At 39.1% G+C, this 122,435-nt stretch overlaps 1 protein-coding gene across 2 annotated transcripts; it reads left to right on the forward strand.

Annotated features, from left to right (window-relative positions):
• Positions 1–34,591: 34,591 nt before the first annotated feature.
• On the forward strand, positions 34,592–121,059 carry FAM102B (family with sequence similarity 102 member B). Of its 2 annotated transcripts, none has more exons than XM_044002754.1 (11): positions 34,592–34,864; positions 71,672–71,792; positions 74,028–74,057; positions 76,908–77,024; positions 83,130–83,176; positions 100,417–100,520; positions 107,998–108,096; positions 108,219–108,414; positions 108,538–108,665; positions 109,527–109,596; positions 117,741–121,059. In XM_044002754.1, exons 1-11 carry the CDS (start codon positions 34,716–34,718, stop codon positions 117,781–117,783), a joined length of 1,104 nt encoding a protein of 367 aa, XP_043858689.1. In that variant the 5' UTR covers positions 34,592–34,715; the 3' UTR covers positions 117,784–121,059. The 2 variants fall into 2 exon arrangements, with proteins under 2 accessions (XP_043858689.1, XP_043858690.1); XM_044002755.1 differs by having other exon boundaries at positions 107,998–108,093.
• Positions 121,060–122,435: the final 1,376 nt, after the last annotated feature.

A 122,435-nucleotide genomic window follows, 5' to 3' on the forward strand; every position in this document is an offset into this window, starting at 1 on the left:
AAAAAGAAATAATGTGTATGACGAATACAGAGAAGCATGGAAAGATCTAAATGAACTGATGCAGCATGAAATAAGCAGAACCAAGAAAACAATATCACCAGTAAATACAACAATATAAACGGAAAGAACAACATGCAAAAAATTAGAAGTAAATGTAACAAAATTATAAAGATCAAAAAGGACTCAAATGAGGAGATATATGATACTCCTACCCCTTTGTTGATGTGTAAGTTTCATGGGAGTTACAAATTAAGTATTTTCCAAATTTTTCAATGTCACAATTTTTGAAAGCCCAAACATAGGATTTTTTATTTGATCCTAGAGATGATAGGGAGTCACTTGAGTTTATTGGGGGGGGGGGTAGTAACATAATTGGATCTGTACTTTAGGAAAATCACTTTGACAACCAAGTGGAGAAATACTTGAGGCAGATAGACCCACCAGCAGCTATTGCAATAATCCAGATGTGAGGTGATGAGGGCCTACCTTACAGTGGAGGCAGTGTCAGAGGAAAGCTGGCTACATATTGGAGAGATGTTACAAAGGTAAAATCAATAGGCCTTGGCAACAAATTGGATGGGGGGGAGGAGTGAGAGATAGTGAGGCATCAAGGTTCTGAGCTTGGGAGAGTTAGAGATAGTAATAGAAAAACTTAGAAGTCAAGAAGGCTTGGGAGGGGGGAATAATGAGTTCTGTTTGGGATGTGCTCAGTTTTAAGATGTCTGTTGTTGAGTCATTTTTCAGTCATGTCCAACTCTTCATGATCCTATTTGGGATTTTCTTAGCAAAGATCCTAAAGTGGTTTGCCGTTTCCTTCTCCAGCTCATTTTACAGATGAGGAAACTGAGGCAAATAGGGTTAATTGACTTGCCCAGGGTCACACAGTAAGTGTTTGAGGCCAAATTTGAACTCCAGGCCCAGCACTTTATCCACTGCGCCATTTTGCTGCCCTTTCAGATGTAGACATCCTATTCAAGCTGTCTGAAAAGCAATTGAAGATTTGAGACTCAGGAAGAAGAGTCTTCCTGACTCCAGGCCCAGCACTCTATCCACTACACCACCCAGCTGCCCATAATGTTATTTGATGCATCTAATTTCTGCTCCAGTTGAAATGCTCAGCTACCTTTTGCCAAAGAAAAATTGGAACTACCAATAGCCATGTAAAAACATGCTCCACATCACCAATAGTAGGATAAATTCAAATCAAATCAACCTAAAAGTTACATCTCTCACCATGCCAATTGGCAAAATGACAAAAGATTGGAACAGTCATTGCTGGAGAGGCTGTGGAAAAACAGGCACATGGATTCCCTATTGAGATTACCCAGATGTGATATGGAGGCCTGTTGCTGAACCTGGAGACTAATCCCAGCAATCTCATTAGTGAGTATGAGGCTTGAGGAATTCAAGGATAAAAACGAAATTCCAATATGTAATAAAGTATTCAAAGCAGCATTCTTTGTGGTAGTGAAGTGGGGGTGGGAGGGGCCAGGGAGAGTGGCTGTCTAACATTCGGGCAATTACTGGAAAATCCGGTGTATAAATGAAACAGACCATTATTGTGCAACAAGAAAAATGAGAAATTTAGAGAAACATGGGCGGAGATGGTATGAATTATCACCTAGTAAAATAAACAGAACCAAGGCAGCAATGTACACAATGACTACAATAATGTAAATTTTTAAAAGGTCACTAAAAGGAAGTTAAATTCTGAGTAACTAAAAAAATCACTGGGGGGACAAATAGTTCTCTCAGCTCGTGTTAGCGAATCCAAGGACTACAAGGGCAGAATATTGGGCACATTGTCCAAGTAGTCACTGTATAGGATGTTTTTGCTTAATTGTTTTTCTTTGTACAAAGTAACAACGCAGTGAGGAAAGGTACAGATTGAAAAGGCAAAAGGCATTAACAAAATTTACTTTAAAAAAAATAATAAAGCATTTATCATTAAGCACAGCTCCCAGACATGGTTTGACCAACCATAAGCAGGTCCCTGTGGTGTAGAGAGAAGAACACCGGATTTGGAATCAGAATGACCTGAGTTCAGTCCCTTATTTGATCACCTGTGCGACCTTAGACAAGTTGCAAAACCTCTCTAGGAATAAGTTTCCTCAGGTGTAAAAGGAGAGATAATCTCTAAGGTTCTTTCTAGCTTTAAATCTATGATTTTATGAATACTGTGGAATTATTACTTCCATGAACTAGATACCATACTTCATAGAATTTTAGAGCTGAAAGGAGATTTTTGGTCATTGAGTTCAACCCTTTCTTCAATAGAGGTAAAAAGATTTACTCAATGTCATGTACTTGGTTAATGTCAGAGTTGAAATTGGCACAAGGACCTTTGTAATAGCCAGTTGAATATGATTCTGATTCCTGCTCTATTAATGCAAAGATTACATTAGTTTTTGGCAGCTATAGCCCCACTGTTGGTTATTATAAAGCTTGTGGCCAATTAAGACCCACAGATAAATAATAAATAAGTATTTATTGAATTGCACTAATGCCTTTCATATGAACTGCTTCTCCTTAGACAGGTCACTCCAGCCCTGTGCAATTGATTTTGGAACCTAAATACAGAACTTTTTATTTGTCCCAATTAAATTTCATCTTAGTTTTGATCCAGTGTTTCAGCCTGTCAGAATTCCATTAAGACTTGATTCAAACATCAATTTGGTTCAATAAGCATTTATCACATGGCCATTACGTGCCTGGCAGGTACCAACTACTATCCTCAAATCTGATAAACACACTCTCCATTTTTCATCTGAACTATTGATTAAAATGTTGCCTGAGCCAAAAGCAGAACCTTGTGGCTCTGTCCTAGATACACCTATATTGTTGAATTGCTCAGGCACACACAGGAAATAAAAGCAAGAACAGAGAACACCATTTAAATAAAAAGCAAAAGCTTGAGTCTAATCTCAGCTATTATTAATTGGCTGCATCCCAGCATAGTAAGTCTAATAACAGCACCTAAGCCACAAATCCCAAATCAGACAAGCACCCATAAACACTCCTCTGCATATCATGATAAGGGGGAGACAAGGCAAAGACCCTAGCTAGGGCTACCATCAACCAACGTATGCCTCTCCTTCCCTTCACTCACTCAGACTTCTAATGTACAGTAATCCGTTTCCTCCATCTACCACACTTCCCCTGACTCACACTCAGCATTCTAGCAGCAGGGCTCCTTCCCCACCAGAGCTGACCTCCATTTCTACTGTCCTCTGTATAGTGAACTAACTAGCTCATAGCTTTTTAGGGGATGATAGAGTTAGGAGATACTGGACAGGTCCCATCCAGGGCCACCTAAAAACATCAGAGCTGTGATGTGGGAGTGGGTGGGGTTGGAAAAGAGATGGGCAACACAGGCCATGTCAGTGAAATGACTGAAACCTTAAAAATTCAAGTTGTCAGACAATTTCAACTTCAGCTCTGGTTCACCAGATAACTAGGGCTGGGTCACTGCAGTTTTGCCCCCCAGGAAACAACATCTGAAGGGGAAGATTTACCCCCCCATAAGGAGGATTCAGTTTCCCAATGTACCAATTCCAGGATAAAGAACAGGATAATTTTAATGCTGACCTCTCTTTGTTTCAGTTCAGTCTTAAATATGACTCAATTTATAAAAATGTGAGTTACACAATTTTTCAGGAACTAGAGCTCTCTTTCATAAACTGACTTGAGACTTCTGGGAAAATATTCAAACCTCCCAGTGAAAGTATGCTATGGTTCAAGTTAATAAATTAATGTAAAACCCTACTAATGAAAGTTTTTCAAAGCTTCAATTATTAGTTAATTAAAGAATCAATATTCTAGGACTTAGATTATATTATATTTCATCAATGATAAGAAACTGCATTTATTGAATGAAATAGGAGAAAAGCCAATGAAAAAAGCCTTAAATAAAAGACAATATAGGTTGTATGCTTTATTGCTATTCACCTAAAAATTAATTACCTAAAAGGAGGACTCAATAATTACTTTATCAGAAAATATATATATATAAAACCTATATCAGATTACCTGCTGTCTAGGGGAGGGGAGAGGGAAGGGAGGGAGGGAGAAAAATCTGAAATTGGAAAGCTTGTATAAACAAAAGTTGAGAACTATCTTTACGTGTAACAGGAAAAAAATAAAATACTTTATTTAAAAAAAAGAAAGAAAGTTAATATATTAACATAATCACTAAGTAAGGGACAGCTAGATGGCTCAGTGGATAGAGCACAGGCCCTGGATTCAGGAGGACCTGAGTTCAAATCCAGCCTCAGACACTAAACACTTACTAGCTGTGTAACCCTGGGCAAGTCACTTAACCCCAACTGCCTCACCAAAAAATTAATAATAATCACTAAGTAAATAAATAATCCTATCTATATGACCCCCTTGCATTACCTGTTCCTTTTTCATTACCTGTTCTCTACCTGTTCCTTATCATTTTACCACCCAATTCATCTGTTCCTGTTATCCCTCCCAACCCCATCTTCTAGCCTAATCTGATGCTATTGCCTCTCTGAAACAACCTCCCAAATTCAAAGAATTGCCTGTCTCTTTCCTTCAAAGCTCTTCTTAATTCTATCACTGGGTAGTGTGTAGACATTAATTCAAATAATCACTGTACAGAGTTCACAGCTCTTTGTGGGAGAGTGGAAAGAACCCTAGATTTAATCAGAGGACCCAGTTCAAACCTTAGCTGTACTACTTACTACCCAAGCTCTCTGGAGCTCAGTTTCCTCGACTAAATTGAAAAAATTCTATTAAATGACTCCCTTTCAGCTAAAAATCTGTTAACAGATAACTTCCTTTTGCTTTATAATCTAGTCAAATACTTTTTTTTTAATCTTGAAAATTTGTGGGGGGAAGCTACATGGCACAGTGGATAGAGCACCAGACCTGGATTCAGGAGGACCTGAGTTCAAATATGACCTCAGACACATGACACTTACTAGCTATGTGACCCTGGGCAAATCACTTAACCCTCATTGCCCTGCAAAAAGAAAAATAGAAAATTTTTGTGGTTATAGGGGAAAAATTAAAAACTCTTCAAACAGAAGAATTTTGTCCCATGGTCCAGCCATATCTTGAATATTTGAGTTCACAAAGGGGACCAGGTGGCATATTTGGATTATGCAATGTATATCTACCACTATTCCTAGATAAATAGCTAATGGTACATATCATGTTCCTAAATTATTTTTATTTCATTGGATACTTCCCAATTACATGTAAAAAATTTTTTCAACAATAATTTTTTAAAATTTGTGTTCCAAGTTCTCTCCCTCTCTCCCATCCATTCCCTCTACTTGAGAAGACAAGCAATTTTATATCAATTATACATGGGAAGTCATGCAAAAACATATTTCCATGTTAGCCACATTGCAAAAGAAAACACAAAGAAAATAAAACAATAAAAAATATTTTTTTAAAGTATGGTTCAATCTATGCTCAGAGTTCATCTCTCTTTGGAATAATTTTTCATCATGGGTCCTTTAGAATTATCTTGGATCACTATCTTTATCAGAGTAACTAAGCCTTTCACAGTTGATCATCTTTACAATATTACTGTTACTGTGTACAGTGTTCTGCTTGTTCTTTGTTCCTTGTTCTGCTCACCTCACTCTGCATGAGAGAATGGCTGAACAAGTTGTGGTATATGATTGTCATGGAATACTATTGTGCTATAGAAATGACAAACAGGATGCTTTCAGGAAAACCTGGGAAGACTTACATGAACTGATGCAAAGTGAAGTGAGCAGAATCAGGAGAACACTATACACCATAACAATAATATTGTACCATGATCGACTGTGAAAGATTTAGCTATTCTCAGCAATACAAAAATCCAAGATAATTTCAAAGGATTTATTAAGAAAATGCTATCCATTTCCAGAGAAAGAACTGATAGAGTCTGAATGAAGATCAAAGCATACAATTTTTATTTTATTTTTTGTGGTGTTTTTTGATCTGTGTTTTCTTTTACAACATAACTAATATGGAAATGTTTTCCAAAACTACATGTGTATAACAGACCAAATTGCTTGCCTCTCAGGGAAAGGGGAAAGGAAGAAGGAAGAGAATTTAGAACTCAAAAAAATTAAAACTGTTAAAAATTGTTTTTTCATGTAATTGAAAAAATAAAAGACAAAAAAAACCAAAAAAGCCCAAAATTTTAATGTATTATTACCCTGCTAAGACATAATAACTATAGAGTTCAAAGAAGAATGGGAAGACATATAAACTGATGCTTAAGAAAGCAAGCAGAACCAGGTAAACAATATGAACAATGGCTACAACAATGTAAATACAAAGAACAAAAAAATTAATAATAAACTGACCATACTTGATCCTGAAGAAGAGATGAAAAAATGGTATTCCCTCTCTTCTTTGAGGAGGTGGAATCCTATGAATGTTTAACAAAGTATATGCTACCAGACTCGGTTGATGTGTTAGTTTTGCTAAATTGCTTCCTCTCACCCTCCCCTTTCCTTTTTTTATTCTGTTACAAAGGATGGTTCACTGGGTGCAGGAGTAGGAAGGGATTCATTCTGAAATGAAGGTATAAGAACAAAAGACTTCAACAAAAAAAATAATGCATTTTTTTTTTGTGGGGCAATGAGGGTTAAGTGACTTGCCCAGGGTCACACAGCCAGTAAGTATCAAGTGTCTGAAGTCGGATTTGAACTCAGGTCCTCCTGAATCCAGGGCCAGTGCTTTATCCACTGTGCCACTTAGCTGCCCCTAAAATAATAAATTTTTAAAAGAAAAGCAATTCATTGTTCATTAGCTATATGGGGACAATAACAATAACTTGGATTTATATCGTGCTTTAATGTTTCATAGTAGAGGCTTCATAAATGCTTGCTGATTGACTGATCTCATTTGTCTTCATAACAACCCTGTAAGTGAAGTGCTATTATTATTCCCATTTTATAAATGAGGAAACTGAGGGTAGGAGAGGTCAGGTGACTTGCCCAGGGTCTCATCACTAAGTAAGAGCCAGAGGTGGAACTTGTACTCAGGTATGACAAAAAACACAAATTCAACCTTCAATTCATCAGTACTTGAAACTAAACTTTATTAAAATGGAGCATGCACTTCATCTATTCAACAACACAAACATGAACCCCTCTAGAAACAAATTGCCAAGCTGATTTCTGAAGGCCCTGGTGAGCACATAGGATATAGATGCTCACAACAAGGTTCCCTCTCTGCTTTGCCAGAGGTCATGTGTCAACTCTGTAAGCAGTATTGTGGCAAGTGTCCATCAATCAGCACCGCTCTTGACTAAACATATCCTATCATCCATTCCAAATGCAGGGAACAAAAGAGTTTGGCCTAGTAGCCATCCAGGAGCAGGCTGAGGGCTGGGGTCTCCAATGGGTTTTTCTGACTCTGGTTTAAGGGCATTTACAATTTACATCTAAGTTCTGATTATTGCTCTATTTCTGAAGCTCATGATGATAGGAAACAATCAATCAGAACTTTAGCATCCTAACATCATTAGCAAATATTTATCAGATGTGTACCAGATTTGGGACACATACACACCTTCCTGCCAAACCACATCACTCAAGTGCTTATCTTACTGCAGAAAAACAGCTTCCCTAACAACTAATTAGTCACAAAGGGCAGCTAGGTGGTGCAGTGTATGGAGAACTGGCCCTGAAGTCAGGAGATCTGAGTTCAAATCTCACCTGAGACATTTACGAGCTCTGTGACCTTGGACAAGTCATTTAACCCCAAATGCCTTAAACGCCGGGGTCCATCTCTAGTCATCCTGATATATATCTTGCCACTGGACCCAGATGGCTCTGGAGAAGAGAGTGAGGTTGGTGACTTTACACAGCCCTCCCTCACTTAAATCTAATTTGGTGGGGGCAGCTAAGTGGTTCAGTGGATAAAGCACCAGCCCTGGATTCAGGAGGACCTGAGTTCAAATCCAACATAAGACACTTGACACTTAATAGATGTGTGACCCTGGGCAAATCACTTAACCCTCATTGCCCTGCAAAAAACAAAAACAACTAATTTGGTGCAAGTCAGGACATCACTTCCTGTTGTCATGTTCCTCTTTGGGAACAAAGAATGAACAAGTTAGTCACAAAATTGAGGCATTGGTCATCCTAAATTATCGTACTTATTCCCACTATCTTACTAGTGGAAATACAAACCTAGCAGTCTAGGGACATCCCAGGTAAAGTAATAATCCAGTCAATAAACTAAAATAATATCAATTTGTAATGCCTGAATATTGCGTTAGGAGGGTTTTTTTTTTAATTTTGCTAGATTTTACATGTCTGTTCTCAAGATCTCAAGGGAACAAAGTCAGTCATAGGCAAAATGATGAAGGAGTCTGTTCTGTTTGGAAGGGCTCCCAACCTCATCCTTCTGTTCCCCTTGTCCTTTGCACACACCCAGACCCCTACGCAGTACTATCATTTGCTCTGTCAAGATGTTACAATAAGCTCACTTCATATATGTAGCTGTTAGTGGGTTTTTTGGGGGGGGTGGCAATGAGAGTTAAGCGACTTGCCCAGGGTCACACAGGTAGTAAGTGTCAAGTGTCTGAGGCTGGCTTTGAACTCTGGTCCTCCTAAATCCAGGGCCGGTGCTTTATCCACTGCGCCACCTAGCTGCCCCCAATAGCTGTTAGTATTAAAAGCTGTACTGGGGGCCAGCTAGGTGGTACAGTGGATAAAGCACCGGCCCTGGATTTAGGAGGACCAGAGTTCAAAGCCAGCCTCAGACACTTGACACTTACTACCTGTGTGACCCTGGGCAAGTCGCTTAACCCCCATTGCCCCACAAAACAAACAAACAAAAAAAAAGCTGTACTGGGTTAGTCCTAGTTCTATTCTAAAAAGAGCATCATGAGTCAAAGATTAGTTGCCCTGTTAATATAAACAAATAAATAACTAATGGTAAAATTTCAGGAATTAATGGAGATAACTTGGGACCAAGCCTCCTCCACATAAAGCCAGGATTGTCCCACCAAAGCTCCTCAAATGCACATAGCTCTTTGGATCCTAAATGCTTCATTCAGTTCCATTTTTCTGAGCGAAACAGATGGTTTTACTTTAAAAAGAACTATGCAACATCATCTGGGGCCTCCTTCTGGATAAGATCTTTAAAAGAGTTCGTTATGATAAAGCATTTTTTGAAAGTGAGCTGTACTCGGTCTGGCACATTCAAACAGTCAACCTCAAGTGAATTAAGTTAATTAACTCCATTATACTTAGTTTAAAAAGCTGTTTCCAGCTCTTTCTGAGATTTGAGAATAACTACAGGATGTGAAAGTTAAACTTTAATTTGATATGGGAAGAGATTTAGACTGGCTCCGAATGCAGATTCTTGATGAAAATTGAAAATATGACAACAGAATAAAGCATAAGCTTGAATTGTATCAACATTAAAAGGAACAAGGCCCCAAATTCAGAATCATCATGCCTCTAGGAAAAAAAAAATGCTCCTCACTGTCAGCTCGTGTATTTATCTCACCATTCCAAGCGGCTATGAATGTAGTCAGAATCTTTTATTTTTATGGAGTTAAAACCAATTTTAGAATTTTAAATAGTATTAGGAAAGAGTTCCTTCTGTTGTACCTGCTTCTGGTTCTGCTCATTTGATACCAATCTGTGACTTTACGAGGATTAAGTGATAAATTTACTGACATAAAAGATTTCAGATAATCATGACTTGAAGACGCGAGTAGTGGTAGTAATTTTATCCATACCATTTATGGATTCATTTCAACAGAACTATGCTACATTGACTTAGGAGTCAGCTAAGTGGCTCAGGGGATAGAACTCTGTGTTTGGAGTCAGGAAGACCTGAGTTCAAATCTGGTCTCAGATACTTACTAGCTGTGTGACCCTGGGCAAGTCACTCAACTTCTATTTACCTGAATCCACTAAAGAAGGAAATAGCAAACCACTCCAGTATCCTTGCCAAGAAAACCCAATGGACGTGTCTATGGGGTTGTGAAGAGTCAGACAACTAATCGACAACAATGTTGATTTCACTTATTTTATTATGCCAATTCAGGAGTATAGCAAAGGTGGCACTGGTGATGTTTGTCATGAGATGCTATCTTAGCACAGCATGATCAAAGTTACAGGAACAGGGGGAGAACTACTTTTCAGTGATGGCAGAAATTCAGGGCAAAAGCTTCCAGTTATATCTCTCCCCCTCCAATATTACTTAAAGGCCTCCTTTAGGCTTATTGAAGCTTCAAGACAATTTGCATGACCCAGGTCTGATGGGAAACGAAATTTACAGAGCAAACAAAAAGCACCTTGTATGTTTCTTCTCAGGCCCAGAAAGATTCATCAAAAGGGGAGAAGTATGTGATGGGTGTGACTAGACTACCACATATTAATAGTGATGGCTTTCACACAAGAAGTGGCAGAAGAAATATTTTCCAGGGACTTTTGGGAGCCAGTCACATAGTGAGAGTTAGAGACAACGCATGGACAAGTCTGAGTCCCTCACTGGTATCCACCACTCCCCTGCCAAATGTTAAAAGATCAGTTGGAAGGCCTCCAATGGATTGGGCACCGTCTCCCTGGAAGCATTGTGATCTGTACCAGGGGATGGGTCTGTTGATGAAAACATGGATCCCTTAACAAACTACCTTCGGGGGCAGCTAGGTGGTGCAGTGGATAAAACACTGGCCCTGGATTCAGGAGTACCTGAGTTCAAATACGTCCTCAGACACTTAACACTTACTAGCTGTGTGACCCTGGGCAAGTCACTTAACCCCCATTGCCCGCAAAAAAAAAAAAGAAAAGAAAAGAAAAAACTACCTTCCTCACAACTACCCCATGAATTCATCAGTCTAAGAATGACTACTTCCATTTTACAGGTGAGAAAACTGGGACTCCGAGAGGTAAAAATAATTTGTTGAAATGTGACATAGCCAGGAAATTTGCAAGCTAGGAAATTACTCCTGTCTCCAAATCCACTGCTGCCTCATACTAATATTCCATTACATAGTAACTACTTTGGCATTTATTTTAAAGGAGAAAAAAGGCATCAATGAATTTCAAATACATCTTTTTCATTTTGCAGGATATCATACCTAAGAGAGGCAACATGGCATAATGTCTAGAGAACCAGGCTTGGAGGGGTTGGGAATGGAAGGGGAAGGAAGACCTAGGTTCAAGGCCTTCCTTTGACATATACTGGCTATGTGACTCTGGAGGAGTCACTTAACCTCTCAATAACACTAAAAGTGGCAGAGCCTACCTTAGTAGAGGGCTTCCTTCTCACCTTAGGGTTCCTTTTATGTTGCTGTCAGTCTTTTCTGTTGTGTCCAATTCTTTGTAACAAAGATCCTGGCTGGAGTGGTTTTCCTTTTCCTTCCCCAGATAATCTGACAGGTGAGGAAACTGAGTCAAACAGGGTTGAGTGACTTGCCCAGGGTCACACAGCTATCTAGTAAGTGTCTGAGACTGGATTTAAAATTGGGTATTCCTGACTCTAGGCCCAGCACTCTATCCAATGTGCCACCTAGCTGCCCTTGGAGTTCCTTATACCAGTGAAATCATAGACCTGGTCCCTAACCTCTGAGAGTCACATTTTTGTGACACATCTTTCTGACAAGTACCTTCTTTCTCTAATGCCTTTTTGTTCTCCCAAATTACCTAATCTCAAAATATGGGTGAGTATTTCGTTCCACTCTAATTCATCTGCTAGCATATTCACAATGATTTCTTAAATTATATTGTCAGTTCCTTGAGGGGTGTCATTTTAGGCAGAATATTGAGGGCAGAATATTAGTTTTCATCATTCTATCCCCAGTGAATAGCACAGTGCCTTGAACACATTTGCTTAGTAAGTATTTGCTAAATGGAATTAAAATAAATGGAGAAGTGATCATTGGCAGAAGCAGAATTTATGCCTTTAGTAAACAAAGGGCCTATTTTTTCAGAAGACAAAGAAGCCAGTTTTTGAAAATGTGGCTGTAATGTAATATGTCTAACAGCTCAGTAGAGGGTGTTAGAACTTCAGGATGTTGGCCAAAGAATGCCCTTGGGACAAATAGTTGTGGCACTATTTCTTATATTTGAACATTTAAATGGATCTTTATTTCCACTGGCATCATTAAAGTATTTAGTTATGGATCTTTAAGGTATACCAAAGCATATTTTGAACAAAAAATATTCATAACTTAAAACCTGGGGGGAAAGATGATATAAAATTTACATTTACTAGGCATCATATTAGTATTTTTTCCCTTCTTGCCTCTCTTTTAGTCATCCTCTTCCATATTCTTTCAGTATTCATTATAATTATATTCCATTAATTGAAGAAAATATTTGTCAACTTCGTATCAACTGGGCCCCAGATACATTGGGGTGCAGACAAGGGAGTCGCTCATAAAATCTCTCTAGTTTATGACCCATCCAGGTAAATCCTGGGAACAGAATTTATTTGAGGGCTTTTTGCTCTCCTAAATAAGTCCTCAACTTCATGGAAAGTACTTGGGCTCCCACGGCATTTAAAATAGGACAGATTTTATTTGATCTGACAAAACACACAGAATAGGTTTGTACTTGAGTTCTCAACCATAAGGAAAATTCTCCTTCCTTTTCCAGAGAATGTCAAACAACCCTCCCTTCTGGCTGGTCCCAATTTCCCTCAGGATGAATGCAATCTGCAGGACTCCCCGTACTAGAAAACTGATAAGAGTAAATTGCTTTTAGTAAAATCAACTCTCTGCTATACTGATGACTCTAATACTATCAAGGGCAAAAGCCCCTAAGTGTTCTAGTATTAATATAATCATCACAGCAAATGGATAGGTCTGGGTCGATCTAATGCTGGGAACATCTAATTCCCTGCTGTCATGATCACTCTGCTAGAGCAAGGGCAAGCTCTGTAGGATTGTTTTGTTTCCAGGCCTGTCCAGAGTGAGTTCCTCAGAATATATAGCTCCTTGTAGGTTCTGAATAAATACACAAAAGAGGGTGGGAAAAGCACAGTAGATCAGTGAGTGACAGTTTGTCTCACATATTCTCTGCCAAAGGCAGCAGCCTTGTACTGCTGTCATATGCTAACTGCATCATTTTCCTCACTTGGTTACACCTAGTGTGGTTGGGGGGACTTGCGACCTGGATCAGGGACTAGCTCACCCAAAGAACTGGAGGCTCATCACAAATCTTGTAAAAAAGAGATTTATTAGGAGAGAAGAATATTTGGCCGGGGGAAACATCACTATGGTGACTGTCCCACTGGAGTAAGGGAAGACCTGGTCTTTTGTATGTTCACAAAACAAAGGGGAGGGAATCATCAGCACGATATGCAGCATCCATCCATATCCGGCATATCATCTTGCAGACCTTGATATTGCTTATCAGTGTACCAGGGTCATGCTTGGCCATATCTTATTCCTGAGGTGGGAGACTTTCCCTTGGGAAAGTTTTAAGGATTCCTTAGGGTTTGGGATCTTTAGGTTTCTTGGGGTCCCACTGCATTCCCATAACAGTATGACCCATGGCAAATCACTTAACCTCTGCCTGCCTTGCCTCTGTTTTGTCATATGTAAAATGGGGGAAATAATAGCACCTATTGATTGGGTTATCTTTTGTCTCAATTCTTACCTAGCCCTTAATCATTGAATGGGTGTGGCCTCAGACAAACTGAACCCTAGAAAAGACCTTTATTTAGAAAGGGCAAGGTCACCCACTACATCCTTGGCCATCACCAGTGGTCTTGACCTTTGTCTTGCCACTAGACTCCTTTGACTCTGGAGGAGAGAGTGAGGCTCACAGCCTTGTGAAGCTCTGCATCACTCAAATTCAATCCACATGCAAGTCATCACAAATGTGGCATCATTAGTCCTCTTCAAGAATGACGCAACAGGTATATGGATGTAATGGAATACTATTGTGCTGTAAGAAATGATGAGCAGGCAGATTTCAGAAGAACCTGGAAAGACTTAAGTGGACTGATGCTGAGTGAAGTGAGCAGAACCAGGAGAACATTGTACCCAGCAACAGCAACATTGTATGATGATCAACTGTGATAATCTTAGCTCTTCTCAGCAATACAATGATCCAAGACAATTCCAAAGGACTTATGATGGAAAATGTTCTCCACATTTAGAAAAAGGAACTGTGGAATCTGAATGCAGATTGAACCACACTTTTTCTACTTTTTTTTCCCTTTTCGAGGTTTTTCCCTTTTGTTATGATTCTTCTTCCACAACATGACTAATGCATAAATATGTTTAATGTGATTATACATATATAACCTATATCAAATTGTTTTCTGTCTTGGGAAGGGAGAAGGGAAGGAAGGGAGGAAGAAAAATCTGGAATTCAAAATCTTATCAAAACAAATGTTGAAAACTGTCTTTACATGTAACTGAAAAATAATAAATACATTTAAAATGTTTAAAAAGAGAATGATACAATATCTCCCAGGGTGGTTGTGAGGATCAAATGGAATGATATTTGTAAATAACTTTACAAACTATTTATTAAATAAACATCATCATTAATTTTACATGGATACCCAAATAGTAATAGTAGAGAGGATTTTAAACCAGGTCACACGGATGAGTAATCTCCTGTGGCAGAGGTAGAAGGGAAGATAACAAACATATGTGGAGATGTAGGAGCCTATCAGAGACTAACCATCCTCCATTTGTAAGAACTGTGCCAGCTTGAAATGTGGACAAATGGGCCTGGGTAAAAGCATCTTGTTCCTGCTGCCTGTCCCAGATGGTACATTGTAGTCTACAGAACCATAACTTCCCATTCTTCTTCTTGATAAATAGTGCCATTCACTAGCAGGAAGAGTAGAAAACTGGATGTTCTGTTGATTTCTTTTCAGAAACACATGCAGAGCCTGGGCCTAAGATTTGGTCAATGAGTAGACCTAGCTTGTTAAAATTGGTGCCCCTAGGAATAAGTAACTTGTACAATAGCATGATTAACATAATAGCTAATTTCTCCCACTCTTCTAGGCAGAGCCTGTCACTGTGCCTAGTATTCAAACAGGAGTGGTGTCTTGGAGTTCCAAGTTGGGGTTCAATAGCTGGACCCAGATATTTTTGCTCTTGACAATGTCTCCTGCATTATAAGGATAAGAAGGTAACTTTCCTGCATGCTCACACAATGGTTGTATTATGCAAAGCTTGTCATCAAATTTCAATAGCCATTGGACGAGCTAGTGATCTTCCGGATGCTCAATTCCTCTCCACTCAGACCTGTAGGGGCCTGGTCTCCTGCATCACAAATATGAGCCAAAGAAGGAAGTCATTCACCATTTCAGCTACTTTGGAGAAGGCCCAAGATTTCAAGGACATTTGCTCTCACTGAATACACCAAAACTGAAACCTCTAGCACTCAGGGGTTGGGGAAATTCTTTTTATTTTTTTTAAAGGTTGAAGGACAGGTGGATCATAGGAAGAACCATAGAAACTGGTTGACCTCAACAAGTGGGGACTCTATTGTGATCCCGTTTTCCATGCAATAAGAAGTCCATAGATGAAAACTGGAGTGTGCTAGAGCCAGCTCGAAAAGGCTTGCAAAATAGCTACAAATCAAGGCAAATTTTATTTTGTTGATTGTCTAGAGTTGAGAAAATGTTAATAAAGGAGATCAATCTTTAAAATATGTGTGTGTGTGCATACAGTTCCTTCCCTCTTCTCCTCAGTCTGGTCATTACTAGCTGTATAAAGAATTAACACTTGAGAGGGAAGCAGCTGGGGCAGTTAGGTGGCACAGTGGATAAAGCACTGGCCCTGGATTCAGGAGGACCTGAGTTCAAATTCGGCCTCAGACACTTGACACTTACCAGCTGTGTGACCCTGGGCAAGTCACTTAACCCTCATTGCCCTGAAAAAAAAAAAAGAAAAAGAGAGGGAAGCAGTTAGAGACACAATTTTCAGGTGTAGGCCTAACAGGAAACAGAAATAGGAACAGGAAGAACAGAGGAATGACATAACTAGATGACACCAATGATCCTAGAGAGTTGGAGGAGTGAGTTGTCCTGCCTTGAGTGTATTTTGATCATATATATTATCTCCATGTACATACCTTTATGGATGCCCTGGACACACATATTCCCTACATGAGTTGCCCTTCCATATATCATCATCTTCGTCGTCGTCACCATCATGTGCATTAAGGTTTGCAAGGGATTTTTACAAATGTAAGATCCTTGAGGGCAGAGACTGTCTTTTGCTTCCTTTTGTATCCCTTGTGTTTAGCACTGAGCCTGGCACAAAGTGGTCACTTAACAAATTTATTGATTGATCAATTTAATTTTATACTCACAATAATCCTGAGAAGTGCTGTTATTATCCCCATTTTATAGATGAAGAAGGTTGAGTCATTTGCCTCGTGTCACACCCAAGGCTGAATTTAAACTCAGGACTTCTTGATTTCAGGTCCAAAGCTCTATCCACTGCACTACCTAGCTGCCTCTTCTCCACCCTGGTATGGGCCTAGAAACAATAAAGAAAGGTCAGTGTGATGTGGCCTGAAAAAAAAAAAAGGTTCCATAGTTGAGGTACTTGCTATCAAGAAATTTATAATCCACGAAGTCAACTCTGTAAGCAAAACAAAGCAAAGGATTGAAGATAAAATCTGGAAAATTCAAGAAAAGAACTTGCTTTTAAACTAAATTGTTTGCTCATGACTTACTCTGTTTTCTTATCTCTGCCATTGTATGTATATGATCCAGATTTTTCCCTTAGCTCTTTACATTGCTTTGACTGTGGAAAAGCCCAGTGAGGGTGAAGCTAGGCAATGGTGCACCTGTTGTGGTTTCTTTTGGCCAAGTTGGCTTGCCAAGCATGCAGCACCCTTCCTGCTTCCTACGCAGCATCCTCCACTTCTTTCCTAACTAGTCTTTTGTGATCTGCCAGGGAGAGGAAAGAGCACTGGTAGTTACAACATTCCTTGAAACTTGCTTTTCCACCCCCTCAGACAGAGAAAAGAGTTTTTATTTACAAAGAGAGATGTTGAAACTGAAGGAAAAACTCAGGAAAGATAAAATTAAAAATTGAATTTTAAAAGCACCGGTCCTGGATTCAGGAGGACCTGAGTTCAAATCCGGCCTCAGACACTTGCTGGGCAAGTCACTTAACCCCCATTGCCCCGCAAATAAAACAAACAAAAATTGAATTTTAAGATTTTTTAAAAATACTAAAATGTGATCATTGTATTAATATAGTTTTATACTTTTTTTTTAATGAGGAAGAAAGGCGATAGTGACCCATTACTACAGATAAAGGCATTTGAAGGTATTTGATATTACAAATGTACTGAACTTTCATGATGGTGCTTCTGTATCTAGCTATTTCTGGAATGTGATAATAGAGCCCTTTTTTTTCCAATCACCCTATAACCTCCATTTTGATCAACTGTACCATAAACAAAAAATTACTTTTAAAAAACACGTTATAATATAACAATTAAGTGTGGGAATTGGAAAAGTAAACATTATTGTTTTATCTATGGAGATTATCAAATTTACCTGCACTATTTATTTTTTAAGTTACTAGCTATGTTTAATTTTAACCTTATAGAAATTATCTCAGTTTAGATTTTAATAGGACCCGAGAGTTGAAATCATAAAGCCAAGTCTAGTCACTCTGATGATGCTGTGTTTTGTTTAAAGATCTTCCAAGTTATTTTCAGAGTTTTCTCCTTGACAGTGCAAGCACTAAGAAATCTGTATCTCCAACACTCTTAGCCTAGAAGGTCATGTTAAGGTTACAAAAAACATTTTGCTAACATATTGATCCAAGAATATAAATATACCTCAGAAATAAAGGAAATGAGTCTAGGTATCCTGAATACTTAAGAGTGTTATACTGGAACAAATCCAAGTCTCTTGCTGCCTGGTAATTTATCATCACTGTCTCCTTCATCATCATCATTAATATCAATTAAATAAAATTCATTGAATACCCATCCATACAAAGCACTATTCAGAACAAAGAATGAATCTGGCTCTCACCAGCAAAGAACTGAAATATTATAAATCATTCACAACCAGCATATGTATATGTTCCAATGATAAGGAATGCCATTGAATCAGAAATGAACAAGAGAAGATATGATATAGTAAAAAGAAGAATATTAAGATAAGACTTTCAGGAACTTCTCCCTGATAAAGAATTTGGAATCCCAAGTCTTTTCATTCCCAGTTGGAACCAGGAAGACCTAGTTCTCTTCCCTAAAGCTCTTGATGGCTCTATCCTTCAGGGAGGCACAGGGCATTGAGTAATCATACTCCGCCAATGAGGAGAGTCTTATGCAAACGAGCTTTGAGCCCCAGTTTACATTTAATGTGTATGCATGTATGTATGTGTATATCACACACACACACACACACACACACACACACACACATATATGGTGTAGGGGACAGCATGCCCCCAAAGTGTTGCAGAGAAATGTTTTGTACTTCAGTGCTTGCTGTCACTCCTGGATTACAATGGTGGTAACAGACCTGGAATGGAGGCTTGAGCTGATAACATTTAAGAAAAGATACCCTAAATAACATGCACACTCAATTGGGTGGATAGATCTATCTAACACTGCGGGAGAGTGGGAGGGGAGGTGGATAGGGAGGGATGACGATGACGGGAGGCGGAGACTGGGGGAGGAGGCAGTCAGAAGCAAGTCCCTTTTGAGGAGGGATAGGGTGAAAGAGGGTGGAAAATAGAGTGATTATCATGGAGAAGGGAATAGGATGGAGGAAAACAGTGAACAATAGTAACTGGGAAAAAGAGAAAAGGGAAAAAAGAAAGAAAGAAAAGATACCCTAACCCTAATCCCTAAGGGGATGATTTAGCCAGCCTGGAGGTAGCTACTGGACACAGTAGATAGAATACTGGGCCTGGAATCAAGAAGATGAATTCAAATCCAGGCTCAGAAAACTACTAGCTATGTGACTCTGGCTAAGTCATTTAACTTTGGTCTTCCTCAGTTCCCTCAACTATAAATGGGGATCAAAATAGCACCTAACTCATAGGGTTGTTATGAGGATTGAGGTCTAACTACTATGTCTGGGAAATTTACTTTCTTCAATCCAGTGGAGCTTCCGTAGCAAATTCTCTTCAGTGTGACTTTCTTTTCAAACCCCACACATTCTGCATTCCAGAGGAAAGAATAACAGATATCACTTTAAAGCATTCGCTTCTAGGGATCTATTGGCTTGTGTTTTAACTAAGAGTATCTTGATCTCAGATTCTTTGCCAAGCATGCCAAGTCTACTATCCATCCTCCCATTTTGCCATAACATCTCAGCCCCAGCCAGTTTAATTCCAGCTAAAGAAATAGTCTCCTATTTCCATAGAGGGAAATGTACTTTTCTCCCTTTCATCTGGAGAATGAGGGGTGGCTGGCCTGGGCCCTTCCCCAAAATGGAGATTCCAGAAACAAGTTACCGTTGTGGGGCTGTGGGGACAGGGGCATGGTGGTGAAATCTGGCGAAATCAGCTGAATGAAGGGTGATTTTTTTTTTACACAGAATAGGCGACAGTGAAGATACATAACCAGTATCTTTAAAAAGTTAGGGAATCTGGGGCTGCTAGGTCGCACAGTGGGTAGAGCACCAGCCCTGGAGTCAGGGGGACCTGAGTTCAAATCCGGCCTCAGACACTTGATACTAGCTGTGTGACCCTGGGAAAGTTACCTAACCCCAATTGCCTCACCCCCCCCCCAAAAAAAGTTAAGGAATCATGACATGGAAGAAAGATTCGATGCATCAGAGGAAGAATGGAAAGAGACCTTTGAGATCACCTAGTCCAACCTCTTTGTTTTACAGAGATGGAACTGAGGTCTAAAGAGGAAAAGTCATTCTGCAAAATGAGGAGGTTGGACTGGGCAGGAAATAACAAAGCTGCAATTTCATCTCAGTTCTTCAGGTAGCAAATTTAAAAGCTTTTTTTGACGACACCACCTTTCCATGTGATTTTTTCTGATGGATCCAACATGGCATAGCTAGGACTGATGGGTGGAGAAAGTTACAGGAGGCAGATTTCAGCTTGATGTAAAAAGAAACCTCTGAATGAGTAGAGCTATCCAAAAGGGGAATGAACGTCTTCAAAAGGTGATGGGCTCCCCATCACCAGAGGTATTCAAGTGGAGGATGGATCACTCTCTGTTGGGAATGTCAGAGACAGTCAGGTGGCACAGTGGAGAGAGTGCCTGACTTGAAGTCAGTAAGACCTGAGGTAGGATCCAGCCTTGAACACTTACTATTTGTGTGATGGTATTGGGGCCATCTCCAGTCATTCTGATCTATGTCTTGCCACTGATCCCAGATGACTCTGGAGGAGAGAGTGAGGCTAATGACTTTTCAGAGCCCTGCCTCAATTAAATCCAATTCACTTTCGAGTCAAGACCTTGCCTTCCTGATGTCATTGGTCCTCTCAGAGAACAAAGGACAAATAACAATCTGTGACTGTAGGCAAGTGACTTAACCTCATTTGCCTCGGTTTCCTCATCTTTTAAATGGGGATAATATCTCCTAGTTTCTAGGATTATTGTGAGAATGAAATGAAATCTTATTTGTGTTTTCCCAAACCTTAAGGCATTATATATTTGCTGTTATGTTGCTATCGTTATAGAGGATACAGCCATTCAAGTATGGGTTCATTTAGATGATGCCTGAGATTCTTTCTAACTCTATATTTCTCTAATTCTGTAAATTGGCTATTTGTGAGTTTCCTTGATTCTTCTTCCTGCTTCGTTTATAATAGTAGATAATGTTGATTACAACACGCTCAGAAGGGTCCAACTGGTATCAGCTTTCTAGTATAGGAATCTTCACAAGATTCCAAACAGGGGTTCAGCCCAAAGATGCCATAGAGGGTCGCAACATGAAGGAATCGAAACCATCATGTTAAAATGGACTTTGGTGTTTGTAGTTTCATGTGTAATCCTCTTCTTCTGTTCCTTTTTTTAAAATTGGGAAATGCTCATTTTTGTTGGTATCTGTCGAGTTTATAATAACAAAAAAAAAATAAAAATTGTAAAAAAAAAAATGGATCCCAAGATTCTTTCTTCAAGGCCTTTCCCTTCCTTCAAAGCAAAATTATACTTAAGACAGTTGTCTGCCCTACTGTGATGTCAGACTTCAGTTACATTAGTGATGTCACTGTCTACCCATATAACAAAGAAGAAAGGTGTTTCTTTTACTACCATCATTTCTTTGAAGCGAAATTATAAAATTTTTATTAGGATGAGAGAATTCTTATTTAAACTCCTCTTGCAGTTCCCTAGTAATTATTTATTAGAGCTTAATTCGATGTGACAATTTGAGTTAATCATATATTACTTAATCTGTCTGGAAAATATGCAGGCTCTGCAGTTAAGATAAACTGAACAAAAGGTCACCAATTTTTAAGAGTTTCAAAACAGTGAAGTAGTTTTTTTTTTAAATACATTGCATTTTTTTCCTCAGGAAAACAAATATTGGGTAATTCCCTCCAATTTCATAAATGCCGTTCTCAGACTAATTTCCCTAACATAGTCTTTTTATTTTATTTTTATTTTTTAATTTATTTATTTTTTGTTTGTTTTTTGCAGGGCAATGAGGGTTAAGTGACTTGCCCAGGGTCACACAGCTAGTAAGTGTCAAGTGTCTGAGGCCGGATTTGAACTCAGGTACTCCTGAACCCAGGGCCAGTGCTTTACCACTGTGCTATCTAACTGCCCCATAACATGGTCTTCTGGCATTCTTCTGGCAGTGATGCAGTGGAGACAGCGCTGAGCCTGGAGTCAAGATCTAAGTTCAAAGCAGACCTCAGACATTTACTAGCTGCGTGACCCTGGGCAAGACTTAATTTAACCTCTGTTTGCTTCAGTTTCCTCATCTGTAAAATGGGAATAATAGCACCTAGTCCCCAGGTTTGTTGTGAGAATCAAATGCAATAATTATAAAGCACTCAGCACAGTGCCTGGAACACGCAGTAAGCGCTATGTTAATGTTAACTAGGAAGAAGCTAGGAAGAACTGGGTGAAAGGGCTGGGAAGAACTCAGACCGATAGTCAAGAGGACAAATATTCAAGATTGCTGAGACTTTATCCGGTCTGTTGGCAGGAATTTGGAGGCTTCTTTCTCAAACTATATTGGGGAAGAGAGGAGTAGGAGGTTACTCAAATGAGGAATGGGTGCTTGCAAGCACTCATTGTTTTCTATTTCCATAACATTCCATTTTACATTTATAAGTCTGTTGCAATTAAAACGTATTTTATTGATTTATTACTGCTATTTGTCTGGATTTCTGTTATCCTGATGCTGTTATCCAGCAAACCATATGTTGAGATCTGAATCAATGGGGTATGTTATTCCAGAAAATACTACCCCCAGTACAAATCCAAGTGCATGAGCGACTATCAATGGCTAGCAGACAGGCATCATTAGTCAGGTTTATCTTACCAATCTCTATCTAAAATGACAATTCATTCTTCTCTCCGTGTCTTTCTTTGTTCATACTGATTCTCACTACTCATACATCCTTCTTCCTCTTCTTACCTGTCTACATGAGAGATCAAGTCTCATCTCCTATGAAAAGCATTCCCCAACTGCTTTTATGAACACTCACCTTGGCCTTCTTCAGACTACTGCACTTACATTAAATATCACTAAGTTGAGATTGCAGGATTCATTTTTCTCCCTGGAATCTAAAAGCTGAGAGGAAGGAAGGAAAGGGACAAGGATTTAATGAGAACTTACTATGTGCCAGGTACTGTGCTAAGAAATTCTTCAATGTGCACCATATCCTTTTTTCCCTTTTTTTATGTGCCTTATTTTGACTCCCCTACTAGTCTGCAAAGTTTTATTAAAACATATTTTTATTTATTTCATTAAACATTTCCCAATTACATGTAAGAAATTTTAATGTTAATTTTTTAGAATTTTGAATTCCAAATTCTCTCCCTTCCTCCCCCCCACCCCCCATCCCTTAAGAAGGCAAATTGGTATCAATTATACAGGTAGTCATACAAAATATTTCCATATTAGTCTTGTTGGAAAAAAAACATACAAAAAACCCAAGAGAAATAAATAAGTTTTGAAAAAGTATGCTTCAATCTGCACTCAGAGTTCATCAGTTCTCTCTTTGGAGATGGATAACATTTTTTTCATGTGTGCTTTGGAATTAAACTGAGAACTTCCTAAGGGCAAAAAACAACACATACTTCTTTTATAAGTAATATTTACTTCTTTTGTCTTTGATACATATCATGTGACCTTAGGCAAGTCACTTGCCTGAGGTAACAGGTAGCTAGGTGGTACAGTGGTTAGAATGCTACCTGGAGTCGGCAAGACCTGAGTTCAAATCCAACCTTAGGCACTAGTTGTATGACCATGGACAAGGCACGTAACCTCTCTGCCTCAATTTCCTCAACTGTAAAATGGAAATAATAATAGCACCTTTCTCATAGGCCTGTTGTAAGGATCAAGTGAAATAATATTTGCCAAATGTCATAGTCACTATACATTTCTTTTCCTCCATTAAACTCCTTAGCAGTCTAGATAATTCTCTCCAAGATTATAAACTGTAGAAAAGGTGCTGGTTTGTCTCTTCATCCATGAGTTTTCTGTCCCAATAAAGGCATAGCTTCAGTCTCCTCTCTCTGTCTCTATTTACTTCTCATACTCCACAGTGATAAGTACATTCCTAGCATAGTACAGTGATAAGGCCATGGCAGAATTTAACTGGATATGGGACAAGGAGCTTGTGTATCTTGGGTGAGACTTGAGAATCTTACCCGTTGATTTTGAAAATTATACCTCTTGTGCACTCCTATCCACCAGAAGCTCTGAGCCTTCACTGTATTATTAATTTACTTTAAATTGTTCAAAGCACTTTCCTCACAACCCCAAAACATGAGTAGCGTATTAATATCCCCATTTTACGGTTGATGAAATAGTATCAGAGAGTTTAAGTGGGCTTAGCCACGTTCCCATTTCTAGTAAGAGGCAGAACTTAAACTCAGGTTTCCAAATCCAGTGCCAACATCCTTTTTTTTTTGGTATTTTATTTTTCCCTGATTACACATAAAAGTAATTTTAACATCTATTTTTAAAAACTTTGAGTTCCAAATTCTCTCCCTAGTATTCCTTACATTATACCACAGGAGATTTTGATTTATCACATGCTAGTGAAAAACAGGATTTTTTGGTATGTCATTAAAAATAACATATGCAGCATCTGGGGTACCCCACAACTCATTGGCTGGGTCCCCTGGGAATAGTCTATGGGGTTCACAAAACTATTGAATAGTCAGCTGGAAGACATCATTAATTAATTCAACAGCATAGTAAGACTAGAAAAACATTCTCCCCATCAGCATGGGATATACTCTCCCAAAAATACACACAGCATTAGTGGTATGAATGGACACACATAAGCAATATATAGTGAAAGGGACATGTAGAGGGAATATATGTGACTAGGGGAGCACATATAGCAAACAAAGGGGTCCAAAATGTGTCTGTGGAAGAACAACTCAGTCCTCTCACACCACGTGGTCACTAATGGTTTTTAGTGATATCATCATGCTATTCCCACCAGACCTGCTTCTTGATGGATATACTATGTTGGGCCTGCCCCTCCTTATCTCAGAGTTTGTCCACCAGACAGTGTCCCATGTAATGCTTAGTAATAACAAGAATTAGCATTTATATAACACTCTAAAGTTTGCAAAGTGTTTTACAAATATTATCTCACTTGATCCTCACAAAAGCCCTGGGCAGAGAGGTGCCATTATTAGGCCCATTTCATAGATGAGGAATCTGAGACAGAGTTTAAGTGACTGACCCAGGGTCACCTTGCCAGTGTTTGGAGATGAATTTGAACATACTATCCACTCTGTCACCAGAGGCAGCTGCCTCAGCCAGGATACTCTGTTAAATTATTTGCTTTCTCTAGCTTCTAAATCAGTTGAAATCCTTGACTTGAAATTCTTCCTTAAGGAAAAAACAAATTCTGCCCTGATTTCTTAGCTGAAAGTCTATACATAGGCTTATCCAGGGTCTTTAAAATTCCCACCTTAGGACCAGGAGAAAAGTCTTATCTCTCTAGCTAAAGATTATCAGTCCTGGGTTCCAAGACCTTGAAATCAAAGAACAGGGTTACTGACATGAGGCTTAGGATAAATCAAAAGAAGCTTCTCCTCCTATGAGAAGCAAAACCAAAGATGACCAGACATATTGAGGAATCAAGGGATTGTTAAAGTTTAGTTTGGCCAACTAGCTATAAGAACAGACATGCCTAAGAAGTAAGGGAAGATAAAATTCTATAGCAGGAAAGTCAATTAGATGAGGCTACTACCTGACCTGAGCTGGGAGACAGATAACCCAAAGGTCAGGGCCATCATTCCGAAAAAATTCCCTTCAATTCTCAGGAATAGGACAAGCATCCAAGATTTCCCCACCCCACCCCAAAAGTGAACTTTCCAGTTTTCAAGTGAACACCCCATCTATCCTCTATAAAGGCTTTTGCCTTCCCTCTGTTGGGTGAGGAGAATGTTTCTAAGTCTTTGACTTCCTACTCGGTCACTTTCTCTAGCAACAAAAAAAGAGGCCATTTTAATTCTAACTGAACTGTGTGTGAGAGTGTAATCCTTTACTGAGCAATACCTAAGGACCACCACATATTCCCCAGGACAGTTACCATCTAGACTCCCCACCCCCAGCACCCTTATACTTATTACTTACTTGGGATTCTTTTTCTGATTCAGTGCCTTGGGCCCCTCCCTAAGGAACTTCACCCTAGTTTATGGTGATTATTCCATAAACTGCCAACTTTTTATCTCTGAAAGCTAGGCTATAAAGAGGTAAAAGTTATTTACCAAATAATTACCAAGATAGCAATAAAGAGATAATGGGACTCATGTGTAATGAGTGTGAAAGAGAGGCAGAGAGGACTCTATCCTTGTTTGGCTCAAAGGGAGGCAGAATAGGCACTCTTCTCAAAAGGAGACATACAACCACCACCACCACCACCCCTTCTTAAAGGGAGACTTTCATTCCAGTCAGGAAGGAAAGCAAAAAGCAATCACTCTGGGTGTGTGTCAGGGGGAAGGGGGCCTACTAGACTAGAATTATATCTATCTGCTCCTTTAAATATTATTAGTCCAGGGAATATAATCATATTCCAGCTGAATTTTGATTGCTTTGTCATTTGGAGTGTAAGGGGACCCGGTGCTCTATGTCCAAAGCTTGGCCCCTTCCCCACCAAATACCTATTCCGAAATGAGCACCCATAGAGAACAGCAAAGATATCCATTTATCCAAATCATAACAAAACAAAAATCAGAGAAGATAGACAATGGAGTATATACCAGACGTAGGGTAAAGGAGCTCTCCCATTGGGATTGAGGAAATTCAGCTCAACCAAGACAGAGATCATTCTTGATGCCACCGGAGTGGATACTGTTCAAAGTCTCTAGAGCAGCAAGCTGGGGATAGAAACATGATGGAAACTGTCTGTCCCTATCATGTCTTCCCAGGCTTTTCCTTTAGCAACCTGAGGTGAGATTGTCCTCTTCTATCTTGTCTTTCAAAGGTAGAAAAACCCCTGCTTGAAAGGGTGTGGGACAAAGCCCTTCTCAGTTTTTAATTAGCCTCATCTGCATATGATGAGCCAAGGAAAGTTTCCGAGACTTTAGCAGAGATAGTGTCCTCTGTCTTAATACACTGAAGAAGGAAATGGCAAACTAGGCCAGTATCTTTGCCAAGAAAACCCCATGGACAGAATGGTCCATAGGATCATGAAGAGACGGATCTGACTCAACCACAACAAATGCTCCTGGCACTGGGAAATACAAAGAAAGACAAAATAAAGTCCCTGTCCACAATGAGCTCACAATCTAATGGAGGAGACAAGATGCAAAGAACTATGTACCAAATGATTTATATACAGGATAAATTGCAGATAATCTCAAAGGGAAGACACTATGATTAAGAGATATTGGGAAAGGCTTCCTCTTAAAGGTGGGATTTAAGTTGGATCTGGAAGGAAGTCAAGAAGTGGGGATGAGTAGGGGGAGCATTTCATGCATAAGATAACCAATGAAAATGAGCAGATTCAAGAAATGGAGTATCCTCAAAGCAATAGCAAAGAGACCAGAGCCACTGGATCAAAGATTATGTGGAAGGGCAGAGGATAGTAAGTTGTTAGAAAACTAGAAAGGTAGAAAGGGACTAGGTTATAAAGGGCTTTCAACACCAAATAGAGGATTCTCTATTTGATCCTAGAGGTGATAGGAAGCTGTTGGAATTTATGGATTAGGGAAATGGGTAGGGCGGGGTGGGGGAGACATGGTGCCCCCTGTACTTTAGAAAAAATTACTATGGTGGCTGAATGTAAAATAGACGAACTGTCAGATTGAATAGAATAAGGAATCCACATTTGTTGTAGTTAGCACTAGTGGCAAATTCCTGATTGTACAAACATCTCATTTACCAGGGAAAAAAACATGTCCATAAATCTTAACTGCACACCTAAAACTGTGACTCTGCTGTTTAAATATCCCCTTCCCTGACTTAATGAAGGGTTCTCTCTCAAGATTCCCCATGCATGCATGCCCATCTTGTTGAGCAGAAATAAAATGGGTGTTTAGATAACTGTGCTTCACTCTATTTCTGTTTTCTGTGAAGGATAGGTTTCTGTTTTTGATAAGACTATAGTGATGAGAAGCCTTTTAATTGATTTCTGAGCCTGAATTGAGTGTGCATATGAAAGCCTCCAACAGAGGAACTAGATCTCTCTGTCCCTGTCCTTGGGGGAAGAAATGCTGTAAGCACACCACACCCCCTACAACTTGGTCCCCATGTGACCTCAAAGATGTGGCACTTTCACTTCTTTGGTATCTGCTGTGTTCTTCCCTGATCCTAAGTGAACAAGTTTAAGAGAGGGAATTCCCAGGTAAGCTTTGAAAGGTTGGAAGAGCCATCAGTCCAGCAAAAGCAGTCCATAGCTGAGTTTGCCATAGCTACACAGCTAAGCCCAATGAGCCAGCACAGAACTTAGGAGCCACCTCCTTGATCCAGCCCATCCATGAATCAATATGGTAGCAGAGATACAGGGTTCTGCAAGTAAGGGAACAATTTATCCATCCTCATCCACACAGCATGTATGCAACATACAAGTGAATTAGGTAGAAGGAATGCTTTGTAGCTGCCATTTAAGTTTCATCCCACTCTCACTGGGGACCAAGGGAGCATTCCCCGAAATTGGGGGGGGGCGTCGGGAATTCCTATTTTAAAGCACTTTATTGCCTCTTGCCAGTTTCATTGGGGAGACTAGGTGGCAAAGTGAATGGCATACCAGACCTGGAGTTAGGAAGACCTAACTTGAATTCTAGCCTCAGACACTACTAGCTGTGTGATTTGGGGCAAGACACTTTTTCTAAAAATAGTATTTTATTTTATTTTATTATTTCCAATTACAGGTAAAGATATTTTTGTTATGGGCCCAGAGCACCCCAGAAGTTCTCTGGGGTACATCAAGGAACCTTCTTGAGAAGCTAAACCAAAGGACTGTGTCAAGATAATGGAATGTGGTAGATGAGGAGATTTAGCAGATAATCAGGGGCCCACCTGGAGATTGATTTAAACTGATTGAATTGGATAAGGTGACTGACTGCTGAGACTGACTACTGACTGGCTTACTCTTCCAGTTAACTAGATTGTAAGCACATCTGGCTGGTACTTAAGAGGGTACTTAAGAAGGTAATTGTTCTCAGAAGCTAAAAACTTTGAACTTTACATCCAGACCACCTTCGGGTCCAGTGAACCAATGAATCTGAATGACACTAGCCAATCATCTTGAAGAACCTCCCATTTCTGGGAGGGGAACATGAAGGAGGAAGCAGACACTGGTGAGAGAGTTCTTTCTCTTTTGGTGGGAGACATCAGCTTGGTGGCAGGGAACTTCAGAAGTGAGAGGTTTAGGAAGGTGAGGATTTCCAGGCTATAAGAAATCTGTTCTCAATTTTTCTCTTTCTTTTACTATCTTTCAATAAACCCTTAAAAAACGTAAACTCGTTTATCAGTGATTTTAGTTAGTTTCCCCCAAAAACTGGGAGGAGGGGGATGGGGAGGGGGGACAGATTAGAACCCACGTTTAGAATTTTAAATTACACAGGACAGACACACCTAAAGAAATAAGTGGAACCAGATCAGACTGAGCTAGCTTCGGGACCTCCGCCCTTCATTCTAGTCTCCCTCAACCCTGGGGAGATAAGATTAGGTGTGGCTGCTGCCTTTGTGTCCTGAGGAGATGGCTTGAGAGATCTGCAGCCACCCCTCACCCAACTCCTCCAGCCACCACCAGTGGGGGATGGTTCTCCCTCACTAAGGGAACTTTCCACAGTCAGATGATCACTCCCATCAGTCCTCTATAAAAGTATCTGCCTGTCTCCTGCTCAAGGAGATTGGCATCTCAGAGCCACATTCTGTGCCATGCCTTCCTCCCCATGAGAAGTCCAATGATTTCTTTCTTGGTTTCCCTTCCTCTAAATAAACTACCATCTTATTCTAATTGCTTTTGTGTGCAAGAGGGTGTAATTCTTTAAAGAGGAATTCCCAAGGACCCCAAACCCCTACCCCTATCCCAAACCCCCTACCCCATTTTCCCCCATGACAGTTTTCAACATTAATTTTTGTAAAATTTTGAGTTCCAAATTTTTCTTCTTCCCTCCCTACCCTCCCCCCTTCACAAGACAGCAAGCAATCTGATATAGATTATGCAGTACAATTATGTTGAACATATTTCCACATTAGTCATGTTGAGGGAAGAATCAGAACAAAAGGGGGAAACCATAAGAAAGAAGAAACACAACAAACAAAAAAGGTGAAAATAGTACGCTTTGATCTGCATTCAGAGTCCATAGTTCTTTTTCTGGATGTGGAAAACATTTTCCATCATGAGTCCTTTGGAATTGTCTTGGATCATTGTATTGCTGAGAAGAGCTAAGTCTATCACAGTTGATCATCACACAATGTTAATGTTACTATGTACAATGTTCTCCTGGTTTTGCTCAATTCACTCAACATCAATTCATGTAAGTCCAGGTTTTTCTGAAATCTGCCTGCTCATCATTTCTTACAGCACAATAATATTCCATTACATTCATATACCACAGCTCATTCAGCCATTCCCCAATTGATGGGCATCCCCTCAATTTCCAATTCTTTGCTACCACAAAAAGAGCAGCTATAAATATTTATGTACATGTGGGTCCTTTTCCCTTTTTTATGATCTCTTTGGGATGCAGACCTAGTATTATTCAAATTGCTAGATCAAAGGGTATGCACAGTTGTTTAGCCCTTCGGGCATAGTTCCAAAGTGCTCTCCTGAATGGTTGGATCAGTTCACAACTCCACTAACAATGCATTAGTGTTCCAAGTTTCCCACATCTTCTGCAACATTTACCATTTTCATTTTTTGTTGCATTAACCAATCTGATAGGTGTGAGATGGTACCTCAGAGTAGTTTTAATTTGCATTTCCCTAATCAATAGTGATTGAGAACATTTTTATATGATTATAGATAGCTTTAATTTCTTTATCTGAAAACTACCTATTCATATTCTTTGACCATTTCTTAATTAGGGAATGACTCGTATTCCTATAAATTTGATTCAGTTCTCTATGTATTTGAGAAATGAGGCCTTTATCAGAAATACTGGCTGTAAAAAATGTTTCCCAGCTTTCTGCCTTCCTTCTAACCTTGTTTGCATTGGTTTTATTTGTGCAAATACCTTTTAATTTAATGCAATCAAAATGATCCATATGGCATTTCATAATGTTCTCTATCTCATCTTTTGTCATAAATTCTTCCCCTCTCCATAGATCTGATAGGTAAACCTTTCCTTCCTCTTCTAATTTGCCTATGGTATCACCCTTTATGTCTAAATCAGATACCCATTTTGACTGTATTTTGGTATACGGTATAAGATGTTGGTCTACACCTAGTTTCTGCCATACTATTTTCCAGTTTTCCCAGAAGATGTTGTCAAATATCGAGTTCTTATCCCAGAACTTGTCCAGGGAGTGGGGCAGGTGATGTTTTATAACAACCATTTTAAGTTTGAGTCCACTTTCTCCAGGTACCAAGATGTAGAGGGGAAAGTGTGCCCTTTTGTAAAAGCTAATTGATGCTAACTGGTCAACAATGATATGGTGAAGGAATCAACTGACTCAAGTGATATTAGAATGATAATCACTGGTTCAATGATTAAAAAAAAATTGATCTTGGTAGGAAATATACTGATTGGGGATTTATGAGTTATAGCACTGGAAAAATCACACCCAAATCCTCTCCAGGAAGAGAGGAAGAGGTAGCCTAGCTTAAGACTCAACTTGCTTGTGCAAAATGGAAGGTGAGATAATGACCTCCAGAATGTATATAAAGCTACACATGTATATATTTAAGAAATATTAAAAAGTGCCTGTCATAGGCTCGGTGACGTAACCCTTTGTAGCTGCTTAGTTCTTAGTTCTAGCTCTACGACTCATTAACTGATCCCAGCCCTTCTCCAAATTTCTCAGTACCAAAATACAGTACTAAGGATAAGCAACACCTTTCTGGTTGTTATTGGGGGGAAATATATTTTTTGGCAGATAAGAGTATGCAACCTATCTGTAAATCACTCCTATGTCCACCGTTCAGCCCACTTTACTTTTTCCTTGTAAACCTGAATTTTCAATATGTAATCGTTTTTCTAAAGCAGAGTGCTAAAAAAAATTGTAACTTACCTTATTGTTTATCCTTTTTTGGAGGTGAATTGGATTTAAGTGACAGAGGGCTATGCAAAGGTTACCAACTTCACTCTCTCCTCCAAAGAGGCAATATATATATATATATATACACACACACATACATACATATATATATATACAACTGGAAATGGTCCCAGGAAATTGGAGTTAAGTAACTTGCCCACAGTCACACAAGTAGTAAATATCTGAGGAGGGATTTGAACTCGGGTCGTCACAACTTCAGGGCCAGTGCTCTATCCATTTTGCCACCAGCTTCTGCAAGACAGTACCTAAGAGCATCCCAATAGCATTCAATCCCATCCAATTTATTAAGTATCCACCAGGTATAAGGGATTGTACTAGGTCCTCAGTCCCTGACCATAAGGAATTTACATTGTAGTGGGAGAGGGGGAATGGACAGCTAGGTGGCAAAGTGGTTCTAGAAAGGTCCTCTAAGTACAAAGTAAATGAATTATAATACAGCTACTTACTTTGGCTCTGGTTTGCTTCATACCAATACCACCTTCCTGGCCCAGGCAGGTTGCCTCCCTCCTTTTCTGTCTCCTCCCGCAGCCCCCCACTTTCCAGCTCCCCTTTATGTCTTATTTTCTATTAAAATAAGAAATTCCAGAAAGGGCTATGACGACTTTATTTTCTCAGGTTGGTATCATTGGTGCTCAATACAGTGTCCGGCTTGATAAAAGTCAATGTTTAACAAATGCTATATCTCTATTTCTTTTATTCCTCCATAAAACAAATGCTTTAAATCACAAAATACTCATCAGCACAAACTGACAAACTGAAGTTTAAGGTGGAAAAAAACAACAACAAAACCCAACCAACCATGAAACCCAGTGGAATTGATTGAACAGGTATTTCAGTTTCACCATTGAAATGTCGTAGCAGCTGTCAAATTCCTAACAGCAAGTGATTCTAGAACCCGGCTGGCATCTTTCCAAACTTGGCACAGCACACTGGAAGCTACCCTCTACAATGCCACGTAGGTGCAGGAGCTGACATAGACTGGGGATTAAGAATTGCAGTCATAGATAGCAAGCAGCAGGTCCCCAAAACAGAAGCTGCAAATTCAAAACAAAGGTTAGTTTAATTCTGGAATGGTATTAGGCCTATAATGATCACCTAAAGCTAGCATCTTTTAATCCATAGGACAGAGATACAATGATTTATGTAATTGGGGGGTGGGAAGGGTGTGCAAAGGGCAGAACACTGAGGGTTCTCGAGAAATCTTGAAAATCTCTCTGCCCTCCAAAATGTAACTTTAGTGAGCAGCTATTTTTCATCATGTGGTAAAGTCAGATTTAAGAGGGTGCCCCGCTCTCCCACCGCCTCAGAGTTCTCTCCTGTCTGTTTTGTATTTGAAGGCCAGGGCACCCAGCTTAGTCATGCCATGAGGTATAGTGGAAAGAGCTCAGGTTCCGGTCTCAGAGGACTGGGTTCAACTCCTGTTTCTGTCCTTTACCACCCACGTGTGTCTTTGGGCAAGTCTGATCCTCAGATTTCCTCATCTGTAAAAGGAAAACATTAGCTTGCCGCCCCCCCCCCCCCCCGCGTCTCTCCTTTTTACTTTGCCTCTTTTTTTTTTCTCCTGTCTCTCTCTCCTCTCTCCCACCTCTCCTCTAAGCCTCTACTATCGCTTCTGTCTCTCCCTACTCGTTCTGTCTCTTTCCTCTCTGCCTCTCCTCTAAGTCTCTCCTCTGTCTCTACTGTTTTTCTCTCTTTACTCTGTCTCTCCTCTCTCTTCTTTGTCGTTCTTTCTCCTGCTTCTCCTGTCTCTCTTTCCTCTCTGCCTCTCCTGCCTCTCTCCTGTCTCTCTCCTCTTTCTCTCTTCTAAGTCTCCTTAACTCTCCTTTATCTCTCCTGCCTCTCTCCTCTTTGTCTCTCCCCTATGTCTCCTTGTCTCTCCTGCTTCTGCCTCCCTCCTCTTTGTCTCTACTCTGTCTTTCTGTCTCTCCTCTCTTTACCTCGCCTCTAAGTCTCTCCAGTTTCTGTCTCTCCTCTCTCCCGTCTGTCTCCCCCTGTCTCTCCTCTCTCTCGCCTGCCCCCACCCCCCGCTCCCCTGTCTCTCTGTCTCTCCCCTGTCTCTGTCTCTGTCTCACTCGTGACTCCCCGGTCTTCTTCCCAAGCCCAGGGCGCTCCCTGGAACAGATGAGTGGAGGAGAGGGTGGGGACCGGGAGCAGCAAAAGCCAAAGACAAAAAGGAAGTGGTTGGAGGGGAAGCTCTTTTTTGGTTCCTCCTGCCTTTTTTTTTTTTTTTTTGGCCTATTTTAACCCAAAGAGAGGCACGACACGCGCCGCGCTGAAGCTGCGGGAGGTTATTTTTCCCAGCCCAGCGTCCGCCTGCGCCCAATTCCTTCCCTCCCTCTCCCCCCTCCCCCCTCCCCGGGCCCCGCCCCGCCCCGCCCCCGCGGCGACGCCCGCTGTGGCCGCTGGGGGGCGCTGCCCCGACCCCGCGAGAGGCGGCGGCGGCGGCGGCGGCGGCGGCGGCTGAGGCTGAGGCGGCCGACGAGCTGCAGCGGCCTCGCTGCCCGCCCGCCTCCCGCCCTCAATCCCTCCCTTCCCGCTCCGGGCGGTTATCGGCACTCGGACCGAGACTCTGCACGCACGCACGCACAGCCAGGGCGGCCGTGGCCGCGCCGCGGGGTCCCCGGGCGCCAGCGCGGCCGCTCTCCGCCGGAGCCCCGGGGCCAGGCGGAGCCCCCTCTGTGAGCGAGCGCCTCCCCGGGGCCCGCCCGCCCCGGGCGCCGCCGAAGCTCCAGCGACCGGGGAGGCGGTGGCGAGAGGCGGCCGCGGCGGCCGCTCTTCCCCCGGCCCCGCTCCGGGCTCGGGGAGCTGGAGACCATGGGTCGGGGCTGAGAGGAGGCTCCGGGGCGCTGAGGGGGCGCCCGGGCCGCCCCCGGCGCGCCCCCTCCTCCCCGCCGACGCCCCGCCCGGCTCCGCGGCGAATGGCTTTCATGATGATGAAGAAGAAGAAGTTCAAGTTTAAGGTGGACTTCGAGCTGGAGGAGCTCTCCTCGGTGCCCTTTGTCAACGGGATCCTCTTCTGCAAGATGCGGCTGCTGGACGGGGGCAGCTTCAGCGCCGAGTCCTCCAGGTGACCCCCCCATCCCACCCCCGCCTCCCCTCCTGTCCTTCCCTCCTTTCTTTCCTTTTTTCCTCCCTTCCCTCCCTCCTTCCTTCCCTTTCCTTTCCCTCCTTCCCTTCCTTCCCTCCTCCCTCCCTTCTTCCCTCCTGCCTTCCTACCTGCTTCCTCCCTTCCCTCCTTCCTTTTCTCTTCCCTTTTCTTTCTTCCTTTCCTGCTATTTTTTCCTTTCATTCGTTCCCTTTTTGCTTTCTTCCCTTTCCTTCCTACTCTTTCTCCTTTCCTCCCTAGCCCCCTGGTTCTTTCCCATTCCTCCTTTTTTGCTCTTCCCCCTCCGTTTCTTCTCTCCTCCCTTCCTCATCTTACCTCCAGAGAGTGAGATAGCTTCCAGGTCTCCCTGAGAAGCTGTTTTTAAATACACGGTTTTTGCTCCTTCCAAGCCCTTCTCTAAGGAGAAACCTTGTCCTATCTCTACTCTGCAAATAGCTTCTAAGATTGCTTCTCGACATTTTTCTCCTCTCCTTGTCCCTCACCCAAGAAAGTAGCTTGATAGAGAATCCCAGTTACTGGCCCTGGTGCCAAATTGGTGGTGGAATGGATAGAGCAGTGTTCCTAGTCAGGAAGACCTGAAATCAAATCCACCTTCGGACATTAGCAGAGTGACTCTATGCAAGTCACTTCAACCTTTGTATGCCTCGGTTTCCTGTACATCTACCTCACATAAAATAATATTTGGTAAAGCATCATACTTAGCACAGTGCTTGGCACATAGTAGGTACGATTTAAATGCTTATTCCCTCCTTGATTTCCCATTCCCCCTTCTGTCAGAAAGCACTCATTCTACAAAAGGAACTTCTCTTTCCCAGGAGACCAGCTTGATATGAGTCAGTAGTCAATTTATCCAAGGTCCAGGGAGTGTATGGCATGTTATGAATTATATATTAAAGACTAGGCATGGTGCCTGCCTTCAGGGAACTTGTAATGCTATTTCCTATTCTTCCTTCTTAAAGTCTCTGTCTCTGTCCAAAGGCTTGTGGCTGACAGGCCCTTAGACTTGAGAGGACTGACATTGGACCATTGGTGGTCATCACAGTTGGGTTTTTGTGTTCTTTGCTTTGGGTGGTATTGTGGATTTGTAGATTCAGGAACTGTGAAAACTCAGGCTCAATTCCAGTCAGATATACTACAGAAGTGGCAACAATTTTTTTTTTTGCATTCTTTCGTTATAGAGCTACTTTTTGAATTATGAACTAATACTGATTAACTTTGAAAGACCTCGAAAGGTTTATTACTGGAACTCTGTGGGTCCTTAGTTCTTTCCAGTTCTGAATTTGCTATCTCTACTTGTTACACAATTAGCTTAATCCTATTGTGTGCCCTTAGAGAATGAAGCATTATTGTTTGGTTGTGGGGTGGAATGAAGTAATATGCTTTAAAAATCTGGAGATTTTCCAGCCTTGGAAGAAATGGAGAAGCAGCCTAGTTGACAAGTCCGTCAAGTCAGCCAGAGTGAGGTTCCTTTAAATTAGAAAGTAGTAGCTTTAGAAAATACTGTATTGAAGAATGAATCTTTGTTCTTTGGCTTGGGGAGAGGCATTAGTAGCAACTGTTGATTTTTTTTTCCACACTAGCTGTAGTCTTAAGTATTTAATCCAAGAGGATTTGGTTTTCCTTTACTTGTAATGGTAATTACACAGTAGTGAAAGGCACCGCAGAAGAGTGGATAGAGAGCTGAATTTGAAGCTAGGAAGACCTGGGTTCAGGTCCACCTCTGACGCCTAATGGTTGTATGACTGGGCAAATCAATTAACTTCACAGAGCCCTAAGGCCGAGGTGTCACACACATGACCCAGCACTTTCCTCCTGCAACCCCTATCCAAGACTCCTATGCCTCCCCTCTCTTCCAACTATAGGAATCAAGCTGTCCGGGGCTGTGTTGCTGCCTGATGTCTAAAGCTTGAAGGTTTTTGACACAATGTTTCTTCTGGACCACCTTATTTCTGATGGTTACTATCTATGTGACCTTGGGCTAGTCACTTATCTACATTTTCCTCAAAAATAAAATGGAGTGAAATTAAATAGCATCTGAAAGTAGGAACTGTTTTGCTTGCTAGTGTTTATATACAGAGCACTTAGCACAGTGCCTGGCACATTTAAGTGCTTAATAGGTATTTTATCATTCTGTCAGTGAAAGTAGATGTCCCCTAGGGATCTCAAATTCCTTCCAGTTTTAGCTATATTATCATTTATGATTAGACTTCTCTCCCCGTTTTTCCTGTGTCCTGTTTTTCATTCTGTCTTCAAAAGTCAGTTGATTTTAACTGTAGACCATCACCTTTTCATAGATAAAAACATCTTTCTATAGTGGAAAGAGCTCTGGATTGGAGTCAGGACTTAGGTTTAAATTCAGGATCTGGATTCTCCATCCCTTAGTTTCCATATTTGCAAAATGAGTCTATTAGATCATAGAACCAATGATTTCCTCCTCTCCTCATTTTTGTAATATTATCTTGGGAAAATCTCTGGTTTCCTTGCTCCATTTCAGAATTCTTGTAGAATAATTTCTAATTAAACTTGGTTTCCTTAAAAAAAAAACAGTACTTGAGATAAATTAAACAAACTTCTTATTCAGGGTTACCAATTGTCATTGCTAACAGTATTTCAGCTTTGTTATAGATTAAATTGGATTTAAATTGTGCAAATCTGTAACCTAACCCTCATTTATAGAATTGTTTCTACACATAGATGCTTTCCAAACTCCAAATAATCAATTTATAATGAACTTTTGAACATAGGCACTGTACAGTTTCAATACTCTATACCTATTTTCTTTGCATTTATACCTTTAAGTGCTAGAAGGTATTTCGAGCTGGATAATAGTAGAAAGTTATCAATAAAATCAACAGGCATATATTAAGTAATGATTATATTCCAGGTACTGTGCTAAGCACTAGGGATCCAAATAAAAGAAAACTAGTTCCTGCCCTCTTGGAACCTACCATCTAATCAGAGAGTTAAATGGGTGCATAACAGGCTGTATTCTGAGCTGCTGGAGGGGTACAAGAAAACTGTGCTGAAGGTAGCTCTTGAGCCAGTGACTCAGTGACTTTTTGTTTTCAGGGCAATGAGGGTTAAGTGACTTGCCCAGGGTCACACAGCTAGTAAGTGTCAAGTGTCTGAGAACGGATTTGAACTCAGGTGCTCTATCCACTGCACCACCAGCTGTCCCCCCTCCCCACTCAGTGACTCTTAAAGGAAGCCAATGATTCAAGGAGCCAGAGGTTAGAGGGGAGTGGAGAAATGGGGGGCCAGACAGTACAAAGGCCTGGAAATAGGAGAGGAAGTGGTGTGGGGGAGGAATGTAGCAAGGAGGCAGGTATGACTGGACTAGTGTACCTAATAGAGAAGAGTCAGGTGTTAAAAGATTAGAAAGAGAGGAAGGTGCCAGACTGTGAAGGGATTTAAATGACCACCAGAGGAGTTTCTATTTGCTCTAGAGGTAAAAGGTCTCCTTTGGAGTTTATTGATTGGAAAGCTGGCATGGTTAGACCTAGGTCTTAGAAAATTCACTTTGGCAGCAGAGTGGAGTGTGGATAGGATCCAGTAGGTGAGACTTGAGAAAGTCCCACTAAGAAGATTATTGCAATAGTACATGCCAGAGGGGATAATGACCTGAACTGGGGTGGTGGCCCTGTGAGTAAAGAGAAAGGGATGAATTCAAAAGATGTTGTAGAAAAAGAAATGGGGGGCAGCTAGGTGGCACAGTGGATAGAGCACCGGCCCTGGAGTCAGGAGTACCTGAGTTCAAATCCAGCCTCAGACACGTAACACTTACTACCTGTGTAACCCTGGGAAGGTCACTTAACCCCAATTGCCTCACTAAAAAAAAAAAAAAAAAGAAAGAAATGACCAGGGTTGGCAACTGAACAGCCACGTGGGATGGACTGGAGTGAAGATTTGAGGGTGACAAGGATGTTGTGACCCTGGGTGAATGGAAGGATGACAGTGCCCTCCACCTCCACAGGGATAAGTAAGTTGAGAAGACGACTGGGTTTGGGGGAAAAGATAACGAATTCTGTTTTGGAGTTGGAGATCCCTAGGGGACATCCACTTTCACTGACAGAATGAAGCACTGAAATGTGCCAGGCACTGTGCTGAGTGCTCTGTATATAAACACTAGCAAGCAAAACAGTTCCTACCCTCAAGAACTTGCTGGAAAAGGATGGAGGTTGAGAAGAGGCACCAAAAAGAGGTTGAAAGGGGGCGTGGCCAAAGTGTACTTGCTTGGGGGCATGTGGAAGGGATGTTAGAAGATTCCTTTCCAGGCTGGCTTCCTGTAAGAGAAGGCAAAAAGCTCATCTCTCACAGCTGAGGGGGAGGCGGCTGGGGGGGAAGGGTGGATTCCTAGTTTCTGCTGGGATACAGAGTTGGGACTTTGCTCTTCTGAGAGGCTAGGACTAGATAAATAGATACAGTCATCTGCCCAGAGGTGATAATTGTGCCTATGGGATGAGGGAATCACTAGCTAGAGAATTCTGCTGGAAAACTGAAGAGGGCTTAGGGGATTGGGAATACAGTGGATCGGAATGATATGGTTGGATATTTAGCAAATGAGACTGGTAGGAGAGCCAGCAGAAAGCATTGTCAGGAAAACCAGAGAAGAAAAAGTACCTAGGAAGAGAAAGGGATCAATAGTGTGGTGTTGCAGTAAAGTCAAGAAGGATAAGAATTGAGAAAAGACCATTAGATTTGGCAAATAAGAGGTTATTGGTAACTTTGGGAAAAGCAGTTTCACTTGAGTGTTAAGGTCAGAAGTCAGATTGCAGAGGCAGCTAGGTGGCGCACTGGATAGAGCACTGGCACTGGAGGCAGGAGGACCTGAGTTCAAATCCAGCTTCAGACACTTAACACTTACTAGCTGTGTGACCCTGGGCAAGTCACTTAACCCCAATTGCCTCACCCCCCCCCCAAAAAAAAAGTCAGATTGCAGAGGGCATAGAAGGGAAGTAAAGGCACTGGAGTGTAGATTACCTTTTCAAGGAGTTTAGCTGAAAAGGGAGAGAGACAGGATGGTAGCTAGCAGGCATGGTAGTATGCAACAAGGATTTTAAAAGGAAGACTTGGGCACGTTTAAGCAGCAGGAAAAGAAAGAAGAGATAGAGAACAGGGATAATAATGGTGGGGACAATAAAAGGGTAGGGTCAGAGGTACATGAAGAGGGTTGGCCTTGACAAGCTACATCATCATTATAGACTCGAGTAAAGGAGGAAACAGTGGGGGGTATCAGTGGGATATTAGATGAGGAGAAAGAAGGAAAACCGGCCCTATGGAGTGGCATCCAAACCAGCAGTATGTAATTTCCCAGTTTGTGGGAATTATACAATAATCCTAAAATATGCCTCAGTTTCCTCATCTGTAAAGTGAGGTCAGTAATACTTCCTACCTTACAATGTTGTGGTAAGGTTGTACTTTACAAACTTTAAAATGGTATGTATATGAGTAGGAATTATATCTCCTTGTATGGCGTTGTAGAGTTCATCGTTTTGTCCATTCATCTGGGCTCTTACCACTTAGTAAATATCTGTGGTCAATTAAATGGCTTTAAAAATAATCATATTACAGATCAAGTCGGATTTGTAGACTTTTCCAGCATGGAGAGGAGCATGGCTTTGTAACGATTGGAATGAAGCCACCTGCTGGAGACTTACTGTAGAAAAGTTCCGCCATGAAAGGAAGGTCTTTGAGGGCAAGAACATGCTTCTTTTCTTTGGCTTCAGGAAGTGCTAGTGGGAGGAAAAAGGAAGAGCTGGGCGCTCTGACTCAGGCTTTTTCCTAAGGACAGTGGTGGAGAAGGGAGCTAGAAATGCGCTCTCCCTTTAATAGATAGGAATGTAGGCCTTTTTCTTCTCTCTTTACCAAATCCTTATTCTCCTTAATAATTGCTTAAAAGTCTAACTCTTGCTAAAGCTTATAAATTATTGGCAACCACTCATTAGATATTTTAGACAGACTAGCTAGAATTTTAGCCCTAACAGCTTAAAGAGTGTTGCTTAGGACATGTATAAGCTGTATCTGATTGCTTACTCCCTCAGGGAAGGGGGCAGGAGAGAGAATTTGGAAGTCAAAACTCACCCCCCCCCCATAATGAGGGTTAAGTGACTTGCCCAGGGTCACACAGCTAATAAGTGTCAAGTGTCTGAGGCTGGATTTGAACTCAGGTCCTCCTGAACCCAGGGCCAGTGCTTTATCCACTGCGCCACCTAGCTGCCCCCAGAAAGTCAAAACTTTAAAATTTTTTTAATTAAAAAAAAAAAAGTCTTGCCAAGGGACTTCACCGTCCATAGGTTTCCCAAACCTTCTGGGAAATAAAAATTCCCCCCTCCTTCAAAAAATGTTGGACCCCTAGAATGGAAAAGTAAGAGCAGAATTGTCAAAGACTGAACCTTGATGAATTGGTTCAGGTGGCAGTTTGTGGAGGTAGCCAGGTGTTGTACGGTGAGAGAAAGTATGTAATTGTAGATTTCAGTCTACTGCATATTTGAGTAGATCCTTAAGTGCTACCTTTCTAGGGAAGCTTCCTTGACTAGAATTACCTTGCAAATAATAATGTCTTGATCCATCTAAGGAATATTAGGTCATGCTAACTGATTTCTTCTTGTAGGAAGATAGGATATTCTCAAATATCATTAAATATTTGTTCACATGAAAAATAAAGACAGAGGCATTTGTGATTTTTTGGTTTAGTTTTGTTTGTTGTTTTTTTTGTTTGTTTTTACCAGATTTATGACTTCATTCTTTTAAAGACTTTAGGTAAGGAAACTCCCTCCACCAATACAGATAAACAACTGACTGCTCTGCAATTTAAGGCCTGGAGAGCTGCCTGTGAGCACCGAGAGGTTATGGGTTACTCTATCCATCACGCCAGGCTGCCCTTTATAATGTCTCTTGAATTCAGGAAAAGAAAGGTGTAATGAATTCCTTTTTTCATGTTGGGAACATGCAATTTGCAATTTACAGGCAACGGATGAGTAGTGACTAGAGAGGTGGCCTTGAAGCCAGCAATGCCAGGGCTTTATTCTTGCCTTGGACATGTGCTGGCTGTGGCCCAGGTCAAGTCACATAACTTCCCAGTGCTCTAGTCCAGGTGGGTCAGACCCAAATAGAAAAGAGGGCCACTAAACCTTACACGAAGATTCCTGCCTGCATATTGACTTGGAAAACATTTTCTCTGACACTTGAAGCTTAGACAGTCAACAAAAGAATAAATCAAGCCCTGATTTGTAGTACTTGACCATATCAGGTGCTTATACTGAAAATTTAACTCTGGGCTCCAGCCCAGCTGACCAGCACACCCACTGGGAAAGCTAATGAAAGAGTTGGTAGTTGAACCGAATTTAGAGTCAGGGGCTACACTCAAATATCCATCAGTTACTCAAGCTGTCTGTATCTACATATCCCTCCTCCTTTTCTGAGCCTACAGGCCTGATTAGAGATAACTTTAGTGAGAGTATTGGGGATTATGTATTGAAGAAGATTCATACTTATTCTTCTTTAATATGTGCAAAATTTCTGTATTTTCAGTATTCTCTGGTTTGGGGTTTGGGGTTTGTTTGGGGGTGGGGTTGGGTCTATTTGCTAATGGCTAAAATACAGTACTTTATAGCTTTCACATGCAGCTGTGGTTAAGCACATGTGAGTTTTGGGAGTGTCCAGGAAGCTAATGTGCACATATGTTTATTGGATCTTTTTCTTTGTAAACAAGTTGTAGGCACTTTCTTTTCCTATTAGTGTTTTCTTTCTAAGGTTTTCACTCATGGTATGTTAAGTGTTTTTAAAACTGTCTTTTAAGAGATGAACTGTAGTAAATAGCAAATATCAGCAAGTCTCTAGTAAGTACCTTCTGTTCATGCTACCCAAGTTCTTCATAACAATACAAGAAATTATAAATCCATAATTCATATTATCCTCTTTTAGCATAATAAAGATGGTACACTTTGCTAAATGCTACTCTATAAGAATTGATTCAGATAAAATTATGTAACAGATTTGCCCAGAGCCATTATGTGTAAAGCATGTTTACAAAATATCATGGATATATGCACATATAAGGTGTAGGTGTTAAATAATGAAATAGATTATAAACCAACCTCATTTATTAATGGCCACTTTTTTGGTTCTTTTTTTTTTATTTTGCTGAGTTATTTAATGAAAAGTACCCCTTTTAGTAACTTCAGTGGTCTCTAGGGCTCTTTGCCCACAGATTGGGAAAAACTGCCTTAGAAATTATTTAGTTCAACCTCTTTTTTCCCTTTATTTTAAAAAATAGGCTTTATTGATGTCCCAGTCATTTATGAATGTAATTTTTTCTCCCTCACCAAATGAGCCCTTGAAACAAAAAACAATAAGCAAAAACAATTGATACAGTATTTGTCACATCTATACTTTTAGTCCCTTCCACCCCTTTACTGAAAAAAGAGCTACTTTCTCAACTCTTTTCTACAACTAGGCCATTAAACTAGTCTTCTCATTTTACAGATGTTGGACTGAGACACAAAAAGGTTAAATACTTGCCCAGTATTGCACAGTTAGTATCTTAGGCAAGATTTGAACCCACGCTTTCAAGACTTCAAATCTAGTACCCTATACACTACACCAGGTGTCTCTTAATTACTTAACACTCAGTTTTGATTTAGTGTTCATCCCATTTTCATTACTGTTACCATTGTATATATTGTTTTGATTTTTACCCCCATCAGCATCAGTTCATGTAGCTTCCCTCTCTAAATTCATCATTTCTTACAAGTCAATATTTCATGACATTCATTGATCACAGTTCAACCTTTCCAAAATCAATGAGCATCTACTTTGTTTTCAGGTTTTTTTGCTACCACTAAGAAAGTGCAGCTATGAATACCTTGATGTATATGGGACATTTCTTTCTTTAAAGATATTAAGTACATACTCTGTACAAGCACTGTTTAATGTACTGGTAAAAATAGTAAGAATCTGGAAGTCTGCATGGTAGGTAGACTGAATCAAGAGACACAACATCAGGGTTCCATTCCCACCTTTGCTACTTCCTCTGACACTTTGAGTGAGCCCTTTCACCTGCTAGGCCTTTTTTTCCTTAACTGTAAAATGAATGGGTTGAACAAGATGAACTTGTATTTTTTGAGACTGGGTCTTCTAGTGCTTCCAGACTGTAAGTGCCTGTGCAGGCAGGCCAGATCCCAGTTCTGATGGGCACAGAAGCTTTAACTGACACCATTTTCCCAACTTGGGCTGGTCTCCTCCCATGGGTAGCCTGGTAGTCCTCTATTCCCAGGGGCTCACTTTATTGGTGCCAGACTTAGTAGATAATTTCTGTATGAGGGAAAGGGGAAGGTATCATGGAAAAGATGAGGTTCAAGCTGGGTCTTAGAGACTATATCAAAGTCTTGCTACATTAGAGCCATATTTCATAGATTAATCATGTTGGAGCATGCTTACCATAGCACCTTGATATTATTTTCCAGAAATATTTTTAATGAATATTTCATTGTATTATTAAGGATGACAAATATGTTGGGATATAGAATGAAATACAATGAGAAATAATTTTGATTATAAATGAACATTTAGAGTAAAAGGGACCTAAGAAGAAGGAGGCTAATACCCTCATTTTACAGATGAAGAAACTGAAGTTTAGAAAGATTAGGTCATTTGCCCAATCATTCTACATATTAGTAGCCAAACTGGGTCTAAAACATGTTTCCCTTCACCCAGTCCAGTGTTCCCATCACATTAGTTTTTTTTTTTAATATATACTCAGACCATATCTGATATATAATATATACTCAGACCATATCTGATATATCATGTCCATTTCTGAATGCCAACATTTTAATAGGGTTATTGACAAACTGGAGTAAGTCTACAGGAAGAAGGCCAGGAGAGGAGAGATCTAAAGATTGTCACCATAATAATAGCTTATATTTATAGAGAGCTTTATGGTTTGCAAAGCACTTTACCTCTTCCTCACAAGAACCATCCCAGAAGACAGGTTGTGACATTAGTCCCGTTTTATAGAGGCTTCAAAAGTTAAAAGTGAAGGGATTTTCCCAAGGTCCTAAAGTTAGAGCCAGGGTTTGAACACCTCCCCCCCCCCCCCAGTCTTTTATCAGGATTGGGATTTATAAATGGAATGTATCTTAGAAGTCTAGTCTGGCCTTCTTGTTTTATGGATGAGGAACTTGAGGCCATGAAAGGGTCATAAACTTACCTGAAGCCATACAGGTAGCAAATAGCAGATCCTGGCTTTGAATGAATGTCTTCACCCTGACCTTTTTGACTCTGCTACTTCAGAATTGGATCTGGGGCCTTATTTGAAAGTTGTTTGGAGGGGAATGTTGGAAGAGTTCAGCCAAGTGCTTTCTCTACTCAACCCCTGAATGTCAGAGCTTAGCTTTGAACCTAAATTCTCTGGCTCCCAAATTCAATGTTCTTATATAGGTAGTCAGGTCAAACTCTTAAATAATTATGGATCCTGTGGTAACAATTATTGGAGTTTAGCTGACTCATTTGGGAGGGGCCACACCTGGTCCACCCTGAAGTTACTTATGCTACTGAGGTCAGAAGGAGAAACCTCTCCATAGGCAGTTTTTAAAGGACCTCTCCTTTCGGGGAAGGAAGATTGAACGGGAGTCTGAGTTGCTTCCTGAATGCTGGCTCTTCTCTTGTCTCTCTGCCCTTTTCGGTGGCCGGAGCAGATGTCCCAGGTGTGGTGAGTGAACACAAAAGCCCTGCATTCCTTTGAATTAACTTAATTGGAAACAAGCTGGGGATTATATAGACTTAGGTTAGAGCTAGGAGAATTTATCTGTATTTCTTTTTCCCTATTTCCTTATCTTTGATTTTTATTAATTTCACCTTTGTTGTTTAATTAATTCCCAAGTAATAAAATCTGATCCTTTTGTGGAAAAGAAGCTGTAAGGCTCCTTTCTTATTGGCCTGGGAGAAATATCTAAAAAGGCAGTTTGGAGGGGAGGGAGCTTTGAACCTAGAGGTCCCTCATTATTTCCGGGACCCCAGTATTTCGGCGAGTCACCCAATTAACTCTCCACATATTAAATTTGGCCCCCACAATCCCATTTAGGAGACTCGAAGTGTTCTGGGCTTTGATGCAATCAGTTCATCCACAAAAAGCTAAAGGATCTTACCATCAACAGGGAATACCTCTTTCACTTGGTCTCTGCCTCCATACATCCTCCTGGACAAGAACGTTTGACAAGCATCAATCTCCCTGTTTCATGCCTCAGCTGATAGTAATTATCAGAGGCTAAATGAAAAGTTATATCTGTTGCCTCTAAAAGCAATCTTACATAATGTTAACCAGTGCATAAAAACTACCTTCTTAAAAGAAAACCTTTAAGGCTGCATTTTCTGCTACTTAATTGAATACTTTTTTTTTTGTAGTCAACAAACAAGTATAATAAGGTCATGTATTTTCTATACCTTTCAGTCAATTTTGTAACTATGAATTGTGTTTATATATGTATTATGATTGTCTTTATAGTGTTTTCTAGCTGTCCAATCTGAGACCCAAGTCTAAAATATTGTCTATGAACTTCTAAAAAGCATCCAAAATCTAGTGAGAAGAAAGTGTTTGGCCTAAAGGAGGTACAAATATACTTTGGGAGGAGGGGGGAGGGCAGTGAGGGTTAAGTGACTTGCCCAGGGTCACACAGCTAGTAAGTATCAAGTGTCTGAAGCTGGATTTGAACTCAGGTCCTCCTGAAACCAGAGCCGGTGCTTTATCCATTGCACTACCTAGCTGCCCTGGTACAAATATACTTTTAAATCACATCAACATTGTAATAATAAATACAATTCTTTGCATATATTACATTTTTGATTAAACATATTGTACTGAATTAAATCTAAGAATTTTTTTAAGTCAATATTTTGAATAGGGAAGCCTGGCTTGTATTGAAGTTAGTTGTCACCATCATGATTGCATTTATTTGGGCGGGGAGGGATGGTTCTGGAATAAGGATCCAGAAGCAGCATTTAATAACTAAATGAGTCTCCTTAGTTCTCTCTCTCTCTCTCTCTCTCTCTCTCTCTCTCTCTCTCTCTATATATATATATATATATATATACATATATATATATATATATCACTTGAATTTAACAGGAATTATAAAGTAATGCTAAAACATAACCAATACACTTTAAACTATTTTCCACTTGTGAATTGTGAAATAAAATTGTGAGCTCTAACAGAAAATTCTTTTTTTTACAAAATTTATTTGGAACTTAATGAACACAAAAGGACATTTCCATATATAAAGTAGAACCTAAAAAAAGATAATGTGAAGCTACAAGTTTCTGTTATGTACTGTTTGCTTTTTTTAGTATAATAAATTCAGCGTGTCACTTTTTCAGACTGTCTTGTTTGTGTTCAACTGATATTCCTTCTGTTTTTTGTGCATTTTTCAAAATGCTTCAATAACCTTTTTTTCATTTCTTTTTGGCAAACACTATTGCTAGCTCCCCTGTCACTTCCTGTAAAAAAGAAAGAAATCCTTGTAACAAATAAGCTTAATCGAGCAAACAAATCCACAGATTTGCCATGTCCAAAAATATCTCATTCTGCATCGAGTTCAGCATCCCTCTCTCAGTAAGTGGCTGGCATGCTTCATTGTCAGTCCTCTTGAATTGTGGTTGGTCATTGCATTGATCAGAGTTCTTTGTCTTTCAAAGTTGTTTTTCTCTGTAACATAGTCACTGTAGAAATTGCTCTCCTAGTTGTGCTTTCCTCACCATGAACCAGTTCTTACAAGTCTTTACCAGTTTTATCTGAAACTATCCTGTTTGTTTTTTTTTTTTTATTGTACAATAAAATTCTATTCATATGCCATCGTTTTCTTTTCAGCCATTCCCTAACTGATGACCACCTCTTTATTTCCCTTTTTTGGTGCTACAACAAAAATGGCCACCATAAATATTTTTGTGTATGTGGGGCTTTTTCTCCTCTTTCTTTCATCTTGTTGGGTTATAGATCGAGCAGTAGTATTTCTGGAGCAAAGTGTTTGCATGATGACTTTTTGCAGCATGTTTCCAAATTGTTTTCCAGAATGGCTGCACTAATTAACCAATAGTGCTGAGTGCCTGTCTTCCTATATCCTTTCCAATAAGTCATTTCTCTCTTTTTTAATCTTTTGCAATGATAGGCATGAGTGGGGACTCATTTCTGTAATGAGTGATTTGAAGCATTATGGCTGTTGATAGCTTGGATTTTTTTTTCTTTGAGACTTACCTGTTCATAACATTTGATCATTCTGTAATAGAGTAAAAATTGACTCATACAAGGCTTTTCTTTGGATACAAGATAGGTCTTATATTTCCCTCTTTCCATGACTTCTTTTTTTTTTTTTTTTTGGTGAGGCAATTGGGGTTAAGTGACTTGCCTAGGGTCACACGGCTAGTAATTGTTAAGTTTGAACTCAGGTCCTCCTGAATCCAGGGCCAGTGCTCTATCCACTGCACTACCTAGCTGCCTTTTCCATGACTTCTAAAGGCATATTTCCTTAGGAAAGGAACATTTTTCATAACAACGCTTTTTTTAAAAAGCATATACACACACACACAGAGAGACATATATATACACATATACATACATATGGGGCAATGAGGGTTAAGTGACTTGCCCTGGGTCACACAGCTAGTAAGTGTCAATTGTCTGAGGTTGGATTTGAACCCAGGTTCTCCTGAATCCAGGGCCAGTGCTTTATCCACTGCACCACCTAGCTGCCCCAGTATGCTCTTTCTATATTTAAATCTATTGCTTGATTTTTTTGAAAAAAATGCTCAGAATTTTCCATTTGAATTCTACTTTTAAATAATGTAGCTTAGAAAATGGCATATACCCAAGAATTATTTTGTCTTAGTGAAAATAATAACATACCTGTAATATTGATTTTTGGGTCATTTTCATGTTCATTTAATTTCATTTAACTGAATCATTACTGGAATAACTTATAACTAAATTTTTATAATTTTCCTAGTTCATCAAAGGTAATCCATTTTAAAACAAACTAGTGGATTCTGTGGCAATATGAAAGGATTCCAGATTTTATGTTTTGTTTATAGTTTTTGTAGGCAAGCCCACCCCTAACCAAAATGTGATTTTTCTCCCCTTCCTTCCCCTACCCCCCAGCCCCAACCCTCATCTTCTACCTCCAGATATCTTTGCCAGCCTGGGGTTAAGGTATTGCCTTTAGAAAACACAGTTAAAATATTACCTTGAGGGTGCAGCTAGGTGGCACAGTGGATAAAGCACTGGCCCTGGATTGAGGAGGACCTGAGTTCAAAAATGACCTCAGACACTTGACACTTACTAGCTGTATGACCCTGGGCAAGTCACTTAACCCTCTTTGCCCCAACCCCCCCCCCAAAAAAAAAAAAACTTGGACCCCCATGATGGTCCCATGACCTGGGGCTGATAGGACCATGAAAGTAAAAGGAATGAAAAATAAGTTCTAATAGGACATTGGGAAAAACTGAAGGGAAATTTGTCCTAGGGTTTTTGGCCTTTGGGCTCAATTAGGCAAGTGTTTAATTAAACTGGTTACTTTGTCCAACAAGGTAACCCCAATTCTGTATGTACAGACGTAGCCACTCTTAAATAAAGAAGTAATGCCCAACTCCCTTCTGGTTAGGAGTACTCTACAATTGACCTTTACCAGCAGAATGGAAGTCTTCCCTAAAGTTCCCAAGAAGATTAAAAGATAGTGAATCTCTCCAGGGGCAGCTAGGTGGCACAGTGGATAGAGCACTGGCCCTGAAGTTGGGAGGACGTGAGTTCAAATCCAACCTCAGACACTTACTAGCTGTGTCACCCTGGGCAAGACTCAACCCCAATCACCTTAAATATCCAGGGCCATCTCTAGTTGTCCTGATGTATATCTTGCCAGTGGACCCAGATAGATCTGGAGGAGAAAGTGAGGCTGGCATAGGAGTTCCTCCCTTAAATCCAATTCAGTACAATTCATAACATCTGTCATGCTCAGACTTGCCCAGGGTCACACAACCAGTAAGTGTCAAGTGTCTGAGGCTGGATTTGAACTCAGGAACTCCTGAATCCAGGGCCGGTGCTTTATCCACTGCGCCACCTAGCCGCCCCCGATTGTCTGGCTTTTGTATTTGTATCCCTAGTATTTGGTAAGTAGTAATTGTTCTCTTCAAATGGTTTTTAATATATTCTTTAGAATAATATAATAAATTTATTATTTATTAAATAAAATAAATTTTTTAAATAAAATTTAAAATAACAAGTAAAAACTAAAAGCTTGATCCTGAAGCAGAGTGTTTTATATATACATGTTTTCTAGAAGCCAGCCCCTTGAGGTGGATCATCCCATTAAGTACACAAGTAATTACAGTTTTCAAGCAGAGTCAGATGGAACAGAAATCTTGTAGAGAAAGGAGAGTCATGAGGGATTTGCACCCATAGTGTTTTGTCCAAGAGGAGCTCGGTGACAAAGAAGACAAAACCACAGGGAAACAGAAAATAACTTTCTCTTGGAAATAAAAATGTTTAGGTCCCAGGGGTTAATAGGACATAGTCACAGATTTAGTTCCTTAGTTGGGCAATGAGAGCTAGCAATTAATACATATAGAAGGAAGTAGCATTCCCATCTACTGGCTCCTATTTTACTGCCTACAGACACAACCAAGTCTTTACATCCTTTAAAAACCCTCACTAGATTGCATCCACTCCTCTAATTATCTCCCCATACTTCTTACCCACTTTTTCAGCCATACTCTAAGCAAAAGATGACTATACTTGGTCCCCCCTTCTCTCCCCCTCTTTTTAACACTTGGCAGTTTGCTTTCTGACCTCAATACTCAAGTGAAAGCACTCTAAGTTACCAGTGATCTCTCAGTTGTCAATTCTAATGGCCTTACCTCAGTCTTCGTTATCTCAGTCTGCTTCTTGACCTTTCTGAAGCATTTGAAAGCATTGGCCACCTCCTCCTAGGTCCTCTCTCTTCTTTGAGTGCTTGTGGCACTGCTCTCTTGGCTCTTCTCCTTTCCACCAGCTACTTCTCAGGCCCATTTCCTAGCCCATCCTCGTCACGCCTTATAGGATGCCCATAGCTCTGGCCTAGGCCTTATTATTCACCTTTCTCTCCACACATTCTTATTTTGTGGCCACATCAGTTCCCTTGGGTTCAGTTACTGTCTCTATACAGATGAGTTCCAGATCTATTTATCCCACTCTAGCATCTCTCCTGAACACCAGTAAAGCATTGCTAACTGCCTATTTAGATATTTCAAACTGTCTATAGATCCTATAGGTATCTGGAGGTATATCCAAACATATGCAAAACAAATCATCATCTTTTCTTACCCAAACTCACCCCTCTTCTAAACTTCCTTATTACTACAGAGAACACCACCATTCTTCTAGTTTCCCAGGTCATAACCTCAGTATAGGCTAGTAACTCCTCATTTCCACTCACCCTGTATATCCAACTGAGTTGCTAAATCTGGCTTTTTTTCTTAATATCTCACTCCAACCCCTTCTTCTCCACACACATAGCCTCCACCTTAGTTTAGATCCTCACCCCTCTTGCCCATATTATTATATTGTTCTAATTTTTTTCTTTTGAATAGAATTTTATTTTCCAAAATATATGTAAAAACAAATTTTAACATCAATTTTAAAAAAACTTTGTGTTCCAACTTCTCTTCCTCCCTCCCTTCCCACCCCCCACCCACAAGAACTCAAGCAATTCAAAATAAGTTATACATGAGTAGTCATGGAAAACATTCCCACATTAGCTAGGTTATGAAAGAAAACAGTCAAAAAAACCCAAAACTTCAGATTAAGGAATTGTCAAAGAGGAAAAAAAATATTTTTTAAATGTGTTTCCATCTGTTTTCAGATACTATCAGTTCTTTCTCTGTAGATGGGTTGCAATTTTCATAGGTCCTTCAGGGTTATATTGGATTATTGCCTTGCTGAAAATAACCACATGCTTCCCAGCAGATCATCTTACACTATTGTTGTTATTTTATATACAGTACATTTCACTCTGCTTCAGTTCATGTAGGTCTTTCCAGGTTTTTCTGATAGTATCCTGTTCACCATAACCTGTATATAGTACCTTAAACTTGACAGAGAATTTTCTTCATAATAGCCCAACAAAGTAGGTACCATACGTTTTGCCACTATAATCAATCATAACTATTTCCCTCCATCCTATTCCGTTCCCATGATTTACTCTATTTCCTATCTTCTTTTAACCTATTCCTCCTCAAAAGTGTTCTACTTCTGACTGACCCCCTCCCCCGCTCTGCACTCCCTATTTTCACCCTTCCTTCCTTATCATCTTCCCCTCCTACTTTCCTGTAGGCTTAAATAGATTGTTCCTCCCAATTGGATGTGAATGTTATTCCTTCCATGAGCCCACTCTGATGAGATTAAGGTCTTTGAGCTAATTCTGTGTTCTAAATTTTTCTTCCTCCCTCCATCCTCAACCCTCCCTATGAAATCAAGCGATTCAATATGTCATACTTGTGCAGTAATGCAGAACATCTTCACCTTCCTCAAAAGTGTTTTGCTTTTTACTGCTCTCTCCCCCAATCTGCCCTTCCCTCCTTCCCCTCTTCTCCCCCCCCCACTTATGTCCCTCCCCTCCCTCAGGGCAAAAATACACTACTATACCTACTTGAGTATGTTAGTCCTTCATTGAGCCAATTCTGATGATATTAAGGTTCACTCACTCCCCAACTCCTTCCCTCTCTTCCCCTCCCCTCCATAAGCTTTTTTCTTGTTTCCTTCATGTGAACTACTTCTCCCCAGACCATCTCTCCCCTTCCCCTTCCCCCAGTCTATTCCTCCTACACCTCAACCCTGTTTTAAAGATGTGATCATGGGTTAGTTAGGTGGCACAGTGGACAAAGCACCAGCCCTGGACCCAGGAGGCCCCAAGCCCAAATCTGGCCCTAGACATAAGACACCCCACCCTGTCTGCCCCACAAAGAACAAAACATAAATGCTTTACAGATATCATCCCTTCATATTCAGTTCAGACCTGTGTCTTCTGTGAATTCCTTACTGAGATAGTTCTTATGAGTTCAAAGTATTATCTTCCCATGTAGGAATGTAAACAGTTTGATCTTTTAATATCCCTTCTGAAGTATTTTTCCTGTTTACCTTTTTATGCCTCTCCAGGGTCTTGTATTTGAAAGTCACATTTTCCATTCAGTTCAGGTCTTTTCATCACAAATGCCTGAAAAGTCCTCTTTCTCATTGAAGTCCCATTTTTTCCTCTGAAAGATTACGATTAGTTTTTCTGGGTATGTGATTTTTGGCTGTAGTCCCAGTTCCTTTGCCCTCTGGAATATCATATTCCATGCCCTCCAGTCCTTTAATGTAGAAGTTGCTAGATCTTGCTTTATCCTTATTGGAGCTCCACAGTATTTGAATTCCTTTTTTCTAGCTGCTTGCAATATTTTCTCCTTGACCTGGGAGTTCTGGAATTTGGCTATAATATTCCTGGAGGTTTTCCTTTTGGGATCTCTTTCAGGAGGTGATCGGTGGATTCTTTCAATTTCTATTTTAGCTTCTGCTTCTAGACTATCAGGGCAATTTCCCCTCACAATCTCTTGGAGGATGGTGTCTAAGCTCTTGTTTTGGTCATGGTTTTCAGGTAGTCCAGTGATTTTCAAATTATTTCTCCTAGATTTATTTTCCAGGTCAGCTGTTTTTCCAAGGAGATATTTCACATTGCCCTCTATTTTTTCATTCAATTGGATTTGCTTTACTGTCTTGGTTTCTCATAAAGTCACTAGCTTCCATTTGTTCAATCCTAATTCTTAGGCAATTATTTTCATCAGATAGTTTTTTAATCTCCTTTTCCATTTGGCTTTTCAAACTGTTGACTTTTTTCTCATGATTCTCTTGCATCACTCTCATTTCTCTTTCCATTCTTTCCTCCCTATCTGTACATCTTCCTTCTATCTCTCCTATTTTCTCTTCAGAGTCCCTTTTGAGAGCTTCCATGGCCTGAGACCCAGTTCATATTTTTCTTAGAAGCTTTGGATGTTGGAGCTTTGACCCTGTTATTATCTTCTTCTTCTGAGGTTGTATTGTGGTCTACCTTTCCCCCAAAGAAGTTTTCAATGGTCTTCTGCTTTCTCTGCCTACTCATCCTGGCTTACTATTTCTTGGCTTTTAATTCCTTCTTAAAGTGTAGCGCTGCTTCCAGGACACACTGTTCGAGCTACAGGGTGGCCCAGGGGGTGATTGGGCTTTTTCTCAGCCTGCCTGGCCTATGAGTAACCATGGCCGAGTTCTCTTTGACTGGGAAACAGAAGTCTGATTGAACTCTGATTCTCTATGGTCAGAAGCTTGGTGTGCCTGTGCCCCTCCCCCACTGGGCCACAACTACTCAATTCAGCCCACGGGTTCAGACCGAGGGCGCTTTGTCCCAACTCTAGCAGAGACTGCCTCCTCTTCACCCCAACCTACTGCCGAACCCCCTCACCAGTCCGTGATCGGAGCCTCAGAAGCTGCTGGTGCTGAAGACTCTGACAGGCACTGGGAAGCACTGTCCCTGGCTGGGTCCAGACGGCACACTGAGCTGTTCAGCCTGATCAGTAGGTGATTAGAATTGCCCATATTATTATAACCGCCTCCTATGTGGTATTCCTGCCTCAAGCATCTCCCCATTCCAAATACATCCTCCAAACATCCCCAAAAGGAATTTTCTTCAAACCCAGATCTGATCTGCCCCCTCCCCACATACACATATACACTCAATAGATTCCAGCTGTTACCTTTAAGAACAAATGTAAGCTCCTCTATTTGGCATTGAAGGCCCTTTTAAATCAGATTTCTCAGCAGTCACACCCTCCCAAGTCTCCTCATCTACCTACAGAGATATAGATGACATGCTTATTAAATTTGCAGATGACAAGCCAGGAAAGGTTGCAACAGTCAGAATAAACCTTACTGAGCTAGAATAATGGGTGAAATGTAATAAAGACAGTGTAAAATCCTGCACTTGGGTTAAAAAACAAAATTTCCACAAATTCAGGATGGTGAAGTGTACGTCTCCTATTTGTCACCTTCTTGACACTTAGACAGCTATTGCCTTAGATAGCACCTTCATCGCTTCTCATCTGATTATTACAGTAGCCTTCTAATTGACCTCCCTGCCTTGGATTTCTACCTACTCCAATCCATCATCTACCCAGCTACCAATATGATTTTCCTAGTACGTAGCTCTGACCATATCACTCCACTACTCAGCAGACTCTAATGGCTCACTGTTGGCTCTAGGATCAAATATATACTTGTTTGTTTCAACCTGACCCCAGCCTACTTTTTTCAGTCTTCTGGCTGTCCTCCAATGTGACTGTCCATCTCCCAGTGTCCCTGGAATGCACCCCTTCCTCACTTAAGCCTCTGAGAATCTCTAGTTTCTTTAAGGCTTAGCTTAGGTGTCACTTTCTAGAGGTCTCTGCTTGTAGACCCTGTCCTGTCCTCCCCATCCTCCCTATCCCAAGCTTCTAGCACCTTCTTCCAAAAAGTGATTTGCATCTGTTTTTCCAACTTTAAAGTTATAAATGCTAGTTACTATTATAAGGGCATGTATGTAGGTATGCATGTTTACACAAACATATTTTTTCTGTCTCCCAGTTAGCATGAAAGTGGGCAGGGAATGTTTTGTCTTCGTAGCTCTAGCGAGTAGTAATGTGCCTGCATATAATAGATTCTTTTTTTTTCCTTTTTTTTTTTTTTTTTGGTGAGGCAATGAGGGTTAAGTAACTTGCTCAGGGTCACACAACTAGTAAGTGTAAAGTGTCTGAGGCCGGATTTGAACTCAGGTCCTTCTGAATCCAGTGCTTTATCCACTATACCACCTAGCTGCCACCCACATAATAGATTCTTTTTTTTTTCTTTTTTTTGGGGGGGAGGTTTGCAGGGCAATAAGGGTTAAGTGACTTGCCCAAGGTCACATAGCTAGTAAGTGTCAAGTGTCTGAAGTCGGATTTGAACTCAGGTCCTCCTGAATCCAGGGCCGGTGCTTTATCCACTGCACCACCTAGCTGCCCTACATAATAGATTCTTAATAAGTGCTTATTGATCAGTTGGAAGTTTGTGTCAAAACAAAATTTGTAATCTGTGAGCCCAGTATAAGACAACAGCATGGATCTGACCTAGTATATGACATGGCAGCCTGCATTATTAGAGCAAAAATAATTAGAGCATTATTAGGGCAAAAAAAGCATGGTGATGGAGGACTTTGACTCAGCCCTGGTCAGACTACATATGAAATATTGTTTTTAGTTCTGGGCCCCACATTTTAAGAAGGCCATGTCTAATATGGAATCAGAAATTTTACCAGGACACACAATGGTGCCTTAAAGCAGGGCTTCTTAAACTTTTTCTATTTGTGACCCCTTTTCTCCCAAGAAATTTTTGTGCAACCCCGAGTATATAGATATATAAAATAGGTATATATAACCTTTTACTATTGCCAAATTTTTCACAACCTCCTACATTCAGTTACATGACCCCATATAGCATCTCAACCCACAGTTCAAGAAGCTGGGTGTTAAAAGAACAGAAAATCCTTAACCTAGAGAAAGTTGTCCATGTTCGTATATTTGAAGGGATGTCTGATAGAAGAGTTTACGCCATAGAAGACCAAATGAGAAGCAATTATTTTCCTCCCAACTCTGAGATTCAGTCAAGAAGAATTTAGTAAGCAATTACTGTGTGCCAAGCACTGTGAAAGGTGGTGTAATGTGGAGAACTGGGCCTGGAGTCAGGCAGACTCATTTTCTTGGTTACAAGCCTGACTTCAGACTCTTACTACCTGTGTGATCCTAGGCAAGTCACTTAACTGTTTACCTCAGTTTACTCATCTGTAAAATGACAAACCACTCCAGTATCTGCCAAGAATACCCTAAATGGGGTCACAAAGAATCAGACATGATGGTAACAATTGAACAACAAAAGCACTGTGCTAGGCATTGGGGAAACAAAGAAAGGAAAAATACAATTCCTGCCCTCAATGGAATTCACATTTTAAGGGGAGGGACAACATGCAAATAAAAGGTATATTTTGGGACTAGGAAATGATGGGATTTGAACTGAGTGTTGAATGGAGTGTTCTAGGTATAGTGAGATAGCCAACAAAAAGAGAATCAAGAGATGAAATGTTATTGTGTGTTAAGGAACAGGCCAGTATCACTGGAGTATAGAGTGTGTAGAGGAGAGTCAAGCTTAAGACTGGAAAAGTAGGAAGGGAAGCAGGTTGTATAAGACTTTAAAAGCCAAAGAAAGGATTTTCTATTTGATCCTGGAGGTATTTGGGAGGTACTGGCTTTTGTGGAGTAGGAGGCTGATATGGTCAGACATGCACTTCAGGATGATCACTTTGGCAGCTAAAATGGGGAGAGAAACCAATAGATGAACTATTGCAAGAGTCCAGGTGTGAAGTGATGAAGGCCCGTACCTTGGCAGTGTCAGAGGAGAGGAGTAACACACAAGAGGCGTTACAAAGGTAAAGGTGGCAGACCTGGACAAGAGATTGGATCTGGGGAGTGAGAGTGAGTACTTGAGGATAATAGCTAGGTTACGAGCCCAGGTGACGGGAAGGTGGTGGTCCCCTCAACTAATAGGAAAGTTGGGAAGAGGACAATGTTTAAAGGGAAAGATGATGTGCTCAGTTTTGGACTTTGAGGTACCTAAAGGGCCTCCAGTTTGAGATCTCTAAAGACAGTTAGTGATGGGGCTCGAAGCTCCCTGGCTGGTAATTTAATCCAATGGGGGCCGAAATCACCAACCAAGATAATTTGGAGGAAGAAGAGAAAGGTCCAAGACAGATTCTTGGGGTATATATCCACGGTTAGTGAACCCGACCTGTATCAAAAGCCTAGAGAAGAAAGACTATCTAGGAAGAAAGGGCAATGACAGTGGCAGAGGCTGTAGAATAGTCAAGGCCAAGAGTTGAGAAAAGCCTACCAAATTTGTTAATTAAGAGACCATAGGTAATTTTGGAGAGTAGTTTTGGTTTGAATGATGAGGCCAGAAGCCAGATTGCAGAAAGTTTAGAAGCAATGAAGGGTGAAGTCTCTAATACAGTGCTCTTTACACTATACTTCTTCTTTGTCTTTAGCAGTTAAATTTCAAAACTTTTAAAATAGTAAACTGGATTAACTGAAAGGAAAATCGGATGCTAGGCTGATTTTTTTTAATCTTAATTTTTGACAGTCATGTTAATTTTAAAAGAGTTGCACTACCTTTTGAGGCATATTTTTTTTTGTTGTTTCAAGCTTTCTTGTCCACAAATACATATTGATCAAGCTAACTATAAAATGGCTTATGAATATTTTATTTAAAATTTCTCATTAGAATAGTCCCTATTCAGTTAAGAGATCTTATTGTTAGAATGAGGTTAAAGAGAGTCCTTAAATCAATGAACCATATACATTGAAACCTCAGCTTGGAAAAAGCTAAAAAGGGAGGGAATACATTTTCAAAGGTCACAAGGAAAAAATAATTAAAAAATAAAAAGGTCACAAGGGAAAAAATTCCACAAATGCAGTAGTAATGATGAGTTGGGAAGTAGGTGTGCCTGTTAGAATTGCATATGACCTTTAACTCCTCATACTGTCATGATTAGATTGAGACTGGCTGGACTTAGATAAATTTGATTGTCTAAATAATTCACAATAAATTGTGAATGTGGACCACTCAGAGCCCAAGGGTTCATATAAACAATTACTTTAATAAAAACGTTCAATCCATAAATATCAGTCTGCAAGGAGATTCCCTCAAATTTCAGGAATTCCCAGATAACCTCCTAAAACTTTTCTATAGCCTTCTTGTCCACAGGGCTAACATCTGGTGTTGAAATTTACTCAAACTGCCACAGGTCTGCTGAAGTGCTTCTTGTTTCACCATAGCTACAGTTGAAGGTGTGGAAGTGTGGAGGTTAATTTAAACCTGTCTAGTTTGATGGCCCACCACACTTTGCTACTAGGATTTTTGCATAATAAAAGGCTGTTTTATTTACCCTCAAGTATCTCTAACTGGGGCAACTGGGTAGAGGTGGATAAAGCCTGGAGTCTGGTAGACACATCTGCTTGAGTTCAAATGTGGCCACAGACATTTACTAGCTGTGTGACCCTGTGCAAGTCACTTAACCCTGTTTGCTTCAGTTTCCTCATCTGTAAAATGAGCTGGAAAAGGAAATGATAAACTACTCCAGTATCTTTGTCAAGAGAAGCCCAAATGGGGTGATGAACAGTCAGACACAACTGAACAACTCGAATTAATGAAATGTTTTAAGAAGATTCTGTCATGACCTTCTCCTCACCTATTCCAGACTTCTACTACTTCTTAAGTCTTCCAGACCTCTCTTACCTAGTATTTTGGGTAATAAAATACATAGCAGTAACATTGAGATTTTTGCCTATTCAACTTTTCCTTCATTCCTCTCCCACCCCGGACAGTGAGAGATGCCCTTTGCTCTCAAAAGCCTAGAGGTGTTGCTTTCAGAGTTTGTGAGAAGACTCATTGTTGGTCAAGCTCATGGCACTTTTGTATTTTGTAGGTATTCTTGTGTTGTATCAACTCTGTTTTCTGTGTGAATTTACCTGCTTTGAGGAAGCTAGATGGCACAATGAATAAAGGTCTGGGCCTGGACTTAGAACTGAGTTCACATTTGGCCCTGGACATTTACTTGTTGTGTGAATCTGGACAAGTCACTTAAACCTCTGTTTGCCTCAATTTCCTCATCTGTAAAATGGGGATAATAATAGCCTTTGCCTCCCAGGGTTGTTGTGAGGATCAAATGAAGTAATAATTGTCAGGGGCTTATTAGCACAGTACCTGGCACCAAATAAAAACTATATACATGTTAGCTATCATTTTTTTTTTACTACTATTATGTAGGTTAGCCACTGAAAATGTGATTTATGGTTTTAGGTCAACTTCCTCTTTGTCTATCTCCTCTTGCAATCATTAGTTTAATTTACCTCTCCACAACTTCTCTATCCTATAGTTTTTTGTCTAAATCTTTCCATAAGTCCTATATCAAACAGTAGTTTAGAAAGCTCATTTAGCAGTGTTCCTCTCTTTAAAAAAACACAACCTCTTACCCTCCCTACTTTTTACAAATAATACACACAAATAATTTTATCTTGTATTTTATTTAAATTAAGAATTTATTGCAGTTTTTATAATAGCATGCAAACAAATCTATTTAAAATTACACACATGGATATTTATTGATTAAAAATCCTTTTTAATATTCATAAAAAAATATAGAACCGTACTTTCATTGATATAAATAAATCCTGGATAGAAAAAGTACCAGTCACAGCTGCCTTTCAAAGTAATGGTTATCAAAATGCTACTGAGACAATGTAGAACTGTATGTAGTACATGGATCACAGAAGTGGGGGTCACACCTTGACACCAAGAGGGCAGTGACAACCCCATGGTGTGTGTGTATATGAGATATATCAGTAGGAAGATGGAACCCATCTCACTCTCCCTGCATTAGCCAATTGTGGGACTTAACTCCATTGCAACCAGACCTACCCTTGTACCTCAACACTTCCCCCCACCTTCATGCTCCCACTGTCTCCCATTTCTGATCGGGGCATTGCATCCCTCCCAATCACCCTGGAAAATTATCATCTTAACCACTACCTGGGCATCCACAGCAGCTTCTGTTCAGGTACCATTGGGACAATCCCTACCCTACCCCCAGCATGCCTAGCTTCTGTTCCCTAGATTACCTTATGGCTGTGCAGTGACCAGTAAGAACCTTTCCTCCACCCACTTTTCGTTTTTGGTAGGACAAAGTCAGACAGGAGGAGCAGGAATGGATTTTCTTCACAAATCTCATAATATTTTCTTTTTTCTTTTTTTTTTTTGATGAGGCAATTGGGGTTAAGTGACTTGGCCCAGGGTCACACAGCTAGTAAGTGTTAAGTGTCTGAGGCCGGATTTGAACTCAGGTACTCCTTACTCCAGGGCTGGTGCTCTATCCACTGCTCCACCTAGTTGCCCCTCATAATATTTTCTTTCTCCCCAAACCCATCCATCTTCCAAATCTTCCATACTTCCCTGTTTTCTAGCTGATACAGTCGTGTTAGACTCAAATAGAAATGGATCCCTATGGGCTGCATGTTGACTTAGAAAAACATAAATTAGCATTCTTTTGTATTTTTATTTATTTTGTTAAATATTTCCTGTTTACATTTTAATCTGGTTCTGGCCACAGTTGGGAATTTTGCTGGCCAGAAATTTGACCCCTTTGGATTAGGAGACCACCATACTTCCATTCATTCTATTTTATAATTTCAGGTCACTATCTCACCTCACATATCCAGTTATTGTCGCATCTTGTCATGCTTCTCTCCATGACATCTCCCTCGTGTCCCTTCTTTCTACTCACAAAGCTTCCACCTTAATTCAGGACATCATCTCTTCTCACCTTGTAATAGGCTCCTAATTGGTTTCCTTGCCTCAGACCTTGCCCCACTCCAATCATTCATCCTCCCTACAGCTGCCAAAGTGATTTTTCTAAAGTGCAGGTCTAATCACAGTCAGTCCTCCTCACTTAAACTTGAGTTGCTTGCTTTTAATTCTAAGGTCAGATGTCATTTTATCCTGTTTTAATTTACATTTTTGCATAAGTAATACATAAATGATAAATAAATTAATATATACATATTGGGAGTGCATCTTCAAACATTTCTATAAAGAGTGTAAAATCATAAAAGTGTGGAAGCCACTGGTGTAGTAGAGAGAATTGGTCTTAGGGCCAGAAAGGACTGAGTTTAGGTCCCACCTTTACAAACTAGCTGTGTGACCCTGGACAAGCCATTTGAGAGAGGTCTCAGTGACCTCTCTAAAACAAGAAGGTGCAGAAAAGGGGCCTATCTGCACTGGTATAGGAAGTGTCTCACCTGGAATTCTGAGCACCAATGAAATCACAGGTCTGGGTCAGGAAAAAAGAAAGTTAAAAATGCTAGGAACATTTCTGTCACTAAAATCAGAGCACTCTTTATTCACTCATGGCCAAAACATGTTCAGGTTCAAGTATTTGTTTTAGCATCCCGTATCCCATGGTGAGTCTATTACCAATCTATTCTTATTCACATGAAATAAGATCAGTCCATGAAAAGAGTTCCTTTTCCATTCCTATTAAGAAACATCGAGGTCAGCAGCTAGGTGGCACAGTGGATAAAGCACTGGCCCTGGATTCAAGAGGACCTGAGTTCAAATCTGACATCAGACACTTGACACTTACTAGCTGTGTGACCTTGGGCAAGTCACTTAACCCTCATTGCCCTGCAAAAAAAAAAAAACAACCCAGATAATATGGAAACAGTAAAATATTACATTACATAAGAAACATCTAGGTCTTCAAAATAAAATGTAGACCAGGCAAGTGACAGATGAACAAATCTTTACATCTCTTTCATTTAGGGAGAAGATATTTTTTAAATTAGGAAATATAACAAAAACATATCTTATAAATTTATCATCTTTTAACTTTCCAAAAATGCCATCACTTTGTACTTCCAAGTATGAATTATAGGGCCTTGCATTGACTTACTTACTTTTGAAAATTATCCACCAAATAGGAAACTTTCAGAAGGAATTTTTTGCTATAAAATGAATGCTTCACCTTTATTAGTACCATTAGAAACATCTCAGTTTCTTCTTTAACTTACACATCTCTCAAAGTACTTTGGCATAAGAAAGCCAGTGCTTTTCAGAATAATAGAGAATATATAGACTAATATAGAAGTGCCTTGTGTCCTAACCCCATTTTATCACACCTCTCAACTTCCTCATCTGTCAACTACTGATAATAATATCATCTGTCTCACAGGGTTGTGGTGAGGATAATGTGAGATTAAAGTTTGCAAAATGCTTTGCAAAACTTAAAATCCTACATATATGTAAAAATTGAAGCTAATTATTTTGTCGCTACCAATGCAGCACTTCAGCTGTTCATTTTTTGTCATTCTCTTGCTGCTTGGCCACCAGCCCACCTTTTTTCCAGTCAAACATGCTTTTGATGATGTTTCATGTATCATAAAAACTCATTTTAAAAATTGGGAGGGGGGGCAGCTAGGTGGCGAAGTGGATAGAGCACTGGCCCTGGAGTCAGGAGTACTTGAGTTCAAATCTGGCCTCAGACAATTAACACTTACTAGCTGTGTGACCCTGGGCAAGTCACTTAACCCCAATTGCCTCACTTAAAAAAAAAAATTGGGAGGGGCAGCTAGATAGCACAGTGGGTAGAGCACCAGCCCTGGAGTCAGGAGGACCTGAGTTCAAATCTGGCCTCAGACACTTAACACTTACTGGCTGTGTGACCCTGGGCAAGTCACTTAACCCCAATTGCCACACCAAAAAAAAAAAATTGGGAAAGTAGATTTTAAACCAAAAAAAATGCATTCCATAGTGAGAGACAGAAGTGTTAAGGAGAAGAAAGAAAAGGAAAGGAGAGAGAGATCTGAGTGAGTAAGCTAGCTTGAAGGAAACTCAGAATACATCTAGTCCAACTACCTCATTTTATAGATAAAGAAACTGGGACCCAGGGTGTTGTGACATCATCGCTATCAGTTATTAAGTTATTAATAACTTAATTCACAACAGTTAAGTCACAACCTCTCTGGATCCCAATTTCCTCATGTACAAATCACCATCATCACCACCATAAATAATATTATTTTAGCTAGCATTCATACAGAATTATATGGTTTGCAAAACACTTTTCATATAGTATCTCCTTTAGTCTTCATAACAACCCTGTAAGGTAGGTGCTGTTATTATCCCCGTTTCATAGATGAGGAAAGAGTTGAGTGATTGGCTTAGCCTCCTATAGCTAGTAAGTATCTGAGGTCATACTTGAACTCAGGTCCTCCTGACTTCAAGTCCAGCACTCTCAGCTATGCCACAGGTACTAAGCAGCAGAAGTAGAATTTGGATCTAGATCTTTGACTCCAGAAATGTGCATGTCTGTATTTATCAGCTTTCCACTGTCTTGGGTTATTTATGGCAACTTTAGAAATCCTCTAATCAGAGCCCCTGGTCTTACTGATGGGAAACTGCAGCCCAGAGAGGTGTGAAATGCCTTACTGAGATGGCTAGCGCCAGGCAGCGCTAAGATTTCATAATCATCCTAACAGCTAATATCTCTACACTTTTAGATCAGTTCTCTCATGACTTCTTTTTGTTTTTGTTTTTTTGGTGAGGCAATGGCGGTTAAGTGACTTGCCCAGGGTCACACAGCTAGTAAGTGTCAAGTGTCTGAGGTCGGATTTGAACTCAGGTACTCCTGAATCCAGGGCCGGTGCTTAATCCACTGTGCCACCTAGCTGCCGCCCCTCTCATGACTTCTGACCCATACAGGACTGGGTGTGTGGATCATGAGGACCAGCCTATTTAAGTTAAAGAGGTCTAGCCACAAGGCAATGACAGTTTACAACAGCAATCTCCCAGGTCAGAGAGGGAAGTTGATCTGCTTTAGTTAAAGCACTCATCCCGTTGTGGGAATTTCGACAGAGAAGCCCAAACGGTACTCAGGAATAAGGAAGAGTAGTTTATTGACGCGCCAGCCCAAAGCAGAGTAATCTCTGGTTCTTTGGGCCCTGAGCAAGTGTCCAAACAGCAGTTATATACCTCTTAAGTGTGAAATGCATGCAGGTTTTCACAGGTACATTGTGGTGAGCTACTTGGCAGACAGGAAAGCATATTTCAGTAAACAGAGGCATATGTCAGGAAGTTGGTAATAAACCACAGACTTCAGGGGAACAAACAGTATGTTCTACTTTCATTTTGGAAGTCTCAGCTCGGGCCTCAGTTTCATCCCCTATATTTTCCCATATTAGTCCCAGCAAAATTCCAGTTTTTTAAGTATCCAACTGTAACGATTGGAGTGACGCCACCTACTGGAGAGTTACTGTAGTAAAGCTCCACCATGAGGAGAAGGCGTTTGAGGGCAAGCCATGCGGCCTTTCCTTGGCGTCAGGAAGTGATGTTTGCTCGTGGGTACTGTCAATCAAGGCTACCAGCCAATTAGCTTGGAGATGTGTGTGCCTGTGGATGGGCTGTTCCTGGTTTCACAGGAGGCTTGTGGGACAAAGAAGTGGCGAGGCTTGCTCTCGATCTCGCAAGGACCTCGGGGGAGAGAAGCTAGAGATAGTGGCTCCCTGAGATAGACAGCTGAATCTAGGCCTCTTTCTCTTTCTCTTCACCAAATTCTTATTCTCCTTAATAAATGCTTAAAAGTCTAAACTCTTGCTAAATCTTATAATTTATTGGTGACCACTCATTAGATTTTAGACAGACTAGCTAGAATTTTAGCACTTTACACAACTAAGTAACTGTGTAATTAGCAAAAAGTGATCTCACTGCAGTAACATAGGGTTGACTGCTGAGGCCTGAGAGGGTGCTGATAAATATTGAAGAGCAGCTATCTGCCCCCTTCTCCCACCCCCCCAAAAAAGCACATTTGACACTTTTAAATTTAATCTACATTGTTAACATTTTCTTCATCAATTTCTAGACATTCAACAGAACAATAAATCAAGCCCTGATAATAGCATTTGCCAGTCTCCAGGGTGTAGTGCTTATAGTAAAAATTTAGCAATCTGTTTCTTGAGGGCAGTATACCTTTGTTACTGAGCACATACCAAGTGTTTATCCAGAGGTGTTAAAATCACTACTTTACTAACAAATTATACTTCTAAGACCTCCCTTAAAAATCTCTTTAAATTTTATATTCCTGTATTAGTGGAAAAGTCACATTAAAGGAAGATTGGCTTTTTGGCATGTTTTGGTTTGGAAACATCTTATTACACCAGAATTTTTTGGTCATTTTTTTCTTTAGATAACTTTCCACTGCATATTTCAGGTTAGCTAGGACTGATGTGTCAATTGCATATGGGACAAAAAAGAAATCTGTGTGATGTCATTGAAGGACATTTCTTATCATCGTGGCTAAAATTATAATTATATCATTTCAATTTATATATTCAGTACAGAATTATTTTCAGCTCTGTTCCTTGTTTTTCCTACAGTTCCTGTCTCCTAAATGACATATCTTTTATGAAGAGAAACCTAAACTGTGGAAAATATAGAGTTTGGATAATATATAACAATGATCTCACTTTGTTTAAAGGTCAAATTGGACTGGACCCAACAGCATAAATTCTTGGTAAAGCATTAACATTACTAAAAGCAGTTCCTTAGGTCTGTTTTCCCAAAAACAAAAAACAAAAAACTCCTACTATCATATGTATACTGTGACAGATTATAATCTGAAATTCTGGACCTTAATGCGATTGAGAATGTTGCAGATCCATTGAGTTCCTTTGGAAATAATGACTATGTTAATGCCAGTTGTCTTTGTTGTTGTTCAGTAGTGGAATTAGATCAAGATGTCAAAAGATTTTTCCAACAGACTAGTTATTCATTGTTTACAAGACCCACTACTCGATTCATTTTCACATGCCAGGGTACCAGAAATGCTCTTTCTCATTCCTTCTGCCTCTTGAAATTCTGATCCCTCTTCAAAGCTCAGTTCAAATGTCACCTCCTCCAGGGAACCTTTGCTGATTTCCCCTCTCCAAGTTTACTATGTATTTATTTTGGATATATTTTGCATTGATTTATTAGTGTACTTGTTTCTCCAGAGTTGGAACTGGTTTGTAGCTGTCTTTTTATTCTCACTGCTAAGTACAGTGCCTGGCAGAGAACGGGTACTTAAATGCTTCTTGAATTGATTTGCCATTAACTAAACAATATTCCAGGGAACTGGTTGATCTCTAGGGACTCAGTTGCCTGATCAACTTATATTTTCTGACCAGAGTAGAACAATTTCATAAAGTTAGTCTCTAACTACATTAAAATTCTTACATTTATTGGAGAGGGGGCAGGGAAGAGAGGAAAGGAGAAAAATTTGGAACTCAAAATCTTACAAAAATGAATGTTGAAAACTATGTTTACATGTAATTGGGGGGAAATACTAGTAAGTGAAAAAAGAATAAAACAAATGAGAAATATGAAAAAAAAATCTTATATTTATTACACATTTACCATTTCACTTGCAAACTTAAAGGCAGTTTGTTAGATTGATTGGTTACCAAGGAAACAAACTCAGAAAAAGTATTTGGCAACTGTGACCAAAGTCACATCAGTACTTTCCCTTCTATGACTCATTGATGGGCTTCCTTTGAATTTCATAAGTCACTTAACTGCTTAAAAGAAACAAAGCAACAGGAAAAAAAAGATTTATTTTAATACTGCTAAAGGCAAGTGGTTCTGAAACAAATAGAATGATAGCATTCTAAAAACCAAGTGCCATAAACACCGGATACATTAGAGAGGCTAAACATTGATTGCTACAGTCCTTGTTCAAGAATATTGACAAGGACTTTCCAAAGAGCCTTCATTTTACATTATTTCACATTCCTTTTGAATGGGCTGATTTTTATTGACTTCTTATATTAATTAACAATATTAATGGACCATTGATTAGCAAGATAAGAATATGAAGAAAATCAATCAACACCCAACAGAGATTTGGATTTGGTGTTAAAGGATTGGGACCTCAGTTTCCTTACTTTAAAAACAAGGGCATCGGGTTTCAAGCAGACAAGATCACTTATTTTCTCCTTTCATAGCCTCAGTGACCCTCTTACCCTCTCTTAGACTTTCAAACTAGGAGAAATGGCTTGAAAGGCCATTGGAAGAATGTCTCTACATCCAGAATAAGTCCATGGGACTATATTAGATAACAGCCTAAGAGTTTAAAAAAATTATTAAAGTTTTTAACAATTTAAACAATCATCAGTTTAGAACATGATCTTGTTCACATTCTAAACTGGGGAGTTTTGATCCTGATCTTGTGATTAGCTTGTAGAATCATAGGAAGAGTCAAGAAACCTGGATGATTCTCTTCAGTACTAATTTGTATGTAGAGTACTGTAGCATAATACACATATTTAACGTTATAAATTCTGCTATAAGGGTTAACAGAGTCACATCTCCCCTGGTCAATGACCACTTCCTTCTTTCTTCCCTCCCCACTGCCCTGGCTATTAAGCCAAACCTGGTATAGGAATTTAAGTTCTCGAATCCAGGGCATCTGTGAAAGTTCCTAGTGTTTTCTCCATCCTTGTAGCTGTTCTTCTGAATAAACTTCTTGCATATCCCTGTTCTCCATCTCCCAGTATACTTGTGCCTCCCTGGCCATACACTTCGGAGAGAGGTTCCACAGAGACACTGTGGGCATATCTTGTTACTTCAGCCTTGGCAGTAGGGAAGGGAGAGAATATTCTGTATGAGCACTGGTGAACCAGGTTCTCCACATATAGAAGAAGATAGCATGGGCATAAAGTAGGGGTGTGAGTGTGACTGCTGTTTGTTTTAAATTACAGCATTGGAAAGAAAGTTGTTTCTAAAGTTTAACCTCTGATTTAGATTTTCAGCCTTCCTGGTATGGCCCTTGGGCTATGGGTGAGGAATTTCCCACTTAGATTAGGAGATTTTATGACACAGTGGAACTGATAGAGAAGACAAGAGTGCTGGACTTGGCATCAAGAGGATCTGAGTTTGAATGTTGCCTCAGACACTTAATAGCAGTATAATTCTAGCAAACCAGTTAACCTGTATCAGCCTCAGTTTCTTCATCTGAAAAGTGGAAATAATACAGTTATCCCTTCCACATTGCAACTTTCCCCATCTCAGTTTCAGTATATCTCATGTAGGCATAATAAATTAAATGGGAATTTTGGGGGGGGGGTGGAGTTTTTGAGCAAGCCACAGACATGCGAAGTCCATCTGACAACACAGGGCCTATGTTTACAATAAAATAATGTAAATACCCCATAAGAGAAAAAAAATTCAGACTTCTTCTCTGGTGTGAAGGGAGAGCCACAAAAATTTATGCATATTTTCCTGACTGGGAGGTGGTAGTGGTGGTGATGGTATCCCTAACATCTGAGATGTAGCTGTGATAGCATTTACCTCATGGGTTTTTGTGAAGACCAAAATGAGATTTTAACATATACATATACACATATAAAATATACATATATTATATATGATATATGTAAATTTTAATATTCTATCCAAATAAGAAATTAATGCCATTTCTAGCTAATTAAGAATAAAGTCATTAGTCAAGATGAAAAAGGCATTAAATTTATCAGTAGGATACATGAACTAATATATGTGTCTGCCATTGTGACAAAATGTAGTGAAAGAAAGCATATCCAAACCAGTCCCATAAGAGGTACAGTCTCCTAGTAAGAAGGCATTCAGTCATTCATCTTAAGGAATTTTCAGTAGTATTTTTTAATCTCCTCGATTATTTCCTTCTCACGCTACATTTAGAACCTGAGCCTTGTGTAAGCTTTGACTCCATTATAATATATTGGACAAATCACAGCCTATGTCTCAGTTTCCTTATGTGTCACATGGGAATATCTGCCCCACTTCATAGGGTTTTATAAGGAGTAATGAGACAGTGGACATGAAATAAATAAGGTATATTATTATTGAAATGGGATTTGCTGCCTCTTGTACATACTAGCAACTTAAGTTACTTTTTAAAGTCTTGTTTCCCTTTTTATGGCAGTTGATTTATATTAAATTTCTGTGTAGAATTTATTGTAATTTTTGTCAATTTAATTTAGTGTCTTTTACCCATTTTCATTATCAATAACTTGTTTAAATAAGTCAGGATTGAATTGTTTCAATTGTGTATCATATCTTTTTCTCATCAGTCTTCTTCCTTAGCCATTCTTGGGGAGGGGGGCGGGGTGTGAGGGTTAAGTGACTTGCCCAGGGTCACACAGCTAGTAAGTGTCAAGTGTCTGAGTCTGGATTTTAACTCAGGTCCTCCTGAATCCAGGGCCAGTGCTTTATCCACTGTACCACTTAGCTGCCCACACCACCTAGTTCCCCTTCCTTAGCCATTCTTGAGAGCTTTCTATTTTCTGTAAATTTGATAAGATCTACCCCTTTTTTAGAACTCCCAAGGAAGAGCTCAGTACCATGGCTCCACTTATTGTGGATGTCAGCTCCCTGTTAACCCTTTCCATACTGCCCATTCCAGTATAAAAATTATTCTCAACTGAGGAAACAAGGAAAATAACAGTTGAACTCTGCCTTTTCCCTCTGTTATCTGTTATCATTGTCACATCTACCACAAATAGTTTTTTACTCTCTTTGTTCTTCTTTCCCCAGTGTAGTTTTAAAAAACACCTTTTTAATTGTTCTTGCCAACCTCACTTTACCTTTAGCATATCTCACAATTTTTTGACATATATAGGTTAAATTCAACAACAATTTTTCATCAGGATTATAATATACAAATATAATTAGTAACAAAATGATTTGCAGTATTGGGGTGGTTTGTTTCCACATTCACATTATTTAATAATTTGTAATTCTTTAGAATTTTCTTTTACATAGTGATTAAATTACATTTAGAGGCACTATGGCAGTGGATAAGTCCCAAATCTGGGTTCAAGTCCTGCCTCTGACACCATGGGCAAATCCCCTAACCTCTCGGTGCCCAGTCATGTCTCTAAGACTATTATACATGAGAGGTAGCATGGCAAAGCACATAGTGTCAGGGAAACTTGAGAGCAAATAGCACCTCATTGAGCAACCCTGTATTGGGGGCAGCCTAATGCTGGCACCCTGCTCAGGTTCAGTACTGGGACAAAATCAGATGCTTGTAGGTCCAATTTACGAAAGGATTTTGTTTTGTTTTGCTTTTTGCTTAGCTATAGTGCAGAGAAGATAACAGCAAGGATACAGTACTACTTAGCTTCAACTTTGGTAGATATGTCCTCCCTCAATTCCAATCCTTATGGAAACACATCTGGTCAGCAGAGAAGGGTGTGGTGATTCACACGGTCTCAGGCCCCATTTATGTGAGATGTTTAGGCTCTCAATGACCAGCTACATCAAGGGAAAAATTCTTGGACTGCCGTATGCTATTGAGCCTTACTGAACTTTTTAGAAGCAGGCCTACTGGAGGATGAACATATTAACAGATTGGGCCCCCTTCCAGATTCCAAGCAGAACCCTAAAAGCTCTCCAGAAACCTTGGCGGGGCCACTCACATCAAAAGTGGTCTCATGTAACTACACTTCATAAAACAGCCCCAGGATTTCTAGGGAGGTGAGAAGGAAACAGAATATAGGTAAATTTATTTCAATAAATTGCTGTATATGAGGTAACTGCATACACATTGGCGTATTTAGTCGTATTCATTTTTTTTTTTACTTTCAGTTTACTTGGGGTGGTAAGAATATTTCAAAGGAAACAAATTTCTGTTTTTCTTTTTTGAGGTTTTTCCTTTTTGCTCTGATTCTTCTCTCATTACATGACTAATGCAAAAATATGTTTAATGTGATTGTACATATATAACCTATATCAGATTACTTGCTGTCTTGGGGAGGGGAGAGATGGAGAAAAATTTGAAACTAGAAATCTTATAAAAACAAATGTTGAAAATTATCTCTAAATGTAACTGGAAAATAATAAAATATTTATATGGGGGAAAAAAGGAAACAAATTTCTTAAACAGACTTTTAGAACAAGAACATCAATTTGTATTTTCCCCTTTTTGTTATTTTCCAAAGCTCCTAGTTGCCAATTCGGTATCACTTATCAGCCTAAAGTACAAGAGTGTAATTTTTTAAAACACATATCTATTATAGTAATTAACTGGTTCCTTTGTCTTTCCCCCCCAGGGAGGTGGTACAAGCAAACTGTGTTCACTGGAGAAAGAAGTTCTCATTTATGTGCAAAATGAGCGCAAGTGCGGCTACGGGTGTTCTGGATCCTTGCATCTACAGGGTCTCTGTGAGGAAGGTAAAAATAGCACACAATTTAGCCCTTTTACAAACCATAATTATTTCCATAGTAATTTTCTTTGTATAATTATTGCTATGCCCTTTCTCTTTTGTTATACCTATGATATGTCATGTAATTGGGATTCCCATGATTGTAATTATAATTTGCTACAGAAACACAGTAAATTTGAAGAAATTTTAAAGTCAGAAGTATAAACACAAGGCAAGAAGCCTGTCTTATTAGCATTGTATATCTTACTATTAATGATATTGCATAATCACATTGGGGGTTAAACAAAAGAGAAACCTGGAAACGTGCCTAAAGAATGCATAAATATATGCACATAATATGAGCATATGATACTATTATAGTACTTTCAGAAAACCCAAAAAGCCAAATTCATGTCATGAGGCCTGAGATAACCTTAGATATTCTACTCTTTTATGCTAGATCAAAAGAGATGCATTTTAGCCTTCTTGGTGACTCTCTCTTGGGAACGAAGTAGGCAGCTTTAATTTTCTTTCACCCACATAGCTGGGTTTATTTGATTAAAACAAGGATAACTGGAGAGTCAGATTTATATTCAGATCCTGCTTCTTCTACTTACTGGCTGTGTAACTTTGGCATGCCATTTAACCATCCTAAGACTCGGTTACCTCATCTGCAAAATTAGGGTAATAACTCCTATCATAACTAATCCATGGTTTTGTTGAGAGGATCAAGTGAGATAATATATGTGAAAGCACTTTGTAAATTTTAAGTGTTACATTATTTTGGATAACTGTGTTTTGGTATTAGGCCAAAAGGACAATTTCAGGTAGTAAATTTAGACTTTTATAAACCTGTTATTGAACTCAGACTTAAAATGACCTCTCCTACTTAATTATTGCTTAAGCATTTAAAACTGAATACCTATCAAACTTGGGGGGCGGGTCGGGCAGGGCAATGAGGGTTAAGTGACTTGCCCAGGGTCACACAGCTAGTACGTGTCAAGGTCAAATTTGAACTCAGGTCCTCCTGAATCTAGGTCCAGTGCTTTATCCATTGTGCCACCTAGCTGCCTCCCTGCTCAAACTTTTGAAGAGGTGCTGGGTGTGGAATTACAAAAAAACCCCAACCCAAACAACCCACAAATAGGAAATTATCATTAAAGTATAGTTATAAGATGAGGAACGTTCCATATGTTGTTAGTTTCAGTTACTGTGTTGGAAGGTTTTGTTGTCCATTCTTAAAAGGAAAGAGTCATTTAAGAGGGGTATCCTCTCTAGCATATTGCACTGTTTCCTTATTCTGTGGGTTAAGATAACAGTGCAACATATCTTTAGTTGTAGAGCAGGGGCTGTTTTCCTCTGCATTAAGATTTACTGTACCTATGTACACAGATGACTAATTCTAAATAATCTAAATCATGAATGATCCAAGTCATTACTACCATATGATGTTTGTACTCACTACCTTCTGTTTTTCATTATTTTGTTTAGTTAGTTTGCCTCAAGTTCAGTTCAACAAACATTTGTTAAAATCATAACTTGTAACTTTGCTTGGCAATTTTGATGTGTGGCATTTACGTTACTGTAAACCCTCTTACAAATTACTACTGATCATTTTTTTAAATGTGCTTAAATACTTACCTTGATTTGAAGAGGACCCATCAAATCCTTTCTAACTGCCTATCTTCACGTGGTTATGTTTCCAACTAGGCTGTAAAATCTACACATAGTAAAACCTTAATTGACAAAAATAGCCAATATATAGGAGTATTCTAGTTAATGACTAACCAGAAAACCCTTTTTTTGTTGTAACCTTTGTCACTGAAAACTTTTTAAAAATAGTGCTTTTTTGTTTGTTTTAGGTAGAATATAACAAACATAGTTTTTTTCTTTCATGTTCTTGTAAGGGTCTAGAACATCTCATTAAGCAAGCCATCTTTGACTAAATCCTAAGTATGAGTTTTTCCATCTTTCTCATACAATTTGAATCCTGGGGAAATTCTGGTTAACTCAGGTTAGCATACCGCAAATAGATACATTACATATTGTTATTGTCATTGCCTTCTTCATCTTTCCCTACCAAAAAAGACCCTGTTACATGTGACATTTGTATTCTCAGTTTGTTTACAATTAAAGCCTGTTACGGTGTTTTGCTATTTTATTATGAAATATTAATGCATATGACAGTGATTTCTTTGATAAATTCTATTTTAAGACTTTGGTGAATAATTATTTTATGGTTATATTTTTGTGTCTTTGGCAGGAATTAAAAGGCGGAAAAGCTTATGCAAAGGTAAAAAGATATATTCTCTAAAGTAATGTTTTTTTTAAAGTTGTTTATTCCTTACTGCTATTTGTTGGCCTGAAATTTAAGCAATTCAGGATGTAATCTATATCAACTCCATGTGCCACTTCCTGATTGAAGACTCAACTATAAGACAATTAATTGTCCCAACAGCATAAATAAAGGAAGCACAAAGAAATTAAATACAAGAGGGGGCAGCTAGGTGGCACAGTGGATAGAGCACCAGACTTGGATTCAGAAGCACCTGAGTTCAAATTTGGCCTCAGACATTTGACACTTACCAGCTGTGTGACCCTGGGCAGGTCACTTAACCCCCACTGCCCTGCAAAAAACCAAAAACAAAACAGTCCCATAGAGAAAAAAGTTGGTTAAAACCTAATAACTTTCATGAGGGCAATGTGTATCTATTTGTTGACATTCTTTGCTTGAACTCTGGGGTGAAATATTTATAGTGTTCCCATTTTAAGCCCCATTCTCTTGAAACTCCAGCTCCTACAACCTGGCTAGTTCTGGTAGAAATGATACAAACAGATTTAGGCCTGTGTTAAAATGCCTCCAGTAGGTACATGCATTCTGCAATCACCCTTGAATCTCTGGACTGGGAGAATGACCATGTGATTATCATGTACACAGCTTCCTAAGACTTCAAACATTTTTGGAGCCCTGCACTGGACCCCACAAGCTCAATGGATTTAGCCTTTGGTGATTCTCATTATGTGAAATAACAATGTAACGTGATACAAAGATAGATGGATAGTACCTACAAGTTAATGTGTGAAGCCAAAGGAGACCTTACCATCCCTTCAGCTTATCCTCCATTCTCTCACCTCCCCTTCTGTGCTCATTGCTTCCATTTCCCCTCCTCCCACTTATTTCTCAACCTTTTGTAGTCGAGTTTCCAACCTCTTCGCTCCAAAGAAACAGCTTTCTGCAAAGGTCGCAATGGTTTCTCAATTGCAAACTTGGTGGCCTTCTTCTCTCAGTCTTCCTTCTTCTTGACCTCTCTATAACAGTTAATGCTTTTGACCGCACACTTTCTCTTTTCTGGACTTCCCTGACACTGATTCTCTTTGTTCTCTTCCTGCCTATCTGAGCGTTCCTTTTCAGCTTCATTTTTTAGACCATTTTTGCTATCATTCCTTCCATACTTTCCCTTCCCTCCCTGAAACTATGGGTATACCTCAGTACCCTCCATGCCTTTGCATTGACTGTCCCTTAGACTGAAAGTTCCCTCTTTTCTTTCCTCCAGCACTCAATGTCTATTCTTTTCAAAATAAAGCTACATGAAGCCTTTCATTATCTCCATAGCTGCTAATCCCTTGCAAAATCACCTTGTATGTATTTCATACATTTATATGTGTTGTATATATTGTCTCTTTCAATGGTATGTAAACTTCCTGTGATACTCTGTCATTATCTTTCTAGTTCCTAGCATAGTGTCAGGAACATAATAGGGTTTAAACAAATAGTTATTAAACAAATGGTCCACCATATAGTCCAGAATCTTATTTTGTTCTTTGTTGAACCAGTTTTGTACCACCAAGAGTCCACTAAAACACTACGTTACCCTATAAATAAAATCTCATTACCTTTTTTAAAATGGTTCACATTTCTTTTATATATTAATCCTGGTGCTAACTTATATTAACAATAGATATCAATTTGCATTCTTATTTTTCTTAAACATTCTGGTTATGGTAACAGGTATTTAAATTTTTTTTTGAAGATACAATATTTTCACTTTAAGAATTTAACTTTTATGCCCTTTGACATGAAAAGTAGAGTTGATTTTATGCTTATTCCTAAGGCAGTAAAAGGATGGGGTCAAGTTGCAAGTAGGAGGTAGAGGGAAGATGCAGGGATGAGCCACAACAGAAAGAAATGCTATCTGGATCAGATGATGCTGACAACAGAGAGGGAGGAGTACAATCTGGGCAACAAAATGAGAGAGCAAAGCTGCAGTGAGTTTCTGGTTGACAGAAGAGCCTGGGTATGAGGCCAGTCCATCAGGGACTTGGTAGAAGGAGCAGGATGCTTTCAACTCCTGTACACTGAGAGGGGACAGGAGAGGTTGTCAGAATAACACATCCTATAGTTGGTTCCTGGGAAAGTTGTATCAGGTAAAGCATTTGGACCACTTGAATTGTTATGGCTCCTGAGCAGAAGGTGAAAGGTGCGCCATCTCAAGCCATTTGGCACCACTAGGCAGTGGTGGTAAACTGGGATCAGGAAAGATTGGAAAGAATCGAAATTGTGTCTGTCTGAAAATAATGAACTTTCTGAATGAGAAGTTAGGATGACATAGTGGCAAACAGCCTGAGAGAATCAGGAGACATGGAGTCTGGTCCTGGCTTCATCACTTACTAGCTATACGAAACAGGGATAGCAGCTGGACCTGTGAATTGATGAGGAACTCCAAGGTGAGGAAACTCTACCTTCTCTGCACCTCAGAGCCTTAAAGAGTTACTTAGAGTGCCGAGAGGTTGAAGATGGCTTGGAGGCAGGAACACAGGCACTCCTGGCTTTGACTCCAGCTCTTCCTCTACTCTGCCGTGATGGCTCTCATTCTGTGACCTTGAGCAAATCATTTCTCTGCTATCTGACTTAGTAACTTCATCATAAAATTAGTATAATAGTACTCACCTTGATTACAACACAGAGTAGATGTAAGGATCAAATGAGAGTATTTTGTGGAAGGTCTTCAAAAGTTATAAAGTGCTTTCTATACAAGGGTAACTTCTGCAAAAACAGACATTTGTTCATTAGCAAAATATCGTAGAAAATGAATAGAGTAGTGCTTCTAAATATTCTACTAATATTTTCCCTTTTTCTTCATAGTTGGGTTTTGCAGATCTAAACCTAGCAGAGTTTGCTGGATCAGGAAATACCACTCGTCGCTGTTTACTAGAAGGTTATGATACCAAAAATACAAGACAGGATAATTCTATTCTTAAAGTAAGCAAATTTCATTTGTGTATATGTATATACAGATGTTAAATAGAAATGGATACCGTTTTATGCTTTCAAGTAAAATCCAACATCATGGTGAAAAGAATCTAGTCAGTGTGTCTCCTGACTCAAGATACAGTTTGATTTCCACAATTCCACACTACCTCTTAGAGAGCTTTAGGAGTGAGACACAGCTGAAGAAATGTCCACAAAACCAAAACAAAGAAGAGAATCTGGTCAAAATCACTGAAGAATTCACCAGTTAGAACAGCCTGGCCCAAATCACTGAGGTAGACAGAAGCTCCCAGTGTTGATTTTATCGAACCCTTGCGCGCTTCATAAAAGAGATTACCACTTCAAAGGTCACTTCTGAGAATGGTGGAGAGATCATCCTTGGGCATTCTAAAGTGCCTACAGCCCCTGAAAAGTAGTTCCTTAGCATCTGTGGTAGACGGATGAATGCATAGTGGACGTCATCTATGTCAACCCCTCCTTCTGGGGTCCATGTGCAGGGATGTACCACAACAGCAGAAAGAAATGCTGTCTGGGCCAGATAATTATGACAACAGAGAGGGAGGAGTACCACCTGGGCAACAAAATGAGAGAGGGAGAAGCGGCAGTGACTTTCTAGATGATGCAGAGGCTGGTTATGAGACCATCTACAGGGGACTTGGTAGAGGGAACAGGATGCTCTCAACTACTGTAAACTGAGAAGGGGCTGCAGAGGTAGTCAGGTAGCCATTGTAGGGGTGTGTGGAAGTAACTCTTGCCCTTCTATTGTTGACAAGGGCTTCTAGGAGCCTCATAGTCATACAATCCACTAACATTTTGCCAAGGAACTGAAGACCTATCCAGACAAAGTTATTGAGAAGACGTGGGCGATTTCAGTGACACCACATTAGCGTTCATTGGGTAAACACCGTACCCCTGAAATCTCAGGGATGTTTGTCTGCCTAGTGCCTCCATATAAAATAGGGCATAGAGATTGTCCTTTGTGACAGTTTCTGCCTTTTCTTAGAAATCCAGAAAGGCCAAATGTTCTTTTGCTAGAAAGGATTGAGAGAACACTTCTGTAAAGAGACCAGCTGTCTTTTATAATTAGGAAGCCTCTGTACTTGCACACTTAAATGAAGGAACAAACAGAGCAAAAGAGAATATTCTTCTTGTAAATAAATGCCCATGCTTTATGGAAATGGAGTACCTGTGTCAAGGAGCTGAACAAATGCTAAGATTAGTGACACAATGAAAACACACAAGAGAGCTTATTTATCTCTATAGGAGCTGGCCATTTTGGTTAAAGTATCTTCCATTTTGATTCAAATTGAAAAGGAAAAAAAATCAGGAGTAATGTTTGAGAGAGAATGTTTTTGGGACAAAGAATCATAAAAATCCTACCTCCTGCCCAATGTAGGAATCCCTGAGATAATCAGCTTAACTTAGCTTTGCTTAAACATTTCCAGTGACGGGAACTCACTGCCTCACAAAGCCCATTTCATTTGAGGGGAAGGAGGATGGTACAGACCAGAGATTTTGATCAATGTGAGGTACTTTCAGTGTGGAAACTCCCCTTATTTATGTGAGTTGGTAATTCATCTGTAATCCTCTTAAGGAAATGCCTAGGTCATGGGCATGAAATCATTGAGTAATAATTCTGAGCAGTATATGATGAAGTGGTGTGATCAGTGGGCAGAGCCACTAGGGTTTTGCCCTAGGACACCAAAATTTAAGGGACTGACAGCACTTATAAGTCTTTAGAATCATAAAAACAACTGAGTTTAACTCCAAGTTAGCAAAATAATTAGTTAAAATAGCAAGCAATTAGTTGGCTGCAGAACCCCAGGTAAAGTCTTGGCCCAGCCCTGCCCTCTTCTCTACCCCCACCAGCCTTGATGGTATTTCTGTATCAGTATCTATCATAGATAGATAGAGTTTGATCATTTCAACTCCAACAAGTACTGGTTGAATCTAGAGAGCAGAAAAATAACTGTAACCTATGGCCAGGGAAGGATACCTGGTACAGGTGCTACTTTAGTTGAACTTTAAATGATGGGTAATATTTGGATGTGTGTAAAAGAGGAGATAAGGAAATTCCAGATGCAGGAAACAGGATGAGTAAAACTTGGCAGTTGAAGGGGAAGCTAGGTGGCACAGTGGATAAAGCACAAGCCCTGGATTCAGGAGGACCTGAGTTCAAATCTGACAATCTGACCTCAGACACTTGACACTAAGTGTGTTACCCTGGGCAAGTCACTTAACCCTCATTGCCCCGCAAAAAAAAAAAAAAAAAAAATTTTTAAAAACTCTTGGCAGTTGGGAAAGTTAGGCAGGGTTTGACTAGAATAGAAAGTTCATGTGGAATAAAAGTAAAGAAAGGGAAACCAAGGAAGTACTGAATCTAGGGGTAGAAGGAGGAAAAGGAGAAAGAAATGGTCAAAAATAAAGAGAAGGGCAACTAGGTGGTGCAGTGGATAAAGCACTGGCCCTGGATTCAGGAGGACCTGAGTTAAAATCCAGCCTCAGACACTTGACACTTACTAGCTGTGTGACTCTGGGCAAGTCACTTAACCCTCATCGCCCTGCAAAATAAATAAATAGATAGATAGATAGATAGATAGATAGATAGATAGATAGATAGATAGATAGATAGATAGATAGATGGATGGATAGAAAATAAAAAGGGACAATACTATAGAAGCTAAGAGGAGAAAATTTCAACAAAGAAAGGAATTAGTGTTAACAGTTCATCCAGGGAGCAGCCAGGTGGCGCAGTGGATAAAGCACCGGCCCTGGAGTCAGGAGTACCTGGGTTCGGATCCGGCCTCGGACACTTAACACTTACTAGCCGTGTGACCCTGGGCAAGTCACTTGACCCCAATTTCCTCACTAAAACAAAAACAAATAAACAGAAAAAAAACCCAGTTCATCCCAATACAACAGAAACAGTGAAGATTTAAGAGAAACAATTGCATTTGACAATTTGGAGACATTGAGAAATGCATTTTTACTAATGGATTAAAACCTAGATTGAAGACTATTGAAGAAGAAATAGGTGGCAAATTGCCTACAGTATTAATAGTAGCATCCACACTGTGCTTGATGGAGAAAATTACTGAGCCTTCCATCTGTGAATCCAAGTAGGCTTATAGTTGAAATGGGCCCAGTGACTGAAAGACAGGCTGGACTTAGCAGTTGGGGCTTTTTTGTTCCTGCTGAACTACTCAAATCAGGTTCTGCGAATGCTCCTCTCTGGGAAGCTGTTCAGCCTTCTGAAGCCAGCTGGACTACTCATGGTATAGTGCAAAGAGGACTGGAATGAAGATCAAGAGAATGAGGTTCTAATTCAGACTCTACTGAGTGCCTGTGACAGTAGGCAAGCCACTGAGCATCTAGGAGCCATACTTTCCTCATCTGTAAAATAAAGGGGTTTGAATTCTAAATTCCTTCTAGCTCTCACATCTTATAATTCTATGATTCATTTAAACAGAGGCAGCAGGTGTTGTCAAGAAGTTCAACAGTGAAAGGAAGGAGAGGGAAAGGACAGTAGGTAAAGGGGGAAATGGTGCATATATAGAGTTGGTTTTATTTCAGAAGATGTGAATAAGACAGTGACCGACTGACTTCTATACAGTAATGTCAAATCTCACATGCATCATGCTTAAGTTACATAAATATTAATTCCAGAAAGCTTGAACTCTCAGAAGTGTAGTAGACAACAGCTGCATCTACATGGGAGTAGCACAGTTTGGGGGCAACATTGGAGGAGCACTCTAACATGCTGTCGGGCAAGAGCATGGACTTGGGGGAGACCCTATGGCCTGAGTATGGCCATATAATATCATCAAGTCTCCATTTAGGTCTCTGTTTTTTATTTGTGTTCTCTAAATTGATTACTATTTTTATTGCGTTATGGTTTCTGAAGGATGTATTTAGTATTTCAGCCTTTTTATATTCATTTGCAATTTCTGTGTGCTTTAATGGTCAGTTTTTGTAAATGTGATCCAATTCAGAAGACATCATAAGTCTTTTCCATCCAATTTCTCCAGTTAATTTGTGTAATTCTATAATTTTCCTTTTATCTTTGTTTATCCTCTTGAAAGAGGAATATCAACATCTCCTCCCTATTATTGTGTTACTACCTATGTATGTCTTTTTGCAAATCAGTTAATTTTTGCTTTATGTCATGTAAGAAATATAGGTTTAGTATTAATGTTAGTGTTTTATATGGTGTTTTTGTTGTTGTTGTTTTTGTTTATCTGTTGGTCGATAAACATTTTTAAAGACCCACTCTGTGTCAGGCACTGTATCTCTGGGGATACAAGTACAAATAAAAACAAAGATAGTCCCCTCTCTCAAATAACTTAAAATCTGATGGGGGAAGACATTATACTAAAGCATCTAATTTACATCTGCATATAAGTGAGTCTGAATTAGTTCCTCATTCTCTTGACCTCCATTCCAGTCCTCTTTTTACCATGGATAGAGAACAGGGGAAGGGAAGCTACCTTATTGGGGAAAGTAGGAATAATGGAGAAGTCCAGAATTAGTATAGCTGCTGTGGTAAAATAATAGAATTTGGTAGACGCCCAAGGGTCAACTTGATTGATTTAGTGGTGTTTGAATTGGGTGTGAATGAGAAACTACTAAGTACCCACTTAAGATGATTAGATTTTGAGCCACACCTGGCCGGCCTTGTCAGGCCTAGTCTAACTTGGCCAACCCTGAGAAGGAGTGTCCTCAGAGGCTGTAGACTGCGTCAGCAACAGAGAACCAGTCTCAGCCACACAACTTGAAGGTCCTCCCCTTTGGGGGAGGGAGAAAAAAGTAGAAAAAGGGACCCCAACAGGAAGTAGCCCTCTCTGGCCTTGGAGGAGCTTTCGGAGCGGACTGGAGACTGGCTCCATAGAAATTACAGACCCCTGGTGGTGAGTTAATAAAATCCAGCTCTTTGAATTAGCTGAGCTGAAAGCGAGTTTGGGTTTGAGACAGCCTTTGCTAGAGCCAGGGAGACTATCCATTTTCCTCTTTCCCTATTCCCTTGTCCTTGACTTTTAATAAAACCTGATTTGTCTGTGGAAAAGAGGCTGTGAAGCTCCTTTCTTATTGTCCTGGGAGAAATAACTAAAAAGGGCAGTTCAGAGGAGAGGAGGCTTTGGACCTAGAGGTCCCTCATTATTTTCTTTTTTCTGACTTTTTTTTTGGGGGGGGTTGTTATTGTTGTTGTTGTTGTTGTTGTTGTTGTGAGGCAGTTGGGGTTAAGTGACTTGCCCAGGGTCACACAGCTAGTAAGTGTCAAGTGTCTGAGGCCGGATTTGAACTCAGGTCCTCCTGACTCCAGGGCCGGTGCTCTATCCACTGCGCCACCTAGCTGCCCCCCTCATTATTTTCTGAACCCCAATATTACGGTGAGCCACCCAATTAACTCTCCCCATATTAAATAGGGAGAAGTTTGTGCTAAGACTCCTTAAATGGAGGCCCTAGAGGCCATGACCCTGTCCTCCAGTTAGATTTTCTATTTTTGCATGATTGCAATGGCTGCTTTTTGGGTTCACCCACTACATAGAAAATCTTGTTTTGGCTTCTCATTTTTATTCTATGTATGACTTTGCTTTTTAGATGTGTTTCTTATGAACAATAAATTATGAAGTTTTGTTTTCTGACACTTTTTATTAATAGGATTTTAATGCATTCACGTTTAGAGTTATAATGGTTAAACTTCTATTTTCCTCCAATATTGTCTTTTCTGAATTAAAGTGTTGTTGTTTTTCTATTCCTCTTCCTCTTTTAAGTCATTACTTTGTCCCTATGCTTAGTTTTTTCTTAATAGACTTTAAGGCACGCACAGACAAATGAAAGCATTAACTCAGATCACTTAAAGAAAGTTTACTGGTGGAGTACCTGTCTTTGTCTTTTTACTCTCTACTCCAATCTCTGGCTGTTAGGTTTTTAAAATATGAAATTTTTTTGACATAAAATTTCATGTTTATCAATACCAGAATGTATTCTCAATATAATGTAGTCATTTAAATTGGTTTAGTGTAGTGAACCTAATTTAACAAAGGTCTCTGTATATTAGATGCTTTTTTAAACATTATTTGGTTTTTTCATCCTTAGGTCTTGATCAGTATGCAGCTCATGTCTGGTGATCCATGTTTTAAAACGTAAGTTTATTCCTGATAAACGCATCGGGATTTCTCTTGAAGTATTAATAATAAATGACATGTCTAAAGTTTATGCTTAAATTTTTATCATGTGTACAACCCAGAAAAATTTAAAGAATATTCAAAATCATCCTGGAAACTCACTTTAAAAAATAATTTTGTTTACATTCCTCAAATTCCCCCAGTTTATGCTGAGCTGATAGATCTTTTGTCTTTTCCAAATGTTTTCCTTTGTTCTGCCTCTAAAATATCTCTTATAGATTTATATACTTGTCAGTGTATAAAAGACCATTCGGACAGTAAGAGCTGTCTGAAAGTGCAATGGACTGTTTTGTGAACTGAGATAGTAGACACTTAAGAACGAATGAAACAAAATGAAATTCATCGATTTTTTAAGCACTTACCCACCATATGACAGCACTGGGGATACAAAGACTAACTGCCCTTACCCTCAAGGAGCTAGTCTAATAGGGGAAGACAACACATATAAAATACAATGCATAGGATTACAAATGAATTCAGGTATATTAAAATGGAATGGTGATGTTGATTTGATTACTTGAAAAGTAGCTTTTGAATTGAATAACCATTTTTCCCATTAGGGAAAGGGTTTAAGCAGAGACTGGGCTGCTACTTGCAGAGAGGATTCTAGTGTGAGGTAGCTGGTTAAGCTAGATAACCTCTATGGTCTATTTCAAATAGGTGTGGGTTCCATTTGTAGGTTCAGACAAGGGCTTTTATAACCTTTTTGTGTGTCTTGAAACCTTTTGGCAGTCTGGTGAAGTCAGCGGACTCCATCTTAGAATAACGTTTTAAAATGTGTAAAATAAAATACGTAGGTTAACAAAGGAAACCAATTATATGGAAATAGAGTTATCAGAATATTATTGTAAAAAACACAAATTCACTTGTCTCTTGTTAAGTACCCTTGGTTTCGACACATACTTTTCTCTTTACACTTAGTTACTTAAATTTCAAAGAAGATGATGTGATTCCAAGATAAGAGAAATATTTACTCAGGAATGCTTATAGCATATATTTAGAGAGATAGTACAGTGAAGTGACTAGAATACCTGTCTTGGAGTCTGGAATACCTAGATTCAAGTCCTGTATCTAATATATACTGACTGAGTGACCTGATCAGGAGAGGTCATTTTTTATGCTCTCATTTGCCCCACCCAGTTCTCTTAAGACTATAAATTGTATGGGGGAGGATAGGTGGCGCAGTGGACAGAGCACCAGCCCTGGATTCAGGAGGACCTGAGTTCAAATCCTGCCTCAGACATTTAATACTTATAGCTCTGTGACCCTAGGCAAGTCACTTAACCCCAGTTGCCTCACCAAAAAAAAAAAAAAACTATAAATTGTAGAAGAGTTGCTGATCTGAATTGATGAGAAGAGTTTCCTTCCTTGCACCAATAAAATCTTAGATCTGGCCTTTCCACTTCCAATTTCAGTCTCCCTGAAATGAGTACTACATGGCTTTCCTATACTTGGATGGATTTGTGACTTCATTGATACAGTAGTAATAGCTAATGTTTGTATAGCACCTACTTTGTGCCAGACACACACACAGTTCTCACAACAACTCTGGGATATAGGTGATGTTCTCATTTTACAGATGAGGAAGGTGAGGCGTGCAGAGTCACACTTCCACCATCAGCACAAATCATAACTAATCATTCAGCACAATTCTTGTTCATGTCTTTTCCTAAATCTTCCATAGAGGATGATGGAACTAGAGTCCTTCCTTCAGCTCTCAGAATGGTACTAAAGATGCCCATTTCTTATCCTTCACCCCATGACCGGACTACCTTTTTTTTCAGTCAAACATGTTCTAAATGGGGTCTCTTCCACTACTACTTAGTGCACCCACAACAACAATGAGCATTTAAAAAATCTGTATTATATCCTCTTCCTAGAATTGTAAGCTCCATGAGGGCAGGACCTTGACTTTTCTACACTGTATTTCACCCTGCTTCTAGCACAGTGCTCTTTGTACTACAGGGTCCTAACAAATATGTATGTATACACACATGCACGCACACATATACATGTGTGTTATGTGTGTTACATGTGTTGTGTATGTGTTGTATATGATATATTTAAATTGCCTCTTGGGAGAATTTGTACATCAAAGCCTTAACATTTTATTTCTTATTATCTCTCTTTTTTTTTTGGTAAGGCAGTTGGGGTTAAGTGACTTGCCCAGGGTCACACAGCTAGTAAGTGTTAAGCGTCTGAGGCTGGATTTGAACTCAGGTCCTCCTGAATCCAGGGCTGGTGCTCTATCCACTGTGCCACCTATCTTCCCCTCTTATTATCTCCTTGTCTATTTTGTTTCAATTCACAATTAACCAATTCAGCCCTAATTTCCACTCACCTGAGTGACTAGACATCATAGTCATCCTTGTCCCATACTTCTCCTATGCTCTCTCAATCCTTTCAGTTCCCTAGCTTTTTAATTTCGCCTCATTGATATTTGCATCCATCCTCTTCTGTCTGCTCACATGGATGCTATTGTACTTTCTTCAAGAATCACATCACCCATATGACCTCATTGTTGTTAATCCTCTCTCCCTCTTCAGATTACCTTGTATCACACTTATCTGTGTAAATTGCATTCTTCCCTCTCCCTTTCTTCCTTTCCCAACAGAATTTATGCTTCTTAAATACAGGAGCTGTTTTTCTTCTTTGTCTCTATATTCCCATTGCTTGCGCATAGTAAGTGGTTTTGATTCAATTCAACACACATTTATTGACCATGTTTTTCCAATACTTCCCGGGGTAAATATCATTCTCCTTGGCAGACAAAAGAACAGTTGAATATTTCTGAGCACTAGACATAATCAGGAAAAATTTGGATTCAGATTTTTCCTCTGACGAGGTATAGCTCAGAGAAAATCATTTGACTTCTGCAGAAGTTAATACCTGTAGTACTAGCTCCTCCGGTATGAGGGCTTCTTCTCTTCCATCTTTGGTGTCTACCTGTCACCCAGCTGTCACCTGTGACTCCAAGAAGCTGTAGCATAAGCAGTGGCCACACTGGGTAAAAACTGTCTTGGTAGACAGGCTAAACCAACAGGCCTCAAACCCACTGGTGAGTTAGGGAAGTGTTTGCCCCAAGCATGTGAAGACTCTCTCCAGCAGAATGAGTGACTAGAACAATTTGTTCCAACGGCCAACGAAGGCAACTGAAGCAACTTCTGTGGAGCTGAAGCCATTGCCAGTCATCTTGACTTTTGTCTTGCCACTGGATTTTGACTGAAAGAGAGTGAGGCTGACTTTGTGCAGCTTGGCCTCACTTAAATCCAATTCCTGTACAAGTCATGACATCACCTATGATGTCATTGGTCCTCTTCAAAAATAAAGGACAATCTACTTCATATTGTTATTGTGAAAAGCAAATGAAACAGTGTATAAAGTCTTTGTGTAAATGTCAGTTATTATCATCATCCCATCTACCCTGAATACCAGTTCCATACCTTTTTTGATCTTCACCTTCTCCCAACATAATTTTTAAAACCCTTCTTTCTTGTCCTTTCCATTTATCACAACTCCTCTTTGGCTTTAGTATTGCTCATATTTTTAAAGCACCCTTTCACTTTTATATAGTCAGCTTTACTTAACTGCCCTTGCTTTCATCATCTGTGCATGCCTTTTTATTTTATTTTTTTTTTTGGTGAGGCAACGGGGGTTAAGTGACTTGCCCAGGGTAGCACAGCTAGTAAGTGTCAAGTGTCTGAGGCCAGATTTGAACTCAAGTCCTCCTGAATCCAGGACCAGTGCTTTATCCACTGCACCACCTAGCTGCCCCCATGTATGCCTTTTTAAAAAACAACTTTGTCAGTGAAATCCTTTTGTAGCCCCCAATTCCTCCTTATTGTCCAGAAGCTGCAGGACAAAGTAACAGCTCCCCTCATTGCAGCCACTTTTCAAATAATAAAACTCACCAAGACAAGGCAAGAATCAGTCATCTCTTCTTCTGCTTTTATTAGAGGGAGAGAAAGGAGGACAATGAGGGAGAGGGAAGAAAGGAGATAAAGGGAAGGGAAAAGGAAAGGGGGAAGAAAGTCGAGAGGAGAGGAGAGCACACTGAAAGATTAGGAAATGTTAGGATAGTTAAAGCTCAGATCACTACTGTAAGTAATTATATATGTGTATGCATCTAGAAATAAAAGTTTAAAGTTTCAAAAAACACTTTTCATTTCATTATTTGATTCACACAACAATCCTGTGATATCGGTAAGGTGGGCGTTATTGTTCCCACTTTATTGTTTGTCTCCTTTTCAGAGAGGACCAGTGACATCACAGATGATGTCTTGACTCACAAGTGAATTGGATTGAAGTAGGCAGAGTTACACAGTCATTAGCCTCAGTCTCTTTTCCAGAGTCATTGAAGTCTAGCAGCAAGACAAAAGCCAAGATGTATTAGTCCTCCTTGAACATCCCATACATCCCTCCCACTTCATAGATGAGGAAACCAAGGCTCAGAGAGGCTGAAAGGCTGCTGAGGATCAAAAGCAGGTTTCAAACCCAGAGCTTCCTGTATTCTGTCCACCATAGCACACCACCTCTAGATTATGCTTCCTTCTCAGCTTTGTGATCTACTTCTGGAGTTCATTGTTCATTTCTTCATGGACTAAGCTGTACTTCTACCATAGTCTCATACTATCCTCTCTCCTTTGGTTCTCACTCACATGCTCTCCACCATGTGTCCACCCTCTCCTTTGTGCCATCCTCATATTCTGATCTGTTTGTTCCCTTTTGAATATTTTTTTCAAAACCATTTGGAAGTAGCACTTTATACAAGGGATTTCTGATGTAAGATATCATTATAGATTTTTTTTGACAAAACAAATATTGTAATTAAGATTAACTTTGCCTAAGATTAACCAAAGAAGGGCTGACACACAGAGCTTGTAAGTGCCCTTAGTAGTATAGGGCTTTTAGAATTCACCATGAACTGCTATATCTATCCCAAAAGTCATATTGTTTTGTTTTTTTAATTAAGCTCAAAAACTGCAAGTTGAGTACTTAATGGCATTACTGTATTCTTGTCTTTATTTTAATAACGTGGTTTAATAGTTTGATAACTTAGAGATGCAGTGAATTAAAGGGAGTAGTTTTATTTTTTCTAAAATATTTCTAAAGCCTTCATTTAAGCATTACTTTCATGCCTTTTCATGATGTAGACCTGACCTTGGGTTCTTAAAGGTTAAGAGAGTATAGGATAAGCTCTGCCAGGACTTAACAAGATGGAAAGAGTTTGAGCAAAGGCCCAGAGATAGTCATCTGAAGAACAGCCTACCTACAATCAGTGTGAAGAGGTCCATCACCGGTTGGCTCTTGGGGCTTGTTTGGGGGTGGTTTTATTTTATTTTTATTTTTTTTTATTAACTCTACCTACTAGGAATTGCAGTCAGAAGTGTTGAAATAAATTTTTTTGAAGATTTAAGCACAACTGCTCTGTTTGAAATGTTTTCTTTATGAAAAATTTGAACAGCCCACTATAAACCAGATCACAAAGTATGAAATTCTTTTAGCCACTTTAAAGAAATTATAATGCAGCTTTCCATTTGGTAACAACAGCTGTTTGAAGAATTATTTCCAAATGGTTTTGTGAAATCTGTGGAATGATTTTCTAGCAGCTCTTAAGAGCCACATAGCGTTTGATATATTCAGCTAGATTAAGCCAAATTTAAGCACAAGTGGATTCAATAATTGAGTGGGGTTTTTTATTTATTTCCCCAAAGTAATGAAAACACATTGAGTGTTATTCAGTTGTTTAAATTTAAACATTAATTTGTTCTTTGAGATTAATGTCCTTATGCAGTTATAATATTTATTGGCCTTATGGGTTTTTAGTAGTTTGATTTTTGCTTTAGTTAAATATTAAATTCATTTAGTGCCCCTTCAAATCAGTAAAAGGTAAGCAAGTAGATTTCTTTTATTCAGTGCAAATATTTTCCAAGGCAAAAGGAGTTCAGTCAACAATTGTTCTAGTTCACCTATGGCTTTTTGGCACTTTGCGGGTTAAACAGAAACCACTGCAACCTAACTTCCCCCCTCTTTCAGCTTGTTGAGTAGTAGTGAAAAGAATGGATGGTTAAGTTATATATTTACTGTAGGGTTAATAAAAACATTTGCACCTTAAGGGTTAGCATTGAAGAAAATCCAAACTGTTTCTGTAGATCATCAATTTCTCTTTCTTACTTACTGATAAACATTTTCAGATACTCTGCAAAATCCATTTCACAAATTTTCTACATCACACTTTTTAAAGATCTGTCACATACTTTCAAGAGGGGAATTCTTTAATTTAGTTAAACATTTATTAAATACCCACCTATGTGTATAATATCATATCAAGTACTTCTGCCTTCTGGGGTATTCAGAATTTACTGAGACAGGTCATTAAGCTTAGAGTTTAAAAGGGGATATGATATATACAAATGTGTACAATATGAAATAATGCCATTAAGGTTAAAGGTTGAGTGGGTAGGGATGTCCTGAGGGACATCAGGAAGTTCTGTTCAATTCAACAAATTTTTTAACCACTTACAATGTCCTCTATGTACTAGAGGCTAATAAGGCTTTATGAAGGATGTTACATTTGAGTCAGGCTTTAAAGAACAGAGAGATTTGTAACAGGTTTGTATGGTGGGAGAATTCCAGTGTTGAGAATGAAGTAAATAAAGGCAAGGAGTCAAGCAAGTGTGTACTGAGGGCAGGTACTGTTTTGGCTGCAGCTCAGATAACTATGTGGGTTGAAGGTAGCATTAGCTAAATTGAGAACCAGACCACAGAGGGCATTGAAGGCTTTAGTTTAACTGTTTCTTACCGTCCTGGTTCTTACCTTTTTTGCAATAAAATATTTGAAGAACACTCCTAAGTGTTGAATTCTTTTTTTTTTTTTTTTAGTGAGGCAATTGTGGTTAAGTGACTTGCCCAGGGTCACACAGCTAGTAAGTGTTAAGTGTCTGAGGCCGGATTTGAACTCAGGTACTCCTGACTCCAGGGCCGGTGCTCTATCCACTGCGCTGCCTAGCTGCCCCCCCCCCGCCAGTGTTAAATTCTATAAGATTTTTCTAGTTAATAATAATAATAATAATAATAATAATAATAGGATTTATATGGTGTATTATGGTTTGCAAAGCATTTTACAGGTAACTCCCATTTGATTCTGCAGATAACCTTGTGAAGGGGCAGCTGGGTGGCACAGTAGAGTGCCAAGCCTGGAATCAGGAAGTCCTGAGTTCAAATCTGACCCCAGATGCTTACTAGCTGTGTGATCATGGGCAGGGCATTTATCCTCTGTTTGCTTCAGTTTCCTCATCTGTAAAATGGGGATAATAATAGCACCTCCCTCCCAGGTTTGTTGTGAAGGGTCAAATGAGATAGTCTTTGTAAACCACTTAGGACAGTGCCTGGCACATAGTAAGTGCTATATAAATGTTAGCTATGGTGGTGGTGGTGGTGATACCGAGAAGGAGGAGGAGGAGGCAATTGTAGGTGCTGTTATTCCCATTTTATACACGAGGAAACTGAGGCTGGGAGATTAAATTACTTGCCCAGGGTCATACAGCTAATAAGTGTCTGAGGCAAGATTTGAACTCAAGTCATCCTAACTAAGGCCAGCCCTCCATCCAGTATGGAATTATGCTCATTTTAAGGTATACAGCAAAAAAAAAGGGAGGGGGGCTTGAAATAAGAAGGGTTTATAGTGATTTCCCCCTCAAAAAAAATGATTTGGATTAGGGAGAATTTTATTATGTCTTATTGTAAGATCATTAACTTTCATTTTCTACATTTGAATCTGGGGGCACTGGGTTGCCTTCCTGTCCAAATTGTCCTCCTGCACACAGAGCAGTAAAAACCTGCTATTGTCAGGCTAATTTCCCAAAAGTTATTTGGCACTTGAGTAGTGGATAGCATGATGTTTGGAAGGAGCTCTTGACCTAGAGCCAGAGGACCTAGGTTCTAGTTTAGCTGTTCTCCTTATTCTCTGTGAGACCTTGAGCAAGTCACGAAGCCTCAGTTTTTTCATTTGTAAAATGGGAATAATACTACTTAGCTGACAAGAGTGTTATGATAATTAAAATAATATAAACTTTAATTTACCACCAATGTATGTAAGATATTTTTATCATGTAGCACCTTTTTATTTCTTTAAAATCCTGTTCTCTCACAAAGAACTCAGCTTCTAAAAAATTTTTTTAAGCCTGACTAATGACAAGTCCTTCAAGAAAATTTCTCAGGCTCTTGCACTCCATAGAGCTCATCACTAATAAAATTACTCAAATAAAAAAAATAGTATTCCATAAAGAAACTGAGTAGGAAAAAATGTAGCAATGTGTTCCACCAGTGAAGTAGAAATGTGATGTATGTCATGTGCATACATTTTTTCTTATGTTGCAATTTTGCTTTATCACTTTTGACATAGATAAACTTGAGTATTTTGCATATCAAATATACTTAAGTTCCATTTAAGATAGAAATAAATGGGTCAACTGAGCTTTACATTATTTCAGCTATATTCATAAGATTATGATATGTTTGTGTGCAGTAATTAGAATTGAAATGTTTTATAAATAAAAGATGAAGGGGCAGCTAGATGTCGAAGTGGATAGAGCACTAGCCCTGGAGTCAGAAGGACCTGAGTTCAAATCTGACCTCAGACACTTAACACTTACTGGCTGTGTGACCCTGGGCAAGTCACTTAACCCCAATTGCCTCACTAAAAAAATAAATAAATAAAAGATGAAGAATATGAAAAGACTAGACAAACAGTAGTGAGGGGTTTTTTTTTAATTGTTGGAGTTACTAAATGTACTGTAAAGAGCCATACATACATAATTCTAATCTTTAAGAAAATGGCAAGCATGAGAGAAATAAACGTGTCTTTACTAATAGTAATAAACAGAAAAAAATAGTAATAAACAGAATCATAGCTAAAAATTATATCCTTACAATTAATGTCTTTAGCACCAACTACAGATAATTTGCTACTTCCCACATAATACATGAATGGTGGCATAATGAAATATAAGGATGGTGATAGTTTTATGTACTATTTGAGATGTATAGTCAATTACTAGTGTAAAATTCACCCATTTATAGTGCAGTTTCTTCATCTCAGTCTCTCTAAGTTTGCTGTGGATTTTAGTAAGTTTGAGGCAAGACAAGAATCTGTATGCAATACTTGGATGGACCTGTGACCTCATCAGTGTGGGTACTCCTTCATTGCAGTGCAGGTCTCATCCCATCCTAGGTGACTTATCCTTCTTTAAACCTTTCATGGTGGTTGACCTGATGTGCTAAAGGTCTTCCTCTGTCTCTTGATGATGTATGGATACCAGTTGACATGGATGTCCTTCAGTTACCTCTCGTTGCATGTCCAGCCAGGCTTTTCTTCCAGGTATATGTCTTTATAATGACATTCTTTATTCTGATCAGCTCCTAAGTTTTTCCATTGTAGTTACTCAATATTAAGAACAGAGATTTTAATATCAACTTTAAAAAATTATAAATTCACTTTCATTTTACTGCAGAATTATTCTGTAAATGAGTGGCTAAAGTTATACCTGATAATTTTATTATTTTTTATTCTGCTAAGCATAATTTGCCAAATCACTCCCTTTATTCATGTTACCACCAAAAAAATACTTTTTCATTGTGATTTGAATAGTAGGTTGTGTTTTTATTCTCACAATTCCATGCTATCAAGTACTTTAGTGTTATTTCATGGCCAAAAATAATAAAGTGGATTTTCTCTTTGTAATCTTTTTGTGTCAGTGCTTATGTGTTTATAATTGCTAACATGTTCAGAACAAAAAAAGACCAAATAAGTGTTTTTTCTTAATTTAATAGAATCTTTCATCACATTGCTACATTTTTTCCTACTCAGTTTCTTTATGGAATACTATTTTTTTTATTTGAGTAATTTTATTAGTGATGAGCTCTATGGAGTGCAAGAGCCTGAGAAATTTTCTTGAAGGACTTGTCATTAGTCAGGCTTAAAAATGGGATTAAATCCCAGGTTTTCTGACTCCCAGCTCTGACATTTTCCATAAGATCATACTGTCTCACTGAAATTTTTTTTTCTATTTAGAAAAAATAATTAGTTCAACAGTATTTTTTTTAAAATAACAAGTGCAATTCAATGACTGCTATTTTATATATCATTCTATGAAGATCTGAAAGGAAATACAATCCAACTTCCTGTGCATTAGAAAATAAAAGCATTTTATCTATACTCTGCTTAATGCCTAGGAAAACAAAACAAAACAAAAGAATTATTATTATTATGTCTATCAAAGATACCATAAATTATTGTACCTGCATTCTGTGGTTAGTCAAGAATACAGACTTCTGTAATGGAAAGTAATGCATTTGAATAGTCTTTGGAAGCATATGACCTCGAGGAAAGTCAGGCAGTTGAATTGTGTTTTGGAAACTCATGGGTTTACTGTTTGAGTCATAAGATTTATTGGCATGTTGTTTATATTGATAACGGTGAGCAGTTCCAGAAATTTTCTAAGTATGAGTCAGAACTTATTTCATGTTCTTTTTTTCCTCACCTCTAATGACAGGAGTTCATTCAAATTGAGTCGTTCCCCCCCCCCCCCCCCCCCCCGTCCCCCGTCCCCAGGTCTGACACAGATTTTCATAACTACTTGGACCTATTATCTAGGGCTTTCTATGGTAGAGATCATTTCTGTCTGTCTTTGGGAATGCTCAGGGCCCAAATTTGAACTCAAAGCTCACTTGCCTCTAAATCCAGCACTCTTTCCTGGAAACCACTAGACCATCCTGCCTCAGGGCCTTTCCTTTACAGGGTCCTTCATTTCTGCAGAGGATATATTCAGGATCATAGAATCCTATTGTTAGAGCTGGAAAGCACCTCTGAGAAAAAGAAACTGAGAACTACAGGGCAAAGTGACTTGCTTCAAGTCATACGACTCTCAGGTAACGGAGCAAGGCTCTGGTTTCAGGCCCTCTGCCTTTAATCCAGCGTGCTTTATCATTCTGTGAAATAACTGCTGCTAAACCTTTCTTCATAGGTGTGTTCTATTGATTGGGCTGGAACCACTAGAATTCTGATGCACTGAATGTCTTGCACTGTTCCTCCCAGTAGGCTTGCCTAGGATAACCACAGCATTGTCCCTTGAGCCTCTGAGGCAGGGATGTATAACCTGGATCAGAGACAGAGAGACTATCTGAAACCACTCCTTTTCTGGCTGGGGTCGAGGTGTTCCCTCCAATTTAGTTGGTAGATAATTCTTCCTAGATGTATGAATCCTTTTATTATATACGAATATGCCTCATGTTGCCAGATAGATTAGTGAAATTTAGTCAGGGTTAAGTGGTTTTCCCACCTTTTTGCCTTTGTCAGCTTGAAATGCCTTCCTTTCCCCTCCTCACTGGTTGAATTCCTATCCATCCTTTAAAGCCCTACTCAGATAAATAAAGCCTTTTCTAATTCTTTCCATCATCTCACATAGTATTTTATTGTTTGTAACTCTCTAGTGTAGCTTTAATATAATGTAATATTGTATATTGTAACTTAGTGTTTGTGTTTATCCCTTGTGAGACTGCAAACTCTTTGAGAGCAGACACCATTTCTCATCTGACCGTTGTGTTTCCCCTGGCAGTCCTCACAATACTCTGCACACAGTAGGTGCTTATACTTTTGTTGTGTGGTATCAGAGCTGCTGAAAACTAGACCAAACTTTTTTATAGATATCTGCTCAAGGGCGGCTAGGTGGCGCAGTGGATAAAGCACCGGCTCTGGATTTAGGAGTACCTGAGTTCAAATCCGGCCTCAGACACTTAACACTTACTAGCTGTGTGACCCTGGGCAAGTCACTTAACCCCATTGCCCCGAAAGAAAAAAAAAGATATCTGCTCAAGTAGTAAATTGCTGGTTGATTACCTCTCAGGAATGTAGTAGAAGGGATTTCTGCATTCGCTTCCTCCCAATACTTAGTTTCTACAGTTTCAAGAGGTAGTAGTTGAAGACTCAATTTCAATACATCCAAAATTGAAACAATAATTTTCCCTAAAAAAAAAAAAATCAGTTCCCCTTCTCAATTTCCCTGCCCTGTTGCAATATTTATTATAGTCATTTTAATGACCTTTGCAGGTTTGTTATATTCAGGCACCTTTTTATTTTCTCTTCAATACTTTACCTGCAACTAGGTCCTGTTACTGGGCACTGGATCTTATCGTCTATTTTCTCCAGCAGATTGCAACTTCAATCATCTTCACCTTTTGCCTTCAGCTTCTCCCTATGCTTCCTTATTGCCTTCTTCAAACATACTGAAGTCTTCCCTATCCTTAAAAAAAAAATAATCTTCCCTTGACCTTATTGTCCCATCAGGAAGCTTTCATCCTATAATCCCTTTTCCCTTTCTCAACCAAACTCCTAGAAAAAGGTCTTTACTCACTGCCTCCACAACACTTGATGTTAACACTAACATTTGATTAACTACTGTCATCAATTACTTTTTTAAAAAAATAATAAATTTTTATTTAAAGTTTTGATTTCCAAATTTTATTCCTCCTCCCTTCCCTCCCTTGTACCCTCTCCCCTCCCCCCCCTTTCCTGAGGAAGTAAGCAATCAGGTATAGGTTATACATGTGCATTTATGTCATCAATTATTGAAAGTAGCTTAGTTTTATTTCCCCATATAAATCGTAATCTCCTTGCAAACAGGAATCATGTCTTATGCTTCTTTCGTATCCCCCTTTATCCTGATGAGCACCGTGTTTGACAAATAAAAATATTTTTCTGTATACTTTCTCTCTAAAAACATGGCATTAGTCCAGTTTAGTTTTGGGAAGGACTGACATTTTGCCATGTAATCAGCAGCTATTTGTTGAACACCTGCTATGTGCCAACCACCCACTGTGGTAAATTAAAATAAAGACACTTAGGACACATTCTTTGCCCTCAAGGAGGTCACAGAATAATTGGCCAGATAAGAACATGGGGACAAATGAAAATACACCCTACAGCACAAAGCAGCATATAAATGCCAAGTGAGTGGTACAAGGTGTAAGTGATCTAGTTCAGAAGAGAAGGAGACAACTTCCAGATGATGTGATGAGAGAAGGGTTTATGGAGAAACTGGGGCTTAAGCTGGATTTTGAAAGATGGACATGATTTAAATCTGGGCTTCTTAAACTTTTTCCACTCATGACCCCTTTTTGCCTGGGAAATTTTTATGCAACCCCAGGTATATAGATATATAAAATATATATACATAACTTTTTACTATTGCCAAATTTTTTGTGACCCACACATTCAGTTACATGACCCTCATGTGGGGTTACAACCCACAGTTTAAGAAGTTTTTATTTGAATGGAAAGGGGAAGGTAAGCCTATTTAGGGGGAAACCCTATTGATGTAGGAGGTAAAGAAGGGGTTAACAGACAGACCTAAGACCCAAGCTCTGATTTAGATCTGAGCTCTAAGAGGGATTCAGACCCCAGTTCTGAAAGGGATTAATGGGTAATTTAAGATTTGGGCCCTCATTAAAGTCAGGGCCTAGGTTCTTGTTAACTGGTACTGGAGGTCTGGCTCCTATTAATTACCCCCATTAATCACCATTCATAACAAAAACATAAAGAGGCAAGCCATAGAGACCCTAACTACAACAAAAACATAGAGACAGACTATAGAAATCCTAATCGATAAATGTTAATGCCCAGAAACTAGGCCTGGGAATGAAAAACATAGGGACACTCTGACCTTGGCAAATTGAGGTAACATGCACAGAAAAGGCGAAATTTGTCCCCAGCTCACCTTATGACATGTAAACCCTAAAAGCACACCTCCAAGGAAAAAGGTACCTGCCTTGGGGGTTGGCCTAGGACCCTAGGAAGTCTAAATTAGGATAAGGCTTCCCCTGTACCTCCCTAAGGTGGAGATTATTATAATGAGACTGATAATCAATTTATCCATACTATAAATATAACTATCTTTTCTTTCCCTATTCAAGAGATACCTTTCCATTTTCCTGGTACTCTCCCTGTGGTTAACAGTCTTTCAATAAAACTTGGGAAACTGAGTCACTGAGTCTTGTAATTCTTTGGGATACTTCACAATCAATTTGATCACCTTAATTCTATCCCACATCACTATGTGTAGAGGCAGGAAAAGCAGGTATGACTGAAGGACAATGAATAAGCCAGCATATCTGGAATAGAGGTTGTGTGTAAGGAAATAGTGAGAAATTACATTGACAAAGTAAGCTGTGTCCAGATTGTGGATGGATTTCAGTGTAAGCCTAAGAAATTTCAACATTTTTGAGTAAAAAAATGGGGGAGCCATAAGTTTTAGATTGAAGGAATGGCATAATGCAAGTGTTACATACTACAGTTGGAAATATACAATGAAAGTCAGGAGAGGGATCAGGACTAGAGATACTGATTCGAGATTGATTAATGAGACATTAGATAATGAGACATTGAGATAATATTAATGAGAGATTAATATTTGAAAGAGTAGGTCAGATTTCTGACAGAAAGAACACTGGGGGGGGGGCAGCTGGGTGGCGCAGTGGATAAAGCACTAGCCTTGGATTCAGGAGGACCTAAGTTCAAATCCAGCCTCAGACACTTGACACTATCTGTGTGACCTGGGCAAGTCACTTAACCCTCATTGCCCTGCAAAAAAAAAAAGGAAAAGAAAAGAAAGAAAGAACACTGGGAGAAATGGGAGACAACAAGAGGAAGATGAGCCAGTGATGAAGTCAGAAAAATGTTGAGGGGCAACAAATGGCAATAATAATAGCAAACATTTACACAGTACTTTAAGGTTTATGAATTATTTTGCCCACAACAACCCTAAAAGATAAAAGTATATTTTTTCCATTTTACAGATGAGAAAATTGTGGGACAGAAATTAAATAACTGGCCCACAATTAACCAGCTAGTAAATCTCAAAGCTGAGATTCACTCAGATTTCCTGACTCCACATAAACACTTTCTGTTACTTCATGATGATTTTGTAATAATGGGAGACATATAAAAAATAAAATTAAAATATGACAATATCTACATGGAAAGAGCCATTTTTATATTTACACACCTAGCACCTTATGAAGTTATTTTACGTGACTAACTCATTTGATTTGCATAGCAGCCCTGGAAGGTAAAAAAAAAAAAATGCCCATTTTATAGATGAAGATGATAATGTTTGAACTAAGAGAACCAGTATAGTAAATGTCATGGAAAACAAAGAAGGACAAAGTTTCAGCAGGAAGGGGTTAATCAGTGGTATCTGCTACAGAGAGATCAAGAATAAAGATTGAGGCAAGATCACTAAATTTGATAACTAGGAAGCTGATGGCCTTAAAGAACACAGTTTTAGTACTGTGGTAGAAGTAGAAGAAAGATTGCAAGAAGTTGAGGAGTTGTTCATTTTGGAACTGGAGTTAACAGAAGTAGGTCATTTGTTCAGGAAGGTTAGTAATAAAAGGAAAGAGAAGTAGAACCACAGGGGATTGTTTCCAGTGAATGTTTATTGGAGAGTAAGAATCAATGAATAAGTGGGAAAAAAAATTTTATTAAGTGCTTAATATATGCCCAAAATTGTGCTAAGTAGACAGCTGGGTGGTACAGTGGATAGAGCACTGGGCCTAGAGTAAGGAAGGCCTGAGTTAAAATCTAGCCTCAGACACTTACTAACTGTGTGACCCTGGGCAAGTCACTTAACCCTGTTTGTTTCAGTTTCCCCCACTGTAAAAATGAGCTGGAGAAGGAAATGGCAAACCATTTCAGTATCTTTCCAAGAAAATCCCAAATGGGGTCATGAAGAGTCAGGACTGAAATGAGTGAACAACAAAAATTAAGGGACTTCAGAGGCAATGTAGTCCGACTTGTATCTAAACAAGAATCCCCTCTAAAGGGATTCAACAAGCAGATATCTAATCAGTCAGCAAGCATTTATTAAGCTCTTAATTTGAACCAAGCATTGTGCTAAGCATCAGGGAGACAAAAAAGCAAAAACAACACCTTACATTCTTTCCTTCTAATGAGGAGCCAAAGTAAACAAATAGAAAAATACACAGAGTGGAAACAAGGCAACCCTAGAAGAGAAGGCACTAGCAGGTAGGGAGACAGAGAACAACAGCCTCCTGCCGAAGCTCATATTTGAGCTGAGTCTTGAAGGGAGCCTGAGATTCTAAGAGGCAAAGGTGAGGAAGGAAGACGTTCTGGGCATGGAAGACAGTAGAAAGGCACAGAAACATGAGATAGCAACCCAAGTGAAGAACAGCAAGTAGACCACTATGGCTGGACCCTAGATTACATGGAAGACAGGAATATGTAAGAAAACTAGAAGGCTAGAAAGAGACCAGCTTGTGAAGAACTCTATATACCAGAGAGAAGAGTTTACATTTAATTTTTAGGGTTATAGAGAACCATTGCAATTTATTAAATAGGCGAGTAGCATGGTAAGACCTGAAAACCACTTTGCCAGCAATTTGGAAGATTGGATTGAAGTTCATAGAAACTTAATAAAGGGAGACATGGGGCAGCTAGATGGCGCAGTGGTGAAGTGCTGGCCCTGGATTCAGGAGTACCTGGGTTCAGATCCAGCCTCAGACACTTGACACTTACTAGCTGTGTGACCCTGGGCAAGTCACTTAACCCTCATTACCCTGCAAAAAAAAAAAAGAAAGAAAGAAAGAAAGGGAGACCAATTAGGATTCTATTGTATCTGTCCAGGCAAGAGGTAATAAGGGTCTGAACTAAGTTGATTGTATAAGTAAAAGAAGGGGACACTTGGAGAAATGCTATAGAAGTAAAAAGAAGAATTTGGCAATTGATTATGTATATAGGGGAATAAGGGTGAGGAGTTGATGATGGCATGAACATTGCAAAGCTGGATGGTGGGAAAGTGGGTGGTGCCTTCGATGCTATTAGGGAAATTCAAAAGTGATAGATAAATTTAGTAAGTTCTGTTTTAGAGATGTTGAGTTTGAGATGCCTGTGGGATTTTGTGATGTCCCAAGCAAGTAAAAAAGAAACTTAAGTCAAAGATTACCTAAAATTCTTATTATACTATTGGGGCAATATTAAACAGACAATAATAAATGTCAGGGAAAAAACAGGGATTAGTCAGTGCTTCTGATTTGGTTGGAAAGAACATTTAAAAAAGCATATAATCTAAAAGAGTATTCCAGGTTCACGCATAAAAACTGAACCTATAAATATTTACTTACAGGCCTCCTTCCACATCAATGTATATACCAATTGCCGGTGAATCTGAATTTCTACATGAGGATCGGAAGGGTGGAGAGACTCTCAAAATCCACCTCGGGTTGTCAGGTATGACTTTTAAGATTCTTCCTACAATTTTCTTTTAAGTATTATTGCTGTTTCACACTGCTCTCACTTCCAAATGATTCCTTGACCCTCTATGTAATCCTCTCTTCTAACAAATATAGTCAGGCAGAGTAAATCAAATACAAACTTTGGGCATGTATGAAAATATATAACTAATTCCATGTCACTAGTCTGTCACTTCTCTCCTTAAGCTTCTCTAGTCAAAATTGATTGGAGTTCTGAAGCCATTCATTGCTGTTTTCTTTTACATAACTGTGGTCATTGTTTAAATTATTCTTTTATTTAGCTCACTTCATTCTGTATCCATTCATATCAGTTATCTTAAGTTTCCTCTGCATCCATTTATATTTATCATTTCTTTTGATGTAATTATATTTTGTTGTGTGTTCTGTTGTATAGATCACAATTTGTTCAGCTGTTCCCCAGTCCATGGGTGCCCACTTTATTTGCAGTTGTTGGCTATTACAAAGAGTGCTGCTACAAAATAGTTTGGTACATACGGGGTCTTTCTTTCTGTGTTTTACCTCCTTGGAAGTATATTGCCTAATAGTGCTATTATTGAATTAAGAGGATGCATGTGGCAGCTAGGTGGCTCAGTGGATAGAGCATCAGCCCTGGAGTCAAGAGGACCTGAGTTCAAACCCAGCCTCAGACACTCAATACTTACTTGCTGTGTGACCCTGGGCAAGTCACTTAACCCCAGTTGCCTCACCAAAAAAAAAAAAAAAAAAAAAAAGAGGATGCATGATTTCTTCCTAATAAGACTTCTGAAAAACAGTGCTACTTCGGATTCTAAGAAACTGCTTTGAATGGGTGTTATCTTTTAAATGGGTCAATAAAGCACAATAGGATTATTTTTATACAAAGTGCTATAAGCCAAAATTATATTTTCTCCCAAACTTCCTGCTATAAACTCATCAGTACTGATTAAAATATAGAAAAGCTTGTCATGGAAAAAATGAGGTACACAAGAGTGATGGTCTAGAGTAACCAGAGAAGATGGATAATGAAAAGGATGAAAGAAATCCCTTTTGGAAAGCAGTACAAATAAATTTTTAAAAACCATTGAATAGGACTAGCTGAAGGGGAGAAGAAGAAGGGGGATCTACTTGACTGAGAGGGAAGATATACGTAACCTAATAAAAGCAAGAGAGAGGAAACAAAACCCTAAAGGGAAAAAGGTAACAAATAAGAAGAGGAACTAAGGGCAAGGAGAATAGAGCCAGTGGTAACAGGGCCACCTTGAAAAAAAGATTAACGTAAAATAACTGAAGGAACATAATGCTATTTACACATTGCATGTGTTTTATACTTTTTAAATGTATCAATTAGTTGTGCTGACTTCTTTTTTCCCCACTAAAAATTACTGCTTGTCATATGGGAGGTATTGAGGGAGGAATACATGGAATACTCTGGTGATATAAGAAACAAAATTTCAATAAAAACTTATTGGGGGGGGGAAGCTAGGTGGCACAGTGGATAAAGCACTTGCCTTGGATTCAGGAGGACCTGAGTTCAAATCCAGCCTCAGACACTTGACACTTACTAGCTGTGTGACCCTGGGCAGGTCACTTAACCCTCATTGCCCCACAAAAAAAAAAAATCTTATTGGGGGAAGAGAAAGGGGAAATGCTTTTCACTACTATATAGGGGAAGAATTCTTGACCACATTATGGAAAGAGGTAATCACAGGAAATAAAATAATTTTAATTATATAAAATGTAAAAGTTTTACCCAAAAAAACCCCAACAATATAAGTTAGAAGTAAAACAGTTAACTGAGGGAGAATCATAGTAGCAAATTCAGTGATATTGTTTTTAAAAAACACACACATATACCCAAAGCAACTGTCAGCCTAAAAAAAAACTCAAACCAACTAGGTGATCAGTAAATAGAATGAGGCATTTCTTCAGGGTGGAGGAAGTGAAATTCTGGACAACATGCTGCCTTACTCAGATGGGGATACCTGGAGGGGTAGGGGATAAGGGAATTCTTATAGGGCATAGTTGAGAGAAACAGCAGTGGGGTGTATAGTCTTTATACAGAGAACAGACAAGCTTCAGGAAGAGAGTGTTGAAGGTGTTGAGAGATTACAAAAGCAGGGTTGCAGAAATGTCCTTACAATTATCTCTGGGAGCAGGGGCAGTTAAAAACTGTTAGGATAAGGGAGGGTCTTCTTGGAACTAGTTAGAAACTGCAGGGTTAGGGACATATAGTTTCCCAGGAGTTGCCAAGATCGAAGTCAGAGAGAATCAGTCAACAAACATTTATTAGGCAAAGCCAAGATGGTGGAATATCAGGAAGAAGTACAGCTGATCTCTCTTTTAACTTTTCCAAACACATCTAGAAAATGTGCCAGCCTGAATCCTGATTGGAAATCCAAGGAAAAAAAAGCAAAGTAAATTATTTTTCTAGCCCCAAGTCTGCATAGGGAGAAAAACACAGGTTTGTGGACAATGGACATAGGGTCAAACTAGGAGCATGTCATGCAGATCATTCTACCACAGGAAGAGGCAAAAAAAGGTTCCAGTTCAGCACAAAGGTGCCTAACCTTCTACAGGATCCAGGAATCGGTGCCTCCTGGCAGTTGTGTTACTCCCTATCCAGTTCTACATCATATCCAGGGTAGATGGAGGAGACTTGTACATAAGGGTCTTGGGCAGTAGGCTGTGCACTAAACCAAAGCTTCTTACACTGTGGGTTGCAATCCCATGGGGGTCAGGAATTGGCAGTAAACGTTTGATTTGGATACCTATTCTATGTACCTATACCCAGGGTTTCGTAACAATTTCTCAGGCACAAAGGGGTCACAAGTAGAGAAAGTTTAAGAAGCCCCGTACTAAACAGGCAGCAAGTTCCCCAGAATGGAGTGGAATCTCAATTCCAGCTTCCAGTCCACTTTAAAACCTGCAGCTAAATACTCAAGCCAGGAACCCCAGAATCAGTCACTCCGAAGCAGTGGAGCTTTCTAAGTGGCTGATAGTCATACCATAGTCTTTTCAATTCAATAAACATTTACCGTATGCCTACTATGTCTCAGGCACCATGCTAAGTACTGGATAGTCTATTGCAGCTCGAACCAGGAGCAAGCTGACAGGTGTGTTTTTCAAACCAAAACCCCAGTAAGAAATTGCAGACCTCAGCCCAGAAGGGCAACAGTCAGGCTTTGCCCTGAGTCAGATCACTTTGGGAGCACTAAAAGCTTGCAGATGTGCAGCCTAAGCTGTCCCTGAGATCCTGGAATAACAACTCAATACCCCCAAAAAGCAGCAGCAGGAAGCCAGAGCACACAATGTCAGCCTAGAAATTCCCTCCAGAAGTGAACAGAGCCCAGTCCTCATATAAAGTCCGAAGTTAGGAAGTCAGCTGGAAGAATGAGCAAATAAAAAAGGATCCCATCCCCAAAATAAATTATTACAGAGACAATGATGTTTCGTGACTCAAATTCTAAAGAAGAGAATGATTTAAAAACATCTATAAGCAAAGAAAAACACAGCCTCTGCACAAGTTCCACTAGAATTTCTGCATGGATTGAAGCAAGAGTTAAAACATGTTTTTAATAAATGAGTACTACAGCACTAGAAAGGAAAAAATGGAAAAGAAATGAGATCTATGGAAGAAAGAATTAGGAAGGAAATTAAAAGCTTGGTACAAAAGGTAGAAAACCTAACTCAAGCAACAAACTCTGTGAAAATTAGAATGAACCAAAGAGAAGGTGACACCGTGGGAAAACAAGAAATATTAAAGCAAAATTAAAAGACTTTAAAAATAGAAGAAAATGTAAGGTTACTTATATCAAAAGCAACTGATCTGGAAAACAGATTGAGAAGAGATCATTTCAGAATCATCACACTACTGTGAATGCCATGACCAATTAAAACAGCTTAAACATTTTATTCAAGGTCATAAAAGAAAACTGCCCAGATCTCTTAGGACCAAAGGCCAAAGTGGAAATAGAAAGCACTGTTCACTTCCAAGTGAAAGCTCCCAAGTACATCATAGCTAAAATTCAGAGTTTCCAGGTCAAAGAAGAAATTCTGCAAGCAGCCAGAAAGAAATAATTCAAGTACCGAAGAGTCACATGAGGATGACACACAATTTAACAGCCACTATTATAAAGGAACAGAGAGTCTGGAAAGCCATATTCCAGAATACAAAGGAGATAAGCTTACAGCCAAGACTACACCCAGCAAAAATGAGTATAATCTTACAGGGGAAGAAAATGGATCTTTAATGAAATAGAGGATTTCTAGGCATTCCTGATGGAAAGACGAGAGCTCCATAGAAACTTTGAAGTTAAAATAAAGAAGTCAAGAGAAACATACAAAATCAAATAAACATGAGCAAACAATCATAAAGATATTTATGTTCTCATATTGGGATATGATATGAGTCCCTTCAGAACTCTGATTATCTTGGATCCTAGAAGGAGTTTAATTAGACAGAGGGCCTGGGAATGGATCTATCGTGTTTTGATGATCTTTTTAAAAATGGAAAGGGAGAAGAAGACGAATGAACTTGGTAGGGAAAAAGGAGGAGGATGGGGAAAACTATTTCACATAATGTGAATAGGCAAGTAGAAGTCTGTTCAGTAAAGGAGGTAGGTAGAGCGGGTGACACAAATCTCAGTCTCATGAACTGGTCAGAGGAGTTGGGTAAAGAAGTAGTTGTCAGTCATCAAGGAAACAGCAGGGAAGGAGGAGGAAAATGAGAGTCAGATTAGATTAAGAGAAGGATTATTTAAGCAAAACAAACTCTTAAAGATGTAAATAAACATAGGGTACCCATCACTCGGAGAAGGGATAGATTATAGTATATGAATGTGATGGGATGCTGTTGTGCTATAAGAAATAACAAAGGGAGAGGTTTCAAGAAAACCTTGGAAGACTTCTATGAATTGATGCAGCATGAAGTGAGCAGAACCAGAACAATTCACACAATACCATTATTGTAAAGAGAAACAACTTTGAAAGAAACTGATAAATGCAAATACCAACCATAATTCCAGAGGACTTTTGGAACATGCTATCCCACCCAGAGGTGATGATCTCAGTGTAGAGTGAGACTCTTGGGGACATGGCCAATATAGGAATCTGTTTAGCTTAACTGTAGATGTTTATAAGAGGGGTTTTGTTAATGAGTGGGTTTTATAAGAGAGCTGGAGGGTAGAATGGAGTGAGAGGAAGAAAAGGTAATTTTATTGAAAAAAATTAATTTTAAAAAATCAAGCCTTTATTAAAATTCTTAACTACTACCCCCACACTGAGACCCATATATACTAAAAAAAATTCTATAGCAACACTTTTTTGCAGCAAAAGAACTGAACAAATTATGTAGTGAATGTTATGGAATATTATACCATAAGGAATGATGAAAGGGACAAATTCAGAGAAACTTGGAAATTTTTATATGAACTAATGATCAGAAACAGAAAAAACAAATACTACAAATTACAATTACTACAAACAAATTACTACAAATACTACAAACAGAAAAAACAATTACTACAATATTATAAGGAAAACAACTTTGAAAGGCATAAGAACTTTGATCCATGCATGGTCAATCATGACTCCAGAACACTACTGATGAGGTATGCCTCCCATCTCTTGGCAAAAAGGCAATGAACTATCAGTGCCAAATGAGACTTACATTTTCAGGTTAAGACAATGCATAAATTTGTTTTTATTTACCATACTTATTTGTTACAAGGAAGGACTTTTTTTGTGTGGGATCAGGGAAGAGAAGTGGGGAGAATGATAATGATGTCTGAAGAAAAGAGCTTCAATAAAAATATTTTTTAAATACACAGAAGGGAATAGAGAGACACTCAGATAAACAGGGCAGTGCAGGTACCCACCTATTCAATTTAATATCTGTTTTGGTTTTTTTTGTTTTTTGGTGAGGCAATTGGGGTTAAGTGACTTGCCTAGGGTCACACAGCTAGTAAGTGTGTAAAGTGTCTGAGGCCGGATTTAAACTCGGATCCTCCTGAATCTAGGGCCGGTGCTCTATCCACTGCGCCACCTAGCTGCCCCTTAATATCTATTTTTAAAACACAAACTAATATATATTAATGGATTCATATACAATCCTCTTTCTTGTTTTTTGTGTATGGAAATGTTCATGTTTGTTGATGCTTGTCAAATGTCCTGCTCTGGTACTGCAAATGCAAAAGTTACCCCTGCCCCTGCTATTTTGCCCCCCCCCTTGACATTTCCACAGGTGTATGATTAAATTGTGTAGTTTTTCTTCACCCCCCCCCCTACATGTCCCTGCACTTTCTCCCAGCCTACTATCATTGGGTACTGCTCTCCAATCATAACTACATTCACTTCTGCAAAAGTCTTAATGACTGCCAGAATCTATACCAGAAGATTTCCCTTGTGACTCCTTGGTCCATTAGTAGAATACCAGGGTATAAAAGGAACTGAATAATAGATGAGGTGCAGAGAGTCTTATTTTTAATAATAGCTAGCATTTATAGAATGCTTTAAGGTTTGCAGAGTACTTTATATCTAAACAGATTTTCAGGTGTTCAGGTATACATGAACATATATATATGATGTTACATATAACTTGGCTAGATTAGACTAGTCTTATATCCTTTTTTTTTTTTTTGGTGGCGGGGTGGGGGCGGGCTGGGGGGGGGGGGTGTCAGAGTTACCAAACCAGCAGACCAAGGGAATTCTCAAAATAATAGTTTACCTAGATTTTTGGCAAAGTGTTTGATAATCTAATGCTGTTCTTGTGGAAAAGATTGAGAGATAAAGATGGGCAATTAGATGGATTCAGGAACAGCAGATTGTCTATACTCAAATGTTCCCTGTGGGCTACAAAGGTGGCCTCCAGTAGAGTGCTCTGGGGCCTGAAGTTGGCTGTTTATTTGTTTTTTATCAGTGATTTGTATAAACACATCCTTATCAAATCAGAAGATGACACAAAGCCAGAAAAGATAGCTGACACACTAGATGACAAGATCCGCAAAGGATTCTGGCAGGCTAAAAAATTGTCCATAATTTAAGAAGATGAAAATTAATAGGGAGAAATTTAAATTCTTATACTTGAGTTCTAGAAAGGAACCCCACAAGTATGAGAATAGTTGGGGAGTGGAAGTTCTGCAAAAGACCTAGGGGTTTTAATGGACCAAAACCAGTTTTGTGATATAGCCTGGATGGAGAAGGGAACATTTTGGAATCAGGGGACACGTTGGCTGTTTTAAGTATTTGAAAGACCGTCATGGGGAAGAGGTATCAAATTGTTTTCCCCTTCCTGAAATCCTTTGAGTAAAGCTGAGATAATCATCAGAGTGTTGCAGAGGACAAGCTTTCTTGTGCAAAGGTCTGGGCTGGAAAAAATGGTCCCTTCCAGTACCAAAATTCTACGATCCTATGAAATAAGATGGTATGGTATACAGCCGTCATGTTGGTGATATTAATAACATCATAATATATTACAGATCTGTCAGCAAAGAGTGCCTCAGTTCCCGATGAACTTGGTGCCTGTGGACATTCCAGAACATCAAGCTATGCAAGCCAGCAATCAAGAGTGTCAGGTAGAAGTTAATAATAAAGTTGAATACTGATACACAATTATTTAAACCTTACTGTCATGGGAAATGTTACATTATAGGCCGTTCTTGATAATAGCATTGTAACCAGTTTAATTTCCCACCGATAGGTTATAGTACATGTCACTCCAGGTCATCCAGTTACTCTGACCTCTGCCACAAGAGAAATGCTTCAGTGGGAAGTACATCAACAGGAATTGAAAGTATCCTAGAGCCATGTGATGACACTGAACAGAAAGTAGTTGACCTTAATCTTGATGCACCTATTAAACAAGATGGTGATGGATCATCAGAAAAGCTCAACAGGTATGTTTTTGGGTCTCTAGTTAGAATACTATATTTTTATATCATGGGGAGGAAAGGTAAATTTTTACATTTTAAAAACAAAAGAAAACAAATTTTAATAAAATAATACTTAAATTTTCAAAGGCACCCTGTGAAGCAAGACTCTGTGGAATCTCAACTAAAACGTGTTGATGCTACCAGAGTGGATGCAGATGATATTGTTGAAAAAATATTGCAAAGTCAAGACTTCAGCCTAGACTCCAGTGCAGAAGGTGTGCATAAAATTAAATAACTGATGAATTTTAGAAATCCGAATTTAACCTAGGAGATTCAATGATATATACAGATTATGGCATTTAATTTTAAGAGAAACAAATAGATATCTGTTTTATCCCCAAAACTACTTCTGTTGCTTACTTCTTTCTGAATGTGGATTTTGAACTTGACAAGAAACAGACTTTTGTTTAAAGTAAAGATATATTTGTAACAGGTTTGGTTTGGTTTGGTTTTTAAACAAAAGACAAATAACCTCTGTCCTTTTCTGGATTTATAAATATACATCAGTTTCCTCATTATGAATTGTTTTGAACTTCAGTGACAGCTTTCTTTTTTATTATTCCATTGAAGCTATACATCAAAATAGCAAGGCACTGTGGTAACTGAAAAGTCCCAGGAACTATTTAGACAGAAACTCACATTCTCTCCATAGCTAAAGATGTACATTTTACTATTAAAAGTTTTATTGTGAGGGGCAGCTAGGTGGCGCAGTGGATAGAGCATTGGCCCTGAATTCAGAAGTACCTGAGTTCAAATGTGGCTTCAGACACTTGATACTTAGTAGCTGTGTGACTTAACCCTAATTGCCTCACAAAAAAAAAATAGTAACTGAAAAGTTTTATTGTGTCTGTAAAAACAAATATCATTTGAAACTGACCAACTTTTCATTATTTAAGTGATTGTAGAGACAAAGAAATAAACTTCTTAGTGGGTGTTCATAGACACTGATTTCTCTAACACTGAATTAACATAGAACTTTAGAACTGATAGAATATTTAACTTTAAAATAGAACTTAAAATTTATCCATGGCTATTTTACTACTTGAAAATAACATAGTTTTTATTTTACTTTTTAGAAGAAGGACTGAGGCTATTTGTGGGTCCTGGGGGGAGTACATCTTTTGGCAGCCATCACCTTCCAAATAGGTATGTATTCTAAACAGATTTTTAAAGAAACTGAGACTAGATTGAGTGTCGTGTAGTATAAGGAGGAGCATTAAGCTTGACAGCAAAAGAGCCAGAGTTCTGTTCTTAGCACTGTCATTTGCTGGCTATGTAACCTGAGAAAATACATTAAACTTCCTTAAATTTCAGTTTTCTTCATCAGAAAATGAGAGATGATACTTATATTGTGTGCTTTACAGGCTGTTTTTAAGACCAAATGACTATTTTGAATACTTTGCAATATTATGGGCTGAAATTCTTCATAACTATAGCAAAAAGGTTGCAAATTTACAAGTGAACCCAGATTAGGGAATGCAAACATTACTTTAAAATCAGATGATCTTAGAGCTAGGAGAAGCCCCAGAAATCATCTGGCCCAATCTCTATGGGACAACATAAATATGTTTTACAACATCCCTCACAAGTGATCATTCACCCTGTATTAGAAGTCTGGTGACAGAATTCCTCTTTTCCCAAAGCAGTCCAGGATACTGTTGAACAGCTCTAATTCATCCTAATACTGAGCCAAATTTTGCCTTGTTGTAACTTCTAAACATTAGTCCCAGTTTTGCCTTCTAGGGAGTAATCTTCCAGTACTTGAAGACTACTATCACATACCCCTGAAATCCTCCCTTTTCTGGCTGTATATCCTCAGTCCCTTTGGCCAATCTTCATAGTTTTAAGTTTTCTTATCACCCTGAGCAACAAAGCTACCTGGTTTTGTGCCCGAGGCAAGTAATACACAGTAACACCTGAAGTAAGAAAAACTCAAATTAACTGTGGAGGAAAAGATCCCATATCAGTGGCCCCCTCATATGAGGAGGGTGACCACCAAAATCAGTTTCCTGATGGAAGAAATCCCAGGATACCACTCAAAGCCCAGGACGTTGTCCCCTGTAGAGAAAGATCCCTAGACACTGCCAAACTACTTCTCTGAAAGCTGCCACCCACATAGGAGCCCATCTGGTATGTGGCTGTTTAAAGGTTGGAGGCTGTTAAGAGGAGGGGAAGAAGAGCTCAAGATGTTTGTCATAGAATACTAGATTTAGAGATAGAAGAACCTATAGGCTATCTAGTCCTTGTCTTATATATGAGCATACTGAGGCCCAGCAAGTGACTTGCTACCTTCTGGTAGCTTCCTAGTATAACTCATTATTCTCGATCATTAGTTTCAGTGCTGTCAAAATGTAAATATAACAAAATTTTAAATTGCACGATCTGTTAATGTCATTTAGATATGTTTTCACCCTCTAAATTCCAGTACACAGTGGGAAAAGCAGTGGTCAACGTACTCTAAATACACCGCAAATTGTAAATTACCTTCCTCAAATGTAGCTTCCAACCTCTATACAACAGAGGTGTCAAACATGTGGCCACCTTATGGCCCAAGTACAACTCAAACCAGATTAAAATGCAATTGGGAAATATTTAACAACAAAAAAAATTAAATAGATATCTGTGTGTGTGTGAGACACAGCATAGATAATACCTATTTGTGGTTTTCTGAATAACTATATAGGGGCAGCTAGTTGGCACAATGAATAGAGCACTTAGCCTGGAGTCAGGAAGGCCTGAATTCAAATCCTACTTCAGCTACTAGCTATATGACTAGCTAAATGACTAGGCAAGTCGTTTAACCTTGTTTGCCTTAGTTCCTCATCTGTAAAATGAACTGGAGAAATAAATGACAAACTATTTTATTGTCTTTGCCAAGAAAGCCCCAAATGAGGTCATGAAGAGTCAGACATGGCTGAAATGACCTAACAATAACAAAAACAAGTCACTAGGGGGCAGCTAGGTGGCGCAATAGATAAAGCACCAGCCCTGGATTCAGGAGGACCTGAGTTCAAATCCAACTTCAGACACTTGACACTTACTAGCTGTATGACCCTGGGCAAGTCACTTAACCCTCATTGCCCCACCAAAAAAAAAAAAAGCCAAAAACAAACAAACAAAAAAACCAAGTCACTATATGGCCCACACATATCTTTATGTATGGTTTAATGGCCCTTTTTTCTATATTGATTTGATACCTCTAGATATAATATTCCAGAAAGTGATCTCACCAAAAGAAAATACAATGGGACTGTCACTAACCTTATTGTGGACACGTTGTTTTAATGTAGCCTAAGATTACAGAAATTGGTTTTTGGCTATTATTGCCTCATATTGAGCCTCTAGTCTACCTGGTGCAGTGAACAAAGCCCTAGATTCAGGAGGACCTGAGTTCAAATCCAGCTTCAGGCACTTGACACTTACTAGCTGTATGACCCTGGGCAAGTCACTTAACCCTCATTGCCCCACCCCCCCAAAAAATTCCAAGGGGAGTAGAATATAAAATCATATAGAAAAATGGTGAAAGACTTTGAACAATGTTGACTCAAAACAAAGGGAAATGCTGGAGAAAGTAGTAAATATAAAGAAAGCTTGACAAGAGACACAAATAAATCTCTAAAATATTAAAAGACTAAAACTGGAGATGGAACAGAAAACAAGAAATGAAAAAAATCTTAAATTTTAAAATTCAAATTACTACCCAAAATAGGTGAATGAGAAACTGTCAACATCTGCCAATTTTCCCAGTGCCTCCTTTGCCAGTGAAAGAAATGCACACACCCACACCCCCCCAGGGCATCCTTGACAAAGGAAACAAGCAGGCTTTTACAAGAGTTATCCTGTAAGAGACTGCATCTTTACAATTCCACAAATTACTAAAAGGTATAGAGAATCTAAGCAACAGGATTCCCCTCCTTCATTTCTTCTATGATTCCAGTCTCCAATGAAGAAATGACCGTACTCTTCACCAAGGTCTACCTCTCTACCTGTATTCTTGATCCCGTCACTTTGTATCTTTTCCAGTAGTATCCCCAGCACCATCCCCTTCTCCTCCCTAATTTTGGATCTTTCCCTAGGTTCTTTCCCTATTGCCTACAAAGACTCCCAGTATCTTTTATCCTCCACTCCCATCAATAGATCCCACCATCCCACTAGCTGTCATGCTCTTTGCTTCCCTTTCTTGCCAAATTCATTGAAAAAACATGTGTAATTGATGCCTCAGCTTCCTTTCCTCTTATTCTCTTCTAAATCTGGTAGGATGTGACTTCCATCCTCACTATTCAGTTGAAATTACTCTCTCCAAAGTTACTAATGATCTCTTAATTGCCAATCATAATGGCCTTAATCTTCACTCTTCTCCATCTTTAGGCAAAATTTGATCCCGTTGATGAGTCTCCTCCCGGAGACTGGCCACTCTTCTGGGTTTTCACAATACTGCTCTTTCTTGATTCTTCTCCTGCCTATCTTACTATTCCTTCTCAGTCTTCTTTGCCAGATCAACATCCATGTCAAACTCCCACCTGCTGAATTTGATGTGTTGGTGGCATGTCCCATTGGAGTCATCTATCAAGAAGTTGAAGGCATAGGATCAGAGTTTAAGTCAGGGCTCTAGAGCCTGACTTGGTTGGGAGTCATCTGCATAGAAGTGATCATTGAAGCCTATACAGAGCAAGATGACCAAGAGAGATTATTTAGAGAGGGGAGAATCTGAGGACAGAGCCCTGGGGAATGCCTACTCCACTGCTAGAAGAAATTAAAACATTCTTTTATTAATCAATGAATAAACATTTATTAAGTGCCTGCTGTGTGCCAGGCACTGTACTAAAGGGCTAGAGATATAAAAAGAGGCAAAAGACAGCCCTTGCCCTCAAAGATCTTACAATCTAATGATTATTGTACATTGTTGAGAATCCTGGGAATAAGAGCTAGAAAGGGTCCTTAGATCCATTAATGTAACTCTCTCATTTTACAGATAGAAAATTGAGATCTAGAGAGGCTAAATGATATAAGAGATAGCATGGCATAGTGGATAGAGCAAGAGCTTGCAGCCAGGAAGATCTGGGTTCAAATCCTATCTCAGACAGTAGTTGTATCACCCAGGGAAAATCACTTAGCTTCTCCCTGCCTATTTCCTCTGTTATATGAGGGATTTAGACTCAGTGGCCTCTAAGGCCCCTTCTGTGATCCTTTGATTGTCACAAGGTAATAATAATAATAATAATAACCCCCTCAATTTCCAACCCTTTCTCAAATGTCATGAGGAAGTAAGTAACAACTTTGGGTAGGACTTCATGTGCTCTGAAAAACTGTCAGGAACCTTGAAACTCTGGCAAAATGGGCTCCGGTGACACCACTGATGATGGTAACACCCAGTCATTGTCATGTAACTGCTCCTGAGAGTCAAAGATGTAGACAGAGCAGCATGCTTAGTGTTTCAGGCTGGCCCTACTTAAAATATTTGTGATGATCAGGTTGACTAAGAGGATAGCAGATTGAGTAGTATTCCTTTGCGTTCTGGTACCACAGAAAGGCAAAGATACTTGGAACAAATCAAGTACCAATATCCCACTTGCTGGAAATGCTTCAGAACAGATAGTTCTGACCACTAATGTAGGCAAGCCACAACTGCACACAAAATGGGCCAAAGACATAAATATTTTAATTATGCACCAGTACTATATCATAACAAAATTAGAAACCTCTTACCAGCTATATAGGCAGAGGCTTCATACTGTTTTTTGACTATGGCACCAGAGTCTTAAATGATCTTCAAAAGGAGATGGACATGCTTAAACCAGAATCTGAATAGCTCTATTTGAATTTGATGACATGAAAACAAATGGTAATATCTTGTATAAATACATTCTTTGATGGCATTTGACAGTAAACATGAAAACATTTCAAGATTTGCAAAAAGCAGTCTATATGGTGGCTATTGCCACAATAAGAACCATATACAGAAAGATGGCGCTATCAAGGAGTAACCCTATAGTGAGGCATCAAACATTGTCCTGGAACAAGTAACTTGGGAGAGTTGTTGAAGATCTTTTGAAAGGTACTGGAAGATTACAGTAGCAGCTGCTATGTGCAAGAGAGATGTGAATGCTAAATTTGCCCAGTTGAAGCTATATACACAAAATCACTCAATGGAGGTGACTGAAACTCTATTCACTCCCCCCAAACTAGAAGTGGGGCTAGTTAAGATGCAGAATGATTGGCTCAAATACTCCTCAGGGATATGTGAATTATTAGAGAAGCATTTTTACCAGCTTTCTGTCAGACATCAGGCTGATACCAGCTTTCTTAACAAAAGGCATCACATGGCTTATCAATAAATGAAATATTAGGGGCAGCTAGGTGGCACAGTGGATAGAGCACCAGCCCTGGAGTCAGGAGTACCTGAGTTCAAATTCGGCCTCAGACACTTAACACTTACTAGCTGTGTGACCCTGGGCAAGTCACTTAACCCCAATTGCCTCACTTAAAAAAAAAAAAATGAAATACTAGTGGACCCCTCTGTAATACAGGCCAATTACATGTTTATGTAATTCATACAAAGCATTTCAACTTGTATCACCAAAAAAAAATTATACATAAACACTTAGGAAAACAATATGTTGCCTGAAGGATATCTCCCAAAGTCAAGGGATATAAAAAGCGACTTGTTATCAGTCAGTAATTATTAAACAAAGTGTCCCAAAATACCATAACACATATGCCCCATTGATTATTGCAAAGGCTTTGACTCAGATCTGACATTTTTAAGTGAAATACTTTAAGTCCCTTATGGTTCTAATTAGCCTTAAATCTGTTATCTCTCCTAAAAAGAACTGAATATGGCTTCCAAGTCAAAGAATTCAAACTAAAACACCATGTTAGCTATTGGATGTATATGAATGACATCAAGCTAAATTACTCCACCAAAAAAAAATTAACATTTCCATCTCATGGAATCTTTCTCCAGTGATATCAAAATGTCATTGGATTTGACAGGTGCAAGATACGTATGACGAGGAAAGATATAGTCTGAAGCTTTTGAGCTTGAATCCAAAGGTTATATTGAACAAATGAGTGAAGATGATAATCTACAAATAGCTTGGTCTTCGGTAGGCCAAAAAAAACCCCACCCACAACATTAAAATAACAGAGAAAAGGCTGTGGTTGAATAGCTTAAAAAACATACTGGCATTCTGAAACCAAACTTAATGGGGCAAAAGTTATTTACATCTATTCAAAACAAGTTTAACATACACCTTTCAGAATTGTAAAATGGACTGTCACAAATTTGGAAAGTACTCTAACAAAATCCTGTAAAATATTAACAGAACATAAGGCCCATTGTCTAAGTCAGGTGTAAAAAGATGAACACTTCCATGCTAAGAAAGATAGACATTCTTAGACCATATTAAGCAGGTCAAAACCCTACCAAAAAAATACTTTGGTTATAAGCAGACATCACTGCCCTGAGCAATAGTAAAGTCGGATCATGGCTCCACACCATTGGATTTGTGTGTCACCGAAAATGACATAGATCTTGGTAGAGCTTATAAAATAACTTAAGGTCCAACAGTGAAAGCAAAAAGCCCTTAATAGGCAACATCCACATGAAGTCATGAATGTTGTCAACAAAGAAGCATCTAACAAATGGCTAAATTGTGTATTTATTTGTGGAAACAGGATTTTTGGTGTCAAATAAGGGCAAGGTCATTTCCACAAGAAACTACAAAGGTTTTTTCTTAAGGATTTTAGACTTAGTGAACAAAGGAAATTGTGAGAGGAAATGGTACAGACTATAACCCAATGCTGTAGGCTGTAAACATTTTAACACCTTTCAAAAGCCCAGCAAGACATGACCTGGTAGCTAAAATTAGGCATCAGAATTATACATCTTTTATGGAGTCGCAGATGGCAACCCTCCATGCTACAAATACAGACTTCAGAACAGCCTGCACATTTCATCCAATAAACTGTACAAGACCCTGGTAACAAACCAAGCTATTGCCACAGGCTGGACAAATCATTGATTCATAAAAATTTTTTAAATGGGGGGGTGGTGGTTTGTTTTTTGCGGGGGAGGGTTGGGTTTTTTGCAGGGCAATGAGGGTTAAGTGACTTGCCCAGGATCACACAGCTAGTAAGTGTCAAGTGTCTGAAACTGGATTTGGTCCTCCTGAATCCAGGGCTGGTGCTTTATCCACTGCACCACCTAGCTGCGCCCAGAAATGGTGTTTTAATAGATGTTGCCATTCCATGTATATTCATCTCCAAGTTACATAGAATGAAAAGTTTCCAATAAACAGGCTAGCTGCTTATCCCAAGGCTATTTCTAGCTGAAATCTCTCTCATGTAAAAAGATGAGAACAAGATAATAATGATAATAATAGCCAACATTTATACAGTGCTTTAGAGTTGACAAAGTACATAGCTTACGTCATTTGAGCCTTGCAATATCCATGTAAAATACATACAAGAAGTATTATCTCCATTTTATAGATGAGGAAACAGACTCAGACAAGTGAATTGACTTGCCTGTGCTCACATAATTTAATGAGGAATGGAGCTAACATTCTCACATCTGTGCTTTCCCATTACACTACACTGCTCCTAGTTGTTGCTGTTCATGTGATGGTATCGCTGTGTTTGAAGGCAGTGTGGAACAGGGGAAAGGATGCTGTATTTAGAATCAGAGGTGGTTGTTGTTCAGTTGTGTCAGTTGTGTCCAAATCTTCAGGTCCCCATTTGGGGTTTTCTTATCCTGGAGTGGTTTACCATTTCCTTCTCCAGCTCTTTTTATAGATGACAAACTGAAGTAAACAGGGTTAAATGACTTGTCCAGGGTCACACAGCTAGTAAGTGTCCGAGGCTAGATTTTAACTCAGGCCTTCCTGACTCCAGGCCCAGTGCTCTATCCATTATACCATCTAGCTGCCCATAATCAAAGGACCTGAGTTCAAATGCTGGCTCTGTTACTACTTATGTGGCCTTGAGTGAGTGAGTCTCTTAACCTCACTGGGTCTGTTTGCTCATTTGTGAAGTTACATTCTAGTTAAGCTAGTTTTTTTTAACTATTGAATGACTTTAAAATGTCTATTTGTTCTAATATCAAACCTAAATTACCAGGGGACTGGCCAGGGGTTAGGTCCCTCCCAACATGCATGTAAATAAGTTGTCATTTGTTTTTAACCATTACTCCCTGATAAAATTCCCTGATTATTTAACCACAATTTCCTGATAAAATCCCAAACTTTGGCCTCTAGATTTAAACCCTTGTTTTTGTACTCTTGTTTCAGAGTGGGATCTGGAGCGTATGAACAAGTTGTGATCAAACGCTAATGTGGAGCTTTCCATGGATCTTGGATTGGACTTTCAGGTCCCTTTTCTCAAACTCTTGTGAGAAAGTAGACAGGAGATGAAATGGATTCTTCTGTGAAAAAGGAAAATGAACATCGTTTGTCTTGTTCATCTCAAAGTGCCTCTTGTTCCATGAAAGGACACTTCAGCGTGGTAGTACAAGGCACCATTATACAGTGAGGGCCATGGGCAGACATAAGTCGCAAATGTACATATTAGTGAAATATTTGCTTTCTACTTAGAAAACATCCTGTCTTGGAAAGGAAAAAAAGAATTCCATATATAGTAAGTGTCATTTCTATATACACAATCAGTGGTAATTACTGTTTGGAATTTGGCTTGAAGAAGAAAGTCCCTTTTTTTCACTGATGAGACTGTTAGAATCCAAATTTATAAATTCTTCCTATATTAATATAGGTTTTTTCCAAGGAACTATTCCTATATACTACCTATAATATCACCACCAAATTGAAGTCCCTTATCTAGGCATTACTTAATTTAAAATACGGATTTATGCTTTTAGGGAAAATGCTTCTCAGTGATCTAAATATAAAAACCATTTGTTATTAGTTCAGAATTTATCAAATATAAATACACTTGCAGTGCCCAGAAATAGGTACATAAAAGTTAAGGTGATTAATTCTATCAGATGAAATTCTTGTGCATGGTATTGCTCCTATTTGCTAATAGATATGGAAAAGTTATGGGTACTGACACTCTGGAAATGTTTCAAATAAGCTTTTAAGTTTAATGTCCAATATATTAGGTTACCAGAAGTCACCTTGACCCTCCTGGAAATTCATTTAACTCACAGAATGATGGAATCTACTGTTTTTAGGTGCAAAATCTCAGAGGACTAAAAGTAAAATTGTCATCTCAGTGGAGTCAGGGTGGCCTTTGGCACAAAGGCTTGGCTCTATGTGAGCCTGGAAAGTGAATCCAGTATGGCACAGGACAAAGCAAAGCGGACCAGCTGCTGCTTGGCATTGATGATGTGGATTTGTTTCTTCTGTCATCCCTCTGTAGTCAGGTACTAAGTTTTTCCTTAACCACGCCCTAAGGTGCCTTGAGAAAAGGAGAATAAGCAAAACCACTTCAAAGAATACAGAGACAATGTAGCCTACTTCTTTCTAATTGGGGGGTAAGGGGGAACGGCCTACACTGCAGTATACATGTGAAAGAACTTCACCTTTTTCATTCTGGATCATTTAATCACTATAACAGAATATTAATTGATTAGTAATTCCCAGCCTCTTAACTTTCAGACCTGACACCCTGTGTCTAAGAAAGGAATTGCATTTAAATGTCTGCAAATAGAATTTTTTGGCAAAAATATTTTCATTTAGGCTAAATTAGAGAGCAATTATAGTATTTATTTAAATGAGAGCAATTTTTAATATTCAAGTGTTATTTTTAACCTAATATTTAGAGGTTTGGAGCAGTTATGTTATAACAACAAATGTTGGGACTTAATTTTTTATTCTAGTATTCCATTGTTCATACATGTATTCTACAGTTGCTTAATGATACTCTGGCCCAATGCTATTTTTAGGGCCTTGGTTGGGGTTTTTGGGGGGGGAGGGTACAGGTGAAACTAGGCTTGTAATTTCATTAGTTTAGGAAGCTCTTGGAATGAATATTCTCCCCATCAATGCAGTTTTTTTTTTTTTTTTCAAAAAAGGGTAGGGGAGTAATATTTGTTGAAGAATACATAGAATGAGTTAGGGTTAGAGTTTCCTGAATCATTATTTAGAAATTCCTTTGGAGAAGTAATCGTTGAGAATTAATGAGGAAAGCTTATTTTAAAAAGTAACAAAAAGGTATTTACAGACTATAGACTGTCCCATATATTATAGAAATCATTGTAAAAAAGAAAGTAAAGGACAATTTTAATAGAGAGCCATTTAAAAAGAGCTATTTCTTAATGGCATAACATTGAAAAACATATTTTTCTATTGCCCAAATATTGCTTCTAGGTTATATTTTTTATTGGAGTTATATCTGTTGGCTTTGTTGTATGAAGATGAGAGCCAGAATGTATTTCCATAGTGCAATACTATTTTAAAATAATAGTAAAGTGTGGAGAGAAATGGAAAAACTAAAAATCATATTTTTATTTTAAAAATCCAACAGCTACCAGTAAATCTTGATCTTGGAATCGGCCCGTATAAAGTTGGAAAGTGTTTTAATGAATATAGGCATTAATTACAAGAAGGAAAAAAGCACTTGTAAGTAAGTGCCTTTAGGATCTGAATTCAATGAGAGCCTATAACATTTTATTTCTCTTTCATGTTCCATTCGTATTGCATTATTGGATTTTTTTAAAAAACAAAACCTTCTTCTAGTCTTGCTACAAGTTTTGCATTATTTAATGTCTGATTAAACATCTGCATTCCTTTTCTAGTTTCATTCACTTAGAGCTCCAATTGCCTCAGAATATCAGTGTAGTCATCAACTATATTTAAAGCCACAAGTCTAGTTTTTATTCTGATTTACAGTTAAATGATCTAATTCTAAGAATTAGTTGCAGTTTTAATAGATTTTTTAAACATTACATAACTAAATTTCAAATACTTAAGAACCAAAGAAGTTTTAGAAACCTGAAAGAGGGACATATTTTTTTTTTCTGATTCTGTCCCAAAGAAGGGCATTAATATATTCTTAAGGAATATAAGTTTATTTCAACATGTTGGAGAAAGACATTAGTAGGGATGAAGGAAAAAACTAAAATATGTTTCAGAGGAGTATGTCTGTAGAGGTCAGTCAGAACGCCCATTTTCACAAGGTTTAGCATGTGGTTCCCCCAAATCAGAAAAGATCTGAAAGAACACGTGGAGTACTCTTTCTAATCTAACAACATTCTAGCAGAACAGTATAGACCCCAAACAGGCTTCAGCCTGTCATTTTATCCCATTCCAAGGACACGCCAACAATAATACTAGTAACCAAATTGGTTTCCTCTAACAATGCTTTGCCTTTATAGAGAGTTGGCAGGAACCTTGTGAGTTCAATTACCTCATTTTATAGATAAGAAAACTGAGATCCAAGAGGTGACAGACCCAAGGTCACACACTCAGTATTCAAATCAGGATTTGAACTCATGTTCTCTGGCTCCAAGAACACCCGGGAGCCTTTAAATTTAATCTAATAGTAGCTTGAAAGAAGTAAATATCCCACCAGCCTCCAGTAAAAACATGCTCAAATAAGATAGCAATGAATGAAAAACAAACAAACAAACAAAAAAGATAGCAATGAATGTCTTCCAGATAATCAGTGAAATAATCCAGATGCAGTTATAAACATTTGAGTCAGTGTGGTGTTAGCAAAATGCAATAAGAGTCAGGAGACATGGGATTTTCGTCCTCACCTTACCAGTAAGTCATCTCTCCTCTCTGGGTACCAGGTTGTCTATAAAATGAAAGGACTGGACAAGATAGTCTCTTACTCTGAGGTTTGGGATTCTACTACCTGTTGTGAATTTCCTCAGTTGCCAAACTTGGTATAACCATGTTCAAAGCTGGTAAGATATTGACAGTTTAGTGTAGATTGGTGTTTTTACTGCTAGCTAAAAAAGCTTATAAGCAGTTCTGATTATGTAATAACACTGAAATACAAGGCTTCCAGAATACAGGGATATTGCTTTCAGTGATGAGATGCTATTGGAGTTTATCTTCTGACAAAGTCTGGTGTGATCTTAAAACATAATCAATGTGTCCAATACTCTTTCTGTGGGATGGTGCTTCATGTGGAAGAAGTCACTGATTGGATTAGGATTTTTTCTTCTGCCCTAATGTTTATGAGATTCTGTGCATAACTCAGTGGCTTAGTATATGGGAAGACGCACCTTTATTCAATGTTAATTTTTCTTTATTCAGTTAACGAAGGTATTGTTAATTGTTAATTCCTGACAAGAAATTCTCAGCCTCTTACTCTCAGACCCAACACACTGTGTCCAAAAATGTTTGCAGGTGCCAACTTCAATTTATGCCTACAATCTATTCTCTGTTAAATCTTTTTTTAAAAATGCACTAATGAAATGGACATATAGTAAACCTACCTACCCTAATAACATATGGAATTTTCCTAAAAAAAGATGACACAGCAAGCATAAAGTAGGTATTTGGCCAGTATTAAGCCAGTTTCCCTAGAGAACAAAACTGGCGAAGGCCTTAAATTTTGTGGAACATATATGTTTCCAGACTTCTGTGGTTACCTTCTATTGGAAAAAAAAAAACTGGTGGAATTTTACATGAGCAGGGCACTTTGTAGCTATTCCATTTGGTTGTTCTTTGGAAGTCAATACAGGCAACATTCTCTTCCTCTTGAAGGTTGATTCAGTCTGTGGCAAGAAACACAGACAAACCCAAAGAGGTAAATGTGCTTTATTGGTTAATTGTGAAAATATTTATCAAAAATTACATATACATATTGTGTAGTGTATCTTGATGAAGTGAGTCCATAAGTATTCTTTGATACTTGGAGAATGACCTTCATATTTAGATACCATAATCTTTTGCTTAAACTGTACAATGATAAATACAGAAAAATGTACTTTTTTTTAAGCTGATTTTTTTTATTGTAAAGTATTTGTAATAATGTAAAAGTGAGTCTTAAAATGTTCAATAAAAATCATG

Source organism: Dromiciops gliroides, chromosome 4 (assembly GCF_019393635.1).
Source record: "Dromiciops gliroides isolate mDroGli1 chromosome 4, mDroGli1.pri, whole genome shotgun sequence".
Classification (NCBI taxonomy): Eukaryota; Metazoa; Chordata; class Mammalia; order Microbiotheria; family Microbiotheriidae; genus Dromiciops; species Dromiciops gliroides.

Excerpts from the sequence above, each read along its gene's own strand:
- FAM102B (XM_044002754.1), top strand. The coding sequence starts at position 34,716 with ATGGCTTTCATGATGATGAAGAAGAAGAAGTTCAAGTTTAAGGTGGAC. Across the intron at positions 71,793-74,027 it reads ACAGGGTCTCTGTGAGGAAG|GAATTAAAAGGCGGAAAAGC; the intron begins GTAAAAATAGCA and ends TGTCTTTGGCAG. Across the intron at positions 109,597-117,740 it reads AGCCATCACCTTCCAAATAG|AGTGGGATCTGGAGCGTATG; the intron begins GTATGTATTCTA and ends CTCTTGTTTCAG.